Source organism: Prionailurus viverrinus, unplaced genomic scaffold (assembly GCF_022837055.1).
Source record: "Prionailurus viverrinus isolate Anna unplaced genomic scaffold, UM_Priviv_1.0 scaffold_63, whole genome shotgun sequence".
NCBI lineage: Eukaryota > Metazoa > Chordata > Mammalia > Carnivora > Felidae > Prionailurus > Prionailurus viverrinus.
Genome location: NW_025927625.1, coordinates 52860 through 189169, shown reverse-complemented (window position 1 = coordinate 189169; position 136310 = coordinate 52860). Strand labels below are relative to the sequence as shown.

General features: G+C 63.3%; 4 protein-coding genes, 1 long non-coding RNA gene and 1 pseudogene across 21 annotated transcripts; 2 read left to right on the top strand and 4 right to left on the bottom strand.

Annotated features, from left to right (window-relative positions):
- Positions 1–32693: 32693 nt before the first annotated feature.
- On the top strand, positions 32694–51515 carry SLC6A19 (solute carrier family 6 member 19). The gene is made up of 12 exons (XM_047848487.1): positions 32694–32895; positions 38469–38609; positions 43558–43695; positions 44720–44901; positions 45193–45303; positions 45467–45579; positions 46695–46823; positions 46929–47085; positions 48667–48871; positions 48960–49119; positions 51001–51163; positions 51312–51515. Exons 1-12 carry the CDS (start codon positions 32694–32696, stop codon positions 51513–51515), a joined length of 1905 nt encoding a protein of 634 aa, XP_047704443.1.
- Positions 51516–54769: 3254 nt separating this feature from the next.
- On the top strand, positions 54770–69669 carry SLC6A18 (solute carrier family 6 member 18). Its single transcript, XM_047848473.1, has 12 exons — positions 54770–54929; positions 59132–59272; positions 60042–60179; positions 60651–60946; positions 62359–62469; positions 63222–63334; positions 64447–64575; positions 66113–66269; positions 66673–66877; positions 67271–67430; positions 68503–68665; positions 69499–69669. The coding sequence occupies exons 1-12, from the start codon at positions 54770–54772 to the stop codon at positions 69667–69669; spliced, it is 1944 nt and encodes a 647-aa protein (XP_047704429.1).
- Positions 69670–70363: 694 nt separating this feature from the next.
- On the bottom strand, positions 70364–96735 carry TERT (telomerase reverse transcriptase). 16 transcript variants are annotated; one of them, XM_047848466.1, is made up of 16 exons: positions 96514–96735; positions 95112–96399; positions 91037–91232; positions 89539–89719; positions 88856–89035; positions 88313–88471; positions 87624–87719; positions 86915–87000; positions 86082–86195; positions 85638–85709; positions 83838–84026; positions 80527–80653; positions 80080–80141; positions 76234–76358; positions 75258–75395; positions 73995–74796 (listed from the first exon to the last, which is right to left on the bottom strand). In XM_047848466.1, the coding sequence occupies exons 1-16, from the start codon at positions 96730–96732 to the stop codon at positions 74693–74695; spliced, it is 3336 nt and encodes a 1111-aa protein (XP_047704422.1). In that variant the 5' UTR covers positions 96733–96735; the 3' UTR covers positions 73995–74692. The 16 variants fall into 16 exon arrangements, 15 of the variants coding, with proteins under 15 accessions (XP_047704416.1, XP_047704415.1, XP_047704419.1 ...); XM_047848458.1 differs by having other exon boundaries at positions 85638–86195; positions 87624–87722; positions 96514–96732; XM_047848469.1 differs by lacking the exon at positions 85638–85709 and having other exon boundaries at positions 96514–96732.
- A 1760-nt stretch (positions 96736–98495) lies between these two features.
- LOC125159818 (uncharacterized) lies at positions 98496–101973 on the bottom strand. The gene is made up of 3 exons (XR_007149932.1): positions 101840–101973; positions 98943–99201; positions 98496–98635 (listed from the first exon to the last, which is right to left on the bottom strand). It is a non-coding gene; the product is annotated as an uncharacterized LOC125159818 (long non-coding RNA).
- Positions 101974–110026: 8053 nt separating this feature from the next.
- CLPTM1L (CLPTM1 like) lies at positions 110027–124756 on the bottom strand. 2 transcript variants are annotated; one of them, XM_047848442.1, is made up of 17 exons: positions 124331–124756; positions 123827–123927; positions 122711–122900; positions 121349–121497; positions 120267–120345; positions 117876–117993; positions 117556–117650; positions 116732–116816; positions 115604–115707; positions 114646–114711; positions 113545–113595; positions 112759–112841; positions 112263–112297; positions 111741–111796; positions 111620–111664; positions 110929–111044; positions 110027–110531 (listed from the first exon to the last, which is right to left on the bottom strand). In XM_047848442.1, exons 1-17 carry the CDS (start codon positions 124490–124492, stop codon positions 110447–110449), a joined length of 1620 nt encoding a protein of 539 aa, XP_047704398.1. In that variant the 5' UTR covers positions 124493–124756; the 3' UTR covers positions 110027–110446. The 2 variants fall into 2 exon arrangements, with proteins under 2 accessions (XP_047704398.1, XP_047704397.1); XM_047848441.1 differs by having other exon boundaries at positions 121349–121494; positions 124331–124570.
- Positions 124757–128961: 4205 nt separating this feature from the next.
- Positions 128962–131692, bottom strand: LOC125159803 (ADP/ATP translocase 2-like; annotated as a pseudogene).
- Positions 131693–136310: the final 4618 nt, after the last annotated feature.

The following is a 136310-nucleotide window of genomic DNA, read 5'->3' as shown; positions in this document are numbered from 1 at the left end:
CTGGGCCGTGGCTGGTGGTCCACGCCGGGCAGGCCGGGCCTGTGCAGCGAGGGGTCTGGGCCACGTGCCACAAGCCACCACAGTGAGAAGGAGCCTCTCCAGGCCTTCCTCCGCACCTTTATCGCAGGGCCCTGAGCGTGAGCCAAGTGGACAGCCTGATCTGATGCCCGTCCCCCCGCAGCTCAGGCGCTAACCCCTCCTGTCCACCCCCAGCCTGCATCATTTTGAACAGAACCTCAGCCATCAGAGAGTCTCCCTTGTAAATATTCCGCTGGTGAAAATGAACCGAAGCGGAGCCTGGAGCCCGGGAGGCGAGACGGGCAGCCAGCCAGGTCCCAGCATCAGCACAGTCGCTGGCCCGGCCGGAGGAAGGCGTCCACGACGTCTCCTCCAGGAAACCGGCCGACGGGAATCCGAGGACACCCTGAGCTCCGCTTTTCTCCAGAGAACAGCTCCTCCCACCCCCCTCCACCAAATAAAGGTGCTCCCCCTTGTCGGTCGGACTCGCGTCCCATCTCGCTCCAGCTGGCAAGTCCTGAGCCGTAGTTCCCTGCTGTTCCTGGATCAACCCTTCCTCAAACGTTCGAGTCCCATTAACCTACGGTGTTACTCCTTCCGGGTGCACAGTAGTCATCGGTCACTTCCGTACAGCACCCTGCGCTCGTCTCAAGGACGGTCCCTAATCCCGTCACCTATTTCCACCCCCACCTCCCCCCTGGTGACCAGCCTTCTCTGCAGTTAAGAGTCTGTTTTTTGCTTGTCTCTTTTCCCTTTGTTATTTGTTTGTTTCTTAAATTCCACATATGAGTGAAAGCATATGATATTTGTCTTTCTCCGACTTATCTCGCTCAGCATAATACCCTCCAGCTCCGTCCACGTCGTTGCAAATGGCAAGATTTCATTCCTTTTGATTGCCGAGTAATCCTCCGTTGTATGTATAAAGCACATCCTCTTGATCCATTCATCCGTCGATGGACATTGGGGCTCTTTCCATACTTTGGCTACTGTCGATGGTGCTGCCATAAACATTGGGGTCCGTGTACCCCTTTGAATCAGCATTTTTATGTCCTTTGGATAAACTCCTAGTAGTGCAATTGCTGGGTCGTAGGGTAGTTCTATTTTTAACCTTTTGAGGAACCTCCATACCGTTCTCCAGGGCGGCTGCACCAGTTTGCATTCCCACCAGCAGTGCAAGAGGGTTCCCCTTTCTCTGCATCCTTGCCAACATCTGTTGTTGCCTGAGTTGTTAGTTTTAGCCATTCTGACAGGGGTGAGGTGGTATCTCATTGTGGTTTTGATTTGTGTTTCCCTGATGACGAGGGATGTTGAGCATCTTTTCATGTCTGTTAGCCATCTGGATATCTCCTTTGGGGAAATGTCTGTTCATGTCTTCTGCCCATTTCTTCTTTTGTTTTTTTTAACGTTTATTTATTTTTGAGACACAGAGAGACAGAGTGAGCAGGGGAGGGGCAGAGAGAGAGGGAGACACAGAATCCGAAGCAGCTCCAGGCCCCGAGCCGTCAGCACAGAGCCCGACGCAGGGCTCAAACCCACCAACTTCGAGATCGTGACCTGAGCAGAAGTCGGATGCTTAACCAACTGAGCCACCCAGGCCATGTTTCTGCCCATATTCTAACTGGATTATTTGGCTTTGGGGGTGTTGAGTTTGAGAAGTTCTTTATAGATTTTGGATACTAACCCTTTATCAGATACGGCATCTGCAAATGTCTCCTCCCATTCCGTAGGCTGCCTTTTGGTTTTGTTGATTGTTTCCTTCGCTGTGCAGAAGCTTTTTATCTCGATGAGGTCCCAGTAGTTCACGTTTGCTTTTGTTTCCCGCGTCCTCTGGAGACGTGTCACGTGTAAGAAGTCGTGCTGCTGAGGTCAGAGAGATTACTTCCTGTTTTCTCCTCTAGGGTTTTCACGGTTTCCAGGCTCACATTTAGGTGTTTAATCTGTTTTGAGTTTATTTTTTGTGCGTGGCGTGTGGAAGTCGTCCAGGCTCATTCTTCTGCGCGTCGCCGTCCAGTTTTCCCAGCACCTTTCTTGCAGAGAATGTCTTTTCCTCATTGTATGCTCTCTCCTGCTTTGTCGAAGATTAACTGACCACGTGAGCATGGGTTTCCAAATACACCCACTTTTGCTGGAAGAATAACCGACTTTTATTTTTCAGGCTCCAAGATTCGTGGCGCAAACCCTGCCCCCAACCCGTGAACCGTTATTCTCAAACAGCCAGCTGGAGGTCGAGCCTCCCGGGCTCGATGATGGAGGGCGACAAGATCCCACTTGGGATCCGGGCTCCGGGGAAAGCGGGGCACCACCTTTGTGTGAAAGGCACCGTCCTCTTGTGAGAGCAGGGAGCCCCCCTCATTCCTGCAGGGGGGCGGGAGGGAAGGGACTTGGCGGCCACTCTGGGGTGTTCTCGGGCTCCCCCAGGGGGCTCGGAGGCTGTGGGATCCGATTTCCCTCTGCTCCTTTGCTTTTTAAATGCTGCCTGCGTTTTGATTCCACTCCCCCCCTGGCCGCCCCCCACCCCCACCTTCGCGGCTCCTCTGAGCCCAGGAGCCAGGAGCTGCTCTCTTCCCACGGACCCTCGGACCCTGGGCCAGGCTCACAAAGGAGTGAACGTTACATATGACAGATCCAAGTCAGTAACATACCCGTATTGGCTCCTCAGTTGTAATAAACGTAGCACGTCAACACAGAATGTTCAAAACCAGGGAAGCTGGGCGTCGGGGGAGGCGGGGTATATGGGGGGACTCTTGTATTCTCCAGAATTTTTCTGCAATCCTAAAAGTGCTCCAAAAAAAGGCTGAGATAAAAAAATGAAGTGAATGAGAAAACATAGTCTTTAAGACATTGAAATGAGCCAGCAGGGTTATGACGTCCTGGAATATCCATATTTTTTCCCTCCATCCGTTTCTTGGATTCTGTAGCAAACATACGACCCGTTGATACCCGGGGGAGGCAGGGACGAGCGGGGGCACAAGCCTCAGGGGCCGATGTCCGTGCTGGCCAGTCTCGGAGAAGGCCTTGCCAGCCGGGCCCTCCCAAGGCCCCGCCACGGGCATCACGGGTGAGCCCCACCCGCGTGGGCGGAGAAGGTGTGCCCGGGTCCCCGCGCTCCTGTGGCTCTCACCCTGCCACCCCCGTAGGGCACCTGGCCTTCCTGGGCCCAGTCCTGGCTCCCACAGCGGCGCCCACCCACCCTCCCCGAGAGGCACAGGAAGGCTCCCGTGTGCGCTGGGCGGGCCTCCACAAACGGGCTCCTTTCGGGGTGCCCGGAACCGTGTGCTGAAGGGCTCTGGGTCCAAGGCGGCCAGCTCGGGCTAACTCCGCCGACATCACCCGCCCTCCTTCTCTCTGTGGCCCCAGGGGCTGGTTTCCATTCTCACCCTGTCACAGGCTCACCGGGAGAGTTTGGCTGGCCGATGGTTCCGCAGACACCGCCCCCTGCCCGCCTCTCCCAGGGTCAGGGGCCGCACTGCCCCTGTGGTGCTGGGCCGGACAGGCGGCTCGCTCGGGCCGATGGTGCGTCAGGTGGGACTCGACCTCTTCTGTCACCGCAAGGAGAACACTCCTGGCTGGCCTCTGCCCTCGGAGGAGGAAGAACCCAGAACAGCCCCAGAGCCAGCCTGCAGATTGGGGCAGGCTGGGCAGCCACGGACTGGCCCCCGGCTGGCCCGGCCACGCAGGCCCGAGGGGGCAGTCACAGCGCTGGGCGGAACGGCTAAGTGACACCCCAGGAAAATCCTCGCGAAGGCTGGGTTTCCTCCCGTTTGGAAAGAGAATCGGGAGGGCACCTTCCGCACAGGCCTGGTGCGGAGGTGAAGTGTCTCGGGTCACGGGAACCCATTGCACAGCACCGGTGACCACTGCTCCCGTCACCCATTCTATACGCGGCCGGGACCGGATGGGCCCACGGGCCACTGGCCGTGTCCCGACTCCGTGAAGAGTGCGGTGCGATGTCCTGGCTCAGAGCCTGTGTATGGGGTGGCTGTCACGCGTGCCCTGCTGCGGGGAAGTCCCGATTCCTGCTGCGGCCCGCGGTCACTCGCCATCGGGAGCTCGAGGGACAGATGCAGTGAGCGGGCACTGGGGCAAAGCTGGGGGCGAAGGGCGGGGTGGCCGGTGCTGGGCGTGTGCTGGGGAGCGTTCACACTCAAGACCCAGGTGGCGGCAGGGAGGGTCTAACCAATAACTCGCCCTCTCCCTGCCCCTCCCCCCCCCCCCCCCCCCCCCCCCCGACTTCGAAGGATGCTTCCTGGCTGAAGGGTCCTCGCTGTACCAACAAAGGATCTCGTCGGCCATCTGGGGGAGACAGAGCCGGGCCCCCTACACACGGGGTCCCCAGGACAACCTACGGGGAGTTGTATTTCTTTTGGTGTCACTTCCCCACTTTTTAACGCCCACCAAGAGGTCCCCCGCGTGCTTGTTTGATGGCTCCCGCCAACCCAGCACACCTTCTTGGACAGAAGCAGCTGAGCGTGGCCCTTGGTTCTCCCAGGAGACGCTTCTGTGTTAGTTCCCGCTTTGCTTCCGCATCCAGGGTGGCATACGGTGCCTCTAACTTTCCTAAATCAACATGGAATGATGGCTAGATGGATGGCGGATGGATGTTTGATGAAGGGATATATGGATGGGTGCGTGGATGGATGGGGAGCGGGCGGAAGGATGGAGAGAGGACGGGGGGAGGGCGGGAGGGCTGGCGGATGGGTAGGGGAAGGGATAATAGAGGAGGAGGATGGTGGGTGAGTGGCTGGCTGGCTGGAGGAACGGAGGGACGATGAATGGCGGATGGAAGGATAATAGAAGCATGGCTAAACGTCTGGAACTTCCTTACAGAGGGGCTGACATTCAGTGAATATTGATTCTCCTTAGTATTTTCTTCTGGAAAGTGTCGGAATGGCTATTGCCTGCCCTCCATCCTCAGGGCTATTTGGCTTAACTTTTGTGTCTCCCTTGAATTGTGTGCTAAGGTAGGTTAAACCCTCAAGGAGTTTAGTCTAGCCAAAGAGAGGGGAAGAAGAAAGGCAAGGAACCGGGCACACGGGGGGGGCACGTGTGGCAGGATTCTGCCGGGGAAGATGCCGGGACCGACTCCAGACATGGTGAGCTGTCTCTAAGGCTGGCTGGGATCATCTGATGGGAATGGACAGAAGCCAAAGCCAGGGGCTGGGGGAGGCCACACAGGAGCACATGGGAGGGGCGGTTGAGCCGCAGGCAGTGGCCCCGTTGCCCTCCAGCCCTACGGCCATCCCTTCTTGCCACCCTACCCCGCTGGGGGAGCCTGGGTCTGTCCACATGCCTACCTCGCTGGACGGACTCCCGCCGGTGCTCGCCATCTGAGCCTATCTCTGTAGCCCCAACCAGACGCGCCCTCTCGCTTTTGCCGGGTCTTGGCGTGGATGGACGGCAAGCGTCTAGACAATGAGCCGTGGGGGTGGGTGTGAGGGGCAAGGATGGGAGAAAGAGGAATCGCTTCCCGGGAGCGATTTCTGTGGGGCTAGGTGACGATGTTCCAGCTAGAGTGGCGGTCTCCTCTTCCGGCCCAAGGCAGGGGGTGGAAAGCCCTGTGCCGGGGTATGTGGTCCATGTGCTTATACCCTGTGGCTAGCACAGTGCGTGGTAGCCTGGGCGTTATTTGGGCTCATTCAGCAGCAGTGTTGGTGCTGTGGGGGTCAAGCTGGGCAGGTCAGCCCAGGTTCTGAAATCAGTGTCGGGGGATCCCAGGATCAAGATGCTCAGACAGCCCCATGATGGACACCTTGTACCTCTCCTGCCTGGAAGCCCCCATCCCCACCCTGGCCACGTTGCTCCCAGGTCACTGGGTCGGCACTTGGCCGTGGGCCCCTCTCTATGGTGAGACCTGCCCCACTTGGACGTGTAAACACGGAAACTTGGGCCACCCGACCTGCTGCCTTGCTCAGCATAGTGACCCGATCCCCTTGGGCTCCTTTGGTCCCTCAGTCCCCTGGGAGGTCAGGTTTCCTGGGCTGCACATCTCAGCCGCTCAGACGAGGGGTGCCTGGGGTAACCTTGGCTCTGGGCCTCCCCAAGCTACTTCCCAAGGTTTGGGGCCCCTAGTGTGTCAGAGCCTGTGGCCCTCAAGCTTCAAGGGGCTGCAGACCCCAGTGGGATTTGCCTCCCATTCTAGGTGGCCTGGGTGCTGCCCATGGGTGGGCAGTCTGAATCTCAAAGGCTTCTCACACCACAGATCGTCTGCTCTTTGAGAATGACTAAGACAGGACACATTCAGTACATGCAATCTACTTCTCATCACCCATCCATCCACCCATCCATTCATTCAACATCCACCCATCCACCCATCCACCCATCCACCCATCCACCCATCCACCCATCCACCCATCAACCATCCATCCATCCATCCATCCATCCATGCAGGCATCCATCATGGTACAGGGAATGAAGAAAATTAGATGCTGCACAGGGCCGGGGACACAAATGGGGCCCCTGTGGCAGTTCTCCTGATGGAGGCAACTCTATCAGGAGGAAAGCAAGGGGAGTCAAGGGTATGTGTGAGGGGCCCAGAGAAGGACAAAGCTGTGGTGAGCAGCACAACGGGGAAGGATGAGGGGAGGTTCAGAGCAGTTAGGAAGAGACAGAAGTCGTCTGTGCTGAGGCCCCAGGCTACAGGCAGCTTGAAGCAGAGGAAAGATGGGAGACCGGTCCCGCTGTCAGTGTCCTGACCACGTCTGCCTGTCACACTCCTGAGCTGCAGTGGCCTCTTTCTTCTGTTGTTGAGACATTTTCAACTTGTTCGTCTGTCACTTGGGGTCCGGAGAGTGATAATGAAAACAAAGGGCGTGACCTCCTCGATCAAGGGCTTCCTTTTTCCTCCACTCAGGCTGCCCTCTACCTGGGTCGTTCGGTGGCTCCCTATTTCTGAGGCTAACTCCTGTGTGGCTGTCGGGGCTCCTGGGGCTCCTCCTCCCCGCTCTCCACACCCCATCCGCCTCACCCTCCCCTCTGTGGATGCCGTGGACGCCAGCCCTGCCCGTGAGGTCCGTCGCCGGCCCCCTGGCTTGCCCTCAGAGATTATTCCTCCCCCAGGGTTGGCTCCTTCCCAGCCTCCCCACGCTCCTCCCTGCCCGGCCCCCTCCTGTGGCTCCCGCACCCCCGGGGCGTCCGTGTGTTCTGCCATGTGGTCCAGCCTCCCGTCTCGGCCCAGATGTGCCGGGGGCCCGTCCTGCACGGGCCGTCTTGGAGCTCCCAGGCCGGCGCTACGGCCACAGGAAAGGTCGTGCTGTCGACGCTTCCAGGCCTCCACGTGGCAGAAACGGCCAGGATCCAGGGACCCGCGTGCGCGAGACATTTCAGCCCCGGGCGAAGGGTCTTGCCGGCGGACGGGATCCAGAGCTGGGTGTCCCTTCAGCCGCTCTCGGCAGGTCTCAGGAGCCGCGGGTGCAGGGTGTGGTCACGGCCCTCACTCTGGAGGCGGCACAAGGCTCAGTGTGTGTCCGGGGCCAGACATTGCCAGCACCAGCCCGCGCCCCGTGGGATCTCAGGCCTGTGAATGGAGTAAATCGGACTTGCTGATGATCTACCAACGAGAAATCGGTGTCAGCTGTTATTGCTGAAGAGCGTTCTCCCGAATTCGTGTGCCGAAGTCCTACCCCCAGCACTGGACAATGTGACTGTTTGGAGATGATGAGGTCTTTGGGTGGGCCTGCTCCGTACAGAAGGGGCCCTTGGGACCAGGAAAACCCAGGGAAGGGCCGGTTGGGGGGCGGGGGCTCGGGGCCCCTGCTGTGCCAGCCTGCTCCACCAGGGTCTGGAGAGGACCAATTCCACATGCAGACTCTCCCCAGGGGCCTTCTCGAGAGTCACTGCATTTGAGGGGTCCCGGCCTCCTGGGGGCTCTGTGGGGTCCTTGCAGCAGGGGCAGTCGGCCACCAGCATTCCTGGGGCCCCTTCACGCCTGGCCCCTGCCCAGCAGGGCTGCTCGTTGGGAGCTCACCCTTCCTCAGACACGCCCCTGCTCCCCGTCTCCACCTCTGCCCTCGTCCGACCCCCCGACACCAGGCCTTCCCCTGATGGCCCTGCTTCCAGCCTGTGTTCCTCCGCCGCCTGGCTCAGGGTCCCCTCTCCAGGCCTCAGCCCTGGTCCTCTGGTTCTCAGGGCACCAGTTGGCCTGGACTTCACCCCACCAGCCCCGGGGGCGTGCTGGGCCCTGCTCCCGGCTGGCCTGGGGCTGCGGTGGTCCCCTGGCCTTACCATCTCCACGTTTGTTACGGATCCACACGCGTCCACGGCCCGCTGCGGCCATCCACGGTGTTCTGCCAGCCTGGCGGTCCCCTCCCGTCCTCCCGTCCCCCTGTCCTGAGGGCCTGGTGCCCTCAATGTTCTCAGACTTCACGGAGGCCTTGGATGCTCTCAGGAGCTCCATCCACCTTCCGTAAGATAGGATGTTCTGGAATGTGAGGGTTGCCCAGAAGGGGCAGTGATACCTGGGAGCAGAAGGCAGCACAGGGGGGTCAGACAGGCGCGGGAAGCCCAGTGCCCTTGTGCACGGCAGGCTGCGGCCGCCGGTGAGGCTTCAGGGAGGCGCTGCTCGCCTGCGACGACACCAGCAAGGAGAGGAGACTGGAGAAGTCAGCTGACACGTCTGCTCAGCTATGTTCAAACAACGGCAACTTTAAAAACTGAGCTGCGGCGATGCGCCCGTGGTCCCGCGGATCTGCCTCCTGCTTCGACGGTGTTTGGACAGAACAGACCCAGGGACGCCCCATCTGCCGGCCTCCGACCACCCTCCAACCTGTTTTCCAGTCTCCACCTTCGAGCCGTCTTCCCGGCCACCCCCTGCAACACCCTGTTTTACCAGATTCATCAGAACTACTCCCCTGAGGTGGAGGCCGCGGTCAACCGCCTGGTCCACGTGCACCTGTGGGCCCCCTGTCTCCCTCTCCGGGCCCTCTTCTGTCTCCACCACGACCATGTGGCTCCGGAGGGCGTGGGCATCTCTCGAAGGCACAATATCAGCGCGACGGCCGTGCCCTCTTCCAGGATGTGCAGAAACCGTTCCCGGACGAGGGGGACAAACCCCGGGCTCCGGGGAAGCCGCCTGCTTCTGGAGAAGAGCCTGAACCAGGCCCACTGGGCTCTGCGTGCCCTGGTCCTGCCCACACAGCCCCCCAGCTCTGTGACTTCCTGGTGAGCCCTTCCTGGATGAGGAGGAGAACTGTCAAGGAGATGGGCGACCCCCTCACCTACCCCTGCAGGCCGGCTGCCCCCAGGCTGGGCGAGGCCAGCATCCCTTTGAAGGCCTCACCCTCAAGCACGACTGGGAGCCTCCGAGCCCAGCGGCCTTTGAGGGGCCCCTGTGGTGTCCCCCTGGAGCCGCGACTGGTGCCTGAGCCTCTCCCTGTGGTCACATGGCGGTTTTCCAAGCTCGCGGGAGCCGGCTCCAGAGCCATTGACCAAAGGGAAACAATAAAGCTCTTGCAGCAGGAAAAAAATGGATGATAACCATAAAGAAAAATACAAGCTGAGCTGCAAAGCCTTCCGTGTCCAGATCCCTCTGCTGTGATAATCCCCAAGAGCCCTCCCGGTGGCACCCCTCTCTGGCCCCCGGTCAGCCCGGTTGAGGACATCACTTCACACGTCGCTCTGGTACTGGGTGACCCAGCTGGGGGCTCAGCGTCAGCCACTGTGGAGGCGACAGGGTGTGAGGGGGCCTCGGGGAGCTGGCGGGAGGCTGTCCGCCGACGGCAGGGCGTCCGGAGACCCTCCTCCTTCGGCTCCAAGTTCGGCTTCACTGGGCCTTCCCCGGGGTCTGCGCCGCTGAGGCGCCCCGACCCGGGCTTAACGCGGCATAGGCACTGTGGAGGCCCAGGGCCCACGGGTGGTCTTCCAAGGAGGCGGAGGCCGGTCGTGGGCATCAACCAGGGGGGACCTGGGGCAGAGCTGGCTGGGCTGCGGGGCACCCTGGCCAGTTGCCATAGACGACGGGCTGCAGGTCATGGGTCAGAGGGTCACTCCTCCTGAGGGTCGGTCTCTCACAGGTATATTACCAGGAAGGACTTCATCAGTGGGAAGTGTCCCCCCCCGGGATCCCCCCCTCCGCTGTCCCCATAGCAGGTGCTTGAAGCCCCTCTTCCCGGCCTGTTTCAGGGAGCTCTCTGACCCGTCTTGCGCCCACCTCCCTTCCCACGGCCCAGCGGCCCCTTTCTTGACTCCAGAGGTCACCTGGGCCCCAGTTTGGGGAGGGGCCGGGCGGAGGGAATGGCAGAGTCCACCCTCAGACCCCCACGTGGACAAAGAAAGGCAACCCCTGGTCCAGGAAGCAGGGTCACTCCGGGACGGGGCTCCGCCTGACCTCAGCCTGCAGAACCCGGGGTGAGGGGCTCCCAACCAGCCTCCCCAGGGGCCAGGCCGCGTTCTCACAGAATGTGACCCTTTCCCTCATCCTCAGCTACTGTCCTCGAGGCCAAGAAGCTCAAGGGCAGATCACATCTGATGGCCCTGCTCTTCCTGGTGCCCAGTGACGTCACTGCCTTACTCTGTGGTCTGTGAAGTTCGCACCTGTGCGCTGACCGGTAGCGTTCATAACGCCGGGACTTCTCAGTGCTGGTGGATCTGTGCAGCTTTCATCACTGGTCTACAAACTTCAGTCCCAAGGGGAGTCGTGGGGGCCGTGTGTGTGCGCGTGCGCATGTATGTGCACCTGCAGGTGCATGTGCACGTGCGTGTGTGCACCTGCAGGCGCGTGTGTGTGTGTGTGTGTGCGCACCTGCAGACGTGCGTGCACGCGCATGTGTGTGACCTCGTTTTCTCTGAGTGTGTGCGCCCTCTGCTGGTTTATGCAGACAGCGCATCAGCAAAGCTTCCTGGAAGACAGTGACTGTTCCACCAGGAGAGGAAGTGCACGTAACCCCCTCTCCGCTCCCCCCCAAGTGCCTTAGACTCGCCCAAGCTTGTTTCTCTCTCATCAGAGAAGCCCATAGGAGGGGCACAGGGCCAGTGCAGGGCTCCAGGTGTCAGGGACACAGGCTCCTCGGTCTCTCTGACTCACTGCTCCGGTGTCAGCAGCAGGGGCTTCATCCTTATGGCCCAAGATGGCTGCTGAGACTCCAGTCATCCCATGTGCCTTCCAGCCAGCAGAAAGGAGGAAGGGGACAGAGAGGGCCTCCCCTCCCTCTAGGAACGCTCCCGAGGGGTTGCACACCTGCCTTCCGTATACTCTTTCTTGCGGACACCCCTAGCCCCAGGGAAGATGGGATGTTGGCTCTTTATTCGAGGAGGAGGTCCTGCTCAAAGGGTCGCTGGTTTCTGGAAAACTTCCCCCACGTGCCGCCTTTCATCCCCACCCCTGCCTGGGCCTCGGGGCCACGAGGACACCTCCCTGGGCTCCAGAACAAGCCCTCTGCAGGGAGCCGTTTGCCAGGATCTGCGCAGTTACTCGGTGTCATCTCTGCTCCGGCCCCCCTTGAATCCCGCTCAGCTCTGCGCACTGGGTACGCACCTGCACGCCCCTTTCTCCCGTCTCCTGGGCCTCTGACCAGAGGGGCTCTGGGGGACTGCAGGGCTGAAGTGGGGTCTGGGACCCACCCAGCAGGTCTCCTCCATTTGCTTCCTCGCCCTGCTGGGCGCCCTCTCCACACTGCTGGCCCAGTCCCTGGCACGGATCCCCGGGCACCCCTGTGTGGACGGGTCTGGGGGCGGGGCTGGAGCTGGGCCGTCCGTGAGCCTGTCCCAGACCAAGTCCACGAGAAGCTGTGTCAGTCACGCGTCGGCCCTTCCCGTGCGCATTCGTTCACCCGCCATCCCTCCGTCTATCCATGCTCCCGCCCCTTCATTCAGGCACCAGACCTGACTCAGGTGCTCTGGGGCCATCTCCGTCCTGGTGAGGAACACGGATGGGAGCAGAAAGGTTCCCACCCTCCAGGAGTCGGCAGACGGGCGCGGGGCATGACCGGCCACGATTCGGGACAAGGTCTTTAACGTTATCGTGCCTCAGTTTCCTCATCTGGTAAGTGAGAACACTGGCAGCTCCCACCTCCAAGGGCATTGGTGCATGTAAAATGCACAGGGCTGGGGGGGGGGCACGGTGGGGCTCCCCGGGGGCGGGGCACCGAATCCATGAGGACCTGTGTGGAGAGCTCAGAGGGACGGGAGGCCTCCGACAGCCAACTCAGCTCTCCTTGAAGGGGAAGCTGCAGTGGTGGCTTCTCTACCACCCATGCTGTGGCTGGCAGGGCAGGAGCAGAAGGAGGCTGGGAGGGAGGAGGCTGGGAGGGAGGGAGGGAGGGAGGGAGGAGGCTGGGAGGGAGTGAGGGAGGGAGGGAGGGAGGAGGCTGGGAGGGAGGGAGGGAGGGAGGGAGGGAGGAGGCTGGGAGGGAGTGAGGGAGGGAGGGAGGGAGGAGGCTGGGAGGGAGGGAGGGAGGGAGGGAGGGAGGAGGCTGGGAGGGAGGAGGCTGGGAGGGAGGGAGGAGGCTGGGAGGGAGTGAGGGAGGGAGGGAGGGAGGAGGCTGGGAGGGAGGGAGGGAGGGAGGGAGGAGGCTGGGAGGGAGGGAGGAGGCTGGGAGGGAGGGAGGGAGGGAGGGAGGAGGCTGGGAGGGAGGGAGGGAGGGAGGGAGGGAGGAGGCTGGGAGGGAGGGAGGGAGGGAGGGAGGAGGCTGGGAGGGAGTGAGGGAGGGAGGGAGGGAGGAGGCTGGGAGGGAGTGAGGGAGGGAGGGAGGGAGGAGGCTGGGAGGGAGGGAGGGAGGGAGGGAGGAGGCTGGGAGGGAGTGAGGGAGGGAGGGAGGGAGGAGGCTGGGAGGGAGGAGGCTGGGAGGGAGGGAGGAGGCTGGGAGGGAGGGAGGAGGCTGGGAGGGAGGGAGGGAGGAGGCTGGGAGGGAGGGAGGAGGCTGGGAGGGAGGGAGGGAGGGAGGAGGCTGGGAGGGAGGGAGGGAGGGAGGGAGGGAGGAGGCTGGGAGGGAGTGAGGGAGGGAGGGAGGAGGCTGGGAGGGAGTGAGGGAGGGAGGGAGGGAGGAGGCTGGGAGGGAGGGAGGGAGGGAGGGAGGAGGCTGGGAGGGAGGGAGGAGGCTGGGAGGGAGGGAGGGAGGGAGGGAGGAGGCTGGGAGGGAGGGAGGGAGGGAGGGAGGGAGGAGGCTGGGAGGGAGGGAGGGAGGGAGGGAGGGAGGAGGCTGGGAGGGAGGGAGGGAGGGAGGGAGGAGGCTGGGAGGGAGGGAGGGAGGGAGGGAGGAGGCTGGGAGGGAGTGAGGGAGGGAGGGAGGGAGGAGGCTGGGAGGGAGGAGGCTGGGAGGGAGGGAGGAGGCTGGGAGGGAGGGAGGAGGCTGGGAGGGAGGGAGGGAGGAGGCTGGGAGGGAGGGAGGAGGCTGGGAGGGAGGGAGGGAGGGAGGGAGGGAGGAGGCTGGGAGGGAGGGAGGGAGGGAGGGAGGGAGGAGGCTGGGAGGGAGGAGGCTGGGAGAGAAGGAGGAGGCTGGGAGGGAGGGAGGGAGGGAGGGAGGGAGGGAGGAGGCTGGGAGGGAGTGAGGGAGGGAGGGAGGGAGGAGGCTGGGAGGGAGTGAGGGAGGGAGGGAGGAGGCTGGGAGGGAGTGAGGGAGGGAGGGAGGGAGGAGGCTGGGAGGGAGTGAGGGAGGGAGGGAGGGAGGAGGCTGGGAGGGAGGGAGGGAGGGAGGGAGGGAGGAGGCTGGGAGTGAGGGAGGGAGGGAGGGAGGAGGCTGGGAGGGAGGGAGGGAGGGAGGGAGGAGGCTGGGAGGGAGTGAGGGAGGGAGGGAGGGAGGAGGCTGGGAGGGAGGGAGGGAGGGAGGGAGGAGGCTGGGAGGGAGTGAGGGAGGGAGGGAGGGAGGAGGCTGGGAGGGAGTGAGGGAGGGAGGGAGGGAGGAGGCTGGGAGGGAGTGAGGGAGGGAGGGAGGGAGGAGGCTGGGAGGGAGTGAGGGAGGGAGGGAGGGAGGAGGCTGGGAGGGAGGGAGGGAGGGAGGGAGGGAGGAGGCTGGGAGGGAGTGAGGGAGGGAGGGAGGGAGGAGGCTGGGAGGGAGGGAGGGAGGGAGGGAGGAGGCTGGGAGGGAGGGAGGAGGCTGGGAGGGAGGGAGGGAGGAGGCTGGGAGGGAGGGAGGAGGCTGGGAGGGAGGGAGGGAGGGAGGAGGCTGGGAGGGAGGGAGGGAGGGAGGGAGGGAGGAGGCTGGGAGGGAGTGAGGGAGGGAGGGAGGAGGCTGGGAGGGAGGGAGGGAGGGAGGGAGGAGGCTGGGAGGGAGGGAGGAGTCTGGGAGGGAGGGAGGGAGGGAGGGAGGAGGCTGGGAGGGAGGGAGGGAGGGAGGGAGGAGGCTGGGAGGGAGGAGGCTGGGAGGGAGGGAGGAGGCTGGGAGGGAGGGAGGAGGCTGGGAGGGAGGGAGGGAGGAGGCTGGGAGGGAGGGAGGAGGCTGGGAGGGAGGGAGGGAGGGAGGGAGGGAGGAGGCTGGGAGGGAGGGAGGGAGGGAGGGAGGGAGGAGGCTGGGAGGGAGGAGGCTGGGAGGGAAGGAGGAGGCTGGGAGGGAGGGAGGGAGGGAGGGAGGGAGGGAGGAGGCTGGGAGGGAGTGAGGGAGGGAGGGAGGGAGGAGGCTGGGAGGGAGTGAGGAGGGAGGGAGGAGGCTGGGAGGGAGTGAGGGAGGGAGGGAGGGAGGAGGCTGGGAGGGAGTGAGGGAGGGAGGGAGGGAGGAGGCTGGAGGGAGGGAGGGAGGGAGGGAGGGAGGAGGCTGGGAGTGAGGGAGGGAGGGAGGGAGGAGGCTGGGAGGGAGGGAGGGAGGGAGGGAGGAGGCTGGGAGGGAGTGAGGGAGGGAGGGAGGGAGGAGGCTGGGAGGGAGGGAGGGAGGGAGGGAGGAGGCTGGGAGGGAGTGAGGGAGGGAGGGAGGGAGGAGGCTGGGAGGGAGTGAGGGAGGGAGGGAGGGAGGAGGCTGGGAGGGAGTGAGGGAGGGAGGGAGGGAGGAGGCTGGGAGGGAGTGAGGGAGGGAGGGAGGGAGGAGGCTGGGAGGGAGTGAGGGAGGGAGGGAGGGAGGAGGCTGGGAGGGAGTGAGGGAGGGAGGGAGGGAGGAGGCTGGGAGGGAGGGAGGGAGGGAGGGAGGAGGCTGGGAGGGAGGGAGGAGGCTGGGAGGGAGGGAGGGAGGAGGCTGGGAGGGAGGGAGGAGGCTGGGAGGGAGGGAGGGAGGGAGGAGGCTGGGAGGGAGGGAGGGAGGGAGGGAGGGAGGAGGCTGGGAGGGAGTGAGGGAGGGAGGGAGGAGGCTGGGAGGGAGTGAGGGAGGGAGGGAGGGAGGAGGCTGGGAGGGAGGGAGGGAGGGAGGGAGGAGGCTGGGAGGGAGGGAGGAGGCTGGGAGGGAGGGAGGGAGGGAGGGAGGAGGCTGGGAGGGAGGGAGGGAGGGAGGGAGGGAGGAGGCTGGGAGGGAGGGAGGGAGGGAGGGAGGGAGGAGGCTGGGAGGGAGGGAGGGAGGGAGGGAGGGAGGAGGCTGGGAGGGAGGGAGGGAGGGAGGGAGGAGGCTGGGAGGGAGGGAGGGAGGGAGGGAGGAGGCTGGGAGGGAGGGAGGAGGCTGGGAGGGAGGGAGGGAGGGAGGGAGGAGGCTGGGAGGGAGGGAGGGAGGGAGGGAGGAGGCTGGGAGGGAGGGAGGGAGGGAGGGAGGAGGCTGGGAGGGAGGGAGGAGTCTGGGAGGGAGGGAGGGAGGGAGGGAGGAGGCTGGGAGGGAGGGAGGGAGGGAGGGAGGGAGGAGGCTGGGAGTGAGTGAGGGAGGGAGGGAGGAGGCTGGGAGGGAGGGAGGGAGGGAGGGAGGGAGGAGGCTGGGAGGGAGTGAGGGAGGGAGGGAGGGAGGAGGCTGGGAGGGAGGGAGGGAGGGAGGGAGGGAGGAGGCTGGGCTCTCACTGATGCCGTGCCTTCCCCTGGTTGCCCTGTTTGTCCCAACACGACACTCAGATCTGGAAGACCGTCACTGGGGTCCCATCCATGTCTGAGGTGGGGCTGGTGGCACCCTTACTCTCCAGCGTGTGCTTCTGAGTCTGTGAATGTCACCGGGCTGGCTCCCACGCTGCCGCCCGTCAGATAGAGACACCAGCGTTTGCTGCCTAAGCAGAGCGTGAAGTCAGGGAATAAGCACACAGCTTAGAGGGGGCTTTCGAAACACATGGTGGCCTTTAATGGTCCCTGTCACAGAGGAGTCACTTAAACTATCACCGGAGGAGGGGAGCAGGCCCAGAGGGGGGCCCTAGCTTCGCAGGTGGCAGGAGAAGCCCCCCCACCCCACGCCCTCTGTGCCCACCTGCACCCCTGTGGAAAGACGGAAGGCAGTCTGGGCAGCTGCATCGGGTTTCCCGATTGGAGAGAAGAAGCGGGCCTCTCCCCATCCCTCCCAGGGGTCTCCCCCGGGGCAGGAGATGCGCCATTCCTGGGGTCTGGTCACCCGGGTCACACGCTCCTTGTTCTGGGTGTATCTGTGCTGCGGTGGGGGGTTTCTGCTCCACGGGGTCTCCTCTGCTGCCTCCCCCTCCACGGGACCCCTTCCGCCTCCTCAGGGGCCCCTCCCCCTCCCCTCTCCTCAGGGGCCCCTCCCCCTCCTCAGGGGGAGGGGCCCCATCCCTTTCCTCGGGGGCCCCTTTCCTTCCATGGGATCCTTTCCCCCTCCTTGGGGACCCCTCTTCCTCCTCAAGACCCCCTCCCCCTCCTCGGGACCCTTCCCCCTCCTCAGGGACCCCTCCCCCCCACAGGACCCCCTCCCCCTCCCCTTCCTCGGGGACCCCTCCTCCCTCCACGGGACCCCTCCCCGTCCTCGGGGGCCCCTCCCCCCTCCTCAGGGACCCCTCCTCCTCGTCGAGACCCCCTCCCCCTCCTCAGCACCCCCTTCCCTGAAGCCCCCTCGGCTGAGCATATCACCCCCTAGTGCACAGGGTCTGGGGAACCTGAAGGGACAGGGCCCCATCCCCTCCTCCAGCAGGAGGGGCTGCCCACAGAGGTGGTCTGGCTGCCTGCTGGAGTATTTCCTAGGACGGCGGTGGCTCAGAGCAGAGAATGTGCCGGGACCCTCCTTTTCCCCCGTTACTGCTCAGCCGGTGGCTTTGCTGGAACCAAGGGCAGCCGACCCTCCCCTGGTGCCCCGACCCCTGCACACTTCCCTGGCTTGCTGCAGGCCGGCGGGGATGGGGGGCGGGTGGGTCCCTGGATGGCCCCGCGGTGATGAGGAAAACAACTCCTTCTGAGCTGCTGCCCGGGCCGTGACGAGTGGCCACCTGCTGGCATCCGGAGTGTGGACATTTGGACACGACCCGAGCTCGGGAGCCCCCTCACCCGTTCTGTCTTGCTCTTCCCAGGGCAGCTTTTAAAGTAAGCACCGAGAGCTGAGCGCTCTCGAGTCAGTGACCTCGGCCAGCACCGCGTAAGCGCCAGGGGCTCCTACCCCGCCGTCCGTCTCCTGCGGGCTGTGAGCCCCCGAGTGTCCCCCAAGTCCCCGGGGCCTGGAGGGAGTACACCCGTCACTCTGTGGGGTGAGTGCCACCCGTCACCACCGCCAGGGGCCTCTCGTCCCCAGGGGCCTCGCGCCCCTCACTCTTCTCCAGTCCACACGCGGGCTCCGCACGCCCTCTGCGGGCCATCCAGTCTTGCGGGCAGAGCCCCGGATGGTCTGAGTCAGGCGTGCGGCTGTCCTGGGGAGCTTGCCAGGCAGGCCAGACTCGGGCTCGGAGCTGTGCTGATGCGAAGGACACAGATGGCCCCAAGCTGGTGTGGAGCCCACACCTGCATGTGACCTGAGCTTTTAAAGTGAGTTTATTTTGAGACACAGAGGGCACAAGCGGGGGGTGGGGGCGGGGGGAGCAGAAGAGAGGGGCAGAGAGAGAGGATCTGTCAGCACAGAGGCTGACTGGGGGCTTGAACTCACAAACCGAGATCATGACCTAAACTAAAACCAAGAGTCGGGCCCTTCACCGACGGAGCCCCCAGGCGCCCTGGGACGGGAGCTTGTAGACCTGCCCAGCCCGCACATCCCGTGCGGATCACTGAACCTGCACCCAGCACCCAGCACGGTGACCTGTCTCATGTAGAGCCACATTCATTATATTTGCCTGCACCAGTCGCCAATTCTTTCTTTTTTTAATTTTTAACGTTTGTTTTATTTTTGAGAGTGAGGGGCAGGAGGGGCAGAGAGAGAGGGAGACACAGAATCCGAAGCAGGCTCCAGGCTCCAAGCTGTCAGCACAGAGCCCGACGTGGGGCTCGAACTCACGGACCATGAGATCATGACCTGAGCCGAAGTTGGCCTCTCAACTGGCTGAGCCCCCCGGGCGCCCCAATGGCGATTCTTTCCACAGGACTTCCTTAAGCCTGTGGCTCTGGCCCTTATAAACTCTCTGCCGCAGGGCACTTTCTGTCTCCATCTCCCAAGACCCAGAAAAGCTGTTCCAGTGTTTTACGGTTTCTGCCAGGTTTTTGCTGAAGTTGAAGGTCTGTGGCGGGGTTAGGCCTTGCCCCGCTGAACCTGGAGGGATGGGTCTCGGGGGCTGATCCTAGACGGAGTCCCCGGATGGTGACAGGGGGAGGGGAGGACCTGGCTTCTCTCACGTGACGCGATGCCAGCAAAGAGCCTGTAGTTGTCCCTGGAGAGACACTTGGGCTCCTGAGCGTGGAGAGAGAACCAAGGGGCGCTTGGCTGAGAACATTAGGAAGGTGTGTCCCCGGATGCCCCTTGGACTTTAGGGTCTGCCCTGCTCCCCGCCATCACCGACTCTGCCTTTCCCAAACCGCCGCCCAAGCTACTCCTCTCCCTCCCTCCGACCTCTGACCTCTGACCTCTCTGAGTCGGGGTCCCTCCTCCTAAGACTCTGGCCAGGCTCTCTGCCCTATGTGACAACTTTCTCAGCTCCTTACCTGTTCGGAGAGCTGACTCAGGCATTGCCCACCCCACCCTCCAGCCTCCCAGCCAGTGACCTTGCCCTCTGAACCTTGGCCACCACCAAAGACCACACCCCAGGCCTACCACTCCCCACCCCCACCCCCTGCTCCCGGGGTCCAGTCTGACCCCCAGCCCCGAGTCCGGCCCAGAGTCCAGGGCTGTGCTGCCAGCTGGCCTGCTCAGTGCCCTTGGCCTCTCCCCAGTCGGACCTTGGCCAGCCTGCCTCAGGGCCTGACATCCTGGGCAGGCTCGCCTCCGTCGTCAACCTTCCCCCATTGCCCTCACCTGTCCTCATGCTCTAGAACCTTCTCCCAAGCACCAACCTTAGACACGGCCCCGGTGAAAGTGCGAGGGCGGTGGGTGACCCTCCTGTCCCCATCCTCCAAGCTTCCTGACTACCGCTCCAGGCCGGCCCCGCATCTCCCCCAGGGGTGCTCTCTGACCCTCTGTCTCAAAAGAGGGTCCCCAGGAGCTCTGGGAGCTCCTGCTTGATTTACTGCCCCCCTCCTCCGCCCAGCCCTTCAAGGTGCCCACACCCCCAGACCTGCCGGAAGCCTCCAGAAGCCCGGAGTGGCTCTTGACCCTCAGACCCACCCCCTCTGCCCCTCCGCAGCCCCTCCCCTGCCTCTCTCGGCCTCTCCCCTACAGCCTGAGGGGCAGGTGGGCTGAGGACCCAACACTCGCCTGTCGCCTGGCTTGTTCCGGTCTCCTCTCCCCTCGGTCAGGGCAACTCTCCTGAAGGAATTAACTTCTGTCCTCATGAGCTCCTGGGGAAGGTGCGGTTTAACGTGAGGAGGTGACGCTCCGTTCGGGGCATCCTCTCCATCTTACTCTTCACTCACCTTTTAAAGACCCACTCTGGCTTCTAGCCGCGGGCGCCGTGACCCGGCCACTGACCCCCAGCCATCTCCATTCTGCGCCCTCCAGCAGCTGCGATGGAGTCAGGGGCACACCTGCCACGCCTGCACCTGGGACTGGGGGGGAGGGCGCTGCCTCTTCAGGAGGACGCCTGCACCTGTGCTGGGGGGGTGGTGAGGCTGGGGGGGAGGGTGGCTGTCTCTTCAGGAGGACGCCTGCACCTGTGCTGGGGGGGGGGGTGAGGCTGGGGGGAGGGTGGCTGCCTCTTCAGGAGGACGCCTGCACCTGTGCTGGGGGGGTGAGGCTGGGGGGAGGGTGGCTGCCTCTTCAGGAGGACGCCTGCACCTGTGCTGGGGGGGGGTGAGGCTGGGGGGAGGGTGGCTGCCTCTTCAGGAGGATGCCTGCACCTGTGCTGGAGGGGTGAGGCTGGGGGGGGTGGCTGCCTCTTCAGGAGGATGCCTGCACCTGTGCTGGAGGGGTGAGGCTGGGGGGAGGGTGGCTGCCTCTTCAGGAGGATGCCTGCACCTGTGCTGGGGGGGGGGCGAGGCTGGGGGGGAGGGCGCTGCGTCATCAGGAGGACACCTGCTGCACCTGGCTGGGGGGGGTGAGGCTGGGGGGGGTGGCTGCCTCTTCAGGAGGACGCCTGCACCTGTGCTGGGGGGGGGTGAGGCTGGGGGGGAGGGTGGCTGCCTCTTCAGGAGGACGCCTGCACCTGTGCTGGGGGGGTGAGGCTGGGGGGAGGGTGGCTGCCTCTTCAGGAGGATGCCTGCACCTGTGCTGGAGGGGGGGCGAGGCTGGGGGGGAGGGCGCTGCGTCATCAGGAGGACACCTGCTGCACCTGGCTGGGGGGGGTGAGGCTGGGGGGAGGGTGGCTGCCTCTTCAGGAGGATGCCTGCACCTGTGCTGGGGGGGGGGGTGAGGCTGGGGGGAGGGTGGCTGCCTCTTCAGGAGGATGCCTGCACCTGTGCTGGGGGGGGGTGAGGCTGGGGGGAGGGTGGCTGCCTCTTCAGGAGGATGCCTGCACCTGTGCTGGGGGGGGGGGCGAGGCTGGGGGGGAGGGCGCTGCGTCATCAGGAGGACACCTGCTGCACCTGGCTGGGGGGGGGGTGAGGCTGGGCGGGGGGAGGAGGGCAGCTTTGTCTTCAGGAGGACACCTGCCACACCTATACCGGGGCAGCTGCATCTTGGGAGATGGGGTCTTCTTAGCCCACTCCCCTTTGCCAATCTCGGGTCCCGTCTGTGCCCAAGTGAGCCCATCCCCAGTGCTCCCTCCCTGGGCCAGGGCCTCCCCCTGCCCTCTCCATTCATACTTCTCCCACAGGCAGGACCTTTGAGGGGTCTCCTCACCCCGCCTCCCAGCGTGGAATAATTCTCACTCTCTGGGTGATGAACCCCACCCTGCGGGCCTGCTCCCTGCTCATCTCTCTGGCCTGTTCTCCAGACCTGACTCCCGTGGTCATCCTTGACTGTGGGGTCCCTGGGGCTCCTCGCGGGCTCCTCTCCACTCCTGCTCACTTCCGCGGGCGCAGGCAGTGATCGTGGCCGGTGTCTGCTGTCCCATCAGGCACACAGGGCGCCCGCACGGAGCGGTGCCCAGGGAGCGCTTGGTCACCCCCGTGGGAGGGCCGCCCCGGGCTGTGGTGTGGAGGGTGTTATGAGCACGGCCATATAGACGCGCCCCCGTTTGCTCAGCTGTGGCCCCTCATGGAAGGCAGGCGAGTAAGTGCCGTGGGAGCACAGCAAACCCAGGCGGGCAGGGTGCGAGCATCACCGCTCCGTCCCGCGGCCCGCTAGGCTCTGGGTGCGTTCTGGCGCTTGGTGCCTTGCGCGCAGCCAGCCCTGGTCCCCGGAGAAACGGTGCTGAACGTGCTCCCCACCCCCACCTACATTCCTGAACGTGCACCTGTTCACAGCAAGCCTGCCCCACAGGCTCACTCTGCCTGTCAAAGGTCCACACGAGGAGCCTGAAGCCAAATGTCCTTTTAGTGACCGACGTCCTCACGCGCGGCTGCCCTGCTCCCCGGAAACCAGCTGGCTTGTGCCCTGGTGCCCTGCCGAAGCCTCCGTGGTCAGCTCGAGAGCACAAATGCACTGACGTGTGGGCTCGGGGCACCCCTCCCACAGGCAGAGCCCCTGGACCTACTCTGTGTCATCTGTGTGCACCTAAGGGTCCGCAGTGGGGAGGGAGTCGGGGGCAGCCCCAGGGCCGGGTCCCTCAGGCCCTGAGGAGGGATCTGGAACATCACTGAGCGCTGGGAGTGCAGGAAGGCACTGGGGGTGCTCTGGACTGAGCCTGGGTGGGGGGGGGGCGGGAGGTCTGGGGAGAAGGGGTCTGAACTGGGAACTGGGATGGTGCCTTGCGGGGTGCTGCGGGGGGACCCCCTAAGGCTGCAGGTGCAAAGGTGGGGTTCCTGGACTCCTTCTGCCACAGCTTAGGAACTCTCCCCAGGGACACGGGGTGGGGACTGGGGCACAGTGCCTCTGGAAAAGTACCAGCAGCCCGGAGTCCACTGAGAAGTCATTTTCCCAGGTTGATGGTTAATCGAGTGCGTCCCCTTGAAAACAATTTGACCGGGTTCTGGGAATGCCCGCAGCGGGGAGGACCTAGTGACAGCGTGTGGGCAGGACTGCCCTCTGCCCCCACAGGCCCTGGGGCCAGGTGGACAGATGTGAGGACCCCCCTACATGTCAGGGCCCCCTGGAGCCCAGGGCCCACTGTCCTCTGACTTTCTCTGGGCTCCTGCTCTGGGGTCTGGGCTTTTTCACCAACCACCCCACCCCCACCCCCAGCCCTCGATGGGCCCTGGATCCCCCAGGGGGGAAGGGTGCCACCCTGGGGAGAGGCTGGTAGAACCTCGTGGGGGGCTGGGGACAGGCAGGAGTTGCCATCAGAGGGGCCTGGTGGCAGCAGCAGGGAGGAAGGAAGCCAGGGGTCGGTCTCCGCTCGGCCTCCAGCCTAGGAGGACTTCATGTGCCCAGGACTCCGTTTCCCCCACCCTGCCACCCTCCTGCTGAGGTCTGTGTGAGGGGAGCAGGGGAGCAGGGGTGTGGCACTGGGGGCACCCATTCCCGGCCCCTCCCCATCCTCTCACGTCATCCCACACGGAGGCAAAGTGTCCTCTCTGAGCCTCACTTGAAGTTCCAGAAACTGCTCCAAGGCATGACTGGAACCCCCAGACCTACTGTAACGTCCCTCCTTGAAGTTTGGGCTCGGCCGTCTGTGGCCTCCCCAGTCCTGCTCGCGGATCGCGCCCCGGGCAGACACTGCCTTCCTCGGCGGCGTCCAGTCTTCCGGAAACCAGCTCCCGGGCCCAGTGACCACACAGGGTAGACGAGGGAGCAGGATGGCCAGGCAGCCCCACGTGTGCCCTCTCCACAGCCCCGGTCTCCGCTGCCCGCTGCCTCCTGGCCCCACACACGGGTGCTGCCCCAGACTATCCGACGGTCTGATTTCCCCCTCCCTGGGCCCTGGGCCCTCACACGGCGCTGTCCTGCAGGCCGGGCTCCCTCCCGGGCCCCTCTGGATTCCTGGGCTGCCCTCACCTGGCTGGACCTTCACCTGCATCTGTGTCTCCTGCGGTCCTCAAGCCGAGACTGTCCTCTTCCCGGGCACTGATCCCATCAAGAGCTCCAGCTGGGACGCCCTTGGGATTTTTATGTCCACAGGTGGGAACCCCACCCTCCCGGCCTCTGGGCGCTTCTCACTGAGGGACAGCGTCTCCCCCAAGAGTCTGGCTCAGGGACGCCAGCCCGTGGAGGTTGCTGATAGCCCAGGGGGCTTGGGGGCCATCTCGATCGGGAGGTGGGGAGAGAGGTCCGGAGAGGCCCATCCCAGAACCCGATCGCGCGGGGAGGAGGGACGGAGGCCCAAACACATGAGGGGCCAGACAACTACCCAGAGGCCCTCACTCCAGAAAAAGGGGGCCTTGCAATTTATAACGGACATTTTCAAATAGCTAAAGAAACACATGAAGAAATAAATAGTATAGCCAGGAATCGGACACACAAACCAATACTGTTAAGATACCAACCTCTACTCATTGAATCGGCAAAAATTAAAGCGATACCCACTGCTTCCAAGGCGTTGCGTGAAGCGGACGCTCCTGCTTCGAGATCTTTCCAGAAAGCAGTTTTCATAGTCTTCTATGTAGAAAAATGTGTCCCCGAAGTCAAAAGATGGGGAAAAGGGTATTTAAACAAAGATGTGTAGTGCAGCGATATTTGCAATATATAAAGCCCAGAACGACATAACTGCCCAGCGATAGAGAAACAGGCAACGAAGGGTCCCAGCGCAGGCCCCGCGCGCCGTGGGGTTTCATGGGGCGGGACGAGCGCCGTACGGTAAGCACAGACCCCCGTCGTGAGTACGTGTGTCAGAACGTATAGGTGGCTGGGGTGCACGCGCACATCTATCAGAAGAAAATGCTGTCGCGGGATTTACCCACACCCCGTGCCCGGTGAGGTAACGAACACCCTTTACTCAGCTCCTTTCTGCATTTGCCAACTGGGTTACAAAAACGTGTTACTTTTGTGATCACGAAAGTTATGGAAGTAGAAATGTGCCCAATTACTACTCATTGGACAAAACTACCCCAGACCCTCCATCCAACCCCGTGTCTGCTTTCCCAGCTGCACAATATGCTGGGGAGGCTGTGCCTGGACCCTGGGCCTCCCGGGGAGGCTCCCCGCCCCCCACCGCCCCCACCAGGGCCACTCTTATCACAGCAAAGGCAGAATTGGGGCATCCTTCCCAGCCTATCTGGGGGGATGTCCTCAAAGACCCAGGCCAGTAACAACTGTTTCTCTTGATAACTCGCAGTAAACAAACAGGCAGGGATGGGACTCCAGGTGACTCTGGCCTCCCTCTGGGCCAGGGTGAGTGACAGCTGCACTGTAGGGGGGTGGGCAACTGCTCCAGTGAGCACAGCCTGTGGGCACAGAGCCTCCTGCCAATGCGTGCCATCACCTTGGGCACCTGCTGGTGCCGGGCAGCAGGACAGAGGGACGCCAACTCTCCGTCTCCATCTCTCCCCCCTCTGCCTCCTCAGCCCCCTGCCCCTGCAGAGACAGTGCTCCCCCTTCCCCTGGGAAGGCAGAGGCACAGGAAAGACAGATAACAGATCAGAGGCGACTCCGTGGGGGTGAAGATAACCCTTGGAGTCCAGGAATGGGGTGGGGGGGGAGGCGGGGAAGCATCAAACATCCCATCCCGTGACTTGTGATGACTCAGTAACTCGGCTCAGGCTCCTTCATGAAAACAAACCACCCCGTTTAAGACAAAGGTTAATGACTTTGGTGATCACGGGACAGCCCAGGGCCCGCCCTCGCCTGCTGTGGCCGGTCCTCAGCTCCAGGGAACAGCAGAAGCTGGGCGTGTGTCACAAGCAACCAATCCCCTCCCCCCCCACCATGCCAGGGGCCCCAGGGCTTCAGGGTGACATCCTGTCCTTAAAGCCCTGGGGGAGGGACGTCCCAGGGCGGTGCCCCTCCCCTTGGCTTCCTGCCCAGCACGCAGAGGCCTCCACCCATTCTCCATGATTTCAAAGGGGGGTATCCTCCTTCCCCGAAGACTAAGGTGTAAAATATCTAATGCTGGACGTGTGGCCTGTTGAAATAAAACCCGGCACACCAAACCACAAAGTTGATCAAGGATCAGATCCACTTTGTAACAGCTTCCACAGCTCTCTGGTCCCTGTCAGCCACACGTGTTTTTTGTTTGTTTGTTTGTTTGTTTGTTTAACGTTTATTTATTTTTGAGACAGAGAGAGAGCATGAACGGGGGAGGATCACAGAGAGAGGGAGACACAGAATCCGAAACGGGCTCCAGGCTCCAAGCTGTCAGCACAGAGCCCGACGCGGGGCTCGAACCCACGGACTGTGAGATCATGACCTGAGCTGAAGTCGGATGCTCGACAGACTGAGCCACCCAGGTGCCCTCACAGGTTCTTAAACTTATGAAACCAGCAAAGATTTCTGAGTGAAAATTTCTATTGTTAGTGACAATGCAGTGAGCAGGCCAGCGTGTGACTCACCGGCCCTGGTCCCCTTGTTCCGCTCAGCCGGCTGCCTGGCGGGGGGGGGGGGGGGGGGGGGGGACTCCGATTGTGGATTGACTCACACGGTCCAGGAACGGTTGTAAAAACCACAAACTAACCTGGGCTAAACTAACCTGGGCTAAACCGAATCTGGCAACTGAACGATTGTGCACCAGGGACAGTGGCGTTACTCCAAGAATGCAAGACTGTTTCGCGGGGCAAGGTCGAGGCGTGTAATTGCCACATCGAGAGGATGCAGGGCGGCAAGTTGGTAACCCTCTTGCACACGTAGGATAGAGTTGACGCCCGTTCACAATCACTGGTAAAGCTGCTGCCGGGAGAAGGAAGGCCAGTGGGTGTTTGTGCAGAAGTCCCCGCCGTCCTTGACGGGCCCAGGGGTGACGGCGGGAGCGTGGCTCGCACCGCGTGTGCCCGCGTCGTGCCCGACGAGCTGTCATGAGGCAAGAACAATGAAAGGCAAGAGGACGAAAACCGTTGTTTCCGTCGGTGTGATTTTGTGTTGAAGTTATCTGTAAAAATCAAAGATCACAGGTCCTAGAACCGGATTTCCATGGGAGGGGAGGCCGCCGGGAGGCAAACGCTGAGGAGCCACGCGGTTCACAGCAGCGCACACACACCCCGGACCGGATCTCACGACAGGCCTTCAGGACCTCCACCCGCAAGCTGCGGAGCTTCCAGAGGAGGCGGCGGCCTGGATTCCCGGAGGGACCTGCTCCTTCGCGGGAGGAGAACCTGCTGCTCCTTGGGCCCATGGCCTCCACCCGAGGGCCGGCAGGCGCCCAGCGCCGCTGCAAATCCGGCGGGTTCTCCGTGGGGGTGGCTCGCTGTGGACGTGTGAGCCACGTGTGGACGTGTGAGCAGAGCACGTCCGGGAAGGAGAGCAGAGGGGGACACGCTTTTCCAGGCGTCCTCGCTCTAAGGCCACACAAGTAAGACGTGTGCCCTCGACAAAACGTGCAGAGGAGCTGAGGGAACAGCAGAGATGGGGGAGACGGGAGAGACGTAAGAGACAAGAGACAGGAGAAGGGAGAGACGGGAGACGGGGCAGCACCAGGAGTGTGGGCCGAGCGGCCCTGCGGAAGGCGGGGAGGCCACGTCTAAACAGCCCCGGGGTAAACCCCTCTGGAGAACCCGCTGCCCTGGAAACAATTCGAGGGGGGGCACTTAGTCTCAGGCAAAACCCCACTGCTTCCAGAATAAAGCGCGAGGGCATCTTCACCATCGATCGTGTGGCCAGGGAGCAGGGAGACGCCAGGGACAGCGAGGCCAGGCCAGCGGCTGCGTGGGGAGGAAGCTCACGGCACACACGTTCCGGAATGTTTCAAGCCGCCCTGCAGGTTGACGGGAAGGGGCAGAGCCTCCAGAGACAAGGACACTTGAGCAGGCATCTCCGAGGGAGGGAAGGAAGGGACAGCCCACCAGAGCTGAGCCCCCTGTGCAGTTCTCTTGGGGGTGGGGGCGCTGGGGTTCTGGAATGTTCTATGCCTTTGTCTGGGTGACTGTTACCCGGATGTGCCTGCTTTATGGAAGGTCATCGACCCATAAGACAGTAACAAACACACGTACGTACAAATACATTTATTTCGGGGAAAATGGACACCGGGGGGATGAGCCACATTTGGGAAATTTGCTATAATCACGGAAGGTACTCCCAACACACTGAATACTTCTCGTGTTCCACATCAAACATGGCATCGGAAAGAAAAATTTAATAGAAGGTGAAGAAAATGAAATGAGTGAAACTGTACATTCAGTTTAAAATTTTTTTAATTTAATAAAAGGAAAATAAAAATCGTGCACAGACAGTATAATTTCAGGCAGTGAGGCAGTGAGGGTGCGTGCGTCACTCACGCACGTGCACACTTATCCAGGTGACCCTCGGCCCTTGTGCACAGACCCTGCAGTAGAGATCCCGCGTGCAACTTTTGGCTTCTGGAAACTTCCCTCCTCGCAGTATCCTGCGGCCTGGAAGCCTGACCGATGACACAAGCAGCGGATGGACACGTGTCCTGTGATTTATGTGTCCCATGTCCCCTGTTCATACAACAGAGCAGACCAGCCGAGTTAGGAGAACACGTTCATCGTCCTGTCCCGCGTCTATCAGGACCCGGAGTGGCCCGGGGCAGCTGGTGGGCCGTGGGGGGTCCTGGGATCCACGGAACAAGGGGAGGGGACGCTTAGCTCATCCGCAGTGGGGGGCTGAAAACGCTCAGGGGTCTTTACCTTCTTTCGTAAAAGAAGTTGTTGGGCAAACGTGGGGGAGGGGCTGCGGTCTGAGGTGGGGAAGGGTGGGGAGGGGCTCCACTTCGGGGTCCTCGCCGGCCCCACGACAAACCTCCGCTTGCTCACAACGCGCCCTCATTTTTGTTGGGCTTCGAGGGAGGTGTCCACCCCATGCAGCCGAGGGTGGGGCCGTCACTTTTCAGACCCCGGGACCCGGGACCCGGCACCCGGCACCCGGACAGGGGTCGGGAGGTGGGGATGCGTGTAGCGCCTCAGTCTGTTTCCAACCACGACCGTAGTAAAAGCAAAGGCTCATCTAGTCGGTTCACCTGTTCACCGGAACTGCCTGGCACTCCCTGCCACGAAGACCACTGAGCGTGGCTGCGGGGCTCCCGTGGCCCCTGGGCAAGCGAAGCTGGGGACGGAGGCCCAGGTGCCTGTCCGGCCACCTCCCTGGATGCACCCATCTGGGGACAGCCGCGGGACCCCTTCATCTGGCCAACCGTGAGAGCCCAGGCAGCCTCGGGCCTTCGGGGGAAGACAGAAGAAAAGCAGTTAGAGAAATGACAGGATGAGCCGCACCTCAGAAGGAAATGGTGCCACCAACCAGGGAAGGAAAGTAGAGAGGGGAGCAGAGGGGCGGGCAACGGGCAGCCCTGCGTGCTCGCGTCACCACTTGACCATGGGGGACCGTGGCCTGGTGGACCCGCAGGGAGCCGGGCAGTGGGAGCATCCAGAGCGCCAAGGCCCTGGGGCGGATGTGGGCCCGGTGGGCTGGAGTGGGGGGACAGGGTTGGGGTCAAGGCGGGTCGGGTGGGACTCCTGGCACTGAGACCCTTGGCCGTAGAGTGCAGGAGCTGATTCTAGGGGGGCAGGAGGGGGCGGGGGGGGGGCAGGGGGAGTGGGGGGAGGCAGGGGAGCACGGGGGCCCGCAGCCTCATGGGGGCTGTGGCAGAAGCCCCCCACCTCCTGCTGGGTCTATGTCTGTGCCCCGCATTCCACACCCCAGTTCCGGCCCCCCACCTAGGAGGGCAGAGCCCGGAGAGCCCGTGGGTGGCACCCGGGCACCCGGCCTCGGGGGCACTCCGCTGCACCCCAGGGCAGGGCAGAAAGTACTGCTTTGCTGCGGGGCCCAAGCAAGCTCTGGGGCCTGGCTGGAGCCCCTGTCCCTGTTGTGGGGACCCTGGTTGCTCAGGCCTAGCTCTCAGGCACCTGGCCGCCTCTCGCCCACGTACACTTTCCAGATATTTTCCCGGCAGGTAGCCGTGGAGTTGGCTACCGTGATCACGTTTTACAGACGGGGAAGCTGGGGCTCAGAGCCCCGAGACCTGATCTGGGGCTGAGGCTCGGTTGCAGGGCTGGGGGCCTTGGCCGCCACAGGGAAGGCGGTCCGGGTCTGGGTTCCTGTGGAAGCTTCCAGAGAGAGCTGCCTGGAGGAAGCCCCAGGTACACCCCTCAGGGGGGCCTGTGGTGGGGCGGGGACCCTCCCCCACACCAGGGCTCCTGTGGGGAGGGGGCCCCACTCCGGACACACCCAGGACAGAGCCCTGGGCTGCTCCCCACCTCAGCCCAGACTCCTCTCCCTCGCTGGCCCTCGGGGTCCAGGTAGCACCTCCGCCCTGTGTCCAGACCGTCCGCCATCCCCGTCCCCACCCCTTGGACCTGGGCCAGCCTGGGGCACCTCTTTCCTCCCTGTTTCTCTGTTCCTCTGTCTCTGTCTCTCCCTCTGTCTCTGTCTCTGTTCCTGTGTCTCTCCCTCTGTCTCTGTCTCTCTGTCTCTCCCTCTGTCTTTGTCTCTGTTCCTGTGCCTCTCCCTCTGTTCCTGTGTCTCTCCCTGTGTCTCTCCCTCTGTCTCTGTCTCTCCCTCTGTCTCTGTCTCTCCCTCTGTCTTTGTCTCTGTTCCTGTGCCTCTCCCTCTGTCTCTGTTCCTGTGTCTCTCCCTGTGTCTCTCCCTCTGTCTCTGTCTCTCCCTCTGTCTCTGTCTCTCCCTTGGCCTTTGTCTCTGTTCCTGTGCCTCTCCCTCTGTCTCTGTCCCTCTGTCCCTGTCTCTGTCTCTCCCTCTGTCTCTGTCTCCCCTTCTGTCCATCTCTCCCTCTGTCTCTGTCTCTCCCTCTGTCTCTGTCTCTCCCTTGGCCTTTGTCTCTGTTCCTGTGCCTCTCCCTCTGTCTCTGTCCCTCTGTCCCTGTCTCTGTCTCTCCCTCTGTCTCTGTCTCCCCTTCTGTCCATCTCTCCCTCTGTCTCTGTCTCTCCCTCTGTCTCTGTGTCTCTCCCTCTGTCTCTGTCTCTCCCTCGGTCTTTGTCTCTGTTCCTGTGCCTCTCCCTCTGTCTCTGTCTCTGTTCCTGTGTCTCTCCCTCCGTTTCTCCTCTGTCTCTGTCCCTCTGTCTCTGTCTCCCCTTCTGTTCCTCTGTCTCTCCCTCTGTCTCTGTCTCTCCCTCTGTCTCTGTCCCTGTGTCTCTCCCTCTGTTTCTGCCCCTCTGTCCCTGTCTCTGTCTCTCCCTCTGTCTCTGTCTCCCCTTCTGTCCATCTCTCCCTCTGTCTCTGTCTCTCCCTCTGTCTCTGTCTCTGTTCCTGTGCCTCTCCCTCTGTCTCTGTCCCTCTGTCCCTGTCTCTGTCTCTCCCTGTCTCTGTCTCCCCTTCTGTCCATCTCTCCCTCTGTCTCCGTCTCTCCCTCTGTCTCTGTCTCTGTTCCTGTGTCTCTCCCTCTGTCTCTGCCCCTCTGTCCCTGTCTCTGTCTCTCCCTCTGTCTCTGTCTCCCCTTCTGTCCATCTCTCCCTCTGTCTCTGTCTCTGTTCCTGTGTCTCTCCCTCTGTCCATGTCTCTGTCTCTCCCTCTGTCTCTGTCTCCCCTTCTGTTCCTCTGTCTCTCCCTCTGTCTCTGTCACTTCCTCTTTCTCTGTTCCTGTGCCTCTCCCTCTGTCTCTGTCCCTCTGTCCCTGTCTCCGTCTCTCCCTCTGTCTCTGTCTCTGTTCCTGTGTCTCTCCCTCTGTTTCTCCTCTGTCTCTGTCCCTCTGTCTCTGTCTCCCCTTCTGTTCCTCTGTCTCTCCCTCTGTCTCTGTCTCTCCCTCTGTCTCTGTCCCTGTGTCTCTCCCTCTGTTTCTGCCCCTCTGTCCCGGTCTCCGTCTCTCCCTCTGTCTGTCTCCCCTTCTGTCCCTCTGTCTCTCCGTCTCTGTCTCTGCGGTGGCATCTGTCTGCCTGTCCTGCTCTCGTCTCAGGAACCAGATGCACCTAAATTCTAACCTGATTCCTCCCTTCCGGCCTCCACCCTTCCCCAGGCCCCCTGTCCTAAGGGCAAAGGTCGGACTCCTGACTCACCCCTCCCGAGTGACCCTCACCCGCCTTCCCTGGATTGTTCCTCGAAGGTCAGCATGAACCAGTCAAGTGGGGTGGGGTCGGGGTCAGGCAGCCCCGGGCCGGAAGGGACGTTATTGTCCAGTGGAGCGGGTCACCGGGGGAGACAGATAAGCAAAGGACTCCCAGCGACAGAGCCCATCCCTCTGGGAAGGACCGGGTGGGAGTGGAGGCCGGTCAACAGGGCCATCAGAGAGGGCTCTGCACCCAGCCGACCCCGCAGGCCAGTGAAGAGAGCTCCCGAGGGAACGGCCCCGAGGGGGCTGGGTGTGGCCTGGTCAGTGACCCCAGGAAAAGTGGCAGCGGGCCGGAAGGATTGCCAGGTGCAGATCGCTGGTGGGCACGCCCCCACCCACACTAACTTTGTCCCAAACTCCGCTCTGCCTTCAGGATCGGCTTGGCCGTCATAACCCTCGGGTGGGGTTCTTCCCTTGCTCTCCCAGGCTAGAGGCCAGGCTGGGCTGGAGGGCACCCGGGGCCAGAGGGCACCAGGTGGAGGCTACGACGCTCTCTGCGTGTGCTGCGGGCCCCCCAAGCCTCCCTGCTTGACCGCAGTGGAACCCCGCTTCCCACTGCCGTCCCCCCACCCCTCTCGGGGCCGCCCCATGCCCGGCACTGGGTAGGAGGACAGAAATCCCGCAGCTGCCCGGAGAGGCTGGGGGACAGCCAGGTGATGACCCGGGGAGCCGAGCGCCCTGGGGGCTGCTGTGGGTCCCAGGGGTCCACCTACAGGCACCCCGCGTCTGAAGGGGCTTCGGTACCCAGATGCCAGCGGGGACCCAAAGCTCCCTGGGAGGCTGGTTAGAGCCTGGTGCTCGGGGCCCGGAGGGGTCCAGGCAGCTCCAAACTCCGAGCGAGCAGGGCAGTGGGCTGCTCCCAGGGCCCAGGTCCACCTCGCGGCCCTGGACGGGGTGGGGCGGGGCAGGGATGGCCCCACACATAGCCTGCTGGCAGAGAGAGCCGGGGAGGGGGGGGCCGCCCCACTTCCTTCTGCCGCTGGGGAGTGTGGCGGTGAGCCGAGCATCCCAGGGTCTGGAGAGCAGCGGTGTCCTGCGGGGGGGGGGACCCAGCCTCGGGAGCACCCTGGGGGCGGGAGCCTTGGCGGCTGCGTTTGCTCAGTGGGCGGGGCCGGCCAGCGCCTGTGGGGCAGTCCCGAGGGTCTGCGGCGCCTCCACAGATAAGGCATTAACAGTTGGGGCGGACTCACCTCCAGATCTGCTGACGCCAGGTGCTCGGGGCGAGGTGCCAAAGGTTCCCTATAAAGTGCTGGGGCTCTGGGCCTGCGGCCACTCGCCCTCTGGCTCCCGACCCGCCTGGGCCACCAGGGACCGGCCCTGCGACCACCATGGTGAGGCTCGTGTTGCCCAACCCGGGCCTGGAGGACCGGATCCCGTCCCTGGACCAGCTGGAGAGCATCGAGGCCAAGGAGGCCGGCTCCCGGCCCCAGTGGGACAACAAGGCCCAGTACATGCTCACCTGCGTGGGCTTCTGCGTGGGCCTGGGCAACGTGTGGCGCTTCCCCTACCTGTGCCAGAGCCACGGCGGAGGTGAGCCCCGGGCTGGAAGGGGTCCGCCTGTGAACAACGGGATGGGGCCCCGGACCGAGGAGCCCATTCGCAGGGAGGGGGAGGAGTCCCCGGGGGCCGTGGTCACACACGCCGTCCCCCTGGAGAGCCACCTGCCTCCCCTGTGGATTCAGCCTCCACGTCCGCAGCGGGGGCAGGGCTGGGCAGGGTTGCAGGGCGGTCGGGGCCCCCACAGCGCTCTGCTCTTGGCTCGTGGGGCCGGCGAGGGATGTCTGCCGCCCGGACCCGCGCGTCCAAGCGTCTGTGTGCGTCCTCGAAGAGCACACCTGACCTGGGTGTGAGGGGTCTGAGGGGAACCGGCCACTCCTCTGGACGGAGCCCCCTCTCTGAGAGCGGGAGGGGCAGCGGGGGACAGCCCTTCGCAGGGCCACCACGCGGGCACCGCACTCCTGCCTGGACAGAGGAGGGCGCTGGGCCGGGAGCAGGCGACCCACAGAAGGACTCCCTGACTTCAGGCTGCCCTGCCACCCCCAGAGGCCTTGGAGGGCCTTGCCTGGACCGCAGGGGTCTCCTTCCACAGGCCGAGGCTGCCCCTCTCCCTCTCCCCCAGCCCTGTGGTGCTGGCTCTGTGTCCACACCATCTTCGCTTCACCCGCCTCCGGTCCCCGTGGGCGACAGGGACGGAACCCCCACGAGTCCGCGGCCGGGCCCTGGGCCCAGGGAGGGGTGCCGCAGCCCTGGGGAACCCTGGGCTGGGGCTGAGCTGTAAACAAGGAGGGGTCTGGGGCAGGGGCAGGGGCAGGTGCTCACTGGGGAGACGGGCTGTGCAGAGCGGGCTGGCTGTCCCGGGGACGGGGCGCCCCAGTGATGTGTTTGCGGGGCTGTTTGCTTCTTACGCTGAAGCACCCGCAGGCTCTCACCTGGGCTTTGTGGTCTAAAAGCATCCCCGGGAAAGGCAGAAGTGCCCGTTCCTGGGTCAGCCTCAGGGGCCCTGAATTTCCCAGGGTTGAGCTTCCCAAGGTCTGTGAGGGTGTGTCTCACAGACCCCTGGTCCAGCTTCCGACTCTGGAAGCGGAAGCGGAAGCGGCAGCCACAGCACAGGGGGAGCCGGAGGGAGGAGGGGCCCCAGCAGTGCAGCCTCTGCGGTCCGTCCGTGAGCCTGCCTCCCAGCTGCCTCTGGGGTCGCTGCCCCTTCCTTCTGGGACTTCCCGCTCACGTGCCCCCCAGGGCCACCCTAAGAGAGGGTCCCAGCCTGCTCCTGCTCACTTGTAACTGGGAGCCCAGCATCCCGCAGATTTCCTGCCCCCTGGACAGGGAAGGGGCTGGCTGCACCCCTGCACTGCGGTCCCGGTGCTGTATTCACCCGCGGGAACCGTGCCCCCAGACCCTGCAGACTGACGGGGCTGTCCCCCAGTCAGCCTGGGGAGCGGAGGCCTGCCCTGCGCCCCCACAGCGAGGTTCCACGCTGGCGGCGGGGCTGGGGGTCCGACCTCTGAGCTCTGGGACCCTCCGTGGCTCACGCTCTGTCCCGTCCAGGCCACCCACGCCCACCGGGAGGCCAGCAGCGGAGCCCAGGAGGCGGAGGGCCGCAGGGACGTGACCGCAGCCGGTGACCCTCCGCGCGACGCCTCCCACGCCTGCGGCCCCAGCTGTAAGGGGTGGGGGGGTGGCGTGACTTGAGGGAGCTGGTTCCGTGAAGACGTAACATGCCTCCAACTACTTCAGGACTTTTGGGTAATTTGCAAAGTACGACAAATATTCATTTACTTTATTTTTAACTTTATATTTTGGGGGAAAAAAAGGCAGAAAAGTAGACAAAACGACATCCCGGACCCTGATTTCGATTCGGCCGACAACGTTCTGCTGTATCCGCTGTGGCCGCGGCGGTGCGCACGCACGCACCCACCCGACACGCCTGCGCGCACACATCACGCACTGACGCACATGCCCACGTGCGCACGCACCCACGCTCTCAATGCGTGCACACCGCACGCACCTACACACACACGCCCCCGCACATCCGCGCAACACCCACACAACACGCGCGCACACGGTAGGCACCCACACACACATTCACACGCCTGTGCACCCACACACGCACATATGCATGCATGCACACACCCACTCACCCACGCACGCGTGCACCCACGCGCAGTGCCCCCTCTGGCGCATGGCGTTAGGAGACTGTGTGGTCACTCGAAAGGTCCCCAACGCTGGGTCTCTCTGACTGGGGTCTCCGGGGCAGCGCTGTGAAGGGCGCAGGTGCAGGTGGTTCCCGGGTGGGCTGTGTCCTCCGCCTGCACCACCTCAGGGGGCTGTGTTTGGCTAGTGCTCGTCCCACCTCAGTGGGAGTTGGGCACCGGGCTCGGTGCTCGCCTGCAAGTGACACAGGTCCACGAGCCCCTGAAGGGCAGGTTTATCCCCACATCACATGGTGGGGTGGCACACAGCCACCCCACGCCCTGACCCAGAGCGGGCACCGGGCAGGCGCTCTCACAGGGAAGCTTCCTGGGGCAGGAGAGAGCATCGGAGGGGGGTGGGGTGGGAATAGGATGCAAATGGGATTAGGGTGGGACTGGGGTGGGACTGGGGTGGGACTGGGGTGGGTATGGGAAGGTGCTGCAGGTTTGTGGGTCACGCTGTCCTAGGAGGAAACCCGTGTGTGGACCTGGGCCTGGGTGGGGGTGCTGGGCAGGGGCACATGAGTGGAGCCCAGAGCTGGCATCAGGAACTCCTCCAAGGGTCCCTGTCTGTCCCCTCCCCCAGAGTCACTGCTGCCACATGTCAGACGCGTCTCCGGGTGCACTTCTCTTTAGGAGTTTCCTCCTCTGTGAGCTCAGATAGTATCGCCCTCTGTGCCTTGGCCATGGTGACCCCGTGCTGTCCTCCCGGGCCTGGAAAGGACCTGGGCACGGGCTCTAAGGTGCAGTCCCCAGGGGCAGGGAGGGCAGAACTGCTCGCCCAAGATGGCTCTCCAGCGTTTGGGTGATTTCTGGAGAGTTCAGTCTGGTCTGGACTGTGGACGGAAGGCGGGAAGGCCTGGGGGTGGGGGTGTGGGGGGCAGCAATCCACATCTGCCTTCAGGATGACAGTGACAGGGATGGAGGCGAGGGACCCTGGGGGAGGCAGGCAGTGTCCTGGGAGGCTGGTCCCCCACCCGCACATCTGTCGCCATCGCCTACGGGAGCCTGGGGAAATGATGCCAGTTTCCCAGGACCAATTCCGTGATGAGTGCCACCCACATCCCACAAAGCCCCTGGCGGCCTGTTGAGAGTGTGGTTACCCCTCAGGACTAACACAACTGGGCCTCCCGTGGGTCTCCAGACTCCCGGCCCTGTTTCCCGGTTCCTTAGAACGCAAGCCGTGCTTCCGCACCAGCGGGTCTGTCCACCTTGGGTGCCGTCCACCCCTCCCCCGTGCAGCGGGCTGCCTCTGCGTGTGTGTGCACGCGTGTCCACCGGTGCGGAAGCCTGGGCAGCACAGGGACGCCCGTCTCCAGGGACCTTTGGAACCACATCCAGGCGCCACGGTGCCTACTGGCCGCTCTCCCTCCTCTGCCCTTCCCTGCTTCCTCCACCTTTACCCACGGGAAGGAAAGAAGTAGCTGGGTTTAAAAAAAAAAAAAAAAAAAAAAAAGCCACGTATCCCCCAGGGCCTAATCTGTAAAGAGCTCTTGGCCTTGCTGGAGAACATTCTCATCCCTGGAAAGAGCATGGGGCGGAGGGGCTGCTCCAGGCTGGACGCTGCCCCGGGCCGGGGTACTGGGTAGGCAGACCCGCCTGCCTCGCTGGGATGGGCCCCACAACATGGGGACACAGACAGCTCATTTTGGGGGTGGAGTGGGCATGTGCCTGACCTCTCCTCCCCCCTTCCCCCGCTGACTGGGCCCACCGGGGCGGAGCCTCACACTCAGGGGAGCCGCCCACCTGGAGGAGCTTGTGTGAGGGAGGGCACCAGGAGAACCCAGGTGGCTTCCTGGCAGAGGGGCTGTCCGAATGGGGTTTCCCAGGATGAATAGGAGTTTTCTGATGGGGATGGAGGGACCGGAAGGCTGGTGGGTGAAAGTGGTGTCATGAGAAAACGGGAGATTGAAGGACATTCTGGAGCCTTGTCCCCAAATGGACTTGTTTTCTTGGTAATTTTGCTCAGAGATTTTTTCTTTCTCTCTTTTATCTAAAAAAAATGTTTATTTTTGAGAGAGATAAAGCACGCGAGGTGGCGGGAGGACAGAAGGAGAGGGGGGCAGGGTATCCAAAGTGGGCTCTGTGCTGACAGCAGCGAGCCTGACGCAGGGCTCGAACTCACAGCGAGATCGTGGCCTGAGCTGATGTTGGACCTTTGACCGGCCGAGCTCCCAGGCGCCCCGCTTAGAGATTCAAATCAAGCCCCTAAGGAAACGTTGGAGAGGCAGCTCTTTTATTTTATCTTAACCCTCACGACACGGTGACACGGTGACCCAGTGAGCAGGTCCTGGTGGGGTGTAGGTGGCCCCTGCCCGTGAGCCTGTGGCCCGGGCTGGGCCCCCAGACCCAAGGGGATCCAGCTGGTGAGTCTTCCGTTCCCCGTGCCCGTCCTCACTCTTTGATTTTCTGTCATTGTCACCTTGAGGGCCACATCCCCAGTCGTGGCCCATGCCCCTTGCTGTCCTGGAATTTTGACCTCGGCATCCGAAGGGGCCTGTCCCTGGAGCCCCGCGTTGGGAGGGAGGCCACTCAGGCAGTCCAGCACGCAGACCAAGGATGGCCCACTGTGGGGTGGGAGCGCCACTGGGCTCTGCGCGGGGGGCGGGGGGGCTGTCCCTCCCAACACAAGGGCCCCCGCAGAGGAGAAAGAGGCAGGGAGCGAACCCAGGGCAGAGGGGGTATAGGCTGATGCTGGCAGAGATGGCCCAGGAGAGGGACCGAATGCTCGCCCCTCCCCCGCCCCCCGTCGAACGCACCAGTCAGTCCTGAAGCCATCGGTGTGTCCAGACCCTCGTCAGCAGTCCCTACAGCGCAGCTGCGACCTGGCCCGAAGTTCACGCTCTGCTGACCTCGGCTGTGCTGGTCTCTGCTAGGTCGAGCTCGGCCTGAGGAGGGAGCGGCCCAGGGGCCCGGAGCCCGCCGCCTTCACTAATTTCCCGTCTCAACCTGCCGTCCTGCGCTGAGCCAGCCTGGTCCTGGTGCCCCCAGTCCCGGGGGTCCCTGCATCCCCTCATGTGGTCGCGGCTCCGGGTCAGGGCCTTCCGAGGCCCTCAGTGTTCCCCAGCTAGCCTCCCGAGGCTCAGATCAAGGACCCCGGCGTGCACTCCCCCCGGGTCGGTGTCTGAACCCTCCGCTCCCGTGACCTCTCCCCTCTGACCCTCGCACCCGGCTCCCCCCCGGCACGCGGACGCCTCCGCTGATTCCGGGGGCTGCCGTCACGGCCCACGGACGCCACCGTCGGGAGGTGGGGCGTGGTGGCTCCCTGCGCGGCGGTGCTCGTGGCCTTGTGGTCGGGAAGCTCCCAAGTTTGTGTCTCTGCAGGTGCTTCCTACAAACGCCTGCGTCGCCAGGGGTGGCCCGTCGCCCTCCCGTGAGCCGTCCTCTGACACGCTGCCGCTTCTGCCCACACAGGGGCCTTCATGATCCCGTTCCTCATCCTGCTGGTCGTGGAGGGCATCCCCCTGCTGCACCTGGAGTTCGCCATCGGGCAGAGGCTGCGGAAGGGGAGCGTGGGCGTCTGGAGCTCCATCCACCCGGCCCTGAAGGGCGTAGGTGCGTATTGGCAGCAGGCGCCCCTCCTTCCTTCCCCGCCTTCACTGCCTGATTTCAGGAAGTGGGCCCCGCCCCCCGGGCCTTCGCAGACCCCTCCTTACAAGCTCAGGTCAGACCCTGGGTCACTGCTGGCCGCCAGGGGCCAGCGGGGCAGCAGACACCATCCTGAGTCCCCAGGCGCCCAGCGGGTTGGAGGGTGTAGACGCACGGGGAGAGTAGAGACCCCGCCCCTGCCGACTCCCTGCCCTGATCAGGGCTCGGCAGTGGCTGGATGGCCCGGAGGTGGGCTGACTGCTGAGGCCACACTCTTGCTCTCCAAGTTTCCTCCGTCCACTCCTTACGGTCGGCAAGGAGGTTCCTCCCCAGCAGTGACACCTCAACCGGCACTGACCCATCGGCCGGCACTGACCTCTTGCCCGGCACTACCTCTCGCCTGGCACTGACCCCTCACCCGGAGGTGACCCCTCGCCCGGCAGTGACCCCTCGCCAACCAGTGACCCCTCAGCCGGCACTGACCTCTCCCCCGGCACTGAACCCTCACCCCAGCACTGACCCCTCAGCCAGCAGTGACCCCTCGCCCGGCACTGACCCCTCACCCAACAGTGACCCCTCGCCCGGCACTGACCCCTCACCCAGCAGTGACCCCTCGCCGGGCACTGACCCCTCACTACAGCACTGACCCCTCACCCAGCAGTGACCCCTCACCCGGCACTAACCCCTCACCCAGGAGTGACCCCTCGCCCGGCACTGACCCCTCACCCAGCAGTGACCCCTCGCCCGGCACTGACCCCTCACCCAGCAGTGACCCCTCGCCCGGCACTGACCCCTCACCCAGCAGTGACCCCTCGCCCGGCACTGACCCCTCACCCAACAGTGACCCCTCGCCCGGCACTGACTCCTCACCCAGCAGTGACCCCTCGCCCGGCACTGACCCCTCACCCAACAGTGACCCCTCGCCCGGCACTGACCCCTCACCCAGCAGTGACCCCTCGCCGGGCACTGACCCCTCACTACAGCACTGACCCCTCACCCAGCAGTGACCCCTCGCCCGGCAGTGACCACTCGCCCGGCACTGACCCCTCGCCCACCAGTGACCCCTTACCCGGCAGTGACCCCTCACCCAGCAGTGACCACTCGCCCGGCACTGACCTCTCACCCGGCACTGACCCCTCACCCAGCAGTGACCCCTCGCCCGGCACTGACCCCTCGCCCGGCACTGACCCCTCACCCCAGCACTGACCCCTCACCCACCAGTGACCCCTCGCCCGGCACTGACCCCTCACCCCAGCACTGACCCCTTGCCCACCAGTGACCCCTTGCCCGGCACTGACCCTTCACCCAGCAGTGACCCCTCGCCCAGCACTGACCCCTCGCCCGGCACTGACCCCTTGCCCGGCACTGACCCCTCACCCAGCAGTGACTCCTCACCCGGGACTGACCCTTCACCCAGGAGTGACGCCTCGCCCGGCACTGACCCCTCGCCCGGCACTGACCCCTGGCCCACCAGTGACCCCTTGCCCGGCACTGACCCCTCGCCCAGCACTGACCCCTCGCCCGGCAGTGACCCCTCGCCCAGCACTGACCCCTCACCCAGCAGTGACTCCTCGCCCGGGACTGACCCTTCACCCAGCAGTGACGCCTCGCCCGGCACTGACCCCTTGCCCGGCACTGACCTCTCGCCCGGCACTGACCCCTCACCCACCAGTGACCCCTCGCCCGGCACTGACCCTTCACCCAGCAGTGACCCCTCGCCCGGTACTGACCCCTCACCCCAGCAGTGACACCTCACCCGGCACTGACCCCTCGCCCACCAGTGACCCCTCGCCCGGCACTGACCCCTTGCCCGGCAGTGACCACTCGCCTGGCAATGACCCCTCACCCCGGCAGTGACACCTCACCCGGCACTGACCCCTCGCCCACCAGTGACCCCTCGCCCGGCACTGACCCCTCACCCGGCAGTGACCCCTCACCCGGCAGTGACCCCTCGCCCGGCACTGACCTCTCACCTGGCACTGACCCCCCTTGCCCGGCACTGACCCTTCACCCAGCAGTGACCCCTCGCCCAGCACTGACCCCTCGCCCGGCACTGACCCCTTGCCCGGCACTGACCCCTCACCCAGCAGTGACTCCTCACCCGGGACTGACCCTTCACCCAGGAGTGACGCCTCGCCCGGCACTGACCCCTCGCCCGGCACTGACCCCTGGCCCACCAGTGACCCCTTGCCCGGCACTGACCCCTCGCCCAGCACTGACCCCTCGCCCGGCAGTGACCCCTCGCCCAGCACTGACCCCTCACCCAGCAGTGACTCCTCGCCCGGGACTGACCCTTCACCCAGCAGTGACGCCTCGCCCGGCACTGACCCCTTGCCCGGCACTGACCTCTCGCCCGGCACTGACCCCTCACCCACCAGTGACCCCTCGCCCGGCACTGACCCTTCACCCAGCAGTGACCCCTCGCCCGGTACTGACCCCTCACCCCAGCAGTGACACCTCACCCGGCACTGACCCCTCGCCCACCAGTGACCCCTCGCCCGGCACTGACCCCTTGCCCGGCAGTGACCACTCGCCTGGCAATGACCCCTCACCCCGGCAGTGACACCTCACCCGGCACTGACCCCTCGCCCACCAGTGACCCCTCGCCCGGCACTGACCCCTCACCCGGCAGTGACCCCTCACCCGGCAGTGACCCCTCGCCCGGCACTGACCTCTCACCTGGCACTGACCCCTCACCCCAGCACTGACACCTCGCCCACCAGTGACCCCTTGCCCGGCCCTGACCTCTCACCCGGCAGTGACCCCTTATCCAGCAGTGACCCCTCGCCCGGCACTGACCCCTCGCCCGGCTCTGACCCCTCACCCCAGCACTGACCCCTCGCCCACCAGTGACCCCTTGCCCGGCACTGACCCTTCACCCAGCAGTGACCCCTCGCCCAGCACTGACCCCTCGCCCGGCACTGACCCCTCGCCCGGCACTGACCCCTCACCCAGCAGTGACTCCTCGCCCGGGACTGACCCTTCACCCAGCAGTGACCCCTCGCCCAGCACTGACCCCTCGCCCGGCACTGACCCCTCGCCCAGCAGTGACTCCTCGCACGGGACTGACCCTTCACCCAGCAGTGACACCTCGCCCGGCACTGACCCCTTGCCCGGCAGTGACCACTCGCCCGGCACTGACCCCTCACCCAGCAGTGACTCCTCGCCCGGCACTGACCCTTCACCCACCAGTGGCCCCTTGCCCAGCACTGACCTCTCACCCGGCACTGACCCCTCACCCCAGCACTGACCCCTCGCCCACCAGGGACCCCTCGCCCGGCACTGACCTCTCAGCCGGCAGTGACCCCTCACCCAGCAGTGACCCCTCGCCCGGCACTGACCCCTTGCCCGGCAGTGACCCCTCACCCACCAGTGACCCCTCGCCCGGCACTGACCTCTCACCCGGCACTGACCTCTCACCCCAGCACTGACCCCTCGCCCACCAGTGACCCCTTGCCCGGCACTGACCTCTCACCCGGCAGTGACCCCTCACCCAGCAGTGACCCCTCGCCCGGCACTGACCCCTTGCCCGGCAGTGACCCCTCACCCACCAGTGACCCCTCGCCCGGCACTGACCCCTCGCCCAGCAGTGACTCCTCGCACGGGACTGACCCTTCACCCAGCAGTGACCCCTCGCCCGGCACTGACCCCTTGCCCGGCAGTGATCCCTTGCCCGGCACTGACCCCTCACCCAGCAGTGACCCCTCGCCCGGCACTGACCCCTTGCCCGGCAGTGACCACTCGCCCGGCACTGACCCTTCACCCAGCAGTGACTCCTCGCCCGGCACTGACCCTTCACCCACCAGTGGCCCCTTGCCCAGCACTGACCTCTCACCCGGCACTGACCCCTCACCCCAGCACTGACCCCTCGCCCACCAGGGACCCCTCGCCCGGCACTGACCTCTCAGCCGGCAGTGACCCCTCACCCAGCAGTGACCCCTCGCCCGGCACTGACCCCTTGCCCGGCAGTGACCCCTCACCCACCAGTGACCCCTCGCCCGGCACTGACCTCTCACCCGGCACTGACCTCTCACCCCAGCACTGACCCCTCGCCCACCAGTGACCCCTTGCCCGGCACTGACCTCTCACCCGGCAGTGACCCCTCACCCAGCAGTGACCCCTCGCCCGGCACTGACCCCTTGCCCGGCAGTGACCCCTCACCCACCAGTGACCCCTCGCCCGGCACTGACCTCTCACCCGGCACTGACCCCTCACCCCAGCACTGACCCCTCACCCACCAGTGTCCCCTTGCCCGGCACTGACCTCTCACCCGGCAGTGACCCCTCACCCAGCAGTGACCCCTCGCCCGGCACTGACCCCTTGCCCGGGACTGACCTCTCACCCGGCAGTGACCCCTCACCCAGCAGTGACCCCTCGCCCGGCACTGACCCCTCGCCCGGCACTGACCTCTCGCCTGGCACTGACCCCTCACCCCAGCAGTGACACCTCACCCGGCACTGACCCCTCGCCCACCAGTGACCCCTCGCCCGGCACTGACCCCTCACCCAGCAGTGACCCCTCTCCCGGCACTGACCACTCACCCCAGCAATGACCCCTCACCCGGCACTAACCCTTCACCCAGCAGTGACCCCTCGCCCAGCACTGACCACTCGACAGGCAGTGACCCCTGGCCCACCAGTGACCCCTCACCCACCAGTGACCCCTCGCCCGGCACTGACCCCTCGCCCGGCACTGACCTCTCGCCTGGCACTGACCCATCACCCCAGCAGTGACACCTCACCCGGCACTGACCCCTCACCCCAGCAGTGACACCTCACCCGGCACTGACCCCTCGCCCACCAGTGACCCCTCGCCCGGCACTGACCCCTCGCCCACCAGTGACCCCTCGCCCGGCACTGACCCCTCGCCCGGCAGTGACCCCCACTCCTGAGCAGTGACGGTCTGGTCCCTCCAGGCATCGCGTCCATGTTCGTGTCCTTCATGGTGGGCCTCTACTACAACACCATCATCGCCTGGGTCATGTGGTACTTCTTCAACTCCTTCCAGGACCCCCTGCCCTGGAGTGAGTGTCCGCTCAACGCCAACAAGACAGGTGAGCCCTGGGCAGGGCCGGGGAGCTGGGGAGCTGCCACTAGCAGGGTGGGGAGGCCGCACCTTTGATCACGCGGGCTGACCGTCCACGGACACTCGCCCTCTGATTTTCCAGATTTTGGATGCCTGGAGCTCAGGTCGGGCAAAACCCAGGGCACACTTAAGGCAACAGGGCATTAAAAGAAGGGCACGTTGCAGGAGAAAAGCCCTTAAAAATGGTGGCTTCCCCGTGAGGAGGGGCGGTGTGGCCCAGGAAGGGGGTGCTGCCCATCCGCCTGGGCCTTGCAGCGAGCACAGCCGTGCGTGGGGTTCTGAGTTGCCGGGGGGATGTGTGTGGGGTGTCCCGGAAGCCGCTCCCGACGTTGTTGGGACGGCGTCGTGAGCCCTCCCCGGGCCAAGCCTGCGGGGTTCTTGTCTGCCCGCAGCAGGGACAAGAGGGAGAGGGCAGGCAGTCAAGGCCCGGGTGCACACCCCACACATGCACACGTGTGTGGGTGTGCATATGCGCATGTACACATAGGTCTGAGTGCGTGTGCACGCATGTATGCATGGGAGGTGTGTTTACGTGCGGGTACACTCGTGCGCACATATTTGTGTGAGTGTGCACCGTGTGTGGGTGCATATGCATATGTGGGTGTGCATGTGCGGGTGTGGGTGTGCGGGTGTACGCGTGCATGTGTAGGCGTGCGTTTGTGGGTACGCGTGTGCATGTGTATGCGCGTATGTGCGGGTGTGGGCGTGCATGCGTGGGTGTGCGGGTGTGGGTGTACACGTGTGGCATGCGGGTGTGTGGGCGTGCGGGTGTGTGTGCATGGGTGTGTGGGTGTGCGTGTGCGCATGTGCGCGTGTATGGGTGTGCGTGCGGGTGTGCGTGTGTGGGTGTGCACGGGCACATACAACGTCCCCGCTGTCAATGTCTCAAAAACACGACCTGTGTTTCTCGTGGCTCGGGTCCCGGTCCCCCTGTTCCCCACCTTGGCTCGCGCCCCGTGCCCGCTCTGATGTGTGCGAGTGCCCGCCCCCAGGCTACGTGGAGGAGTGCGCGCGCAGCTCCTCCGTGGACTATTTCTGGTACCGGGAGACCCTCAACATCTCCACCTCCATCAGCGACTCCGGCTCCGTGCAGTGGTGGGTCCTGCTCTGCCTGACCTGTGCCTGGAGCGTGCTCTACGTGTGCACCATCCGCGGCATCGAGACCACCGGCAAGGTGCCCGCGGGGCTGGGGGGCGCCCGTGCACCTTCAGCCGCTGGGAGGGTCGTGACCCCTCCCCCCCACCGCTGTCTGGGCGGGGCCTCTGCTGCCCACGTGCTCAGGAAGCCGTGGGACCCACGGTATCCCCAGTCGGGAGGCACCAGATGGTCACGGTCACGCAGAACGCTGGGAAGTGGAGGGCCGGGCACACCTCCCTGCCTGGAGTCTGGGGGCCAGGGGCACCCGGGAGGGGGTCCTAACCCGCAGCCCTCTCTCCCCACCCCCCTGCACCTGCCCCGCCCACAGGCCGTGTACGTCACCTCAACGCTGCCCTACGTCGTCCTGACCATCTTTCTCATCCGGGGTCTGACACTGAAGGGAGCCACCAATGGCATCGTGTTTCTCTTCACACCCAACGTGAGTCCCCTGAGGTCCGCTCAGAGGCGGGGGGTGGCCCGGCTGGGGGCGTCAGGGGCCCATCGGCTCAAGTACAGCTGTGTGGACAGAGGGTGGCCGCCACCGGGCCGTGTGTCAGCCAACACCTTGGGAGTGAGGCTGAGGGGTCTCTGTCCTGCCACAGGTCACGGAGCTGGCCAACCCGGTCACCTGGCTGGACGCGGGGGCTCAGGTCTTCTACTCCTTCTCGCTGGCCTTCGGCGGTCTCATCTCCTTCTCCAGCTACAACTCTGTGCAGTGAGTGTGGGCGGGCCTCCCTACCAAGGGCGGGGCGGTGGGTACAGGGACCTGGGTCCCAGCAGTGGGGGCGGCCACAGGGTGCATAGAGGCAGGCTGGTGACTCCGGAGGGCTTTCACCAGGGGGGGTCCCTCCAGTGAGGCCCGTTTACGACCCAGCCTCCCCTTGGCGCCTCGGTCTCCGTGACCCTGAGCCCTGGAGTTCAACCCCCCTCGCCCCCAGGCACCCAGGACCCCCAGGGGCGCCCGTCCCTGCAGCCCAGCCCAGGCCGACACCCACACGGCAGGGGCCCAAACCTCCAGGGTCTCCAGGACCATCGGGTTGGGACCAGTGGTCCAGCAGAGAGCCGAGCGAGCCTCGGGAGCAGACGCGGAGGGGGAGGGGCCGTGGTGCTGGGCAGGACAGGACATGCTCCCCCCCCAACCCGGGCCGTTCGCCCGCTGGGCTCCCACGTTCCCAGGGTCGTGCCACTGCCGCCTCCAGGCCCTGCAGATGCCGCCCGCCCCAGGGAGCCCTGTGCCCCCTCCCCTGAGCCAGCCGCCGCCTCTTGGGCTGTTTCGAGGGCACGGACACCCGGGAGCCGTCCTCTGCGTCTGGTTTCCGTCACCGCACCATGTCCTTGGGGTCCGGCCCTGCTGCAGCCTGGGTCGGGGCGTGCTTCCTTCCACGACCGAGCCACGCCCGGTGTGTGGATGGGCACGCTGTGTTCACCCAGCTGTCCCGTGGCGGGCCCGATTTTTCCACACCCTCGCCAACACCTTATTATCCCACTTTCTGATGCCGGCCATCAGAAGCATCTGGAAGGAGGGTGTTAGCATCGGCGGGTGGGGGTGGGAGGTCAGGGGCCATGTTCTGGGCCCTCTGGGCTGCAGGAGAGCTTTGGGCGTCCAGGGGGAGTTGGGGGTCCTGGCCAAGCCCAGCACCTCGAGCCTCACGACCCAGGGGAGTAGGGATTTGAACCCGGGGTCTCCAGGGCTGGCGGCTATGGGGGCGTGGGGAAGTGGCAGAAGGGCAGAGCGGGGTCGGGACGCAGCTGCGCCGTCTTCGCTGAGCGCCGACACGGGCCGGGCGGGCGTCCCCGGCCGTCAGTGACCAGCCAGTGCTCTCACTGCAGCAACAACTGTGAGAGGGACTCGGTGATCGTGTCGGTCATCAACGGCTTCACGTCCGTGTACGCGGCCACCGTGGTCTACTCCATCATCGGCTTCCGTGCCACCGAGCGCTTCGACGACTGCTTCAACACGTAGGTGGCTCGCCCGCCCTGAGGAGCTTGTAAACTGCCTCCAGGGAGCCCCCCCCCCCCCCCCCCCCCGCCCCCGGGCCTGCAGCCAGCCTGGCTCTCTTCCAGGAACATCCTGACGCTTATCAACGGCTTCGACCTGCCTGAGGGCAACGTGACGCAGGAGAACTTCGCGGAGGTGCAGCAGTGGTTCAATGCCACGGAGCCCGAGGCCTACGCGAAACTGCATTTCCAGACCTGCGACATGAACTCCTTCCTCTCGGAGGTCGGTGCCTTGGGTGGCGCCCCTGCGGTTCGGGCTCTGGGGGCAGGGGGCGGGCGGGCGCCGAGCTTCCCCTGCGAGCCCGGGGCCCACGGGCCCGGCCTCCTCCAGTGCCTCACGTCAGACACGTGAAAACCCCCCGTGGGCTACTTTTACTATAGTTCCTCCTACAAAAACGCCAGTGTCCTTGTAACCGTCCCGCAACCTCGCTTGATTGGCGTGTGTCACTCGGGGAGGCTGACGCATCTCAGTACAGCTGCAGATCTGCTCTGCTGTGCCACTGCCTTTGAACTCCAGTCTTCTTTTCTCTTTTATTAAAGACACGTTTTTAATATCTTCTTTTTGGGAGAGCGCAAGGTAGGAAGGGGCAGAGAGAGGGGGACGGAGGATCCAAAGCAATCTCTGCACGGATAGGCTGTCTGCACAGAGTGTGACATGGGGTTCGAATTCACAAACTGCGAGATCACGGCCCGAGCCGAGGTCGACGCGCAACTGACCGGGCCACCTGGGCGCCCCTCTAAGTCCAATTTTAACGATGAGTGATGTTTCCATATTGTTAAGGTTTAGGAGCCCGGATTTATCAGTTTTAATTCTGCAATTTTCTTATCTGGAGCCGCACGGTATTTGGGGGCATGCCACATGCCGCCAGGGCCCTGGCCACGAGTTTTCCATCAGCAGTGGGTCCCCGCCGCCCCATCCCCAGCCCCAGGCCACCAGGCTGCTGCGTCTGCCTCTGGTTTTGCTGCAGTCTGTGCCCCGAGGCTGGCTGGGCTCGCCCGGTCATCCTGAGTTTCCTCACATGGGCACACCGCTGCCCTTTGCTACCACGTCCTCCCGAAGTCCTGGCTCGCCCTGCAGGGCGGAGCTGGTGTGTGGAGGGCAGCGGCACGTTTTCCACAGACTCATGTAGATGCCGTGAAGTTACTTTGGGGTCCCTGACTTCTGAGTGGGTCCCCGGGACCGGAGCCCGTGACCTGCAGGGAACACGGGGGCCCCGGGCTCCCGACTTAGCCTCTCAGCCCCACCAGGAACACCCGCCGCCTGGAGGGAGGAGCCAAGGCAGAGGTCTCACTGACCCACGTGGGGCCAAAGGCAGGGGCACGGGGTCAGCCGGGGTGCCACGCGGAGCCCTGGCACTTCTGCGTCCGCAAGCCCGTCGGCGCGCACAGCCTGGCCCACTGCTCACAGCCCTAGGGCGTCTGTTCGGGACGCGTGCTCAGGCTAGTAAAGACATCCCGGGCTCTGAGCCCAGCTGTGTGGGGAGCGGCTCAGGAAGCGTCCCGTGGGGTGACACCTGTCAGCGAGCAGACGGTCTGCCGTGCCTGCCACATGTCCATCTGGGCCGCGTGGGGCCCTGACTGCTGCCAAGCAGTGCCACCCACTTCCTGGTGTTTGAACTCAGTCAGCTTTTAAAAATGCAGTTGGGCCCAAGAGATGAGTTCTGGTGGTTTTCCCGGGTGGCTGAAATCAGCGCTTTCCTTGTGCGGGGGGCGGAGGAGGGGTGTTCAGCAGGTGCAGGGACGGGGAAGGACAGGGGCCCTCGGGAGGGCGTGTGCCTCGCTGATGGAGCTGCCCACCCTGCAGGGCGTGGAGGGCACGGGGCTGGCCTTCATCGTCTTCACGGAGGCCATCACCAAAATGCCTGTGTCCCCGCTGTGGTCCGTCCTCTTCTTCATCATGCTCTTCTGCCTGGGCCTGTCGTCCATGTTTGGCAACATGGAGGGCGTGGTCGTGCCCCTGCAGGACCTCAAGATCATCCCCGAAAAGTGGCCCAAAGAGCTGCTCACAGGTATGTGGGGCCGGGACAGCCTCCAGGCTGCAGCCTCGGCCGGGGCGCGGGGCCTGGGTCCGCAGCAGCCGTGTTCTCTGTCCCAAAGGCCTCATCTGCCTGGGGACGTACCTGATCGCGTTCATCTTCACGCTGAACTCGGGCCAGTACTGGCTGTCCCTGCTGGACAGCTACGCCGGTTCCATCCCGCTGCTCATCATCGCCTTCTGCGAGATGTTTGCCGTGGTCTACGTGTACGGTGTGGACAGGTAAGAGGGAGGCAGGAAGTTCCCGCGCTCGGGGCAGGGGGAGACGGGCGTGTGTGACGCAGGGCCGGGCGTGCATGTCCCTGGAGAGCGCGCGGGGCATGGGTCGGCGGGGCCGTGGGCAGAGGAGACGGGCCGCCCGGAGCAGTGTGAACTTCCAGCCGTGGGTGCTTCCAGACCCAGCACAGATGAGCACGCAGTCTTGGGGGTGGGAGAGAGGAATCGGCAACCACCCAGAAACAGACCCCTCCGGTCTGACCATGCGATTGAAAATTCCTAACTGAGGGGCGCCTGGGTGGCTCAGTCGGTTGAGCGGCCGACTTCGGCTCAGGTCATGATCTCATGGTCCGTGGGTTCGAGCCCCGCTTTGGGCTCTGTGCTGACAGCTCAGAGCCTGGAGCCTGTTTCGGATTCTGTGTCTCCCTCTCTCTCTGCCCACCCCCCGGCTCATGCTCTGTCTCAAATATGAATAAACGTAAAAAAAAAAAAAAATTAAAAAAAAAAAAAGAAAATTCCTAACTGAGGACAGCTGTGCCACACGGAGGCGAAGCACTGTCGTGTCTCACAGGCCGCGAAGCCTGAACTACATGAGACACGGGCGCAGGTGGACCAGGAGGGGCTGAGTAGCCGCGGGGCCGGGGCGCGAGCAGCGGAAGTGAGAGCTGGACGCGGCCGGGGCAGGGCGCTCGCCGTGGGGAGCAAGGCTTCCCTGTGGGGCCCCGGGGCTGCCGGCCTGGGAGCGGGGGGTGCTGTGTGCTTCACTACAACTAGGGGCGCGTGGCCAGGGGAGCTCCGTGGCGCAGGTGCTCTGGGCCTTTCTAGGGGAGACGGTGCCACGCAGCCAGACGGAGCCCCAGGTGAAGAGAGGTGGTGAGTGGGCCTGTCAGTGGTCTGCTCGGCCGGACGCTCAGGGCATCACGCCCCGCTCGGAGGTGAGCCGGGGCCCAGAACGAGGCCGAGGTGCCCTCGCCAGGGGCCGGGCTCACCGGGGCCTCAGAGACCGCCGGCCGGTGTCCGGCACCAGTGCGCACGCACGAGCCCTGGGAGGCACGCCGATGTCGGGATGCAGCCTCTGTACCCGCGAGAGCTTGCCCACGCCGGGACATAACACGCTTCGAACCAGCCCGGGGGCCACCGAGGAACGCGCCCCGCGCTCACTGCTCTAGCAGACTCGGGGAAGAGAGTTGTGATGCAGGCCCGTGACCGAGTGAATGAGGGCACGGCCATCTGTGAGCGCCCCGGGACGGCGCGGAGCCGGACGCTCGTGGGGGTCGCTGCACGACACACGGGGGGACAGACCGGCACAGAGGAGACGCACCACGGCCTCCCTGGCCCTGCTGGGTCCAGCCTGGGGCTGAGGCCTGGGCAGCGGTACCTTCCCAGAAATGTCCTGTGGATTCTCTGTGTCCTGGGCAGCTCGTGGCCACGCTCCGCGGGCGCCACGCTCATTTCTACGGAACGCAGGCTCTGGTGCAGAAGGCAGTCCGGCCCAGGGCGGGGGGGGGGGGTGTGGGGGGGGGGGGTGGAGGCTGTCCAGCTGTGGAGCCGCTGCCCTGCAGGGAGGCTGGGACGGGACGGCCTCCCAGCCTGCCCTTCGTCCCCGGAGCTCTAACCCTGCTCAGCGAGGCCTGCCCGGACCTCCATGTGGCAAGTCTGCGGGCTGGAGCCCTGGGCGGTGGCGCCTTGGGCCTCCAGAGGCTAGTCCCTGGGGTGGCAGGTCTCTGTGCACAGGGACGGCCGGGACTCCGGTCAGAGGAAAGGCCAGGCTGTGGCTGCAGACGGTGACGTCTGTCTGGGCTGGACAGGCCAGCCGCCCTCAGCCTTGAGGGGATCGTAGGCCTGGCCGCGTCCTGGTGACAGCTTTCCTCCCATCTCCGTGTCCAGGTTCAGCAGGGACATCGAGTTCATGATTGGCCACAAGCCCAACATCTTCTGGCAAGTCACGTGGAGGGTGGTCAGTCCACTGCTTATGCTGGTCATTTTCCTGTTCTTCTTTGTGGTCAAGGTCAACGAGGAGCTGATCTACAGCGTCTGGGACCCTGCCTATGTGAGCTGAGGGGCTGCAGCGGAGGGGGCAGTGGGGGTCTTGCTCCCTGTGGGGTCGGGAGCCCAGGGTGCCCCTCCCCTCTGCCACGAGGGCCGGGAGGTGACCTACGGGGCTGTACATGCGGCTGTCACCCCTGCTCTCTCCCCAGGAGGAGTTTCCTAAATCCCAGAAGGTCACGTACCCAGGCTGGGTGTATGCCGTGGTGGTCATCGTGGCTGGGGTGCCCTGCCTGGCCATCCCCGTCTTCGCCATCTACAAGCTCATCAGGAACCGCTGCCAGAGACGGGGGGACCGCCAGGGGCTGGTCAGCAGGGTGTCCACGACCTCCATCAACGGGGACCTGAAGTACTAAACGGCCTGGCCCAGGGCGTGTGGCCGTCGGAGTGAGGGGGGAGTCCAGGCCACACGCTTGAAAGTGTGTGCGTGTGTGTGTATATACACGTGTGGGTGTGTATGTGTGCACAGATGAGTGTATGCATGTGCATACTGTATGTACATGTGTGTGCACGCATAGGCACGTGTGTACATGTGTGCACGTGTGTATGTGTGCATGTGTGTGCATGTACACGTGAGCATATACACAAGTGCACGTATATACATGTGAGCGTGGGGGGGGTGTATGTGAGCACGTGTGCATGCCTGTGTGTGTATATATGTTGAAATGTGTGTGTGTACACGTGCATGAGTACGTGGTGGGCATGTGTATAATGTATTGTGTGCACGAGTATAAATATGTGCATACGTGTTTGTGTGCACACGCTCCGAGGACAGTCGGAGCTGTGGCGTCCTGGGGAGGCCGCGTCTGCACTGCTCGCCTGCACCCCTCAGGACCGGCCTCGTTGCCACCCACCTTCACCTTGCTGTCGACCCTTGACCTAGGAGGTACCTGTGAGGTCGGGACACTGGTGCCCCACCTGAGGATGGCCCTCCTCAGGCCCCTTGGCTGTGAGCCTGAGAAGACTCGGCTGGGTCCTTCGGAGGCCTGACCACGCCACTGCCCCCCCCCCCCAAGCTCCGAGCTCTGGCAAAGTGCCAGCTCAGTGAATTCCAGTGAGTTCCAAGCCAGTTAATCATTGCTTCTGCCACCGCAGGTAGATGAGCAGTTAGACAGAGCTCAGCTCGGCCCAGGCTGAGGCGGAAACCACCTTTGTGTTTTCCTTAAAAGGAAGTGAACTGCATGAACGCGTAGCCAGGTGTTGGAAAGGCCAGTTATACGGTAACTCGGCCGTGGCCACCACGGTCGAGGACAGTCCACGGTCCCGAGCACGGCAAGGACCGGGAGGTCTAACTGCTCGGTGCCACTCAGTGAAGTCGGGCTCTGGCTCTTCCCTCCCTGTCTCGTGAAGGTTGTTTTCTGGGATTCGACAGCCAGTCTCAGTCACGTGGCACTTGGGGTGGTTTTCTTTTTTTTTTTTTTCTGAGACAGAGAGACAGAGCATGAATGGGGGAGGGGCAGAGAGAGAGGGAGACACAGAATCGGAAGCAGGCTCCAGGCTCTGAGCCATCAGCCCAGAGCCCAACGCGGGGCTCGAACTCACGGACCGTGAGATCGTGACCTGAGCTGAAGTCGGACGCTTAACCAACTGAACCACCCAGGCGCCCCCTGGGGTGGTTTTCTTAATGGGCTGGTCGCCTCCACCCTCCACAGAAAAAGCCTGGAGACTTAAGTTAAACTGGACTTTCTGAGGATCCCCTGGGCAGGGGTGGGGACCTGGGTCCTGGCGCCGTGTCCCCCCCCCCACCGTGACATCCCTGTCCCATCGCCTCCCATCTGGCAGTGACCACGGAGCGGAGCCCTGCAGCCCCCGCTACGAACCTCCAAACATCGGGGTGTGTCCAGTCCTGTGCCGTCACCTGGGGAATCCTCGGGGCGGTGCGGGCGGCTGGCTTGCAGCCCCGCGTGCCGGGCCTTCCCGGGACCCCCGCCCCGCCCCGCTCCGGCCTCCACCCTCCCCTCGGCCTCTCCCCGAAGCCTTCCCACCCCCGCTGTGAGAACACAGTTGCAGTAACCTGTCCGTGCGCTGCCCCCTGGGGCATGTGGAGAGGATTCTGGGGGTGTGACCTGGGGGGGGATCATCCGGTCGTCCCACCGCCGGCCAGTGCCTTGCTCACAGACTCGGCGTCTCTGCAAGTTGTTGGAAACGCAGGTCTCGTGGGCATCACGTGTACCGGTCTAAATAAATCGCCATTTCATATTCTCGGCCTAAACGTTGTCTGGAGGCAGAGGGATGAGCAGACGGTGGAGCCCCAGTCGCTCCGGGCGGCGTGGACTGCGGGTCTGGCTGGGGGGCGCCACGTGGACGCCACGTCCACGTCGCTGTGTCCGCGGAGCCTGGGGCGTGGTGAGAGGCCCTGTGAAGGGCAGGCCGCGGCGCCCTGTGAGGTCAGAGGTCAGGTGGGCTGGGCGGGGGCTACACCCTCCCCTCGCCTTCTCACTCCCCCTCCCACCCAGAAAGGAGCCCCTGGAAGTGCGTCCACCGGGGGCCCCGCCTGTCCCGCAGGCGTCCACGGGGCGTCCACGGGTCCGGAGCCTCAGCGGGTGGCCCGGGCTGAGTCTGCTGTGCCTGCCCGTCCCCCTCGAGCCCACCGCGCGGGGCCCCCGGCCTGGCCGAGCCCACCCCTCCCCCGTGCTGTGGGCGTCACACCGTCCCACCCGCTGCCTGCGGTGCCGGTGGGCGCTGGGAAGCAAGAGAAGCGCCTCCACCCCCGGCCCTGATCCCTGACACTCGCCCCCCTTGGGGAGTCCTTCTGGGACACGGGCGTGCAGGGGTGAGGTGGGCCTTCCGCTCGTGTGCTCGTCCCCGGAAGAGGGACACGTGCCACCGGCCAGAAGTTCGCACTCAGTCTCCGGAAAATGAACGTGGCTTAGGAGTGGACAGGACACCAGAGGCCACCTGTTCCCTCCCTGGACGTTTGTCCCCCGTCTGCACGAAGACCACGCCCTTCTGCACAGTGAACGCCCTGTGCACCTCCACAGCCACCGTGAGGAGGACAGGCTGGTGGCCGTGCCCCGATGGGCCGCCTGAGGTCATGGCCGCGTGGCGCAGGCCCGGCCCCAGGTCCCACGCGCGGGTGCCGCTCGCATAACCTTCTTGAGATGACGGTGCAGTGCAGAGGAGAGACGGGGCCAGGAAGGACCCTCAGGTGGCGGGCGTGTGCCGAGGTGACCGGCCAGCGTCCCACTGGGACTGGACAGGGTGTCTGCCATCGGGGGAAAGCGGGTGAGGGTGCGGGGCCTGGGCTCGGCCACTGCTCACGGCGACGTGTGAGGCTGCAAGCGTGTCTCAATCAGTTGATGAGAAGGGCACCGATTGTCATAAAACAACCCAACGTGCCCCGGTGCCGGGGGCCTGCAGGTCCCCGGCAGGGAGCAGGAGGCCCCTGCGGGCATGTTCTCGAGGTGGTGGCGCACCGGCCGGGCAGGAGCCAGGGGGCGGGGGGGTGGGGGTGGGGGGTGGGCAGAGGCCGCGGGGTCAGGGAGCAACCGCCCGAGTTAGAGCAGGAGCCCGGCCCGAGTCACCAATTAACTGGCTCCACTGGCTTTCCTTTAAATAACGCGGACGTTCATGGGGTGTGAGCGGGACCGTGAGGGAGCGAGTGGCAGGCATGGCGTGCGCCCTGGGCCCAGACCCACGCGGGGCCGGCGGCGGGCACGAGAGGCCCAGCTGGGACAACAGGCTGCAGTACCTCCTGAGTTGCATCGGCTTTGCCGTGGGCCTGGGCAACATCTGGAGGTTCCCGTACCTGTGCCAGACGTACGGGGGAGGTGAGCCGTGGGCTGGGCCTCTGGGCCCGTCCCCGGGGGGCATCCCGGCCCTCGAGATCCAGTCCGAGGGCGTCTCAGCCTTACGGGACTCAGGGGTGCTTTCTGCACACCGCCCTCCCCCGAGTTCCCCTGAGGTTTGCAGGTACGCGCTGGCTGGGCCGCCTACCGCCCGGCCTTTGCACGGCCAGACTGCCCTCATCTCTTCCCAAGTCCGGGGTGATGTCAGGCAACCGCCCTGTCACCCAGGGCCCTCGGGAGCTGACACGGAACGTCGCCCGGGCCAGGCTGGTCCTTTTCTGGGGTCCGACCTTGGGCCCTGTCTGGTTTCGGTGCCAGGTCAACTTGCCCTCAAGCCTCCTTCTGCACCTATAAGACCCGAGGGCCCCCAACAGTCCCACGGGGCAATCTTCCCGGGCCCCCCAGGCGTCCAGTTGGCAATGTGGGGAGTGTCTCCTGCAGGGGAGATTCGTCGGCCCCCCCAGAAGAAATGGAAATCTGCACGGGTGACCCCACGCCGCCCTTTCCCGACGGGGAGTCGTCCTTCCCGTTTTCAAGGGCATACAGTGGCCCCCCTGGCAGCGGTAGGCAGACAGTGGTCAGGCCATGGTGGGGGAATGTGGGTGGGGGTCTCCGGCAGCCGCGTGGCTGGGCCACCGTCTGGCATGGCTTCCCTGTTTATGAGGATACTGCTTCTGGAAGGTTTATTAGTTTTGTTCTGATTACCAGAAGCTGGAAGAGACCCGTGTCCTGGAACCTCTGGCCCACAGGTGTTGGAGCTTCCATGGGGGCGGGGGCGGGGGCGGGGGCGGGGGCGGGCGGGCGCCTGAGAGTAGAGGCTCCTTGGCACGGATCACGCAAAGCCCGGGGCGGAAGACCGGCTCGCTCCCTAGGCCCCCGTGCAGCCCCGTGCGCCGTGTCGAGCCTACACAGACGGGAGCCCGTTGGCTCAGCGCTGCGACGTGCCGGGACCGTCCAGGGACGTACCTTCCGGAACCCTCATCGCCGCAGGCCATGCGCCGGGCTGCCTTCCCCGAGGGCTCAGGGTGTCTAAGTCCCCGGCACCTGGGCTCTAGGGGGTCCTGGTGTCTAAATGCTTCCTTTAGGCCCTATTTCCAGGTGTGAAAACTCTCGGTGAAATGTCAGGAAATACTCACGTTTCAAAACTCCTACTTTTCCTGAACAAGGAACTCTCACGTGTGAGAATGCCCTATTTTGTCTCACTTTGGCCACTACTGATTATTTCGATAAGAAGATGTAAGTGATAAGCAGATAACAGATCACAGTTTTATTTTGCGCGAACTCACGCTCCTGAGGGTGGGTACTTTCTCTCTCATTAATGATTATTCAGGTCTGTAAAGGGCAACATCATCACAGAATCGAGCAAAACCCTTGGGCACACCTCCACGTGATTCTCTCACACCCACCCGGCTTCTTGGTGAGCGGTCAGCGCTTCCCAGCGAAAGGGACGTGGAACCCGCTAGTGGCCTCTTCGCGCACCTGCCGGGGTCTCGGGCTTCAGCCCAGGAACGCTTCTAACCGCGTCTGTGGCAACACAAGCGGGTGGCTCATCTCGTAAGCGGTCCAGGATTTCCGCACTGCCGCGTTCCGGACTTCCGTTTCCGGAGGCTCCATCCAGGCGACAGAACCTTGCCCGGAAAGTCGCACGGAATTAATCGCTGCGGTTGACCGTCCCGTAGGGAGAGTCGCCACGCTCCTCTCTTGCACTGGCTTCTGTATTGGCTGTTGACCTCCCACGTGACCTTTACGGGCGGGTCGTCAACGCGCACGAGACTCTCAGGGCTTCGCAGGCGTCGGGTGGGGTCTGGACTGCGTGGGGAAGGATTTCCCGCTGGCAACACCGCGTCAACCCTCCGCACAGACAGCACATCACTCTCCTGTCTTCTCCTCTGTCCCCTGGCCGTTCTCTCCATCCTGATCTGCTGATTCTCAGCGGTGTGGGGCTCTGAACGCCCGCGCAGTCTTTTCCGCCACCTGCTAAGCACGTGGGACGGGTGCACGTCGCCTCCGGCACCCTCACGTGGTGATGGCACTGGTGATGCACGGGGCTCTCCCAGACGCCCCGCGTGGGCACGTGAAGTGTGGTCTCAGCGGCCCCGGAGACCGGCGGGGACCAGACAAGAAAAGTTCCCGCTTCTCTCGAGCTCGGACGGCGGACGCGTGAGGGTGTTTGCCACACCAACCGGTTCTCCGAGACTCGGCAGAATTTAACCCATTTCCGCCGCATCTCCCTGAACTGAGCACAGACCCCTCAGGTCGAGGGCTCGGCCCACGGCACGGCCCCCAGCTCAGGATCGGACCTCAAGTGGCGGGTCCCCTGCTGACCCACAGCTCTTACCTGACTTTGCTACAAACTCAGGGCTGCGCCCAGCCCCACGTCAGGTTCACAGAACTGAGGAGAGCAGTTCGCTACTGTTACCAGATTTTTATAAGGAACACGGCTCAGGAGCCGCCAGACGGAAGGCGTGCACGGGGCCAGGTGTGGGGGTGACAGAGCACCGGGCACAGCGCCCTCCCAGCACCGCCCGTGTTCACCGGCCTGGAAGCTCTCCAAATCGCGTGGCTCGGGGTCTCGTGGACATTCCGCTCGGAGGCACAGCCCACCGAATCGCCAGCCTGGAGGTCTGGCGGGGCTCGAGTCCCACTCCTCTAAGCACATGCTTGGGTCCTCCTGGGACCAGCAGCCATCCCCCGACAGGCGCGGTTTTCACCTAAGCCGCGGTCGGCACACTCTCTGGGTAGGGCTTACACGCCCCTCACGCACGGAGATGCCCCCTCCTAATCGCACGGTCTCCGTAATCACAGACCTGCTCTGTTTCTTCTCCCCCAAGCACGGCAGACTCAGCTGCACCAGCTTAGCTACGAAGACAGGCTCCCCTCCCCACCCCTCCCCGGCCCTGCCCCTCCTAGGTGCTCCCTGCCTGGCTGACCTCAGCCAGCACCTGAGGCCCCGCCCCTCCCCGCCCCCCCCCCCCCGCCCTGTCCCCACCCCCCCTCAGGTGCTCCCTGCCGGACTGACCTCAGCCAGCCCCTGAGGCCCTGTCCCCTCCCCGCCCCTCCCCGGGGTGGCCACTGAGGCCGAGTGTCCTCAGAATTGTACTTTCCTGACCCTCCACCTGTTCGCTGCTACATGGACGACCCCAGCAAGCACTGTTTTGCCCCAAACACGGGAGCCCTGTGCAGAAGCTTATGTGGGCTGAGGGCTCTGTAGCCATGTAGCCCCATCCGGGGCCCCAACTCCGTGTCAAAACGTCTGATGGTGACCCAAGAGAGGAGGGGGAGGCCGGCAGACGATGAGGGCAAGCCCGCGGCTCATGGGGGAGAGTCAGTCTCAGCAGAGCCAGGCAGACGCGGGGAGCACGGTCGCTGCCCTGCACCCATTTCGGCCAGTGTGGTTCCCTGGCGTTTCTGAGGCCCGTGCATGCAGGGGGGAGGAGTGGCTGTCAGTCCCGGAGCGTCTAAGGGCCAGGGTGTCCACAGACTGTGGTTACCTGGAAGAAAATGTGGCTCCCACCGTAGCGGGACCAGGACTCCCTCCCCCCGGCAGAATGAGAGCATCTCGGAGTCCAGCAGGATTCAGGGAACCGGCATCTCCCCACAGGAGCCGCCCCAGGGGACCACGTCGGACCCCTCGGGGCTGTGGGCTCCAGGAGAGGCCAGGAGCCTCACTCCTCAACCCCGTGGCTTTTCCGCTCCTTCTATGGCTGGCTCACCGCGTGGAAAGGCGTAGCTCCCCCAGCCACCCCAGTGGGTGCTCTGCGGGGAGCCCGTGTGGGTCCCCTTGGAGGCCTCTGGAGCCCCCGCCCCACACCTCCCGGCGCCCGGACAGGGAGCAGAGGCCCCGCTCGGCCCAAGGCGTGGAGAGACAGGTCCCAGCCCGTACTCAGGCGGGACGTCACCGTGCTCCAGCACTCCCCCAAGAGCACGGAGCAGCCCCACGTCACAGGAGGGCCCGTAATGGGGGTTCGGGGCGTCCCCGTAAGGACAAGACTGCCCTTTGTGGCTGGAAACCCTCCGCCACAGCGTCACATGGTGGGACGTGTCGAGCAACTTCAAACGGTGGCAGAACCAGGGCCCAACGTGCGGGCCTGGGTCCCCTCTCAGGAGGCCGCGGACACCTCTCCCCGAGTCCGAGGCCCCACCGGGCAGACACTGACCCTCCGGCGACCACTGTGTCTTCGCAGGGGCCTTCCTCATCCCCTACCTCGTTGCCCTGGTCCTCGAGGGAATCCCACTCTTCCACATCGAGCTGGCCATCGGCCAGCACCTGCGGACAGGCAGCGTCGGGGTGTGGAAGGCCGTGTCGCCCTACCTGGGCGGAGTGGGTAGGCTGCCCCCACCCCTGCCCCCCCGCCCGTAGAGGTTGGGAGGGCGGGAGACCTCGGGTCCCGCGGGAGCCCCGTGTCAGCTCGTCACGCCAGGCCACGCTTGGTGGCTTCACACCCGCCCCAAAGATGCCCTGACGTGATGGGGACGTGATGGGGACGTGACGGGGCAGGACACGCACGCAGGACGTGACGGGGCAGGACACGTGGCGCCCCTGTGAAGCTGGCTCCAGTCACGGTCTGAGGACGCCCATCCCAGGAGGCCGTTTTGTTCCCCCAAAGCCCAAGCGGGGACCCGGGTGCGGGGCGCCGTGTGGGGTGAGCCCAGAGAGCGTGAGGAGGAGGCAGGCAGCAGGCTGTCCCCGGTCCCGTGGGTGTGTGTCCCACAGGCACCGAGCCCACACATCCTGGGAGCTCCCGAGTGTCCGGGGAGGCCCCGGGCAGAGGAGAGGCCCGGGCCTGGGGTGCCTGTGAGGTGGGCGCTGCGTGGGGGGGGGGCGAGCGGCACCCCTGGGTCTGTGACACGACACCCCCCGCAACGTGGCTACGGTGCCTCCTGAAGGCCTCCCCGGGAGGCCAGCGGAGACGGAGACGGTAGCGCAGCTGAGGACGGTGCCACGTGGCCACGAAAACGGCGTGTGGCCCCCGAGTGCGTGTGGCCAGAGGCAGGCCAGCGGCCGGGCGGGCAGCGGGAGGCCTTGGGGACGGCAGGGAGCAGGAGCGGGGTGGCCGGGACCCCGGCGAGGCGCCGACTGTCGCCCGTCCGCAGGGCTGGGCTGCCTCACCGTGTCCTTTCTGGTCAGCATGTACTACAACACCGTCCTGACGTGGGTGCTGTGGTATTTCCTCAACTCCTTCCAGAACCCGCTCCCCTGGGGCTCGTGCCCGCTGGACCTCAACCGCACAGGTAGTGCTGAGGGCTGGGAGGTTCAGTGCCCTGGCTCCCAGGGGCCCCGCACGGGCTCCCCGAAGCATCACATTTGAAATCCCGTTCTCACCCCGCTAACTCCAACCCCTGATGGACCTGGGGCCCCCAGGGACCCCTGTACTCACAGCACAGCTTCGTGCTTGCCCGGCGACGGGAGGGTGAGTGGCTGTCACCTCGGCTCTTGCTGACTTAAGTCCAGACCTGGGCCAAGCGCTCCGTCAGGGGACACTGTCAAAGCTGTCTTCCAGTTGGCTTGCCCAGCTGTGCTAACCCCCCCTTCCCTTCCTGCCTCTGCTGATACTAACTTGAGTTCGGCACGTTCTGAACAAGGCCAGCCTGGGCGGGGGGCAAGTCTGGGCCCTGAAGCTCCCCGGGTCAGCCCTCTAGGCCTCAGCTGGACACCCTGGGCAGCAGAGGGCACGGGTCTCACCTGCTGTGCCTGGCGCTCAGCCAGCAGCCCCAGGACAATTATCTACGAACTGCACCCCCGGGCGGAGGCCTGCAGAGCCCGGATCCAGGCCCGAGCCCCGTGGCCAGCCCTTGACGGGCCCTCCCGGGTTCCAGGGTTCGAGGCAGAGTGCCAGGCCAGCAGCCCCGTGGGCTACTTCTGGTACCGGCGGACGCTGAACATCACGGCCGACATCAGCGACAGCGGCTCCATCCAGTGGCGGCTGCTGGCCTGCTTGGCCGCGTCCTGGGGCGTCGTGTACCTGTGTGTCATCAGAGGCATCGAATCCACGGGGAAGGTGAGCCCCTGGGGCGGACCCCACTGCCCAGCTCCCTTCGGCTCAGTGTTTGCTGGGAGGCTGTGCTGGGAGGGTGCAGATGTGAGGACCCTGCGCCACTCCGTGAACGTGGCAGGTGTTTCCCTTTCTCCTTTTAACCTGTTCGGGTCTCTACGTGTCGGGTGTGTTTCTTGTCGACACACCCGGTTCGGGTCTCGCTTTTTTTCCTGGGCTGGCAGTCCCTGCCCTTGTTGGCTGTTCAGACCATCTGCGTTTGGTGCGACTCTGAATCTGGGCTCAGCCCGCCATCCTGTGTCCGGCGGGTCCCCTCCGTTCTCCGTCCCCGCTTCTCCCAGTCCCCGGGTACTTCTGGTGACGCCCGTCCACGTCCTGTGCCAGCTTCTCAGCGGCGACCGTCCAGTCTCAGGGATGGATTCGGGGCGCGGCCATCAGTCCCTCTGGGAGCGATGCTGCCCGCCGAGTGAGGCAGGGGCCTTCGCTCCCGCTGCACTGCCCCCTCCGCTTTCCCCCGACTGGTGCACATTTCACAAACACTGCTGTGAGCAGCGGGTGCGTGGCTGGCACGTTTGTGTTCAACAGCGTACCGTCTCGTAGCGAGAGTTACGTGGTTCCTGAGCAGAGAGGACCCAGGGGGCCCCGGGCCCACGAGCCCACCTCGGGCGTGCACCCTCTCTTCTCCGGGGGCGCGGACAGGCCCGGGGCTTCACACATCCCCCCTCACAACGCCAGCGACGCGGCTCCCGGCACACAGCTGTGCCCCCTCACACAGATCCCGGCGTGTGCACGTGCCTGCACACTTACTGTCAGGTGTGAGCATTATAGCTGCTCTCACGTGAGCATCTTCATGACTTAGAGGGCCAGAATGACTGAATTAGACCAAAGCAACCGTGAGGCCCAACAAGCCAGCCAGAAACTCCAAATGACCCTGCAGCAGATGCCCTAGAGAGGCACCCGGGCGACTCCCCAGTCAGTCTGTGCTCGGGGACCTGGGGGCGGTGGGGAGGGAAGACCGTCCGTCGTCTGCGGATTCCTTCTGTGTGGACCCCTGACCACACCTGACGGGGCCCTGGTCCTAGGCTGGGGAAAGGGGTGCGGGTGGGTGTGTGGTCCCTGCGAAGTGGCCACTTGTGGGCACCGGGGGCGGGGGGGAGGAGGGAGGCCCACCTGCCCCGTGGGGACCGTGCCCACCCACAGACACAGGGCGTATGTGAACCCACGTGTGACCGTCCCCGTGAGCCCCCAACCCTCAGAGACTGACTGGGGCCCACACCCCCAGGCCCGGGCTGCTGGCCACCTCCCCCCAGCCCGAATCCCGGATGAGAGACGGGAGCCTGGCCACGTCACGTCTGCCTCTTAAAGGTTTTGTACCGAACAGATACCATTGCAAAGTCTAACGATTTTTTTCTCTTAAGGCAATTTATTTCACAGCCCTGTTCCCTTACCTGGTCCTGACAATCTTCCTTATCAGAGGACTCAGCCTGCCCGGGGCAGTCAAAGGGTTAACGTACCTGTTCACGCCAGATGTAAGTTGGTCTGAACTGAAGTCTGGGCTCCTGGAAACACCTGAGTCAGACCCAGAGCCCAGCCCAGCTCACTCCATCCCCTGGCCATGTCATGGCCGTGAGCCACAGGCCAGGGCACCCGGGGCCGTGTGGGGGTGAGGGCGGGGGGGATGCTATGGGGTCTCAGGGAGGAGGGTAGGGTCAGAGTGCAGGGAGCAGACGGAGGGCTTGGTTCGTGACACGTGGACTTTGGTGCCTGAGGGATGTTGCGGGTGGGGTTCAGAGGAGAAGCCGGCCGGGGCCCCGGACGTCCCACCCCTAGTGCCCGGACCCCCCACCTCCAAGGGCTTCTCCCGCTGCGTGCACCCCGCCAGGTGAAGGGCCGCAGCCCGCACCCTCCTAGACCACCCCACGCCCTGCGGGCCCCCGGCGTCCCCTGGGAGTTTCCGGGGGCCGCACAGGGCGTGGGCTCGGCCTGCCCGTCCCGTCCCCCGCAGCAGAAACCCCAGGGAGCGCGTGCACGTGGAGCTGCCGGGGCCCTTCGGTCGCTCAGAGCCCCCACGTCTTCGAGGAGCAGAGGAAGCACGCCCGCGTCTCGTCTCTGGGACCTCAGCCCTGAGAGGCCTGTCGGCCGCGTTCTCAGAGCCCGTGTGCCCCACGCAGATGGGAGCCGTGGGTTTATTTAACATGTCCCGTTTGGGACATCCGGGGCTGTGGGCTCCCCGGTCAGTGTGGCCTGTCTGCTGCACGACGGGGTCCCCCTGTCTTTCCAGGTGCGGATTCTCCAGAGCCCCCGCGTGTGGCTGGATGCAGCCACACAGATATTCTTTTCCCTGTCCCTGGCCTTCGGAGGACACATCGCTTTTGCGAGTTACAACCCGCACAGGTAGGGGCCGGACTCAGGGCGGGTCCCGGGCCTCCTGTCCCCAAGCTCCTGGGAGCAGCACAGAGCGCCTGCGTCGGGACACCCAGCGCAGGGGGAGGGTGAACTGCTGTGAACCTGTGATAAGAAGGGACTCGTGGGGAATCTACCAGTTACTCAGCCATCCCCTGGGGGCTGGGGTTAGGGCCCCTACGGCAGCTTCTGGCGTGTCCCGGAGGAAGAGTGCCGGATAACCAATCCCAGGAACAAGGCCGTAACGGAGGCTGACGCCAACGGGACCATGTGTGTGTGCCATGCACAAGGCCAGAAAAGCAGAAACCCAGTGTGTGTCAGCCTCCCTGGTCACTGCTCACTCTCCCCTCGTGGGGGAGACCCGAGCCGCTCGGTCACTAACGCACCATCCGCCGCGTCGTAAACCAGGCCACCTCCACACGAACATGGTTCTACGCGGTGGCCAGAACCTCTCCCCTCAGAGGCGCAGGGGTGGGGATGCGGGTGCTGGGCCTGGGTGCTTCGCACGACTGCCCCTGACAAGTGACCGCCCCAGCCTGCTCCAAGGGGCTCGGGTGCTCTCTCATACGGAGACCATCTCAGCAAGGCTGCTCCATGGTGCCTGTGTCATTCCTCAGCGACCTGTGCCCAGGCCTTGGGGCAGGGTGGGGGCTGAGGGCTTTAGCCAGTCCACAGCCCTGAGTTGGGGTGGGTGCGTGGCAGGGAGGCTTTTGGGGAGGGGCTTAGCAGGGAGGGGGGCAGCGGGGAGGTGTGGTCAGGGAGGGGTCAGTGGGGAAGGGGTCAGCAGGGAGGGGTCAGTGGGAGGGGTCAGCAGGGAAGGATCAGTGGGGAGAGGCTCAGTGGGGAGGTGTGGTCAGGGAGGGGTCAGTGAGGAAGGGTCAATGGGAGGGGGTCAGCAGGGAGGTGTGGTCAGGGAGGGGTCAGCAGGGAGGTGGGCAGGGAGGGGGTCAGTGGGGAGGGGTCTGAGCCAGTCCGGAGACCGTCGGGAACAGCGCCGGCGCTCAGGGCCGCCGGCATACCAGCTCTGTGTGCAGGGTGGGGCGTGGGGGGGTGTGTGCGTAGTGGCCCGGAGCACAGCGGCACAATGTGCGTGTGTCCGCCAGGAACAACTGTGAGAAGGACGCAGTGATCATCTCCCTGGTCAACAGCCTGACCTCCCTCTACGCGTCCATTGCTATGTTTTCCGTTCTGGGATTCAAGGCGGCCAACGACCATGGGCGTTGCCTGGACAGGTGAGCACGGTGCCCGTGGTGGCTCTGAGGGTGAGGTGTCCGCGGAGCACAGGGCCCCACACGACCACCCTTATATCCCTAGGGAGTGAGGTGGAGAGTCCCCAGAAGCCCGCATCCACCCGCAGCCTGGAACGTGACCTGATGCGGACGTGGGGTCTTTGGCAGATGTGGGTCAAGATGAGGTCATGCTGAGTGAGGACCTGACCCAGTGAGCGGGCTCCTCATGAGAGGCAGGCAGGGGCATGCGTGTGTGCACACACGCGTGAACACGCACACGCAGGAGGCCATGTGATGAGAGAGACAGGGTTGGAGGGACGCGGCCACAAGCCCAGGGACACCTGGGGCACCAGGGGCTGGAAGAAGCGGGAAGGACCCTCCCCTGGAGCCTCAGGACGTAGCGCAGCCCTGCCCACACCCTACCTGGGACTTCCGGCCTCAGAGCTGGGGGAGGATGAATGTTGCTTCGAGGCCGTCTGTGGTCATTTGCCACAACAGCCCAGGACATGGAGGTGGTCGGGATGGCCTCACATTTGGAGCTACTGCATCGATGGCCCAGCTGTGCCAAGACAGCTGATTCTAGCTTGCAGACGGCGGTGGCTCACCCGCCAGAACCCAGAGGGGAGCAGAGGCACACCCTGTACCAGCTACCAAGCGCCCACAGCGCCCAGAGTGGCCCCACGACCAGGCCCCTGTCCACAGCGCCACCTGTTCTGACCACGCTAGGGCCACACTGAGGGCAGAGGGGGAGACAGAGCAGCTGCGCCACGGGCAGCCTGAGCTTGGGCACAGTGGGGTGCGTGCACCCTGCGGAATGTTCCAGAGGCTGCGGCGCCCACACAGTGAACAGCGTGACCCCCAGTGGGGGCCGGGGGGGGGTCAGTACTTCCAGCTGTTTCCACGGAGCACTGTGAACGAGTGTCGGTCCGTGGACACTGCCCAGGGTGGCGGCAGTGACTCCGGCAGAGCTGACGAGGCTCCCCTGTGCGCCCCGGCTCGGCCGCCTGGCATGTGGGACACCAGACAGCACTCGAGCGCCGCACTCGGGGGACATTTTAAATAGCAAATCACCGGCAAAGAGCACAAAAGCGCGATCACGACGGCGCTGAGCAGACTGTGAAGGTGTTCGCGGAAGGCAGGGCGTCGGTGCAACTCTGGGCCCGGCCACTGCCAACCCCAGAAGCAGCACCGGTCCTAACGTCAGGGTCACGGACGCACACAGCAAGCGGGCAGATCGAAACGCCCGGGGACGCCCACCGGCCTGTGCGTGAGCCGCCAGCCTTGAAGACCAGGAGCGACTGACGGAAGCAGCAGGCGGCCGGAAAGCAGGGGCCCCGGTTCTTCCTGAAACACTTCCAGGGCGCCGCCCCGGGGCCCAGGTCGAGGAGGCCAGGGTGCTGCCACCACCCCACTGTGGCCCTCGGGGAGCGTCCCCGCAGGCCCGGTCCCTCAGCACCCCCCTGCGAGGGCTGCTGTCCTCCCGGGTGCTTCCGGGGTGCAGGGCGCCCAGCCCATCGAGCGCCGGCCTCTGTCTCTGCAGAAACATCCTCCGGCTCATCAACGCGTTCGAGCTCCCGGACCAGAGCGTCAACAGGGACGACTATGCTGCCGTCCTCTCGCACCTGAACGCCACCCAGCCCGACACGGTGGCCCGGCTCTGCCTGGAGACCTGCCGCCTGGAAGACTTTCTGGACAAGGTACCTGAGGGGCCGCAAACCTTCTCCACAGGCCTGGCCCAGACCGGCCTGCGGGCTGTGGATAAAGGACACTGGGCCGACCCCGTGCCTCGGCCAGGCTTGGCTTCCAGAGCGCCTGTGGCCTCAGATGCAGTGTGTCTGGCGGGGGCAGCAGGCTGGGGTGGGCCATCAGAAGGTGGGTTCTCAGGGCAGCTAACGGGCACCTGAGCCCAACGTCCCGGGGCCCGCGGTCACCCGCTGGCTGCGAGGTATTGAAGGGGAAGAGGTTCTGTCCCCTCAGGGGCACAGCTGTGGCTGGTCCTGCAGCCAGAAAGGGAGGGGCCGCTGCTTTCCCCTTGGGGGGGGGGGGTTGTCGGTCACCACGATGTGTCACCTGGGGCTTGCTGGCACACGTGCATTGCAGAGTGCCTCCGGCACGGGGCTGGCCTTCATCATCTTCACGGAAGCCATCCTCCACATGCCGGGGGCCCCCGGCTGGGCCGTGCTCTTCTTTGGGATGCTGTTCACCTTGGGCCTGTCGTCCATGTTCGGGAACATGGAGAGCATCATTACGCCACTCCTGGATATGGGGGTCACGCACAGATTCATCCCCAAGGAGGTCCTGACTGGTGAGTGGACGGGCCCATCCCCCGTCCTCCCACCCGCCGTCCCGATACCCTTCGTCCACGAAGGCTCTGGGGTTGTGGCCCTGTCCCGGGGGAAGGCTGGGTCTGGCTCGTCACCCCTCGGGGCCGGTCTCGGTGGCTCTCTCCCTGACCCAACAGCCCACGAGGGCCAGCACAGGAGAGCAGGGGGTCGGGCAGGCGCAGACCGGCCCCCCCCTCCCCCCGACCGGCCCCAGCACTGCTCACCGACACCAAGCTGCCATCCCGTGCCCTCCTGTCTCTGGCCACGGTGCAGGGCGGCGGCGGGAGGAGCGGACGAGGAGAGGGGGCGCACGGGCCGGGGCGGGGGCCGCGGAGGCCGGGTGCCGCTCAGACCAGGGGGCCCCGTTCCCCCAGGGCTGGCCTGCCTGGTCTGCTTCCTCTCGGCGATCTGCTTCACGCTGCAGTCGGGAAACTACTGGCTGGAGATTTTCGACAACTATGCTGCGCCTCTGAACCTCATGGTCTTTGCGTTCTTTGAAGTGGTCGGGGTGGCTTACGTTTATGGCGTGCAGCGGTGAGTGAGCCGCCCCTCGGGGCCCCGCCCTCTGCTCCCCGCGCCCCTGAGGGTACGGCGTCCGGGCATCCAGCAGCCGGTCTCCCGGGCAGCACAGGACGGGGCGGGACCGCCTGAGCCTCTCCCCAAAACAAACGGGGCGGCTCCCAGAGCTCCCAAGGAGCGCCCTGGGGGCTCTGCTCCCCCTGGCTGTGCGACCTTCAACCTTCTGCGGGGGGGGGAGGGGGCGGTGGTGATGGCAAGATGGCTGGTCTCCAACCAGGCAGGGCAGGTTGCTAAGGTCGCCCCCATCCCAGAGGCCTCTGAGAACGCCCCTCTCGGTCCCGCCCATCCTGCCCGCATCGGCCCACTGCACACCTGCTCTCACACCTGTCACACCTGTCCCCACATCCGTGCCCATCTGTCCCACTTGGACTCACACTTGTACTCACACCTGTCAGTCTCACCTGTCACACACCTGCTGCCCCAACCATAGCCCTGCTCAGATGGTCCCAGCAGTTGTGACCTCTGTCCTTGTTCCTCAAGGGGTCCCGGGAGGCCCTGCATGCCAGGGCCTTCATCGCTACTCTGTGGGTACAGGGGCCAGAGGTCTCGTCCCAAGGAGGGACGCTGGCCACCTAGAGAGGCAGGAGCGGGGCTGGCCCACAACGTGGGGAGACATGGTGAGCCCTGGGTACAACCAGCCGTGGGGTCTCAGGACGGCTGGGGCCCGTCGGGGCTCCACTGCCCACACTGTCTCTCGGCAGCTGGAGCCTCCCTCAGGGGGAGGTCCACGGGGCCTGCCCGGGGCAACTTACTAGGGCCCGGGCCGGCCTCCTCCTTGGGGTTGGCAGAGGCTGGGAGGCCCCAGGAGGCCCGCCTGTCCAGCCCTCTCCCCCGACTGGTCGATCTGATTGCTTGGACCTTTTCCACGCAGGCCTGGGGGGCGGGGGGGTGAGTCCCCGTCAGGACCCGAGAGTGCTGCCCCAGCTGGCGGCGGCTCAGAAAGTTCAGCGCGGAGGTGGGGGACGGCCCCGTGGGCCACATCTCAGTAGCCCTGTGAGTGAGCCCGAGCCCGGTGTCCCTGTGGCAGGTTCAGCGATGACGTAGAGAGCATGACGGGGAGGCGGCCCGGCCTCTACTGGCAGGTGACCTGGAAGGTTGTCAGCCCGCTGCTACTGCTCACCATCTTTGTGGCCTACGTTGTCACCCTGGCCTGGACGCCGCTCAGCTACAAGGCCTGGGACACCCAATACGTACGTCCTCTGGGGGGCCTGGCCTGGCCCTTCCCCGGTGCTGCCCTACGCGACCCTGTGGGCCGCCTTTGCCGAGACCCTAGGCCGCCGGAACTCCAGCGTCCCACGGGGCGTCAGAGCTGACTCTGGCAGGGGCCGTGGGCCCCGGTCAGTGGTGGGGGGACCAGAGCAACCCTCAGATCCTGGAGCGGCTCACGCAGGGACATGGCCTTGAGCCACCCGTCGCACACACCTTGGGGCTGGCCCACGGATGCCCACTCCTGGTCCGAGTTGAAGGAAGGTGTGCAGGATGCGTGTCACTGAGCTGCCACCAAGCCGCGTGAGGACAGGAGCATAGGTCACTCCCTGGGGCCAGCCCTTGTCCCCTGGGCTGCACTCGGTGCTGTGACGCCCTGACCGGCCACCACCTCTGGCCCCTCAAAACTTCGTCTGTGCTGCAGCGTCCTCTCCCCAGTGTGACATTGCCAGACACTGCAGAAGGAGCAGTGGCACATTTGTCAAGAATTTTCACGAATTTTGCCCTATCAGATTCACACGCTAGTGCCTCACGTTGGCCTCAAAAGAGGTGCCTAAAGTCAGGTGGGCGGTGTTGCCCTGCCTTACAGAGAAGGGAGCGGGGGGCGGGGGGGCACAGGGTCCGCCCGCGTCCAGCAGGTCAGGCTGGAGCAGCCGCTCAGGCCGGTGGGAGGCTCTCTGCAGGGCACAGTGTCCCGAACCCCAGACCCCCAATCCCCACGAGGCTTCAGGGCCCCGTACCGCGCCCCCTCCCCGGAGAAGGGGCAGGGTGAGGCCGCCCCCCACCGCTCAGCCCCCGTGGCCGCGTGTCCCTCTAGGTGCGGTTCCCGTCGCGGCAGGAGAAGTCCTACCCGGGCTGGGTGCAGGCCGCCTGTGTCCTCCTGTGCTTCCTGCCTATACTGTGGGTCCCGGCCGTGGCACTGGCCCAGCTGCTCGCTGCACACAGACGGAAGAAGGACACCGGGCGGGACAGGTGCCCGAAGCTGTAGGGCGGAGGGGCCTGCTGAGGGCTGGGCAGGGGGTGGCGGGGAGGGCCAGCCCGTGTGCCACGTGCTCACATTACACCTGCCCCCATCCTGAGGCCTGTGGTTGCTGCTTCCCAACACCGTCGCGCTCCCCAGACCCTGCTCCGGGTACAGCCTGCCTCCATCCGCATGGTCCACACTGTCCTCCAAATGGGAGAGAGCCTGGTGTCCAGCTCCTGGGGCCCTGCCACCTGGGTGGCCAGACGCTGAGCCCAGCAAGCGCATCCACGGGCAGAAGGACGGGCGGGGGGGGGGGGGGGTTGCTGTGCAGACATCTCAGGGCCTGTGCAGCCGAGGGCCTGGCACCGTAAGAGTTGAGGGAGCCTGAAGGGTGACCTCCAAGGAAAAGTGGAGGCTGTCCCCATGGTGAGCTTGAAGCGAAGCCTTCGCCCACAGAAGCCCCTTTCTGTGCCTGGAGCACTTGGGTTGTGCGTGGGCAGAGTCTGCTATGACCGACGTGCGGGGAGCCCTTGCAGAGCGATGGCCCAGCCACTCCCATCCCAGGATGGGTCCTCCCTGCGTGAGCACAGGCAAGGGCTGGGGTCTGGCTGGAGCCACAGCCAGCGCCAGCGAGTGCTGGCCGCTCTCCCGACCTTCTTTCTGAGAAACACTACCCTTTGTCCTTTAAACACTTTCTCAGAGACTCGAATATGTGTTAAGAAGGAACAGAAACAGGTTCTACTGTTTCCAGAGGAGCGTGGCACACTCACTGCACACCACGCCTCCTGCAGCCTCCGTGCAGGGGCGCCTCCTCATTTCTCAGCTCCAGCGTGCTCACCTCCTCCACCGGCCCTCCCATGCACCCCTTCCTCCAACCCCTTCCTTCCATCCATCCATCCATCCATCCATTTCCTCCCTCCCTCCCCCATCTCTGTCCTTCCATTCTTATTTTTTTTTATATTTATTTGTTTATTTTTGAGAGAGAGAGAGTGAGAGCAGGGGAGGGGCAGAGAGGGAGGGAGAGAGAGAATCCCAAGCGGGCTCCTCGCTCAGCATGGAACCCAACACAGAGTTGGAGGAAGGGGTGCACAGGAGGGCACAGGACCCTGGGATTAAGACCTGAGCTGAGATCAAGAATCAGATGTCTAGCCCACTGAGCCACCCAGGTCCTTCCTCCCTCCATTCTTCTATCCATCCAATTCCTCCCTCGCTCCCTCCATCCATTTCCTTCCTCTCCTCCTCCTCCCCCCTCTCTCTCCTCTGACAACACTGTGAACCAGGCATCAGATCTAAGGAGGTGGGCCCCGACACACAGTCTTGCTGTGTGACTTTGCCACAGGAGACCACGGATGGCTTTCCTGTTGTTGGGCAGGACAAACGCTGTCCGGGGTGCTGAAAAGTCCCGGCCGACAAAGTCTCTTGGAGGGTCACAGGGGGCCCAGTCCAGGACGCCTGTCGCGGCTGCTCTTGCCCCCTCCCCCACTCCCAAGTGGAGCTGAGTATTACAAAGGATTTAACTCAAGAGTGCCCCCCCCGAAATGTGCCCCAAGTCCCACGGGTAGCTCTGCGCCTTGGCCCCCATGCTGCAATCCTGGGCTCGTGGCCCCTTCCTGCCTCGACAAGCCAGTGAGGTCAGCGAGTCTTTTCCCCCCGCGTTTGTCCGTCCTCCTTTCACCCTGTGATCTCCCTGGGTGCACCTGGGTAATTCGGGATGATCTCCCCATCTTGAGGTCTACTGATAAGCTACCTAATCCCACCTGCCCACATAATTCCCCTTTGCCATGTCACACAACACTTGCAGGTTCTGGAGTTAGGACGTAGGTGCTCTTGGGGGGTCACTACTCCACCTCCTACAGTGCCTGGGCAATTCTGAGGGCACCCAGGTTTGGGAAGCCCTTTACTCTACAGTGTCCTCCACAGGAGAGTATCCATGTGGCCAGGTGCCAAGCACGCACCCAGGGGTATGCCAGTTGAGGGAGGGGCAGGAACCGGGGCTCAAGGGGTAAACCACTCAGCGCTTTGGGGGCCCTGGGGACACCATCTATGTCTCCTCTTGAGCTACTCACCTTGAACTCACCTACTGCACACACGTTTGCAGGGTGCATGAGTGAAAGGGCTTCTCTACATGCAGCTCGGATCTAAGGAAGGCCAGAAAACTGAATTCCTTTGCCTTTTACAAATCCTATTTCCACGTTTCACCTGGAGGAGGTCTGGCAGTGCGCACGGTGGCTTTCGAAAGAGGGAAACCAGGAAGTTTCAGTGACTGAGCCTGACCAAGCACATGTCTTTTCAAGGGTTTAACACTTCAAAACAGATTCGTGATCCTGAGCAAAATGCCGACAAAATACCTGTACCAGAAGACTCTGGTGTGTGTAGAGGATGAGTGGGTGCCGTCTTGGGTCTGGTCTGTGACGAAAACGTCAGAACCGGGCCCCTGGCACGTAGGTGGGTGGGGGCCAGCGGCGGGTGCCCAGATGCCCGGTGAGGGGTCCTGGGGGTGTCCCCCGTGTTGGGCAGTCTGTCCTCCCTGTGTTTACAAAGCAAGGGCACCACGGGGCTGGCCGGGGGGGTGGGAGGGTTGGGTGGGGCTCAGTTCTGCACTGCTCACCTCCGGTGCGCTGACGACGTCCTCCCTGGACTTGGGTCAGCCATAAATGTGTCAGCTCAGTCATCTGGATGCTCAGCCTGGCAGCGGCCATAAAGACAATATCCATAAACCCCAACATGAGACACATTCGCTCCTGGATAACTTGGGCTGCATTAGCACCGACCCCGTCCAAGGTCCAGTTGATGGTATCTCACCACATCTGTCATGTGGCCCCATCAGGGACACCCTGGAAGAAAGCCTTGGGAACTGCTCGTTTACGGGTATTCCCACTGCTGCGGGGGACAGGGCAGAGAGCCAGCTCCCTGGTGGGGCCCTTTCTTCACAGGCTATGCCCCCTTTGAGCTACCCTCTGCACAACCCTTCCAGCTTTTTCCATCTGTTCAAGGATGTTTGTCCAGCACCCTGCATAGCCCCACATGCACAGCACAGCCCCCACCTGGTGGTCTGCAAGGGCACGTGAGTGTCTCCCACACGTGGGCTCATCCTTAATGGACAGGAAGCAGGGCACCCTGAGAAAGCCCACAGCCCCAAGGACAGCACATCCTTTCCTGGGGCACCTCCCAGGGGTTGTGAGCCCGGGGTGGCCTATTGGGTGAGGGTCTGACCAGGGAGGCCAAGGGGCCGGGGCGGGGCTCCTGACCCTCTACTTTCTATGAGGCCTCTCCAGGACCTCTGGTCACTTCCCCGATGGCCTCAGCTGCGTCCCCCATGACCTTGCCCTCTACACACCTCCAAACTCCTAACCCTGACCTTGGAGCCACACTGCCTGCTCTGCCCCGGGGGCCACTCACTGCTTAAAAGATGGCCCCACCCACCCTGAAGTGGTTCTCAGCATGGGGTCCCCCATGGCACCAGCCTCATTTAGAACTCCATAAAGGTGCAAATCCCAGGCCTTCCCCAGATTTGCTGAATCAGAAAGTTGGGGTGGGGAATGCCTGTGTGCAGTCACACCCCCAGGACATCTGCCACCTCACCTCCCCGGGTCACCTCTAACTGCTCTGCCTCCCCCAAAAGGTTGTCTGGGGCACCCTGCTGCTGTCCAGCCGGGGAGGCCCGCAGGTGTGTGAGCAGGATCCCCTGTGGAGTTCTCACCCTCGGGGACCCCGCTCAGGCAGCCCAGCCTGCAGAGCCATGCGCAGGACACCTGTTCCCAGGCCCCTGTGCTGCTGGCCGATGGTCTGCTCTACACGAGCACGGACAGTCCAGCTAAACAGATGTGACCGTACATGAACTAAAGAGCCCCACGGCGGTCAGGATGTGCAAATGGGAGAGTGACAGAGGGGACAGACGAGGGCAGGCGGACAGGCACATCCACTGGCCCAGGTCCAGAACACAGGGCTGGATGCAGGGCAGTGGGCTACCACCCACCCCCAAGCCCCCGTATCATGCCCCCGCTGTCCACTCCGAGGAACCCTCCGGAAGGCGCCGATCATGTGGACGCTGAAGCTAGCGGCCAGAGGAGAAACGTGCTTGGAAGTCCCGGTGTCCTGGGCACAGGCCCACCCCCCCTTCCAGGGCCCACGGTGCGGCCAGAGCCGGCTGAAGACGGGGTGCGTGCTGGGCTGGGGCCTTCCCTACCCAGCCGCACCTGCCCCGGGGAGGCGCCCCTCCCCCCTCCCCCCCCTCCCCCCTCCCCCCTCCCTGCCCCAGAAGCCCCCTGGGACCCCTGCCAGGCCAAGGACCCCGCACATCATGCAGGGACACAAGTGTAAGTCTCTGTGATTACAGAGACCAGCATGGATACCTCGCACAGTGTGTGCTTTAATGCAAACGTGGGAACATTTAAGCCTATGAGAACAAGGGCTCAGAGTGTTCTTCCCGTGGCCCCCAGGAGTCACAGGGGAGGTGGCAGGTGCAGAGGTAGGAGGCCAAGCAGAGGAGCACGCCCAGGATAACCTGGGGCCACCGTGTGCTGAGCAAGGGCCAGCAGGGAAGAGTCCGGAAGTGGGGGTGGCCGTGGACAGGGCGCGCCAGACACTCAGGCTCCAGGAGGCCGGCGTGTGGGGGGAGGGGCAGGGCAAGGTCACAGGTAGGGGCAGGGATGGGTCTCAAACAGCTGACGGGGCCCTTGGCTTCTGAGGAAGAAAGCTCGATGGGGCATGCATCTGGACGCAGCTCAGGGAAGGAGCCCACATCCACCGCCGAGCACCCCACATGCCTCTGCGCCCGCACTCCAGACTGGGGCTGCCCCACAGCAGGGGGTGGGATGGGGGCAGCTCTATTCAGACGGCCTGACGCCCCAGCCAGGTTCTCCCACCTGCCCCCTCCTTTGGTCAGCAGCTGAGGGACAGGACTCCAATCGCTAGCTGGTGGTGGGTGGGCTCTCTTCCACAAGGACACGGGCACCGGCCTGGCCAGCGGTGCGTGGTCAGCTGGCCCCCCCCACCCGTGACGTGGAGCCACGTGGAGCCCGCCCCGGCCTGCCAGGAGGATGGGCCATCAGTCCAAGATGGTCCTGAAGTCTGCGGGCAGGCCCGGGGAGGCTGCTGCCTCCAGGGCATCCAGGGTGGCCCTCGGGAGCTGCCGACGCAGCTGTGCTTTGGCTGTAAGGGACAAGTGAAATCAGACCGGCCTGGAAGAAACGCCTTCCCCAACCCCGGGCCTCGGGACTCCGCTGAAGGCCAGGCAGGCACGGTCTGTGTGCACAGGCCAGGCTCTGGGCACCAGGTGGGGAGGGCAAGAGGGGCGTTAGGGAAAGAATTGTTGCTGGGGGCCCTGTGCCAGTGTCGGGGCAGGGGCCTGGGGGACTCCCTTGTGGAGGGAGGGGGGCCTCTCCCCACGGACAGCAGGTGTGGGGAGGTGGGTGGCCGGTGGGTGTCCAGGTCCTGTGGTGAGAAAGAGCCTGCAACCCGGGACTCCTGAACCCCATCACCTGGGCTCCAGACCCAGCCACCACCAGTGAGACGTGGAGGGGCCACGCTGCCCATGCAAGCACATGGGAGGACAGGGCCCTGTGCCTGCCCGGCGGGGCGCCCCAGGGGCTGGCGCTCGCCGTGCCACTCACCCGCCCGGAGCGGTCCCAGAAGACACCTGTAGGTGCCGCTGTGACGAGCCAGCTTGAGCAGGAAGGCGTGCAGGCAGAGCCACCGGGCGGCCTCGGAAGGAAACGGGCCGGAGGCGCCCTTGGCCCCTAGGGACAGCCCTGGGGGTGGGGTGGGGGGGGGGAGACACAGGGACCGCTGAGGCCCCGCCCGCCCTCTTCCCCTCTGATGCTCCCGATGCCAGCTGGGATCCCTGTCCCCCACCCTGAGCCCAGGAGCAGGGGCAGAGGCCAGGGGTCAAACAGGTGATTTTGTTTCAAGGACAGCCTCAACACAAGCACCAGGGACCCTAATGGCTGAAATGCTTCCTTCCACTTTTCCGAAGAAACTTGCACAAAACGGAAAACAGCGAGGACCCTGGGGACACGGCTCGGCCTGGGCTGCCGACGGACCAGAACCTTTTGGAGAGGCCACGGGGAGCAGAGACCATCCTTGAGGGTGCCCGGAGGAAGGCCGAGCTGCAGATGGGGAGCCCCAGGCAGAGGCGGGCCAGCGGCCCACGTGGGCGCCCCTCACGTTCCCCTGGGATGGGCAGCCGGTGCGGGGGCCGGCCCCCTGCCGACCCCTGGCCCGCCCTTGCGCAAGTGGCCGGGGAGAGGCGTGAACGCGCCCGGGCCTGACGGAGGTGCCCACCAGGAGGAGGCCAGGAATGACCGTCACACTCCCAGCACACAGGACCGCTGCCCTCGGGCAGAGGGCGGGTGAGAGGCCAGTGCGCCGTCGGCAAGGGCCACCGCATCTGCAGGCGGCACGAGCCGGCCTCCCTAAGTCCCCCCCTCCCCGCCCCCCGCGACGACTCTGCTGGCGGCAGGTGCGGCACGGGGGCTCCTGGAGCACACGGCACCCGGGATCGGAAGCAGGCGGGCGAGCAGCCTGGGCTTTGCCGGCACCCCGAGTGACCCCCCGAACCCGCCAGCCGCGCCGGCTCGTTGCGCACACCTGTGTTCTTGGCTTTCAGGAGGGAGTAGCAGCGCGACGCGGTGTCCGCGATGACATGGAGGAAAAAGGAGGGGTTCTTCCTCACCGGCTGGTTGAACGGAAGCTGGAGCACGCACGCGTGGAACCTGAGTGAGGGGCACCGGTCAGCGTGGCGTCCCCTGGCTGGAATGTGCGTGTGCAGCGTGCCCGGCCGGCAGGCACGCGCACGGGCATGTGTGTGTGTGGACGCACGTACACGCGGCCGACCACACGACAAGGCCTCGCCAGGTGCTCACTGACCACCTGGGCCCCTTCTGCGTGCGCGTCGCCCCACCAGTAACCTGTCTTCACAGGTGTGGCAACCATGCTGGTGTGCGAAATACTTCCCACCTGCAGGAACCGGAAATGGGTTTGGAAGGCACAAACGCCCCAGGGTCAGGGGAGGGGAGCACGGTCCCTGGAGCCCTGGGGGGAGCACGGTCCCTGGAGTCCTGGGGGGGAGCCCTAGAGGGGAGCGCGGTCCCTGGAGCCCTGGGGGAGGGCCCTGGGGGGAGCGCAGTCCCTGGAGCCCGGGGGGAGGGCACTGGGGGGGGGAGCGCGGTCCCTGGAGCCCTGGGGGAGGGCCCTGGGGGGAGCGCAGTCCCTGGAGCCCGGGGGGAGGGACCTGGGGGGAGCACAGTCCCTGGAGCCCGGGGGGAGGGACCTGGGGGGGAGCACGGTCCCTGGAGCCCTGGGGGAGGGCCCTGGGGGGAGCACAGTCCCTGGAGCCCTGGGGGAGGGACCTGGGGGGGAGCACTGTCCCTGGAGCCCTGGGGGAGGGCACTGGGGGGGGGAGCGCGGTCCCTGGAGCCCTGGGGGAGGGCCCTGGGGGGAGCACTGTCCCTGGAGCCCTGGGGGAGGGCACTGGGGGGGGGAGCGCGGTCCCTGGAGCCCTGGGGGGGGGGGACACGTTCCCTGGAGCCCTGGGGGAGAGCCCTAGAGGGGAGCACAGTCCCTGGAGCCCGGGGGGAGGGACCTGGGGGGGAGCACTGTCCCTGGAGCCCTGGGGGAGGGCACTGGGGGGGGGAGCGCGGTCCCTGGAGCCCTGGGGGGGGGGGACACGTTCCCTGGAGCCCTGGGGGGGAGCCCTAGAGGGGAGCACAGTCCCTGGAGCCCGGGGGGAGGGACCTGGGGGGGAGCACTGTCCCTGGAGCCCTGGGGGAGGGCACTGGGGGGGGGAGCGCGGTCCCTGGAGCCCTGGGGGGGGGGGACACGTTCCCTGGAGCCCTGGGGGAGAGCCCTAGAGGGGAGCGCGGTCCCTGGAGCCCTGGGGGAGGGACCTGGGGGGAGCGCAGTCCCTGGAGCCTTGGGGGAGAGCCCTAGAGGGGAGCACGGTCCCTGGAGCCCTGGGGGAGGGCCCTGGGGGGAGCATGGTCCCTGGAGCCCTGGGGGAGAGCCCTAGGGGGGAGCACAGTCCCTGGAGCCCGGGGGGAGGGACCTGGGGGGGGAGCACTGTCCCTGGAGCCCTGGGGGAGAGCCCTAGAGGGGAGCACTGTCCCTGGAGCCCTGGGGGAGGGCACTGGGGGGGGAGCGCGGTCCCTGGAGCCCTGGGGGGGGGGAACACGTTCCCTGGAGCCCTGGGGGGGAGCCCTAGAGGGGAGCGTGGTCCCTGGAGCCCTGGGGGAGGGACCTGGGGGGGGAGCGCAGTCCCTGGAGCCTTGGGGGAGAGCCCTAGAGGGGAGCGCGGTCCCTGGAGCCCTGGGGGGAGCACGGTCCCTGGAGCCCTGGGGGAGGGCCCTAGAGGGGAGCATGGTCCCTGGAGCTCTGGGGGAGGGTCCTGGGGGGAGCATGGTCCCTGGAGCCCTGGGGGAGAGCCCTAGGGGGGAGCACAGTCCCTGGAGCCCAGGGGGAGGGACCTGGGGGGGGAGCATTGTCCCTGGAGCCCTGGGGGAGGGCACTGGGGGGGGAGCGCAGTCCCTGGAGCCCTGGGGGAGAGCCCTAGAGGGGAGCACAGTCCCTAGAGCCCGGGGGGAGGGACCTGGGAGGGAGCGCGGTCCCTGGAGCCCTGGGGGAGAGCCCTAGAGGGGAGCACAGTCTCTGGAGCCCTGGGGGAGGGAACTGGGGGGGAGCACGTTCCCTGGAGTCCTGGGGGGGAGCACGTTCCCTGGAGTCCTGGGGGAGAGCCCTAGAGGGGAGCACGTTCCCTGGAGCCCTGGGGGAGGGACCTGGGGGGGAGCGCGGTCCCTGGAGCCCTGGGGGAGGGTGCTGCGGGGGAGCACGTTCTGCAGGTGGAGAACCCCTCCTGAGTGGACGCTGCTCTCCCAGCGCCTCCAGCCCGACGCCCACCCTCAGCTGTGAAGGACCTGAGCCCGAGGCTTCCGATCGGACGCTGCACGAGAGGGTCCTGCCCCAAGGGCCACGTGGACACACACGGCCTCGCCCACTCATCACCGGCCAGCCTCACATTTCCACACTTCCGCCCCAGAAAGGGTGGTGTTTTTAGGGCCTCCCACCTGCCACAGCCTCTGTATTTGGAAACGGCTGATGCTTCTGCATGTGGCCAGAGAAGCCAGCAGCTCTGGGTACCCGCCGTCTGGGGGCCGCATGCGCCCTCACGAGGAGCACAGAGCTGCCGAGGGTGCCTCGCCTGAACCCAGGATTTGAATATGTTCCCTGGCGGGCAGGTGTCCCGGGCCTGGGCTCATGAGGAACAGGTCCACAAGTGAGGACACGAGAGTGGGGCCCCTCCTTGAGGTACACATGACCTGGCCACCGGGGCGTGGAGCTGGCCAGGGGACTGGGCTGCCCTTGCAGGAAGGCTGCAAAGCAAGGGTGTGTCCACCTCAGTCTTTAGCTGTGTGTGGCGGGGCGGGGGGGGGGGGGGGCACCTTCATGCTTATAGCGAGCACGTTGTCAGAGACCTCCAGGCAGCTCGCCCACGAGAGCAGAGGCAGGGGGTTTGGAAGACGCAGGGAAAGGCAGCATTACAACCACAGAGCACAGGACAGGAGCCCTGAGCGAGGCCCTCCCGGGACACGACGGTGGACGAACGCCGGGCAGGCTCCGCCCCCACGGCCGCAAGGGGCACAGGTGCTCTGGGGCCTGGAGGGGGTCTCTGGGAGGAAACCCAGCCACCCAGCCGGGCCCAGTTCCCGTGAGACAGTTGCCTCGTTCCACAGCAAATACACAACCAGCTAACGCGGACTCCGGGGGGCTCTACACTGATGCTCGGCCCCTGTCTGGCCCCGCGGTGCACACACCCGTCTGTCCTGACTGTGGGTAGAGGCTGCCTGCTCCCCTGAGCTGAAGCAAAGCCCGACTTTGCGACCCTGAGGCCAGGGCCGGTGATGTGACCTGAGGCATCGGCACAGCCTGAAGGGGGAAACGTCCCCCCCCCGCCCCACGACTCAGAAAAGCACAGGCACGGAAGGGATCCACGACTGCCCAGCCACGTCCCCGTTCTCAGCGGGACGACCTGGAAGCTCCCAGGGATGGAGAATGTTCCAGAAGCACATGATCAGTGGGGCGAGAATAACCGCTGGGCTCTTCGGGAGCCACGTCCCACCACCCATTTCCGGGGGACATCAGAGGGCTGTGGACCCTCACCGGTACTGGCCTGATCCTCTCTGAGACCCGAGGCCCCTGCGAGGTCCTGGGTCAGGGCACAGGAGTGGGGACACCCCAGGCCACGCTGGCCACCCCTCACTGCCTGGTGACACAGGCACTTCCCACACTGAGAAGCATCCGTGCACACGCACGAAGCCAAAGCGTGTACGACTGAAAACTCTGCAGATACTGGGACCCAGAGGGTAGGGCGTGCTCCAGGCCGAGGGAGGCCCAGGGCACAGAGGGTGCTATGGCATGTGGTGGTGTGGCTGGTGAACCCACCTGTAGGCCTGCAGCAAGAAAATCTTGTAAATGTTTGTATAAACCGTGTGGATGCTGTTTACCTGGGTCACAAAGAAAGAAAAACATTGCAAATGCCTCCGGAACGTCAATTTCTGTCACCAGGTCAAATGGAGGCAGAAGGAAGTGGCCTGGGCGGCCCCGCCCTGCCATGGTGGCAGGGGCTGCTGGAGGGAAGGACAGTCAGGGAGGGACAGGACATGAGTGCCCAGTGGCTCTAGAGCCTGAGCCCCAAGGCCTCGGACCCCCACCCCTCCGTGGGGAGGGACCCAGGTGCCCAGGACGAGGGGCCCAGGCGGGACTCAGGGCATTTATACCCGTGTGTTCACACTCGCACACACACAAACACTCATGTATTTAACACGCGTAGCTCTCAGCGGGCCGGGCTGAGCTCGGGCACCTGCTGGCGCCCCCTGGCCGCGGGCTCACCTGCAGATCCAGAAACACAGCGCAGCACTTCAGCCGCATGACCGCAAGCAGCTTGCGACGCATGTTCCTCCCGGGCCTGGTGCCCTGGCTGAAGGTCAGGCTCGAGCGGATGGAGGTCTGGGCGTAACTGCGGCACAGAGGGGAGCCCCTGAGACTCGAGAGCGGGGGCCCCTGAGACCCCAGCCCTCCGCACACACTAGGCGCGCTGTCGGCCCGCCCGCACCCGGCCCCGCCCGCGTGTGAAGCCAGGGCCGGTGGCAGCGGCAGACGGCACGAGGACTCAGACGGGGTGGGGCACCCACGCACCGCAGGCATCTGGGTCACGGTGCGGGTCATTTACGCGTTTGTTATTGACAAACGGCACACGGCACCAGCAAGATCTGTGCGACTCAACCAACGCATTGACCACACGCAAGCACGCGCCTTCCTGGGAGAGGGTCCAGGCTGGCTGGGGTCTCGTCAGGCTCGGCCGGGCAGCTGGGGCCTTGAGGCCACAGCCTGGTCCCTTCCGACAGCCCCGAGGGCTTCTCGGAGGAGGAGGTCGCCCCACAGACAGCCTGACCCCTCTGACGTGGTCTCAAGGTGGGAAATGTGGAGGACACGGGCAGTGGGAGGAAAGTCACCTGCTCAGCAGCAGTGACACCTGTGGGCATTCCAGCCACACCGCCTCCCTGCACCTGAGCCCCCAAAATGAGCCCTTGACCCGCGTGACATGTGTCCTGGGACGTGTTCCTTTGTACCAGCTTGGGACACACTTATCTCGAGTCCGAGTTCTCATCTTATTAAATGTTATTTGACAGCAATTTTTTAAAAACGTCTATATATTTTCAGAAAGAGAGAGGGGGACAGAACCCCAAGCTGGCTCCGTGCCGTCAGCGCAGAGCCTGACTCAGGGCTCGGACCCAGGACCCCGGAATTGTGACCTGAGTTGAAATCAAGAACCAGATGCTTAGTTGACTGAGCCACCGGGCGCCTCTTGACGGCAATTTTAATGGCAGAATAAGGTTTCTTCTTGGTGAGGCATCAACACCTACGCGGCCACAATTTAGGTCGTTTCGCCGTTGGCTGTGCTAAGTCATGCGGCCCAAACGGTCAGGTGAAATCTCTGATAACATCCAGGAATTTTTTTCTGGAGGACGGGTTTCTGGATGTGCAGTTACTGGGAAAACGTATGAACGCTTCAAGGACCATGATGTGAATTTACTGCTTTCCGGAAAAGTCGGTCCAGTTTGCCCCACCCTCAGGAATGTGCCCTCGAGGCTAGCCACAGCACTGCCGAGGAGCCGAGGGCCCGAGCGCCCTAGGTGGGTGGGCAGAGCCTTCCGCCAGCGCCTCCACGGGCTGGTCCCGGCCGACCGCACTCAGGACCGCCGCCCTCTGCTCCGTGCCGGGTGGCTACCGTGGCCTCTTGCTGCCGTCTGCTACAAGCCCCTGCGTCCACCCGTGCAGAGCTCGGTGCACGGAAGCGAGAGTGCTGGAGCCGGGCCCGCGTTCGAATCCCGCTCCCTGCGACGCTGGGTGACCCGGGGCAGGTCCCTAACCCGCCCCCGAAGGACATGCCCAAGATGCAGCTGTGGGCCCCAGACATCGGGTTCAGCGAGGACACGTGGCTGCGAGGTGGCCTTCCCTTCCCTGCTCACAGGTGCTCAGAGCCGCTCCCCGCCTCCCCCTGGCCTGAGGCCCACCCAGGCTGCACGCCCCACCCGCGCCCCCGGCACCAGGTAGGGTGGCCTCCACCCACCTGCTATGCTGGGTCTGCTGTTTTGTCTCCTGGGCGCCAGGTGGCAGGGCTGGGGCCGACTCGCCCAGACGTAAAGTCACCCTGGCTCCACCCGCCGCACCGAGGCGAACTCGCCTGTCACCGGGTGTGACTGCCCGGCACCCCCCCACCTCGCCTGATCTGGGGTTCGGGGAAGACTGGGAGGTCTGCACTGTCACTGTCCTTCCCGAAACGGCGCTCACCCTCCTCCTCGGCCCGTCGAGCCCTTGCTTCGAGTGCCGTCGCGGGTTCCCAGGCGCCTCTGCCTCCGCGGCTGGGCCTTTGGGGCCGCTTTTGTGAACAGGCACCTGCTGACAGGGCCTGAGGGGGCAGAACTGCCCGGCGACACCCACCTGCTCTGGGGCATCGTCCTTACCCAGGGACAGTCCCCGGATGGGATGCTGTCCCCAAAATGGCCATAGCTTCTTGGGGAGCAGGAAACTGGCGTGCAGTTTATGACCAAGTGGTGTGGTTGGGGCACAGAGAGCCGGGCAGTGTGATGGGGCCCAGACGGCAAGGGAGGGCTGGAAGCCGGGAACAACCAAAGACAGGGGTGCCGGGGGAGGGGGAGAGGCCAGGGCCCCCCCGGACGGAGCACAGACGAGGGCCGGAGCGAGGGGCGGGGGCAGCAGGGCTGAGGCAGCGGGGAGCGTCTGCACCTGCTTCTCCCCAGAGAGCACCCCTAAAACGGGACCGAGTGTGACCGGGAGTGTTCAAGCCGGGACAGCTGGTCACCAACACAGCAAAGCGGAAGGCCCGCCATCCCCCGCTGCCTCGGAATCTGCAATCTGTACTTTTTATTCATAAAAAGGCAGATTCGTGCATCCACATCCATCCTGAATCTGTCTGTGTCCGCGCCAAGACCGAGCTCAGCCTGGGAGCTCGCAGGCTCAGGGAAGCTGGCTGTTAGGGGTTCAACTGTGTCCCCAAAATCCATGTGTGGCAGCCCTAACCCACGTGACCCCACGGTCTTTAAGAAGTGATTAAGGCTAGGGCCATAGGCCCAGATCCAACAGGACCGATGTCCTTAGAGGAAGAAAAAGACATCAGTGACCCTTGAACACGGGGGGCAGGAGGTCAGAGGGGGACCACGGCCGTCTACACACCAGGGAGAGAGACCTCAGGAGAAACCAGCCCACCCGCACCTGGATCCCAGGCTCACGGCCTCCAGGATGTGAGTGCATGAACACCTGGTTTAGCGACCCTGCCCGTGGTATTTTTCCCGGCAGCCTGAGGTGCCACGGTATTGTGTCCAGAGCAGCCCCCATGCTCCACGGCCCTGCTCCCGAGGGGTAAAGGCGACCCAGCGAGGCCACGGTGGCCATTACAGCGTGTGCCCTGGTCCTAAAGAGACCTGTGCCCAGCAGGTCCCCTCAGAACACACTGGTGACCCCCAAGTCTGCCGCACAAATTCCTGTTGCCAGGAACAAGCCCAGGAAACCGCTCACCTAGCGAGTGCCCACCGCGCCCTCTGAAGCTGGGCACCCCTGGCCTGAGCTCTCGGGGTCACGCGGAGGCAGGAACGGGGAGTGCCGACCGGCGTCACACGCACCTGGAGTAGTCGCAGAACACCTCCAGGGTCCGCGTGTCCAGCAGCAAACCGCACCAGGGGAACAGGCAGTGGGCGGGCAGCTGGAGGGGGGCCACACTGCCCGGGGCGCCAGTGTCCACGGGGAAGTTCACTGCCGTCTTCTGCAAGTTGGCTGTGCAGCCATACTCAGGAACACCGCTGACCAGGGTCCTGGGGCAGAGAGGCCGCATCAACCACCCGGAGGGGGTCTGCAGGCCCCAGCGAGGTGCCCGAGGAAGCCAGGCAGGGCCCTGCTCTGACTCCAGGGACCCGTCCCCACAGGCTTCTGGGTGAGCGAGGCCAGCGCCCAGAGCAGGGTGGCTGGGCCGGGGAAGGGCTGAGGCTGAAACCTGGGGGACGAGCAGACACCAGATGACCCTGGTCCAAGGTCCCAGGCCCCAGGTCCCAGGTGGGCTGTCAGCTCAGGACCAGCTGACCATGGGGGAGGCGGGGCCCGGGGGGCAGGCCGAGCTCAGGGGCTGAAACCCTCTTGGGGACAGCCAGCCGCGTCCACATGTACAGCTACAGGTCACAGTGTCACAGTGGCAGCTGACAAGGTCCACCACTGTAATATGCCAGTTTTAAAGGAAGTGACTGTCTGCCATGGGGTGGGCTCTGCATCAGGAAGGGCCTGACACACAGGATGGGTGAACCAAGGAGGGAGCGTCTTCCTGAGACCACAGCTCCAGCGCCTGCCCCGTGGACCTCCGGCCTCCAGGCCCACCCACGCTGGTGCCAGGGCTGAATGAATCCTCAAAAATCTCCCCCTGGACACAGGATGTCTGCCCCAAGTGGTCTGCATCCTGGGTAGAACCCCGACATACACTGAGCCACCTGCCTGTAGCATCATCCCTAGAACTTTCTGTGATGGCAGCAGGACCCCGTGCTGAACCCCCAGGCAGCCACTGGCCACGTGTGGCTAAGGAGCTCTTAGAACATGGCTGTGCCCGAGGATCCGAATTTGTCATTGGGCTGAACTCTGAGGAGTGCACATTTGTGGGAATCCTGCCCCAGGCTGCCGGGAACCCCTGTGGGCAGGCTCGGGGTGCAGGGACGCTGCCCAGATGGCTCTGTCCAACGATAGCACAGTGACCGGAGCAAACACCCCTGGGTTTAATGATCTTCTCCTTCTCTGGAAAAGCACACTTGAAAATCAGCCCCGGATTCCTGGGGCCCCGGAGGGGCAGTGCTGGGGATGCCCTTCCCAAGGCAAGGACCCCAAACTTGAGACTTCACTCTGGAGAAATGAGCCGGCCCCCCACATGTTCACTCTGCAGACATGAGCCAGCCCCCTACGTGGTCCCAGGCCCCGGAGCACCGTTGAACCCACTGTCCCTCCCACGTGGCCTGCAGAGAGAAAGATGCCCCAGGAGCCGTATGGGCAGGTGCAGCCCTCACCTCTGTTCCCTCCGTGTGTGGCACAGCCCCATCGGGGGTGTCCCTGCCCCTTCTGCTGTCTGCCCAGAACAGCGCACACCCTGACTTGCAGGGGGCCTCCAGGGATACAGTCCCCGCCCGCCCGGCCACCCAAGCCCGCTCCCCGCCACCCACAGCAGCACGCACGCCTGCCGCCACGCCCGCGGCTCCAGCCCCCTCGAGGCTCAGTGAGCGTGGCTGCCGCCTGGCTCTCAGGACAGCCGGGACGCGCAGTGCGCCGTTCGCCGGAGGCTGGGGCACTTGGGAGGCACGGCCGCCAGGCGAGAATTACTACTACTCCGCCCGTCGAGTCGGCGAGGGCTCATGAGCCACAGCCGTGCCGTGGGACACGGGCAGCGCCCCTACCTGAGAAAGGCTTGGGCTTGCGCCAGGTGAGGCGTGACCAGCAGGAAGTCGTCCACCAGACGCAGGAGCACCCTACGAGAGGACCGCCCAGCACTGCAGCGGGGGACCCCGTGTCGGGGTTCACCAGGACGGGAACGAAGTAACTCTCTCCAGAGAACCTGACCAAGGCTCGCACCTCGGGCGGGGCGGGGCGAGGGGGGGGAGGCCGGGCGGCGGCCGGGCTCTGGGGCCAGGGTGCGGCTCCGGTGGGAGCCCGAGCCTTGGCCGCATTCGCAGCCGCTTACGAGCCTGTGTTCACGACCTGCTTGCTGCCCACCACGTGACCCGACACAAAGACGAGAGGGTGGTCCGTCCGAGTCAAGAGGACCCGAGACACGAGGCGGCTGGAGGCAGGACCACACACACACACACACACACACACACACACACAAAGGGGACCCGTACCCGTCCTGCTGGATCCCGGAAAACAGCCTGCTCTCCATGTCCCCGTAGCACAGGCTGCAGAGCAGAGTGGACAGGATGGAGCCCTGGGGGATCCCCTGACACTGCACGTAGGACCTGGGGGATGGGACGTGGGTAGCGGCGGGTGGCAGCAGGCCACGGCGGGCCTCCCGTGCATCCCGCGGACACGCAGGCACGCAGACCCGGGGTCGTGTGAACAGAGGTCTGTTCACACGTGCGACGGCCACAAGGGGCCCTTTTTGTAAAGATCGGAGCAGACAGCAAGTGGGTGTCACGGGTGTGGCCCCGTCCACGGAGAAAGTCCCCTTCTGACCTCGGTGCCACTCACATGCACGTGCAGGTGCGCTTCCTTCGTCAAGGCTCACCTTGCTGTGCACTTGTGAGGGTGCTTTTCAGGAAGACGCTGGCTTATCCTCCTCACGTAGTTACGTTTTAATAAGAACTACGGTCATTCATAACATAACAGCCCCTCCCAGAAAGCTTCCCACCCTTAGTGCACAGGGCGTGGTCCCACGGAAGGTGCCCACCCTCCAGGCTGACCTCCAACGACCTTGGCTGTGAGCCTGAACCCCCAGGACCTGCTCTCAGCAGACGCACCCTGGGGTCCTCGTACACTTGCTTACCCAGGGAAGCTAAGTCTTGTTTGCACAGACAGAAAAATGATCTACCAGCATTTAAACGCCAAAGGGCTTCTGGAACCCCGGGAGCCTCGCTTCTGCCATGCCGGCCGAGTGGCCACAGCGCCTGTCCGGACCGGGACCCCACCCAGCACAGAGGGTTTCACAGGACGGGAAGGTGCCAAGGACCCGACTTACTTGCCCCCGATCCTGATGACGTGGTTGTGCACCAGGCGCAGGAAGAGGTGGAAAAGGCTGTGGCCAGTCTCGTTCAGAGAGGAGCTCTGGGGGAACAAAGGGAGACACGGGCGGGCGAGGGCGCGTGACGCACACAGGCAGGTGCACCGTGCCAGACGCTGCTCCGGGTGGCCCGTGGCCCCGGCCGGGCTCCAGCCACGCAGGCCCAGACGGCACGCGCCAGGGTGTGACCTGCATCACCCGGTGGGGCCCCGGCTGGGGAGAAGGGGTCGGGACGTCAGAGCCTCAGTGGGTGGGCCAGCTTGTCCCTGATAACTGGTTCTGCACAAACCAGTTATGGTGCTGCGTGGGCTGGTCCGTCACCGAGGGCCCCGCACTCAGGAACAGCCCCTGCTTACACGCAGGAAAAACGGGTTCCCACTAGGTGGTCGATCCCAGGTGGGGCTACAGAGCAAATCCGACTTGTCCCAAGGAAGGGGGCACCTGTTCCTTCAGCCTTGGTCAAAGCTGAGGGGAAGGACGTCTAGCAAACTGGACTGCAGCAGAGAACCTGGCCAGGTGGGAAAGGGAGACAGGCAGCCACAGGCAGCTACAAGCCTCCGGCAGTGTGGTTCACTAAGAGGCTGCCCTGGGGGCTCCTCCGGCCGGACGGCGGCCTCAGCCACGTCCATGCCCCACGCTGGCAGCGAGCTGCGTGCCTGACCCCCACCTGCTCGATGACCACGGCATCCCTCAGGGAGCTTGTCTCCTGTAGATGCTCCACGAACTGTCTCATGTAAGGCTGGAGGTCCACGAAGGTGGACACCTGCTGGCAAAGAGGAGGGGGCGTGAGACGGGTGCACACCCCCCGGGGCCGGGAGACCTAGTCGCAATGAGGGGCAGGCAGGTGCCGTCTGACAGTGGAGGTTGGGAACGGCCCCGGGAGCAGGTCACGGCCACAGACCGCAGAACAGCCCCTTGGTCACCCCCTGACAACTGAGGCCATGCCGAAGGAAGCCGCTGGGGGTCCAGTCTTTGGGGGCAGCCCACCTTCCCGAGACCCCTCTGTCGTGGCAGGTGGAGCCCGAGCGGAGGGCGGTTGGGGTCCGGGGCCACCTAAGCAGCCAGGATGGACGGGGGCAGGTCCGGGGAGGAGGGACTTCAGGGAAATGAGCCAATGCCGTGATTCCCTGCAGAGTCCTACCAACCCTCAGTGCTAGGTGCCCGAGGGGCTTGCTCCGGCTACACAGGGGCAATGACCACAGCCCGCAGCTGCCACCTGGGGCCTGGAGGGAGGAAGCCAGGTGAGCACAGGGGGCAGTGGTGGGAGGAGGGGGCTCCCCAGGCACAGGGGCCTGGGAAGAAACACCCGCACCACAGACACCCTCGGTGTGGAACACAGGCCCCTCTGGGTCTTACGTGTCTCTTGAAGGACTTGCGGACGTGCCCCTGGGCGGTTCTCTGGACCACTGCATACTGGCGCACGCAGTACGTGTTTTCTTGAGGCCTGATCACGTTGGCGATCACCTCCACCAGCTTGTCCTGAGGGAGGGCATCGTAGGCCCCCGTCACGTCCACCTGTGTGGGAATGGAGGCGTCTGTTTACAGCTGCTCGTGTGCTCACCCGGCCCCCGGGGTTCCCAGGTCCTGCCGTCAGCAGACCCAGGTAAGAGACCCTGACGCCCACTGACAGCCCCATCGCCCCCGCACACACCTGTCCCGTGGCCCCCAGACTCGGCACCCCAGCGGAGGCCTGCGTCCTTCCAGGTTCCCCGAGACGTGACGTGGCTCCACCGAGGGGCGCCTCACTGGGGCGAACGCAGGGGCCTGAAGGCCAGCCGCTCCCACCCCCTGGCCAGAGCCCACGGTGCAGGGCCAGCTGGTGGGGGGGCCGCTCCCATGGGCCTCGTGTCCCCGGCTGGCTCTCCCTCTGGTACGGTGGGACCGGAGCCAGGTGCCCACCTTGACAAAGTACAGCTGGGGCGCTGGGTCCTGAGCCCGCACGCGCAGCACAAAGCTACGCCAGACCCTGTGGATGTCGTCCATGCCCAGCACAGAGGCCCCTAGGAGGCTGGGCCGCCGGGCCCGCTCGTAGTTCAGCACACTGAACAGGTTCTTCACTTGCGAGGTGAGGTGCCGGACCTGTGGGGCCAGCCAGGGACACGGGCAGCATCATCAGAGAACTCCAGGCAAAAGGGGGCCCGGGTCGGACCTCCCCGCCCCCACCTACCGGGCCCCCAGAGAGGAGGCGGCTCCCTGCCTCTGCACGTCCCCTCACCCACCCAGCGCCCAGAAGGGCCAGATGGCCGATCCCACCATGCCCCACCCCCGGCCCCTGGGGCCTCCCTGGGACCTGTCCCACGATCCTGGAAACTATGTATACAAACTGTAGCTGGTGACAGGGCTCACCCTTCACCTGCTGAGCCCCCGGCCACAGATGGGGGGTGGGGGGACACCTTGGGCACCTCCTAAGACAGGCCTGCCACTGAGCTCCTTCTCCACACCTGGATGGATGGCCCACCCGTGGTGCTCTGCCCTCCGTGGATCTGGCAATGCCACAGGCCCCTCTCTGGGCCTCCTGTCGGCCTCAAAACCGAGCTGGGGTTTAAATGCACTTTGCTTAGAAACGAAACAACAGCGATGACCTTCTTGTCTCTGCGGAACGTTCTGGCTCCCACAACGTAGTCCATGTTCACGATTGGCCGAAGCCCACTGGGCTTGGGGAGGAAGCGGAGTTTGGATGTCAGCAGAGTGGGTCTGGCTTCCTGGTGTCTCCTGACCTCTGCTTCTGACAGTTCTCGAAGATGCACACTATTGAAGTGTCGTCTGAAACAGAGAACCTCGTGGGATACGGCTCAACAGCCCTGCCAGAGCCCAGGGTGGGCAAGCCTGGAAGAGAGCACCAGTGCTCGCACGTTGGCACGGTCAGGCGCCCAGCAACCCAGGACGTTGTGGCTGTGGCCGTGGCCGGCTGCCTGCTGGAGCGCCCTCCCACCGAGGGTGCCAGGACACCTGCTTCCTTCCAGCACAGAGCCGCCAGTGGCACAGGCTGGGACCAGGCGGGACCTTTGGGCAAGGGTAGGGGGAGGCGGTGACTGGTGTGGCCCCCACGGGGGAAGAGAATCATCTCTCTGTGGACCTGTCGGCTCGTCACCTGTGACCTTCACCCTTTCCCCCAAAACCACCCACAGGCAGGGGCAGGTGCTCCCTGGTCTGGTGGCCCGCCCAGCCCACCGTGGTAGTCACATGCCCCCCGGGGCAGGGGGATGGTTTCCACAGTCCCCGCAAGAAGCCTCAATGGCTGCTTTGGGTCTGGTACCAGGAAATATTTAAGTTATTAAATAGGCCGTGCTGTCTGTTAACTCAAACCTACGATAAAGGCCTCCAGACCCTCTTCCAGATGCAGGAGGACACGGGCCCCAGCACCACATGGCTCAGGGGACTCCGGCCCAGCCTCCTCCGCAGAAGACATCTCGACTCAGGTCGTGGGCTTGACCCACATGCCGGACACGGCTCAGCACCCCTGGTCCCGCCATTAGGGTCCTTGCCAAGGCCCGAGAGGACGCTGGGCACGTCGGCCAGGCTGCAGAGATGCAGGGCTCGGGTTTCCAACAGTCACGCCATCCCCTGACAGGACCCCGTCCAGCCTACGTTCACCACAATCCTTTACGTAAAACAGCCTCTGGGCAACGGAGACAGACGCAGCAGCCACTCGGAGGCCACTCAAGCGGGAGCTTACTGCGTCGGGGCAGTTTCACGAAGACGCCTCTGTCCCCAGACACTTCCCCCAGGCACGTTGTCAAATAGGCCAGGTTTTACCAACTTGTGACACAGTCCCATTTATTCTGTGTGAACGAAAACAGAATCTGAGCCGTAGGCCAGGGGTGAGCCGACAACCTGTCTGTACGGTTGTTTCCACTCGGCACAAACTTGTGCTTTTGGGACCCTAGAGCCCAGCTGGCCCAAACTCTGAGTCCACAGGTAAGCGGCGGCGGGAGGGGGCTGGTGCCAGGAGTCTGTGCCCAGCGTGGCTCCCCCAGCAAGGGGCCCGCAGGGAGCCCAGAGCCCGCTGGGTGGGCAGGACTCGGGACTCTCGTCTGCACGGACCGGACAAGACACGACCGAGTGACGCTGACTAAGAACCTGATTCCTATGCTCTGCAACTGGCTCCAGATCCTCTTCCGGTAGAAGAAGAGCCGGTTCTTCTGAAATGTGGTTTCCGTGACGTAAAAAAAGGACTTGAGCAGCTCGACCACGTACGTGCCCATCAACCAGCACAGGAGCTTGGCCAGGACCTCCTCTCTGCGGCGGTGTTCGGCGGCTGGGACACAGCGGGCCCCTGAAACGGGAAAAGGCACAGAACCCGGCCTCGGCCTCGCGCCCGGTGAGCTCCCCTCGCTGGCACTGCCCGCGGCGGCCACCGCTGGCTGCTTGAAAGGGGGCGGGGGGCCTGGGATGCAGCCAGAGGAGGGGCGCGCGTCAGTAATGATGCTCCTCGCGATCACGTGCCGAGGGGAGAATGTTCCGGGCACGCTGGGCTTTAAGAAAAGACGTCGGTAGATTAGCTCCACCTCTCCGTGTTTACTTTGTAACGTGGCTACCAGAAAGCCGAAGTCACCCGTGCCCCCGTTACGTTTCTACCGGCCAGAGATGACGAGGCTCCGTCATCAGTCCCGGCTTACAAGCAGGGTGACGGAGAAGCAGAGACGTGCTCTCCACGCGGTGACGCACGGAGGCTAAGCGGCATCACCAGCCGCAGCAGGACCCAGAAATGCCTGCGGTTTCCCAGGCTGAACCTGCCAAGGTTCAGACAAGCAGAGGTGGCCACACAGGAGCTAAGGGCTGCCAGACGCCGTGGGGCCGCGAACACTCACACGGGGCTGGGGACGCACACCGGGGCCCCCTTGCCTCCTCAGGACGCACGCCAGGGGCCCAGGGACATGAACCAGGGCCCCCCACCCTGTGGGACGCACAGCAGGGGACGTGCACCCAGAAACGTCACGAGTAGGTCTCACAGGGTGAGAGGCGGTGGCATGTATACGGCTGGGGGCTTCACCACCCATAACTGACACAGAAGAAACCGTCAAGGAGAAGAAAGGGGGTCCAGAAGCTGGTCTGGGACAGAGGACACAACGGTGAAAGAGGGCAGGGCAGGGGACCAAGCTCGCCCACACTGACCACAGAGCACACAACGACCCCCGGCTTGGGACAGAACTAAGGCAGTGGGGAAACCGAGGTGGGGGTTAGGCCCTTGTGCTGCTCAGGGGGAGGGAAACCGAGAAGACGCAGAGCACGGGGGCAGACCGGGAGGGAGGACCCGCGTGGGAAAGGCGGCCGGATCGGGAAGAAAGGGGGGGCATCCAGGCTCAACTGTGGTCACGGGAAAGACACGAGAGCCTGCAGGCCAGTGGCAGAGATCACCAGGCTGGACGGCAGGGAGGATGAACACTCCAGCTCGTGCTGCTGGTCTGAGCCAAACCACGAGGCCGTGGGAGGGCCAGGCACGAGCTGCAAGGGATCAGAAGTGTGCACGAGGCCAGCACCCTCCCAGAGAGAGCCAGCGGGCACCCTGCAGGCACGAACACACACTTCAAGGGAACAGGCACTCGGAGGCGATCGTCAGGGACATCAGGATTCTGAAATGTGCTCCCACCTGATAAAACCTACAAGCCCACCCCCGAGGACGCCCACACGCCCGTCAGCGCCTCCCCTCGGGGAGGGAGACGCCTGGGGCACAAGCACCACAACCTGCCGCGGGCGACCAGCTGCCCACGGAACACGTGTCTGCACAGCTTCAGAGAAACGGGTCTAACACACACGCTGCTGCACAGCTCCTGTCGTCAATAAAACCAGTAACAAGCAGTTGAATAACTGGCTGATGGAGAAGACTGAAACGGGAACACGATGCGTCACGTGGAAACCTGGGGCGCAGCTAAGGCACAGCCAGGAGGGAATCACAGCCGCTCACCCCTGAGAAGGTAGGAAGGGAGTCCGGGTGGCCCTGGGGGAAGGTGGGATGCGGCCCCCAGAGACCCAGCTGAGCCGGTGAGGCCCCGAGACAGCATTTTCTACTCCAAGGGTCAAAGGGGCCCCGGCGGGGGGTGGGGGGCACACCCCCACCCACAGTTAGGAAAAGCCATCGCATGGTCACAGAGAAGTCAACGGGACGGGATGACGGGAGCAAAGCACAGCCTACAAGAGCCACGTGAGCCCTCGGGGCGCCTGGGTGGCGCAGTCGGTTAAGCGTCCGACTTCAGCCAGGTCACGATCTCGCGGCCCGGGAGTTCGAGCCCCGCGTCGGGCTCTGGCCTGATGGCTCAGAGCCTGGAGCCTGTTTCCGATTCTGTGTCTCCCTCTCTCTCTGCCCCTCCCCCATTCATGCTCTGTCTCTCTCTGTCCCAAAAATAAATAAACGTTAAAAAAAAAAAAACTAAAAAAAAAAAAAAAAAAAAGAGCCACGTGAGCCCCGGGTAAGGAGACAAGGGCCGCCGCCAGCCCGCAGTAGGTTCCGGGGAACAGGCAGTGAGTGGGAGGTGCTGCGGCACCTCCAGAGTTTCCACCAGGAATCCTCCGCGTGACGTCTAGCAACACCCGGAGGCAGACGTGGACAGCCCGGCCGTCTGGCCACCAGGGATGGGAACCAGGTTTCTGACGGGAGTCAATAGGCAGGACAATGGTCAGGGCTGGCTTGACAGAGGCAAGGGAGCCCGGGGGCTGCGAACTGAGCACCTGCACAGAGGAAGGGGTGCTCCACAGTGGGGAGGGGGGTGCAGGGGGTGAGAAGACACGACCGCCAGAGCAGAGCTTAGAGACCAAGGCTGTTCCGGCATCGTTTATCCGGCCCGGTGGGCAACTGGTGCGACCACGGCCTTGGGAAGGAGCAGATGGCCAGAGCCACAGCTCGAGCGTGCAGGGACACAGGGAGGTGCAGGGGCTCGGCCCCCCCTCCCCAGGGGAGCACCAGCCCCCTTCCGTGTGCGGTGCACAGAGGCACGGCAGACCTCGTGTGAAGCTGGGACAGAGCCACAGAACTCAACCCTTTCCACAAAGTGAGCCACGGCCCGAGAGCGCAAGCCCTGTGGAGGCTTGTCCGAGGGTGCCGGACCCTTCGAGACCCATCCACGTGGCACGGGGCAGGGAACCGCTGGTTATGGATACATCAGCACGTCAGGCGAGAACGTTCTAGAGATCTGCCGTGTGACAGCACGCTTACGCTCGGCAGTGTCTCCTGCACAGTTATTTGTTGGGAGAACAGGCCGCTGCTGTGTGTTGTTCTCCCAGTTTAAAAAAAAACAACTTACAAACCCAACTTACCAGAAGGTCGCCCTGGCTGCCTGCCATCAGCTGGCCCCATTGCCTCTGGGGAACTGCCCCCCGCAGAGGCCACTGTAAGGAAGATCTTTGGAGATGCCCAGCCCTCCCCACCACCGGAGCCTGTGACATACAGCCCAGCTGCCAACCTCCGCGGTCTTCTTCGATCTAGACGTCTGGGAGCTCGGGGGAGGCCGAGTGGCAGACACCCGGTCTGTCCTGGCTGGTCCCTGGCACTCCCGGCACCGGTGTGCCGAGGAGGAGGGAGCTGGCCGGCAGGGGGCTGGATGGTGGCTGGACTGGAGAAAACTCAACATCAAGCCCAGACAACGAAAGCGGGAGGGAGGCCGCGGGCCCAGCTTCAGAGTCAAGGCCCCGCAGGCAGCCCACTTCCCTGAGGCAGGAGAGCACCCCGCTGCTCCCCGGTGACCCCCTTGTTCCAAAAGATGGGGCTGGGGCCCCATCCTCCTCTGCCAGCCCTGCCGTGGCGTTCGGACCCGCATGCTGGCTGAGCGGATGTGTGTGGAAACCCTGGAGCCTCATCTCCCGCCCCCAGAGGAGCGGACTCTCATCCCAGGGGCCACTCCTATCCGTGCGGCACCGTTTCAAGGTGCTAAACCTTGAAGTCAAAAAGGACGACGAACAACGTGCAGGTACGCTCGTGAGAGCTTCTGGACACTTCCGTCTGTTGCCATAGCCCTGCCCGTGTGTGTGTGTCACGTCTGATCACTGCTTGTCCCTGGCACCCAGGGCCTGCCTGCATCCGTCAGAACCTCGAAGGTGCATGCAAACAGGCCGGGAGGGGGTCCGAGGTGGGGTCAGGTGGACCGCCCACCTCAGGCAGGAATCCCCTGTGCGGGAAGGCTGGGAGGGGTCCAGCAGGCACCTGCTCGCCCGGGCTCCTCACCTGGGCTCCCGCGCAGCCAGGCACAGTCCTGCACCCGCATCTTCCAGGTCAGCTCCTGCAGCGAGAGCTTAGCGTGCTTCCCCAGGGAGACGAACTTCTTCACGTTCCTCAGGAAGCGGCGCCGGTTGTGCCCGGAGCCCCAGAGTCCAGCGGGCACGAGCCTGCACAGGCAGGCCCGCAGGAAAGCGTACACCTGCCAGGGGCTGCTGTGCTGCCGGAGAAGCTGGAGCAGGCCTCCGGGGGCTCCCGGGGGCCGCCCCAGGGCGCAGCCGCCCGCCCCCCCGCCGACCCCGCCGCTGGACCCCTCCGCAGGGGCCGGGGCTCGAAGCGGGCAGTGCGTCCTGAGGAGCGCGTCGTAGGGGCACCGGGCGTGGTTGGCAAGCAGCTCTCGGAACAGGGGCCGCATCCGCCAGTAGCGAGCGGGCAGGCGGCGAGTCCTGCGGGCAGCCCCTGGCCGCGGAGACTTAGAGCCCAGAAAGATGGCCTCCAGGAGTGTCCGGGCCCCTGTCAGGCTAGGCTGCAGGGCACTGAGCAGGAAGGAGGCGCGCAGCCGCTCCTTGCCTCCCGGGCAGTAGAGGAAGTGCCTGGTCTCAGGGTGTGATAGGTGTGATAGGGGCACGCCCTGGGGCCGAGACAGCTGTGCGCCTGCGGAGGTGAGCCGAGTCCCAGGGGGCCCTCCCTCCCCGGAGTTGGCCTCCGCGGCGGCCCTGGCAGACGTCACTGCGCCAGGTTCGCCGCCACTCAGCCCGTGGGCCCCGCGCGGGGGGGCCCGGGAAGGCGGCCTGTCTGGCCCCCGCCCGGGCTCTGGGGTCACGTCGTGCCTGGGCCTCTTGGCTAGAGGCGGGCTGCTCCCGCCGCCGCCCCGCCGCCGCCTCGCGCCCGCGTTTCGGGCCTGGCGCGTGGGTCTGAGGTCCATCCGGGTCCCAGGCCGGTGGCCGGAGGTGGCGAGGGGCCGAGTGGCGGCAGGTGCACAGAGGTCGTAGAGCGGCGGCCCGCACACCTGATAGGCGCAACTCGGGGCCACCAGAAGGTAGAGCGCGCAGCGCGTGAGCAGGTGGGCGAGCACATCGTCGCCCACCCGGCGCAGCAGCAGCCCCCAGGCGCCGCTGCCGCGCAGGGTCTCGGTTACCGTGTTGGGCAGGTAGCTGCGCACGCTGGTCGTGAAGGCCACCGGCGGCCCGCCGCGGGCCCCGTCCAGCAGGGCGAAGCCGAACGCCAGCACGTTCCTGGCGCCGCGTTCGCAGAGCCTCTGCACCACCCTGGCCACCAGCTCCTTGAGGCAGGACACCTGCGGGGTGGAGGGGTCCTGAGGTGCTGGGGACGGAGGCGCCCCGGGGCCTGAGCGCGCAGCCCTCCCTCTCCCACCCCGGCAGGCCCGAGCGGGGTCCCCAGGGCAGCCCACCTGGCGGAAGGACGGGCCGACGGGGGCCGGCCGCGCGTCCCAGGGCACGCACACCAGGCACTGGGCCACCAGCGCGCGGAAGGCCGCCGGGTCCCCGCGCCGCACGAGCCGCCGGCCTTGCGGCCCCAGGCGCCGCATGAAGGTAGCCAAGGGCAGCACCTCGCGGTAGCGGCCACGCAGCAGGGCGCGCACCGCTCTGCACCTGGGCGCGCGCGGCATGGTCGGGGAGGGGCGGGGTCCGCGGGAGGAAGGGGCGGGCCCGGAGGGGAGGGGGGTGAGGGTGTCGGTGCGAAGAGGCGGGGCTTCGCGGAGGAAGGGGCGGGGCCTGGCCGGGGAGGCGCCTTTCGGGGTGTTCGCACCAAGGTGTGGCGAGCCCCCTGCGTCCCTTGACCGCAGCCTCCCCGCCCAGGGACCACGAGCCCTTCCAGGACGCTGCGGTCCCAGCGAGGGTCGCTCAGTGGGCAGCGATGGAGTCAGGGGGGGTCACCTGGGGAGTACCCCGGGGGGAGCCCTAACGTGGGGCACCTGGTGCGCGCTCAGCGCCTCCTGAGAGGGGCCTGTGGTTTGTCACTGTCACGCAGGCCGTGGCCCAGGCTCTGAGCTGGGGCTCCAGCCGGGGGTGGGAGTGGGGCGGAAGGAGCAGGGCTGCAAATGTGCGAAGATGCGCAAGGACCAAGGTCGTCAGCGCTGGTCCACGTGGGCCTGGGGGGTAACTGAGGGCGGTGGGCAGTGAGCTGGTGGCGGCAGCACTTGGCTGCTGGCACGGCCGCCTCCTGACCCTGGGCTGTGGGCTTTCTTTTTCAGGTTCTTAGGCTTCTGTTGCCCCACCGTAAACAAAAAACCTAAATCAATTCCCTCCTAAACCATGTCCAGACAGGAAGGGGAGAGATCGGAGGCCCACGACCCCCGCGGCATCATCTGCAGGCTCCTTTCAGACCCAGAGCCTCCGCCGGCAGGTCACGGACCTGCCTGCAGCCTGCGGCGCCCCTGGAAGAGCCAGAAGCCCCCCGTGCGGCCCAGCTAGAAACTCCCCACAACACTGACCGCCCCCCACCCAGACCAGGGGGCCAGTTTTGACAATGCTGGTCATGACACTTGAACAAGGCACTTCGGAGGAGCCCCCCAGATGAGATTTCACCTGAACCCAGGTGCCACCGCGTGTCCAAGTTTGACTCCCTAAGAAGCAGACAAACCTCTGGGTCTCAGGAGGCTGACGGGGACGACGTGCCCGAGCTTGGCAAACACTGGATGGCCAAACAAATGTTAACCTTTAATAATGTAGGAAGCTGAGTCGGGAAATTGCTTATTCCTGGCTGTAGCATTTATACAGGCCTCCCCTCTGGGCCCCGAGGGGGCAGAGGGTTTGCATAGTTACTGGGCTCGCTGGGCAGTCTGCCCTTCTGCGGAATACTCAGATTACGTGCTGCTGTTCTAGAATTCTGCGGAGGGAGCACTGGAATCTCCAAGGCTGTTTGAGAACTGCTCATTTCGGCCACTGGAGGGTTGGCCCTGCTGGGGGAAATTTGTTCTTTTCCAAAAACGAAGTTACTCTGGTTCATCTGGAGAGACTTCAGAAAACATATTTAAAAAGGAAAAAGGAGGCTGGGAGAAAGTGAGGCAGAAGACTACCGGTGTGATCAATACCGTGTTGACGGTGAGGAAACGCCCCCCGGCTTGACTGGAAATCACTCCTCTCCAGGATACTCCCCCCGGCCGTACGTGTGTGGTTAACCTGTGTTGAGAAGTGGGTGGTCTTAAGTCACTGCGCCGTAAACACGAACAGTGTTCCAAGGAGAAAGTTGTGCTGTTGGCTTAAGATAAAGTACGACGGTCTCGTGCGGGGCCTTCTGGGAGGCAGCCTGTGGGTGTCGCGGCTCCCCCCTCCAGGTTTCTAAACAGAGTGGCGTCTGTGCCAGGAGCCCAGAATGCCGCCGTGCTGTCCGTTCGGTGCATGAGTTGCAGGGCCCCCCGGCCCGTGCACGGGGGGCGCAGCACGTGCGAGAGAGGCTGACGTCAGGAGACGGCTGACAACGTGTGCAGGGAGCTGGGGGAGGAGCTGCAGGGTGTCCGTAGGCCGTCTGTCCCCGGTCTACGAGGGATTCCAGAAAGTGACGAGGGTGGTCTGAGCAAAGGGAGGAAAACACCGTTCTGTAAGCACCAGCCCTGCTGGCCTGACCTGAGCCCTGGGGGGGAGGGGGGAGGGTCAGTCCGTGGTTCCCCAGCAGGCAGCGAGTTGCTCCACACGCTCGTGGGCTGCCACGGGGCCGAGGGCCTGGGGGGCTGGCGTGGGCAGGCCGCCCCGGCAGGGGAGCCGGCTCTGGGTGGCAGTGCGGGGAGGGGCTTGCAGGGGGACCGGGGGGGGGGGGGGGGGGGCTTCTGGGGGGTATGCTGGCCAGGCGCCCTCCCCCACCAGGTGCCCTCCCCCTTACCTCCCAGGCAAATACGCATCAACTCCCGACAGGTGTCAGCCCGTTAGGCCACGGCCAACACGAACACAGCGCAAGGCGGCGTCTTTGTGGAGGCTGTCCGTGAAGGCAGCACAAGAGAGAAATGGGGTCCGAGAGACGGGCCGGCGCGATCCAAGCCCTGCTGGTCCCTGCTCCCGGGAAGGGCCTTCCGTGGCGCGCCCTCCAAGCTGCTGTGATGCCAGCCTCTGCCTCAGCCTGCGTGCCCCCGACTCTGACCCTCCTGGAGAAATGCCAGCTGTGAGTCCCTGGTGCCAGGCAAGGCCACATCCCCAGGGTCCGGGACAGGATGTGGCATCCTTGGCCATCCTTGGCCTCGACGCTCAGTGTGACAGAGAACACAGCTGTTAAAAGGCTGTGGCTCCGGGTGCTGGTCCTGGTGCCCTGACGGATGATCTCCCGGACCCGGCTGACCCTCGGCCAGAGCCAACACGCACAGCCTGGGGTGGCACGTGCACAGAGCCCGCTGTCCTCTCTCCGCCCTGTGGGCGTGACCAGCGCTGCTGTCACCATGCGGACCGGTGCCACCAGCCCCATGGGCACCGCGCTGCTTCCCCCCCCCCCCCCCCCCCGCCCTCCGGCACCCGAGCCCCAACCGCCGGCCGGCTCTGCAGCCAAACTGTCGTTTTGAGGATTAGATGTAAATGGAGACTGACTTTCTACTCAGTGCCATTCTTGTGGGGGCAGCGCGGTCCTGTGCCGGGGACGCACGTTAACGTGACCGCGTGCCTCTGGAAGGACATCTGGGACCCTCTGCCTCAGAGCTGTTGCGGATAGAGCTGCTGTCCGTGTTCGCAGACGGGGTTTTGTGCCTGATCACGTAGCTCGTCGTCTTCCTGGATGAAGGTCCGGGGGGCCGTGTTGGGTCCCACCGTCCACTGTGTTTGCAGGGCTGAGTGTTCCCAGCGGCACCGGCCCCCAGAGGGCTCCGCTGCTGTGGCTTCTCACCAGCACTCGCTGCCCTCACCGTTTCTTCTGGGGGCCTCTCCGAGGTGGTGTGGACTGTCCGCAGGCCACCAGGGAGGCACGGGGGCGCCTGGGCGTGGGCAGCTGCGACTCCGGGACCCCGCGGGCAGGGAACGCGGCTCAGGGAGCACAGGGGAGGAGTCACGGGAGGAGCACCGTCCAAACCACATGGGCTGAAGGGAGGGGCGCAGAGGGCAGGGTTGGGGACCTGGGGCTCGGCGGTGTTTTCCGGAAGCAAAGTGGGCGGTGTAGCGGGACCTCCGTGTGGCACCCCAGGGACCCAAAGCCGCCACATGTCCCCACTGGGAAGAGGGTTCTTTTGTCTGAGGCAAACCGCCCTCAGAGACTGTCACTGTCTTCCCACGAATCTAACACAGGCTCGCTGTGGGGGTTCTCACCCGAGCCGGCCTTGTGTGCGATGACGTCTCTGAATAAACAACGCGGAAACAGCACACTGAAGCCAATGGCAGATGGGTCACACGTCACACTCGTGTCCCAGGCAAGGGGGAGATGGAAGGAATAGTGTCCGACTCACTTGGGGTGCACCTTTCTACGAGTGGGTTCTCAGAGGTGTCGACCGAGCCAGCCGGGAGTGGGCGCCGTGTCGGCGGGAAGGGGACCCCTTCTGGGCTGCTGCACGGCTTCACTGCGGTGGCAGCCGCCTGGCTGCGGCCGAGCTGTTTAGACCGGCGGAGCCCGGCCTTGCCAGATCCGGGAGCCTCCCTAAGTCCCCCCCCATCAGGGCTGCTCTTCCGTGCGCTCCCATCTCTGCGTCTCTGCGTCCCCACCCCCAGCTGCACCCGAGTGCTTCTCAGCAACAGGTGTCTGAGACAACACCCCCCATCAGCCTCCCCAGAGTAAAGAAATTCACGCCGACATCAAGACAGCTTAAGTCACAAACAAGTGGATTTGAAATCGTAACAAACCAACACGTGACGGGGACGGAGCAGAGGACACGGGCCGCGTGCCTGGCAGCGTGGAGCACCCACGTGGGCAGCAGCGGCCGCCCGGCCAGCCCTGCCGGTTTCCAGTCGCCCAGGAGGCGGGTGGCCCCAGGAACCTCGGTGTCTGTCCGTCTCCCAGCTTCTCTGGATCCAGGGAGCCCCTGGTTCCTGCTGCTACTCTTACCCCGACCTGGGGCTGAGAGCGGCCCCCGTTTTATTTTCCGTGCCCCGTTCTGCGGGACAGGTCCCTGTGAGCAGAGTAAAAAGGTGTCTGCTTGGCGCCCGCGTCGCCCAGGCCCATGGGTTGCTGCCCTTACTGGTGAGCAGGAGCCGCAGAGGGACAACGGGCCTTGTTGGCAGCTTTTCGCACATTCGCTGCTGTCTCTGAGCAGCCTGGGAAGCGGGTGCTCGAGCATCGTCCTTTCCTACAGGTTCAGGGGCGGCGGCTTCCCCAAATCCCCCATCACTCGGGGCGGAGCCAGACACAGACCCAGCTTCTCCGAGTGCAGGGCCCGTGTCCGCAGCGCGCGCGGCTGGTGCGGGGCAGCGAGCTGGGGCGGGGGCCTCGGGAAACGCGGCCCCTGGGGCCGGGAGGCCGGGTGGCAGCTCCCCCCCCCGGGAGAAGGGCCGTGCTTCCCGTCCCCTTAGCGGAAGACGCCGCTCGCCCCCTCCCCTGGCTGCTCTGCGACGTTAATCCACCCTGACCTGCTTCCACCGCTTTGTGTACTCTCTCTCCCGCCCTCAACCGCCCGAGGAAAACCAATAAAAAGCACTTAGGGCTAAAATCCCTCCGAGTGCAGGTATCTGGTTCTCGTATCTTGGCAAACAGCTCGGTTCCTGTTGTGTGCCCAGCTCTGGATTTCCGCACTCTTAAAACTTATTTGTCGAAATTTAAGAAAATGGTAAGATAAAATTACCCACTTTGGAGGCTGGAAGGTGGAATTTACTTACAGAATCATGTCCTTAATCTCTCAGGTTGCGAACAGCACGCGCCCCCCGCCCCCGTCGGCCGCATCCCGGCTGCCTGGCGGGCAAGGCCCAGCGACAAGGCTGACTTCCTGGACACTCAGGAAGGGGCAAACCAGTGACTGGCCGCTGGTTGCCGTCGGCACGAGGTGGGGAACGACAGGGAGCAGGGAAGGAGGTGAGGGCAGCAGACCCGGGCGTCTGCCTGTTCCCCGAGAACTCCCGTGGTCACAAGGGGCACGGCTCTGCCGCCGTGAAGGATAACGATCAGAGCCACTGGTCCAGACGTCCTCGACTCCCCTGCTTCACCTCCTACTTGGTCGGCTGCAACAGGCTTCCTATCTCGCTCACCAACCCCCCCCCCCCACCGACCCCCCCCAGCCCCGCGGCATCCAGAACAACTTCGAAGAGCAGATAAGAACACGGCACGTCTGGTTGTCCTTGTTAACATCTGCTCGTGGCTCCAGGAATAGAGTCTACACTTTTTACTGTAATTTTCAGAAATCTACCTTATCTGGTCTCTCCACCTGTGTGACTCAAGGCCCCGGGAAGACCCACACATCACATGTCCACAGAGACCCTGGCTCCCAGCAGATGTGGACGGCCACGCTCCAGCTCCTCCTGGAAGGAGTCTTCAACGTTTTGGGTTTCAGGATTCCTGCCGTCAGCCACATGTGAACACACAATCAAAACCCTCCAAGCGCACGACAAAGCATGACTGAGGTGAGCAGGGTCAAACAACAAAGCAGCAGAACCAGATACGCAAATTCTGCAGCTGTTGGGAAGGGTCCATATTGTAGCGGGACTTGTTTTCTGCATCTGGGAACGACAGCAGAAGGTACGGCGTGAGTACAGGGCCAGCCCCTGAAATCAGACCAGGCGGCTTGAAGGGAGTCAAATAGAACGTCTGGAATTATATGCGTTAGCAAATAATACAAGATTAAATAGGGAGAATCAGGTACCAAAGGAGAGAGACTTAGCAACGTGGAAAACAGGACTGAAAGACACACAGAGAGCAGGAGGCTGGACACAGGAAACAACCGATTAAGAGGTCAGAACAGACCACAGTCCTGGAAGGAAAGACCACAGTCCTGGAAGGAGAGAACAGGAAGAGGGGAGAGGCGCTCTCGGGGAGACAGTGGCTGGGATTTCTCTATTGTTGAAGGAAGACATGAATACTCTGCCAGGATGGACAGAGGAACACGGCGTGACTGCAGGCTGATGAGGACCCACCGACAGTGTGGGGGTGGGCACCCGGGGAACACGTGGCCTTTAAAGATGAGGGGCATTAGGACCTTTTCATCTGAACCAACCTTGAAGGATTTTGCCAGCAGCCAACTTTCTGAAGAATGGACTTCGAGAGGGAGGCCCTTGATGACGGAAGGCAATGTGAGCAGGGATGCGGACGCACGAGTGTGACGCGGGACGGGAGTGGTGGCGGGTGCAGTGGTTGGTTGGAGTCACGTGTTCGGCAGGCACCGTCCATAGTCTTCTTTTCCGGCAACGTCTTTGACACGAGGGTGCGGCCAGATGGGAGGCGCTCCATTCTCTTCAGTTTTCTGGAAGACTCTGTGTGGCGTTATTATTTCTTCCCTCAGCGTTCAGTGGAATCCACCCACGAAGCCATCTTGTCCTTCCGTCGTGGGAAGATTTTCACTACAAATCAACGTTTTAAATAAATGGAGGGCTACCCAGGTTACCTGTTCTTCCTGCATGAACTTTGGTGGTTTGTGTGTCTCGAGGGGTCTGTGCATCTGTCCGGATCGTTGGCCATATTGGAATAAAGTTGTCCATCCTGTTACTGTTCTGTAAACACGTGTGGCCTCTGTAGTGAGGCCATCTCCCTCACACGTGATATCAAAATGCGTGCTTTCCTTTCTCCTGCTTGGCCTGGCTACAGGTTTATTAGCTGTATCATCTTCTCCAAGAACAAGGCTTGAGCTTGTTAACTTTTGGAATTACTTTTTCTGTTTCATTGATGTTTATTGTATTTTTTGACTTACTTTGGCTTTAATTTGCTTTTTTGGTGTCTTTAAAAAATTTTTTTTAATGTTTATTTATTTTTGAGAAGGAGAGAGACAGAGCATGAGCAGGGGAGGGGCAGAGAGACAGGGAGACACAGAACCCAAAGCAGACTCCAGGCTCCGAGCTGTCAGCACAGAGCCCGATGCGGGGCTCAAACTCATGAACTGTGAGATCATGAGCTGAGCCGAAGTTGGGCGCTCAACCGAGCCACCCAGGCACCCCATGCTTTCTTAGTTTTTCAAGGTGGAAGTTGAGAACACTGAAACCTTTTCTCTGTTCTAGGTTTTTAGCACAAGGTGTGTCCCTTTACAGGCAGCTTCAGCTGGACTTTGACCTCACTATCAAAATATAACAACCTTTACCTTCATTCAGTTCAAAATACCTTCCAATTTCCCTTTTGAGTTCTTCCTTGATCCACGGGTTATCTCAGAGTGTGATATTTAATTTCCAGATATCTGGAGGTTTCCCCGAGGTCTGTTTCTGGCCTCTAACATAACAGAATGTGTCTGAGTGGAACCATTTACACTTCTTTGGGCTTGTTTCGTGGCTCGGAACAGTCTTTCTTGGTAACTGTCCTGTGTGCTCCTGAGGAGAGTGTGTGTTCTGGTGCCGGGTGGTGCGTCTCTGTGGGTCACGCAGGTCGACTGCTCCGTGTTCTCGCGTATCTGCTGTGTGCCTGCTGCATCGGCCCATCAATCACCGAGAGACACTGAAGTCGCCCGCGTCTCCCTGCAGTTCTGACAACTGTTGCTTCATATATTTTGAAGCTCTGTTATTGGGCACATAAACGTTCAGGATTATCTTGTCCTCTTGATGAACTTATTATACCTTTATTTTGATGCAAAGACTTCATTTTCTGGTAATATTCTTCCTCTAAAATCTACTTTCCTGATGTTAATACAGTCACCCCAGCTTCCCTTCTGTGAGTGTTAACATCGTGGGTCTTCTCTCAGTGTTCTATTTTGAACCCGTCTGTGTCCTTGTATTTCCGAGGGGTGGCTTGCTTATATGCAGCACACAACTGGGCCTTACTTCTTCATGCAGTCTGGCAGTCTCTGCCTTTTAACTGGGGTGTTTGCACCATTTACATTTATTGTGAGCATTGCTGTGACAGGTTGAAATCTGCACTGCTGTTGGCTTTTCTGTTTGTCCCGTCTGTTCTTTGTTCCTCTGTTCATATTTTTGTGCCTTCTCTTGCATCGAGTACTTTTCAATGATGATTTTATCTCCTTTTTTGGCTTAAGAGCAGTAACTGTATATTTGAGAGGCTGCTGTCGGGTTTATAGAACGTGTTTAACTTCTCTTCATCTACCCGAGAACATATCAGTCCTCACATCCAGCGTGAGACCTCAGGAGTGTCCGTGCACAGCCCTCCTTGCACCTGTGCGACTGTTGCAGACATGTTACTTCCACGTGTGAGGAACTCCACAGAACATTGTCTGTATGTCAGTTTCAAGTGGCCTGTTATCTTTTAAAACAACTTAAGCAGGGGCGCCTGGGTGGCGCAGTCGGTTGAGCGTCCGACTTCAGCCGGGTCACGATCTCGCGGTCCGTGAGTTCGAGCCCCGCGTCGGGCTCTGGGCTGATGGCTCGGAGCCTGGAGCCTGTTTCCGATTCTGTGTCTCCCTCTCTCTCTCTGCCCCTCCCCCGTTCATGCTCTGTCTCTCTCTGTCCCAAAAATAAATAAACGTTGAAAAAAAAATTAAAAAAAAAAATAAAACAACTTAAGCAGTAAGAAAACAAGTGCCTATATTTGCCCAAAATAGTTACTATTTCTCAGGTCAGAGTTCCATCTGCTGCTGGAAGGACTCCTCTGAGCACTTAAAAAAATTTGTTTAATGTTTACTTATTTTTGAGAGAGAAAGAGCAAGAGCAGGGGAGGGGCAGAGAGAGAGAGGGAGACACAGAATCCGAAGCAGGCTCTGGGCTCTGAGCTGTCCGCACAGAACCCGACGCGGGGCTCGAACCCACAAACTGCAAGATCATGACCTGAGCCAGTCAGACGCTTAACCGACTGAGCCACCCAGGTGCCCCTGAACACTTCTTATAGAACAGATTTGCTGTTCCAGCTTCTGTCTGTAAAATCCCTTAATTTTTAAATATATTTTTAAATAAATATATTTTTATATTTACTTATATTGGGTAAAGAATTCAGTTAGGCTTTTTTCCCTTTCAGTATTTTAAAAATATCTTTTAACTTGAATTGTTTCTGGTGAGAAATCTCCTGTATTGTTTGCTGTTCCTCTGGATATCATGCATGTTGTTTCTCTGGCACAGTTTTTAGTTTTCTTCCTGTTTCTTTTGCTTGGTTTTTGGTAAGCTTGTTGAATCTTTTAATCAAATCTGACAGGTTGTCAGATGTCATTTATTCAAATGTCTCCCCAGCTCCTGTTCCCTTGCTGGGGGGAGGTCTGCTTACACACAGAAGCCCCCAAGGTGCCCCCACAGTTTACGGATGCTGTTCTCTTGTCTTTCCTCACTCTTTTGTTTCATTCACACAGTTGCTGTCTTAAAACTCATTAATCTCTTCTTGAGCAAGACCTCATCTTCCAGCGATCCTGCCCAATGTATTTTCCTGTTTCCACTTAAATTCTTTAATCTCCCAGCTAGCTACTTGGACATGTAGAATCTGTTTAACAACTGCTTCAATAACCTTGTCTCCATATCTGGTTCAGCTACAGTTGACCAACTTTTCTCCTTGTGGATTCATTTTCTTGCTTCTTTGTAGATCTGTAATTTGGATGCAGACATTGTGAATTTCACCTTGTTGGATGAAGGGTATTTTTAAGCTTTTTACTGGGAAACACTAAGTCCTCGGAAACAGCTTGATCCATTTAGATGTTGTCTTTAAACTTTGTTGGTGGGACAGAAGCAGTGCTTAGTTTGCGATTAAGTTTCCCCCCAAGTACTGAGGCTGGACCCCTGCAAGTGCTCCTGACTCGTGAGGCTGCTGCTCTGGCTGATTCAACTGCAGTTTGTGTGCGAGCTGCACGGATCATTCCTTCAGATCCTGGCCAGTGGCTGTCGTTTCCTGACATACACACACGAGCAGGGGGCCCCGTGCAGCCCCCTCCCATCCAGCACCGGTGCTGAGCACCCTGGTCGCCTCGGCCCCCGAGACTCCCAGCCCCATCTCTCGCAGGGGGACCTGGGGCCCCGGCACACCCCCCGCCCTCCGTGTCTGATGTCCAGGTTTTCAGGACAGTCACCTCACATATTTTGTCCCACTGTCGTCCTTTTGGATGGGACCCTGCTGCCTCTCCCTGTCCAGAAGTAGAAACTCCCAAAACACAATTTTAATGTCTTGTTTGAGAAAAAGAGAGGCTGAAAATTAGTGAGCCAATTAACCATCTCCAAAAGTAGGGAAGAGGGTATCGAATAAACGTACAGAGAAACCCGTAATAAAGACCTGAGCAGAAATCTGTGAAGGAGAAAACAAAATATAAAGAACAAGCAAAGCTAAGCTTTTACTCTTCCTGGAAAAACCCATAACAATAAAACTGACAAAGGCAGATTAATTAAGAAAAAAATACAAATGCTTTTGTCAGAAGGTGTTAGGGTCGTGGTGGCATCCTGACCTCCAAGGCCACGAGTGTGACCTTGTTTGGAAACGGGGTCTTTGCAGGCGGCTGGGCCCAGGTGAGGTCTTCATGGTGGGCCTTGACCTGACGTGACTGCGTCCTCATCAAACTGGGAAACCTGGAGACACACACTCAGGGAGAACGTCGCGTGGGGAGGACGGTGGCCGTCTCTCGGCCCAGGAGAGAGGTGGGAACAGACTGTCCCTCTGCTTCAGAAGGAGCCGGCCCTGCGGCCTCAGCATCCGAGCCTCCGTCTCCAGGATGGAACAAATGCCGTTTAGGCTGACAGTTTTCTAGAAGGAACCCCCCCCCCCCCACCGCCGGCTCCACCGCCAGCTGCGGGGTCTGAGGGCCGCCCGTGTGACTCCCGCGGCACACCTGCCCGCTTAGTCATCCAGCGGCTCACCACCCAGTCTGTGGGGACACGACCACCCAGGGGGGGAGGGCAGACACGGCCCCACAGGCTAGAAGCACAAGAGGGTGTTATGAGCAACTTAGGCCAGATGGACAAATTCTTTAGACAGACGGAACAGAACTTCCAGAGGAGCATGCCCGTGTGGGACTCTCACCACAGCAGAGACGCAGGCAGCGGTGAAAGCCAGCAAGGAAGCCCGGGGCCCAGAGGCTCCAGCGGTCACAAAAGGGAGGTTTTCCAGAGCAGAAAACAGGGACGCGCACTCCTGGCCTTATGTGAGGTCGCTCCGGCCAGCAGGGCGGCACGAATGCGGTTAGAAACAGGATTACAGGGAAAGAGAGAAGAGGCCCTTCATCCAAGAAAGGTGTGGAGACGGACAGGAGGAACATGAGAAGTCATTCGGCGCCATCTGTTGCCTGGGAAATGCGAACCCAGGCCTCGGTAAGGTCGCCCTTCGTGGGCACCAGATGGCAGCACTCGGTGCAAGGCAGGTGTGCCGCGCGGGGCTCGGGGGCGTCGGCTCTGCTTCGCCAGGACCCCCGTGTCCACAGAAGACACGCCCACGCACTCCCAATACCAGAGTGGGCCAAACCCTGCCGTCTGTCCACGGTCTGCTAAAGACTACGTGGGACAAACGAATGCCACGGCCACGGCTGGGATGAAGGTCAGGGAGAATCCTGAACCAAAGCAGCCAGGCAGCCAGAGTCGAGCGTGGGATTCTGGGCGGGGCTGGGAACAGGCCCAGGAGCCGATGGGCACAAAGGTCGCCAAATGCTTTCCGGGGACGAGCAGCCAGGAGGGGTGGGGGAGCCCCACCTGGGTGGTGGGTACAAGAACACACACGTGCTCCTGCTCCACTGTCCCTGTGCCGTGTGAAGAGAGACGGAGGGAGTGCGACCCCGCAGTGTGGGGCACAGAAGGCACTCTGGACGGCAGGACACAGAAGGGTGGAGGAAGAGGAGGCGGGGCGCCAAGGAGGCACTGGAGGACCACGGCAGGCACGTGCCACCCCAGGCCCTGGGAACGGTAGTTGAGACTGCGGTACGGCCCGGACGCAGGGGGACGGCCCTGGATCGCCCCGTGGCCGGACGTGGCCACCACAGTGCAGGGAGGGGGGATGGGAGAATGGAGGCGGGAAGCAGGTGTGGAGGGAGGGACCCAGACAGAGGACGCGGCCCCTCCAGGAGCTGGGAAAGGCTGGGCTCCGGCCGGGTGCTCCGGCGATGGGTGCGGGTGTGGGTGTGGGTGTGTGTGTGTGTGTGGGTGTGTGTGTGTGTGTGTGTGTGTGCGCTGTTGAAAGCCACTCGGTGGTGCTGTCCTGGGACCTGCAGGGGCCCCCTCGGCGGAACCTCCCAGGCCCCGCGGGCCCCACACACAGGTGGACACTCGGACGTTCTCACTTACAACACAGCCAGCACCCAGCAGGTGCCGTGCCCCCAGGCCGAGCCAGCAGGGACGTCTGCACCCTTCTGAGCAGCTGGCCCTGTGGGTGCAGCAGGCAGGTAGTTCCCGGGGGACGCTGTGCGCTCCTTACCGGGCTCCTGACGCGTGCTCACACCGAAACTGAATCAGGGTAATGTCAACTGTTTGCCTACCCTCACTGCGTGCGGCTCACACAGCTGAGCCAGAAGCCGCAGGCTCCTGAGTGGCATGCACGTGTGGTTTCCACTGCGAACAGACCCCCGCGACAGCGCCCGTGGCCTGTGGGGACAGGTAGGACGCACACGTGCTCCCTCGGCCTGGGCCTCCTCAGACTCCGACTGGCCCCACCTTTCACCCTGGGAGGAGGAGCCCAGCACGCCAGGGTGGACACAGCGGAAGACGGAGTTCACAGCCAGCCCCACGGCACACGCTGCCCGCGTGCTCACGGACACGTAGAACCACACGGAGCACAGGCCCGCCCGGCCACGCAGCTCATCTCCGCCTTAACCCAGAGCATTTCTGAAAAACACCGTCTGGGGGACTGGTGGTGACCGTGCAAAACACGTTCAACACCGGAGATTCAGGAACGTTTGCGATTCGAGAGCTGGGGAGGCGGTCTTTACCTCCGCTGCTGTGGCAAGCACACACGTGAGCCCACGTCGTGCGTGGGTTTCTGAGAACAGGAAAAGTGAGCCAGAGGAGACACGCTCCACCGGGCCAGGAAAAACATCACAGCCAAAGAAATTTATTTTAAAATAGAAACATACGTACATTAAGCTTTAAAATAGTCAAATTTTAAACAAAAAGGAAAAAAGCCGTTTGATCCCAGTCTCTAAGGAATGGACTTAAAGAGCCACCTGCGCGTGTGGAGAGCGCTTACGGACACCTCGAGAGGCCCCCGGCCCGGGCTCCCCGCCCTCCGTGCCGAGCCTCCGATGGTCAGAGCCTGATGCGGGGGCCAGAAGTCTGTCCGCTGGAGCCCCTCCCTAACACGACGCACAGGGACTCGGGGGGCGACGGGAAACGTTCAGGTTTTGGCAACGCACACGGTGTAATGTCCAGATTATTCCACCAGAAGCGTCCGAAAATACTCTGCCGACAACCCAGCTCTGCCGCACAGGGGCTGACCGCACGCGGCCGGGTGGGGACTCAATGTGCGTGGGGCTTCCGCTGGGGCTTCTCCTCGTAGGACTCCCCGAACTCATTCACCCTGCTCTTATCCACGGGGTACAGCCTGCAAGGACAGAGGCCCCCCGGGCTCTGCCATCTGCGAAGGGGCTGGAGTCCCAGCAGTTAGGACACGAGACCCCAAGTTGCCGCAGGAGGGATGTCTGGAGTCCCCTCGTGACCGCCTGTCGTGTGTTCACTGTCAGGACGGAGCTCCGTGCCCGTCCCCAGGCCCTGGGGGTGGTGGCCCCTCCGCGCTCTCCAGACAGTGCTCGTGGCGACTGCTGCCACGCTGGGGGGGGGCGGGGCGTGAGCGGCAGGGACTGAGCGAGTCGCTCGGACAGAGACCTGTCCTTCCCAACTGGGCCGTGGGGTGGTCTCTCACTCGGCCTTGCAGGTGACACACGCCACCTGCAAACTGCCTCTGTGCCCACAGAAGACCCGGGAGGGGCGGCCACACTCACCATCGCTGGTACAGGTACACGAGGAACACCACGTCGTCCCGGAAACACGCCAGCCGGTGGGAGGTGGGCATGGTGATGATGAAGGCAAAGACGTCGTCGATGAAAGTGTTGAAGGCCTGCCACGGGGGATGGGGGAGGTGTGAACACCGGCCATCAGGGTCCCCCGGACGCCTACCCGGGGGCCGGGGCCCGTTCACCCTCTCACCGCTCAGCGGGGTCCCGGCGGCAAGAGACAAGAGAAAAGGAGTGAGTGCGGAAGGACGCTGGACACCGAGGCGCCCCCTCGCGCACCCCTGTTCTCCACATACTGCACCCCCACGGGGGCTGCCCCGAAAACCCCGGCTTCTTCCTCCTCAGAGCCACTCGTCTTGCTTCACAGAACGAACAGGAAAACACACCTTAATTGCACCCGCCCTGACAAGCGTGTCACGGCACTTCACAGCCCGGCCGGTGTGCCCGAGCCCAGGGTCTGCGTCCGCGTGTGGACGTGGGCCTCTGGGGGTGGCTGGGGGTATGCGCTCTCACGCGTGTCCCCGAAAAGGAATGTGGCTTCGTCTCGTGCTGCTGTGACAGTTCGAGAACCAGCGTCCCTAAGTCACCACCAGGGGGCCCACGGTTGAGAAAACCCCCTTCCACTGGGCGTAGTGGCCCTGAGAAGTTGCGGGGCGACGGGGGGGGGGGGGGCACTGACCTTGTAGGTGAAGGCCTTCCAGGGCAGGTGCGCCACCGACTTCATCTGGGGGGCGAGACGCGGCAGATCAGCGGCCGGCGTAGGGAGGACGCGGGTGAGCGCGGGGAGGGCGTGGTCTTACCTTGTAGTTGACGAAGAGCTGCGGCAGCATGAAGAGGAAGCCGAAGGCGTACACCCCTGGGAAGAAGGACGGCAGGCTGGGGTGGCCCCGGGTCCATCTCCAGAGACCTGCTCTCTGCCAGCGGCCCCCCCCCCCACCCAGCGCGGCTGCCTGTCACCGTGTTCCGCGCAGACGGCTCGGGCCCGCGAGTGCCCGCGAAGAAGCCAGGCCCGTCAGGTCCTGGGTCTGTGCCCTCCGAGGACGCAGACCCAGCCGACGCACAGGGCTCACGGGCCCCGTAGCCGCCCTCGGAAACCGCACGGCGGACGGCATTACTGCCCGCCCGCCCCAAACCGTTTTCACGGGCAGCCTGAGCGGGGCCGCCGCAGACAAACCAGGTGTCAGGGGGGCCCCGCCAAAGGGAGCAGGGGTGGCTGGCGGCAGAGGTCCTGCCTGCCCGTCCTCGAACCACACGGGCCACGTGCGGGAACCACGAGGAACAGCCACGGGCGCTACTGGCGGAGCCGAATCCCCACAACTCACCGTTGACGAAGCTATTGATCAGCCAAGAGTACCAGCTGCAAGAGAGAGACCGTGATCACCGCCCCTGTCCCGCGGCGCCCGTCCCCCCGGAAACTGCAGTGCTGGTGGGGGGACCCGCGGGGACAGCCCTCTTCCCGGAGCGCAAGCGTGAGGTGGTAGCTGCAGGGCTGAACTGGCCGGTGTCCTCCGTCAGAAGCCCCAGCCCTCAGGGCCGCGCCTCCGGGGCTCCTGTGTCCCGAACGCAGTGGCCAGGCCACCCGCCCTAGGCTCCCCTCGCCAGACACGTCCGCCCTCGTTCCTGACACCAGGGCCCCGGACACCTGCACCTCCGTGCCCGCTGCTGGGGAACAGGCCTGGGGAATACCACATGCCGGCCTTGTGCCCTCTGGGCGGGTCGTGTGTCTCCCGGGCGGGGTGGGTGGGGGAGGAGGGGCAGGCCCAGCACGGAGGCCCAGGGGCGTCCCTGGCTGCCAGCACGGAGGCTGGCTCGTCCTACCTCTTATACTTGACGTTCAGCAGGGAGTAGACGGCACCACCGATGCACAGGGGGTAGAGAAGATAGGAGAGGTACCTCATGGCCTGCCGGGAACACGGAGCCTCTGTGACAAGCCAACTCGCAACGGGGAAACCGGCAAGGAGGGCACGTGGGCCACGACCTTGGGGACCTGAGTCCGGACAGGGGAACCGGCAAGGAGGGCACACAGGCCAACGGCCTTGGGGAACCGAGTCTGGACGGTGCTGGGACGGCAGACGCCTGCAGAACGAGGCTCCAGAAGCTAGGCCTGATGCCGCACGGACGTTCACAGCATCCGTCCGGCTTGTGAACACCCGGTCACTGATCAGGAGCGATGGGAAACGGATCTGGAGACGCCCGGCTAGAGCCGTGTGCACGGAGTGCCCTCGGGGGCTGGGGCTCGTCACCATGCTGACCCTGAGCTTTGCCTCGGCCCTGGCACACAAACACGTGCCCGTCCGAGCGGCAAGTAACACCGTCCCCACAAGGGAGCCGTCTCCGGGCAACCCGAAAGCTGCAGCTACACCCGCACAGGGGGGTTGGGGATGATGAGGGTCACCGGGGTCTCGGTGACCACGGGAGATCACAGCACGTACCGCTAACTCCCCAGAAATAAATCTCGTTACAGGAGAGGAGGAGGCCTCCCGACCGCCCGCGAAGACCGGGCCCGGCTTTCCTGCGAGGCCGGGACGTGGAGCCGCCCCGGAGCCTGCCCCCAAGTCCGAGAGCCCAGGCTGATTGGCATCCCCTCCCACCCCCGCCACTCACCTGAGTGTCGTACTCCTCTGTCTTCCTCTCAGACTCGCTGTAAGTGCCAAACTGTCACAGAACCCAACACAGTCCCGTTAGTTCCAGGCCGCTGGCGGGGACAGCTGCACGTAGACTGGCAGGTGTGCACAGCCCAGCTGTGCGGTGCAGGGGGCTCAGCCCAGGCGGCCCCCTGCAGCCACTTCCCCGCAATCAGGGTCACCCGGGGCCCAGACACGTGCCGCGTGTGCAGAGGCACGCCCGCCAGTGTGTCCTGTTGGGCCACGCACCCCCCCCAGCAATCACGGTGATGGCCACACCCCTGCACTGCACTCAGGTCAGTGAAGGCAGACTCACAGAGCCAGTTCCCAATAGGACAAACTCTGTCCCGGTCCCCAATTTCCCATCCTCGACAGGGTGTTGAGCTTCCCTGGATCCGGGTCCATCCCAGCAGGAGTCAGGCTCAGGACCACAAACCCCAAAATGCCGCTGCACCCCAGCCCAGCCCGTCTGCCCGGAGGCACAGCAAAATCCTGTCACAGGGGGCAAGGGCCAACCCAGAGCAGCACCACGTGCTGGACTCCGGTGGGGACGGGGCACCAGGCAGCACCACGCTGGCCTGCGGGCATGGGAGGAGCGCCCAGAGCCCAGCACGCCCGCATCCCATCCCGTCAGGGCAGGGGGAGCACTCTGTCCCTGACGGGGATGCCCACGTGGGGCCCACACTAGCCGCTGCCCACGCCGGCCCGCCAGGAGACCTCAGGGCTGCCAGGGGACCGGCCTCCACCGCACGATGCCACCTACGTCTGCCGAGGGGGGGCTCGGAGCCGGAGGCTGGCCGGGTGGCCCAAGGATCACCGGTCCCCGAGTGTGGCGTCTGATCGGGGCACAGCTAGCAGCCACAGGGCAGACACTCTGGGACATGAGAATGGGCTGGCGACCGGCACGGAGCGTCCGGGGCAGATGGGGTGGTGGGAGCGGGCGGGGGCGGTGCACAGAGAGTCCAGGGGGGCAGACGGGGGCCAGGGGAGGCACAGAGTGTCCAAGGGGCAGACGAGGAGTGGGGGCGGGGGGAGGCACGGAGCGTCCGGGGCAGATGGGGTGGGGGGACAGTTGCCCCACCTGGAACTGCGGTCTCAGGCCTCTCCAAACGACACTCATCTTCAAGGCCTTTTTCACCTTCCACAGCTGAAAGAAAGGACGAGAAACACACTTTCACGGCTCTGAGACCCAGGAGTCCCCGGAACTCACCCGGAGGTGACGGACCACAGCGTGTGCCTGCTCGCGCCCCCAGCCTTGACTGGTCACACCACCAAGCCTGACTGGTGCTCGTGGGCTCCACGCCAACATCGAGCTCGGCTGCCCTCTGCACCGACGGAACCGGCACTTGGCCTGGCTGCCGTCCTCTGGGCCGGGCCCCCTTCCCGGCCCATCCTGCCTGCCTCTCGATTCACCGGCCCCTTCTCCCAGGTGGTCACTGCAATGCCCCTCGCCTCTGCCCTGAGTCCTGCCGTCTTCGGGGGACCCGCCTCCACAACCCGGTGAGCTGGGTCTCCGCACTGTGACGGGTGGCTATGGGGGGGTCCTCGCGGCACGGGTCACGGGCAGACCAAGTGCGTTCTCTGGCCCAACGGCCACACGTGCCGGTGCCCACGGCGCACGGGTAGGGCGGAGAACTGTGGCTGGGGCTGAGGCCCGGGACAGGGCAGCCCCAGAGGCCAGAGAACGTCCCAGCCCGCCACCCCCTCTGCTCCCCCCCGTGTCCTGGCCCAAAGCCACCCGCCCCACGGAACCGCTCTCTGAGCCCAGCTCGGCCCGGGCTGTCACAGGGCACCACGTCCCACATGGCCTCACGCGGTGGGCGGCACAAGTCGTGTGGCTCCCTGCCTGACGTGGTAAAACACGTCGCGTGGACAGGTGTGATGGGCGGAAGCTCCAACCCCAGCGACAGGGCCCTCGGCAGCCGGGCTCTGGCGTTCCGGAACTGCGGCAGCTGCTACGCCCCTCCCTGCCTTCGGCAGGGCCACGTCTCTCCCGTGGTTCGGGACCGGGTGCGGCCAAGCACAGCCACACGACTCACCTCGATGGCGGCCCCGATGCCTGCGGGGACCAGCACCAGCAGGCTCGTCTGCTCGTCCAGCAGGAACAGGAAGATGACCACTGTGCTGAATCCACGCCAGAGCACTGGGGGCAGGGCAGGGGGCTGCGCTGAGCGGCCGGCCGCGCCCTGTCCACACCCTGACAGGTCCCATCATGCCCCCACCCCCCTACGTGCACACTCACCCCCCTACCCGTACCCCCCCCCCCACAGTGTACACAAAGCTTCAAGGGTTTCACCCCCTCCATCCACTGCACCGGACAAGGTGTGTGTGACGTGCAAATGTTCTACAGCGACCACGGAGGCCACAGCACGGAACGCAAGGTCCCCTTTGCTACAGAAACGTGTGTGCAGGTACACAAACACACAGAGAGCACGCTGACCAGAGGGGTCACCGGTGGGGATTAGAACCCACCTCCTTGACCTCTTCCCCTTACCTGTTTCCCTCCCAACTCCGTGAGAAACTCATCTTTTAAAAACTATACCTTCTCCATAAAGACCGAACTTTACAAAATGCTACAACTGACTCATAACATGCACCTTCCTAACGGCCTCTCGTGGGGCAGGAGCAGCGGGGCCAACCCCCGTGGGTGCCTGCTAGGGGGACACCTGGCTGCCCCGTGTGCACTGACGGGGACCCACAGGCCCCGCTCACGGCTGCTCCCCAGGAAGGGCCGGAGGACCCAGCAGGGGCCCTGTGCCCCCCGAAGAACACCAGAGGACAGGAGGATGTGAGACCCGGCTGACACCGGGGGCCAGCCCAGGTGCCCGGACCACCCCTGGGCACGTCATTTCTGTGGAAGGAAAAGAAGTGTCTCTTGAGACGCTTGATTAGCAGCCAAACAGATGGAGGCCAAGATCCCGCGTTGGTGTCGCTGCCGGGGGGGCCTGGCGCGTGGCCTCGGGTTCACACGCCACAGACAGCCCCTCTGCGCTCGCAGAGGCCAGGCTCTGCCAGGCTCGCAGGCGCCGCCCGCGCAAGAGCCGGCTCCCTGACTGGCACGGACCAGAGACGGCCGCAGACCCCAAGCTCCAAAGTGAAGCCTAGAGATCCGTATCCATCAACAGGACACGGCGCTCCGGGAACGGCCGAAACTTGAGGGCACCTACCTGCTTTGGTGGACATTCCAATCATGCTCCTCTTCTTCTTCCAGAAACTGATGTCATTTTTAAATGCCAAGAAGTCGAACAGAAGCTGGAAAGAGAAGAGAACGGCAATGTCCAGCTCGCGTCGCTCCGACGGCTCGTCTCCGCCGAGCGAGAGCACAGGTGTGCGCGGGACCCGGATCGCAAGGTCACAGCCAGGTGGATGCCACACGCCACACCTCGGAAACCCACGGCCTCGTGCCCCACCCAGCACGCCGGGACCGCGGGGCATCCGACCGCCGTCGTGGGCCACACGTCCCGGCTCCCTCGCCAGGTGCTGCCGGCTCTGACCTGGTGCCCAGGCTGTGCACACGGGTCATTCTCAGACCCTGCTCCTTTAACAAAACCACTATTTCCCAGCACGGTTTTGGGAAGTTTAGCCAGACTGGCAGCCAATCTCCAAGCACTGGGGGCCCACCCCTGCCCACCTTGACCTCAGATCTAGCACGGCTGCCACGTGGGGGCCAGCTTTCCTCCACCAGCTGTAGAACTCCACGCTCAAAAAGGGATTCTACGCAAAGGCTGGGTTTTCAACATCGAAACCACCGTGCTAGAATTTTACAACGAGATACTTATTTTGCAAAGCCATTCACTGATCTCGTGGAGTTTGGGTTTCTTTTCAAAATGACCTCCAGGGCCAGCAGACAAACCCCAAGTCCTTAAGGTGATCAGCGCCCCAGGTGCAGACACCCCGTCCTGAGCCGGGAGAGGGACCCCCAGCGTGGCGGCCACAAAGTCTCAGGTCGCCAGGCCGCACCACGCAAACCCCCGGCCCGGTGCCCACTCACGTGAAACGCGGCGACGAAGAAGGTCAGGGCTAAGAAATACAAGTTGGTGTCGACAAAAATGCCTTTCACTTCATCAGCGTCTTTCTCTGAAAACCCTGAACGGAAAAGGAAACGGCACGAGGCGAGCCAGGTCAGCGACATCCAACACCAGACACGCGCCTCACGCTCACGGCCACAGACGAGGACAGCTCTCAGCACTGAGAGCGGAAACCCGACGCTCTGACGGGAGCCATGGTCAAGGACACCAGCAGGAGGCACCGAGGCTGGAGCCTGAGCACGGCTTCCGGGACCCGGAAGTAAAGGTCGGCCCGTGGCCTCACCGAACTGCTGCAGGGAGTACACGGCGTCCTGCATGTGGATCCAGAAGCGCAGCCTCCCCAGTGAGATCTTGTCGTAGGACACGGTGAGGGGCAGCTCGGTGCTGGAGCGGTTTATGACCTGGCGGGAAGGACAGCAGGGCAGTGAGGCCGCGCCCTTCCCAGGTCCGCCGCCTGCCCCCACCCGCTGCCGGGCACTCACCCCACGGCTCACCCCACGCCGTGGGCTCCCCACCGACCACGGCTCCGTGCACTGGAGGCCGACGCTGCACCCCTGGGCCTACTCGACTACCGTCTGTTCCACGTCCCAGGGGGCGGGGGGTGGGGGGGAGGCGTGGCTCCCACCTCCCGCCACTCACCCTCATCCTGGGCTCAAAGCTTTTCTGAGCAACGTGTTCTCGTCTCCTCTGCCACCTGAACCCCGTATCTCTCGAACCCCCGTGTCGGCTTGGCCCTGTACCCCGGCCTCTCGGCACGAGCAGCACCGGCATGCACCAGGAACCTGCTCTTGTGGACGAGCCGGGCACGGGCCCCACGGAGCCTCCACACCTCTCCGCAGGGAAGGGAAACCTGGCGGGTGGCACTTGGGGCCCTGGTGTGTGGGCTAAAGGCTCCCGGAGAGACTGACTTGTGGAGGGTCGGCCTGCCCCCCCAGGGGACAACAGAAAGCCTCAGGAAGATGCGACACCTGACCTAAGTGTGTGCGGAGGCAAGGGGCAGCTGCGAGCGGCTGTGGTCGTGGGGTCTGGCGGCCCACGCTGGCTGCAGCGGCCTTCCACGCCTCCAGAGGCCGGTGAGTCCACGGGCACCACACACCCCATCGTGTGAACATGGAGCCACCTGATTCCACCCACCGGAGCTCACTCAGCAGACCCTCCTGGGTGGACACCGACGTGGCCAGTCCAGCAACAGGAGCGGACCAGGACTGACCAGATGCCAGGCCCAGGCACCGGGCCACCCACACGAAGACTGACCAGACGCCAGGCCCAGGTGCCGGGCCCCCTCCCACCAGGACTGACCAGATGCCAGGCCCAGGGCCCCCCCACCAGGACTGACCAGACGCCAGGCCCAGGCACCGGACCCCCCTTACACCACAGTGGCGCACTGGCTCCAGGGCAGGCGGGCACGGGCCAACCCCACCCACACAGGTGCCACTGTCTAAACCCCAGCAGATTAGCTGTTCCCCAAAGATGGCGTTCCTTCCAGAAAGCAGCCCTGATCCAGACAAAGCATTCGTGTCACGAAGACGCCACAGGAAACGCCGGCGGCCCGTGAGCTTGTTTCCACGTCTGAATAGCGGTGCCACGTCACGAGGCCGCTAAACCCACACGATGAGCAGAGCGCAGGCGCCCTGCAGACGCAGCCTCGGAGCTCCAGCGGCCCAGCCAGCCAGCAGCCTCTCCACACCACTGCCCACACCATGGCAGCCCCGGGCCCCCAGAAAGCTGACCACGCGCTTCGGCAGAACTGGGCCGGCTCCAGGTCTGCACACAGCAGGAGGGAGGATGACGGTCTGCCCGGGGCCGACGAGCCCCGTAGATCCAGGTGGCACCCCCAAAGGAAGCGCAGGACCCCGCGTGTTAGGGACCCCTGGGTCAGCAGGGGGAGGCAGAGCTGGGGCGGGGGCCCGCGAGGCTGGGCCCCGGGTCAGATGCCTCCTTTTCCGCTCTCTGCCGTGCATCCCACGGGGACCCGAGCTCTCTGTGCCCAGGCTGTCTCGTCTGTGAGCAAGGAGCACGGACTCCAGCGCGTGGTAAACGCCCACAGACTGGGATGGCGGCCAGGAGTCACGGGGAGGGCGACCGGTGCGGCTCGTGCCACAGCTCCACAGCCCACGGGGCGAGACCCCGGGACGTTTGTGAAGTGCTCGGCACGGTGCCTGGGGCACCGTAGGTGACCCTCCGTGTCAACGGTCACTGCTGTTGTCACTGCCCGGAAGTCAGCCGTCCTGCACTGGCCCTCCAATCCACCCTGCAGGGCAGGGTGCCAGCTCCCCTCCACTCCCACACTCAGCCCTGCCCAGGGCCACCCGAGGGTGGGGGGCGGGGGGAACAACTGCAGGCTCCAAGACAGGCAGTGACACTGTGTGGGGCCAGCTCTAAAGGGAGCAGTTTGCTCGGCACCCCCTCTAAGCCCATCTGTGCCTTTGAGCCAAACAACTAGGGCTTGGTGGAAAAACCTTCATGAACTGTTTGAGCGACACTCGGTTCTCCAATGAGCTCTGAGACTCGCCATCCAAGCACTTAATACAGAACTGTTCCAGAGCCTTCCACCACAGAGAGCACAGGGGCTCAGGAAGGGAGTCGGAGGCAGACCCGGAGCACAGCTCTGCCAAGTCAGAAAGACGCAGCAAGCTCCTGCGGGGCGACAGCAGCCCAGAGGAGCCACGCTTACCATGAGGTCCTTCACCCGATTGCTGAGCTGGTCGATGAACAGGATAGGGAGGTAGTGCACGGTCTTCCCGAGCTGGATCCTGGGGGATCAAGCAGTTCCCAGAGTCACCGTGAACACTTTCACCATTAGAGGAATCAGACGCGGCTCGGAGACGCAGCGCGGAGAAATCCCGCCCACGTCCTCGGTTGTCTCTGGGCACACAGCCCCAGGACACACCTTGCCCACAGAAGCCGAGGGCTCTAACCAGCTGTTCTTCCTTGAAGCCACAGCCGTGGGAGGGAAACCCCAGTGGCCACAGAGCGGAACACCATCCAGGCCGCAAAAGAGTGACAGGCCCACATGTGCCCTGATGCGGGATGGTCGGGGATGCAGAGGGAGAGTGGAAATAAAAACCCACCTGCCTTCCGTACCTTGGAGGCGGCGGGGGCCAGAGAACAGGAGTGGGGGGCTTTCTGTGACCCTTTGTACCGTTTCCGTTTCTAATTACGTGACTCTTCTGCACACTCAAAAATGACATATACGCATTAAAAAAAAAACCCCTCACGACGATAGCACGTTGACAACTAACCCGTGAAGGAAGACGAATCTTAGCGCAACCATTTTTAGGTGCTGCGTGACATCGGTAACAGATCTTACTTTAACAGTGGGCTCCCCCAAAACGCAAGGCGGTCTAAATTATTCACACAATTTCAACGCTTACGTTTAACTAGCGATGCTAATGACTAAATGTAACGATCTAAAAACTAGTTTTTAAGTTAACGTGAACAAGTCAAGTTAAAACAAAACACGGGGTCCTAGCAGAGGTAATCAGTACGCAGATGGGACAAAAGTCTCAGGGGGTGCAGCACGACACGGTCTCACGCCCTGGTGGCAGTCTCTATCAGCAAGACCTCGAGAGGTTCAGGGGTGCTCGAGGCAGCACTGCGGGCCCCCGTTTCTGGATTCTGGTGGGCCACGACCCCCCAGGTGTCCTCCACACCCCACACACCGGGGCCACTCCTGCACCGCCAGCTCGAGGCTGGGCACGGGGGCGTGCGCCGCGAAGAGCCACCCTCCTTCCCGGTGGGCCCAGCGGTACTCACATCTTCATGTACCGATGCACGTCGGCAGGCAGGGAGGCCCCGTCAAAGACAAAGTCGTCCACCATCACGTTCAGTGTCAGTCTTGGTCTCCAGTGAGAAACAGGCTCGTCCAGCGCACTCGGTGGCTTCTTCTCTGCCTCTATCTGCTGCTAAAGGAAACGAGTGGCTCAGCAGGGAAAGCCCAGTGCTGGGTGGGGGCATGACCGCCGGCTCCCCCAGAGCGGCACCCCTCACTTCCTTCTCTTAACACGAGCCAGAGGGTTGTCATTTAGATCCCCAGCCTGAGCGGGGACCATGAGAAGAGGGAGTCCCGGGACACCTGCAGGAGGGGGCAGGCAATCGGAGCTCACAGCCCCTGCAGCCGGCAGCGAGACTGAGGACACTGGCCCTAGGCCCGGTCCGTCACGCCGTCTGCAAAGACAGGGTCAGGGCTGGGCGTCAGTCGCACACAGAGCTCTATTCAGCAAAGAAGCTATGACTGCCAGGAAAATCTCCCAGATCTAACTGACAAATTCCACACTGCAGGACCATTTCGCGTATCTCCCACCTAAATAGATAGAATACAGCTCCGGTAAGTTACGTTAAGAGTGGTTTTCTAAGTAATACTAACCGCAAACGTTTACTTTTATGTTCCGGAGATCACTTCACACTAACACCCACCACCTCACTGACTCCCTAGGAAGGCCCCGGGAGGCGAGGCCATACAGTCCCCCCAAGAAAAAGCAGCCGAGGGAGTCCTTCCAAGGAGACCCAGCATGGGGCAGCCTCACAGACACTTCCCGTCTGTAAACGAGCTCACCTTCTAGTCCACACAGACCCAAAGACAGAATCCCTCTGCTTTACCCACAGTATCGTCAATAACCACTTAAGCCACTCGAGTTTCCTCGTATCCACAGCTTTGCACAGCAGTATGGAACGTATGCAGTACAGGTATCTCTCCCGTAATCGCAAATGACAACTGAAAAGATATACCGAAGTGCCGTCCTGCCCTACACACGAGGCAGTGAGTCCCCCAGTTGTGAGCGAAGGCTGCGGCCGACTTTGCAGAAGGGAGGCCCCCACACCTTGATGGGGTGCACACACACTCCCTGGAGGCTGAGAGGGCCCGGGGCCTGAGAAGTAACCTGTCATTGCATTACTCAGAGTCTACGTCACTAACTTGGCATAAAATTTATCTGCGAGTCACAGGAAGCAATTCTGCTGAAAGACAGACGGGCTTGTCCCTACATCAAACTGCTTCCCTTCCCAATGCTCACCCCAGCTCCCGGTGTAAGCTGCACGTGCAGAAACCTGTGGGTGTGAACTCCACAGGGAGAGCGCAGGCCTCATGCGGTCGGTCAGTGACCTGACAGGCACACTCACCTGTGTAGTGGATTCACCCGTGAGCAGGTTGACCTCTTCTGGCTTGGGAACCATGTAGGTGGTCAGAGGGCTCACTAGGTGCACCTGCTTCCCGTCATGCCATGGCAGAATGCCGGCATGGTGGAGGAAGATGTACGCATACAACGTCCCGTTATTTCTAGTTTTCTTTGGTACGGAAACGTTAACCGTCCTAGAACAAAAGAAACGGCCGTTTTACAACCACGTGCACGTTAGCTGCCTCGTATGTGCCCACAGCACAGGTTACCCAAGTACCTCTATAAATCGTGCCGTTTCAAACTAATTTTAGCTCACACGTCCTGAAAACGCACCCACCTGCAAAGACTTTACCGAAATCCTGGAAGTGCGGATGCTCACAGACCGCTTTCTAAAACCACGGGCAGCATTTCCTGCCTACATTTCGCAGCGCTCAGGGAAGGCAGGAACTCGCCTTGGTCACAGGGCTCACGTGGCCAGGCAGGCAGTGGCTGACCCCAACCGCACCTATTTCCCCCGTCTGCTGCACTGCCTCCCGCAGCTCTCGAATGGGGCAGGCTGGCCAGAGGACGCTCATGCCAACGCACCACACATTCCCGCCATTTTGTCTGAAATCACCCAGACGACACACAGGAAGAAAGGAGACCCCGGACAAGCAAGCTGCTTTTCGACGTCTGCTTTTGAAATCTTAAAACTAGAACGACGCAGCAAGCATAACTTCCCACGCTCCCTCTTCGTACCTGAGCATTTACGTCACTACACTGACCTAACTGGCAACTTTCACCAGGAAGAGAGAGACGAGCTGTCTGCTGTGGGAAGCCACGTCGCCCCCACCTCATCTCCTCCTCTGGAAACGCCCATGGCTGCCGTGCATCCTGGGACCTTCGGACACTGGAAGCTACCTTTTAAGGGACAAACTCATCACCTCCTACTCTCACAAAGAGCAAAACTTGGCGAGTTTACGTATCACAAACGAGGGCGGTTAAAAGCGCCCCACTCACGAGACAGAAGGGAACAGTGCTTCTCCCCGCTAACTTCCGTACACATGACGCTGCCTTTTCCACAACCTAAACGTTACCAGCACTTACCCCATCACTGGCACGCGCTGCTCCCCAATCATACCTTTCAAATTTCGACTCCACGTCAAAGTCTTCCACGTTCAAGACCAGATCCACGTTGTTTTCAGCACCAAGGTTGGACCGCGTGGTGGTGTACACGCTGAGCTGGAAAGGAGCGTCAAGAAAGTTAGCTCTGCAAGGACCCCCCCCCCAACCCCCCTCGGCAGAAAACACGCATCCAACTGCTACACCCGCGGTGGCAATCTGACCAGCTACCAAATGGGAAAAGGTTTCACTTTGGCTCCCATCGCGCCAGGAAGAGATCTGCTGTGTCCACTGCAAACAAGCTACTGAGGCGTGCAGCTGAGCAGAACAGAGCAGGGACCCGGGCGCCTTCAAGAGGCGGGACGAGGGGTAAGGGGGCAGCGCCCCGAGCCCTCCCGGAGCCACCATGCACCAAGACCTGGAGCAAGTGGGGCTGGGGGGCTGTCCTGGACCTGGCTCGGTAAGAAGGGGCCCCAGCCCCGCCCCCACGTAGTCCCCGCCGCCACACCTCCTCGTTGCTCACCTGCAGCTTGGGCCTCCGCGCCAGGTAGGGCTGGATGCAGTTGCCGTCGCTGCCGCACGGCCGGGTGTAGACGATGCCGTACATGACCCAGCAGGTGTGCACCACGTACACCACGAACACGCCCACGACCAGGCTGGTGAAGGAGCTGCGACCGCTCCACATGGCGCCGCCGCCCCCCGGGCCGAGAGCGGCGCCCACCCCGGCCCGGCCCGCCTCGCAGCCGCGGACCCCGCCGCCCGCCCGGCGCGCCGCCGGCCACTCCGGCCGCCGCCGCTCACGCAAGAGCCGCCTCGCGCCGCCGCCACCGCCGCGGGGGAACGAACGCACCGCGCACCGCGGGCCGCCGGCCGCCCTGCATGCTCTCGCCGCCCTCCGACCGACCTGTCGCCGCGGGATTCGCCGCCCCGCGGCCGCTTCCGGGTCCCGTGCCTCCCACCGGAAGTGGGCGCGCCGCGCGGCCCCCTGGGAAACGCAGTCCAGCCAATGACGCACGCGCACGCACGCACGCTTCAGGGGCGCGACGCACGCTGGTGACGGCTCCCGCCCGCGTCCTCCTCCCGGCTTGCCTCGCGGGTTCCGGGCGCTTGGGCTGGGCCCTGTCGAGTGCAGAGGGGTCGCGAGGGGAGCGGGACGGGGAATCGGGTGGTGAGGCGGCCGGCAGGGGGCGCCAGGCAGAGGGGGATGGGGCGCGGCGGCGCGGCTGCGAGGCGGTCGCGAGGGGCCGGGGACGGAGGGGGCCGGTGGGGAAGGGCGGTGAGACGGGGGGGGGGTGGGGGGGGGGTGGGTGGGTCGAGGCGGGGGCGGGGCATGGCGGGGGCGGGGCATGGCGGGGGCGGGGCATGGACCGGGGGCCGAAGCGGAGCCGTCGCCTTGGGGTCGCGGGGTCTCCAAGGCACCGCCCCACATCCGCGGACACTTGCTGGACCACCCCCTACCGCCCAGCCGTGGGGACTGCGCTGTCCCCAGGCCTACCGGGCCCACAAGTGGGTGCAATGTTGACATTTGGGAAAGCTGGTTGGAGGCGATACAGAGACCGTGTGCTGTTCTTGAAACCCTTTCTATGTCTGGAGTTCACGTCAAAATAGAGGAAAATGGTCAATAGACTCCCGAAAATTAGAGACCTGATTTCAGGTGGTTGTTTCAATAGGAGCTTCTTGGGGGGGGGGGGCGGGTGCGATTTTGAAGAAACAACACCGCAGAGAGGGGGACCTGGGGAGGGGTCTTCCCCTTGAAGCGCCCCTGCCCGCACCCGGGCTTGCTCAGCCAGGGACTGTAGCTCCTAGTTCCCAGGTTTGGCGGCGCTGGGAACCTTCGGGGGAAAGCTGTCCCGGTTCGCCCGCGGGCCCGCGCCCTTCCTGCTTCCATGCTAAGTTGGCAGAGCTCCCGGCCGTGGGCCAGCCCTCTGCAGGGGCTTGCTTTTCCTGCCTGATTGCGGGAGACTCGAGTGAGGCACCTAGAGAAATGGAAAGTGCTATTCCTGGTTTTCAGAGGAGGAGGCAAACTGCTTTAGCGTGGGGGCTTGGGCGGGAATTCGTAGGGCAGTAGATTCGCTGTGGACGGGATGTGACTTCATGCAGAGATGGAGACCTCCGGGAACAAGGCATTGAGGCTGAGTGCGGGGAGGCCTTGGACCACCTGCTCCTAGGATCTGGGCCAGAGATTGGGGGGCCACTAGGAACTTTCGTCCGCACGTTCTCCCTTCTAGCATCCACTCCTGGCTCTGTTGGTTCAACTGACGGAATGGTGTGTCACGGACCGTCTCCACCCTCCCCTATCTGGTCTGTCCTTTGCTTTAGCAAACCTGCCTCTTCTTACCCTGAGTGTAGAATCCACCCTTCTTAACAGGCTTACCAGTCCCCTGCAACCAAGGCCACAGAGCCACCTTTACCCCTGAGCCATCGTGCTCCTGCCACACCTAAGGAGCCCCTGCTCGCACCCTGCGGCTTTGCTGTCACTGCTCTGGTCTACACAGTGTAGGAAGGAACGCCAGGCCAATTGGTCTGCAGGGAACAAAGACCAGCTCCGGCTGTGTGAGCACAAGAGGGCATCAGTGGGACACGAGGGACGTGGGGGGGTCTCGTGGAATCTGACGGCCAGGATGCAGCCAGGCCTCAGGAAGGGGCCGCAAAGCCCCAAGAACGCTGAGGTTCATACCCCTCTCCCTCTCAGACTGACTTTTGATCTGGTTTGTACTCTGTCCCAGGTGTAGAGATTTATTGGCAACTGGGGGCAAAAGCCACACCCCGACGCCGAGTGTCCTGCTGCTCATGAATCTAAAGCCGATGCAGGCGGGTCAGGTCCAAGGATCCAGAGGGGGTCCTGCGGGACCAGGCACGAGTGTCCCCGGCCCTCTGCAGGATAGAAATTGAATGTGAGCCAGCAGGAGGTGAGTGCAGAGTGTACTGAAGGTATAGACAGAATGCAGGTACGGAGTGTCTGGGAGACTCCGGAAAGGAAAGGAGAGAATCTCATCTTGCTCGGGGCCTGCTGTGTAGGTCCCCTCAGTCCCCCAGCTGCCCTTCATCAGTTATTCCTCAGAGCCAGGGAGCCTTGGCGTCCACACGTCTGTTCCTGGTGGTCTGGTTATTCTCACCTGGTTCTTCCTTAGATGTCGTCTATTGTGCTGGAAGACTCGAGATAAATGTTAACTTCTTGTCCCTTATAAGGAGAACACACTGTTGGTGCTACAAGGCATGTGGAAAGTGGGGATGCGGGTCCTAGCAGGAATAGGATCAGGAAAAGGAGCGAAAAGCAGATTTTTACAAAGTCCTTCAGTTTCCCTATGTCACAGCTATAAAAAGGCCTTGCATGGGGGCACCTGGGTGGCTCAGGTTTGTGAGCTCAAGCCCCACATCAGACTCCAAGAAGACTGCGGAGCCTGCTTCTGATTTTCTCTCTCCCTCTCTCTCTGCCCCTCCCCCACTTGCACTCGCTCTCTCACAAAATAAAGAGACAATAAATGAATGAATGAATGAATGAATGAATGCCTTGCATGGCTTTCTGGAAGGTCAGAAAGAAACCCGGTGCCGTGCGGGGACTTGGGGACCCAGCTTCTAGACTGCAGGTCACTCCCGAGTGTCCAGCCCGGACCTGCCTGATGCTTGGCCCTCCTAGCAAGGGCATGGCTCCCACAGGACTTTCCTTCCCACCCACGAGACGTATCCCACTGTCAGTTCCTTAGAGGAGCTCTCGTGTCTAGGGTTAGCCCTCCTGCTGCTGGTGGGTGGTGGGATGCTCACGTGTTGCGCGTGGGTGTCTGGTTAGGGACCCTTGAAAGCTAACCATTCTCCTGCAAGGTGAGGCTGTTGTTCATTCCCAGGGCCCCTCAAATGTGAGTCCAGGGTGACCGCGCGGAGCCTGACACGGGGCTCGGTGGCACGAACCGTGAGATCACGACCGAGCCAATATCAACAGTCAGACGCTTAACTGACTGTGCCCCCAGGTGCCCTTATTTTTAACTTTTTGAGGAGCCGCCGTACTGTTCACAGTGGCTGCAACAGCTTGCGTTCCCACCGACAGTGCACGAGGGTTCCTTTTTATCCACATTCTCACCAACACTGGTTGTTTCTTTTGTTTTTGATTTTAGCCATTCTGAGGAGTGTGAGGTGCTGCCTCATTGTGGTTTTGATTTGCATTTCCTTGATGATGAGGAATGTTGAACATCTTTTCGTGCGTCTGTTGGTCATCTCTGTGTTTGGAGAAATATCTGTTCATGTCTTCTGCCCATTTTTTAGTTGGAGATTTTGTGTTTTGAGTATTGAGTCGTATTAGGTTCTTTATGTATTTTGGATCACGAACCCTTTATTGGCTATGTCATTGGCACATATCTTTTCCCATTCTGTAGGTTGCCTTTTAGTTTTGTTGACTGTGTCCTTCCCCGTGCAGAAGCTTTTTCATTTTGGGGTAGTTTCTTTTTGCTATTTTATTGTTGGTGTCTCAGAAGACATCGCTGGAAAAAAGGAAAAAAGTTGCTATGGGCCGTAACAACTTTGGACAGCAAAGTTCTATTCTGTTCTCCTGTTGCTTCCTTCTAACTTGTCATACGTTTCACTTCTATGTATGCCGTCAAGTCCACGATAACATCGTCCTTTTTGCTTTAGACGGTCAGCTGTACTTTGAGTAAGTTAAGCAGGAGCACAGATGTACTTGACATCACTTCACATGCACCCACCTGCTCTCTCGGCTCCTTTGTGCGTGTCTTGATTTCTAGCTGCTCTTTACTCCTTTGCTTCCGTGGCTTTTTTAAAGCACTTCTTACGACGTAGATCCAGTGGTGGTGAATTGTGTCAACCATTTTTGAATGAAAATACTTTCAACCTGCCTTCATTTTTTTATTTCCTCAAATTTATTTTTCAGGAGTGACTGAAATAAAAAAATACAATGGAGTCCCACCATCATGGAAATGGCCTTAAGAGATAAAAAGGGTCAGACAAACATCATTGCTTTCCATTTCCAACCAGTAGTTATCGTTGATAAATAGAGGGCCAACAGTCTGTCAAGAATCCTGAAGAGATGTTCTGTGATACAACATGCCTGTTCACAAGGGGAAACACTAGCGTAACTTGCACGAGCTTCTTGACTCGTCACACGAGACAAGCGCAGAAGCGCCCCATGCATCTGAGAACGCTGGACTAGCCGCCTTGTAGAAAGCTTTGCCTCCTTCCTTGCGGGGTGTCCTGCTCGGGCAGCGAAGCGAGCCTGTGGACCTGATGTCCGATTAACATCGTCAAACAGATGGAAGTCAGCCCCGCAGCCGCTGTGACGGGTCTTGCCGTCACCCGGCTGAGGAACGTGTGTGTATTCTCGGGACCTGGGAGCGACCCCTTTGGAGCGGCACAGACGCTGAGGTAGGCAGCTCGGGACATGAGAACACCCTCCACAGCGCAGGCCCTCCATCCCATCGGATTTGTAGATCTCACCCAGGCAGTCGTCGAGGCCCCTGGGTTCCCTCTCCGGTCCAGCTTTGCCCGCATCAGCTGCCAGACGGGTATGAACAAAATCCAGAGGATACACAAAACACGGGGATGTGGCCCCAGCGGCACCACCTGATGCCAGATGCCCTGCAAAGTAGCGCCGAACTGGGCTCTGTGGTCCACACCACCCGGGAAGACCCGCTTGTGTTTATCTTTGAAGGCGAAGTCGAGAGCCTGGGTGGGGAAGTATCTGGCGACGTTGGCCGGTGACCACGCCAGGAGGACGGGACCCCCTGCTCCTTGGGGACACGAACCTCACAGCCTGTGATGCCCTTGCATCGCCGTCTGTGGCGATGTGCTTGCTGGCACCCCGCACCTGCGGCGGCAGCTTGACCCGCTCGGCGGGCACTGTCGTGGTCTCGGAGATGGTCTCGGGCGCTGCACCCGCGAAGGACACCGTGGCTTCTGTCACGTTCCAAGGAAAGAGGAGGCAGGTGACTGAGGGAATGTGGTAGGAACCGGCTGGAACTCCGGGCCCCCGGGCTGCCTTCGTTTTTTGGAAAGGTATTTTCAGTAATTGTAGAGTCCCGGGTTGACACGCGTGTTTTCTTCAGCGTGTGGAAGCACACTGTGGCAGTACCTTCTGGCCTGTGTTGTTTCTGATGAGAAATTCACAGTTTTTTCTGGTCCTGTTTCTCTGCCTAGAGTGTGTCCCTTTTCTCTGGCTGGTTTTAGAATTTTTTTAAAGCCATTGCTTTTTTAGCAATTCGTCAGTGACGTGCTGTAGCGTGGTTCCTCTTGTCTGTCCCGCTGGATGCTTACCGAACTCCTTTACTTCGGGAGTCTCATCAAGTTTGCAAATGTGCAGCCAAGAAGCCTTTAAATATTTGGTCTGCCTCCTCTTTGGAGTCCAGCTGTGTGTATATCAGACAGCTTGACGCTGTTCGATGGTAGGAAGGTCTGTTTCGTTTTTCAGTTTTTCCCCCTTCCCATGCTTAGGTTTGGACCCTTTCTAATGTTATGTATCCAGGTTCACTGACTCTTTTTTGTATTTTCCAAACTGTTGTTAAGCTTATCCTGTGAATTTTCCATTTCAGATGTTCTGTTTTTCATTTCTGGAAGTTCCATTGAGTTTTACAATCTTTTGCGTGTCCTGGAGAAAACCCCATGTGGCAAATAGATCTCTTTCTTCTATCTTTGTGCAGGCACGCTTCTCCGTTTTGGGGGGTGTAACAGTTTATTCAACTACCTCCCTGTTAATAGACACCTGAGTTGTTTCTAGCCTTTAGCTGTGAAAACTTGGACTATAATGCGTGACCTCGAACATACGTTTTTCCATGTCTTAATTTGCCAGTGTGTTTCTGAGGTAGATCCTTGGACGGGGAACCGTCGATCCAAACGATGGACGTGGGGACGCTTCTCCAGCGGCTGCCCGGCGCCTCCCCTCGGGTGGCAGGCTGCCGGTATCCTGCCGGCAAAGGCTGAGGAAACCTGTTTCTCTGTAGCTGTGCCAGCAGAGGACAGTGTCCGACCTGTGGAGTTCTGCCGGTCTGACAGGTGAGATGCTGTCCCTTGACTCGGGGTCGTTTTCCTTTCTGTTTCCCTGATCGTGGAGAATAAGCGGCCTCGGGAGCAGGAGCCGTGGCTATTCCGGGTCCCGGGCCGTGCTGTGCTTGCGGTGTTTCTGAGCTAAGGAGCAGCTCCCGCCGCGGATCACCGGGTCTCAGTGCATCGGAGACCGACTCTGCGGGGCTCGTCCAGTAAAAACAAGATCCTGTCGGTGGGCTGCTGGCTCCGGGAAGTTGGAAGCTGCATTTGAGGCGCCACCTAGGTGCACACCTTAGAGAGAACAGCTGCCAGAGGCAGTTTGGGGTAGGGGCCCAGCTCTGCGCATCTTCTCTGGGATCAAGTGGGTTTCTTCGCGTTATCTCAGAAAGTCAGGCGGCCACAGCCGGGGAGCCCGGAAGGTGGCCCCCGTTCTCAGGTGAGGTGTGGGCTCCCTGGCGCTCTCCTTCACGTGGTCAGCATAGTGCGCCCACGGCAGAGCGGTCAGGAAGGGTAAGGATCAGAGGCCCCCGGAGTAGTGCCTGGCACGGAGGAGTGGCCACATTGCGTGGACCACCCCCGTCATCTTCGCTGGTTAGAACGCCCGTGTGCGAGGTGTCGGGTGGGCTGGGGTAAGAGAAGGGAGGGCCAGGCCCTGGGCTCTGAGTGAGTTCTCGTGGCTGCCGTAACTGGGTCCCACAGGTGGGCGGCTTAGCCGTCAGACATTTACTTCTCGCGGTGCTGGAGGCTGGGAGGCTGGGAGGCTGGGACGCGGGTGGGGGCAGAGCGGGTTCCTCCTGAGGCCTCTCTGCCTGGCCTGTATGTGCCGACCCTGTGTCCTCACCTGGCCGTCCCCATGCGTGTCTGTGTCCGGCTCTCGTCTTCCTAGGAGGACACGGGTCATGTTGGATCAGGGACACCCTAGTGACCTGCTTTGGCTTGACCACCTCTGTAGACCTGACGTCCAAACACAGTCACATTCTAAGGGGTTAGGAGTCAGGGCTTCAACAGACGAACTTGCAGAAAATGATTCTTTCCTTAGCAGCCCTCAGTTCTGTTGCAAATCCCCCCAGTGTGTCTCCGTAATTAATCCCTGTTGTTTTGAGGGTCGGAGGAAATGCCGGGGGCACGTGAGGCCGTGGGAAGGGGGGAGATGCAGGCCAAGCCAGGACTGTGTGTCCCTCTGCATCCCTGACACTTGAGTCCACACTGGTCCCCGGAGATGCTCCCCAGCCTCCTGTTGGAGGGGGCTGGTGTCAGAAAGGGGAGGTCCAGTGTCACCCAGGAGGGTCTCGGGAGAAAGGGCTGTCCGGTGTCTTGCTAGGAGGTCTCAGGAGGAAGTTTGGCCTGTTCAGGTGTCGGGAGCTGGGTGGGGGGAGGGGTCCCTTGATTCCACTGCCCCTGGGGCAGCGCTGATGGTCCCCAGGGTTAGGCCTCATCAACAGCCCCATTTCCCGGTGGAAAATCAACGAGATTACAGGTTTCAGCCTTAGAACACACGAGCACTATTATTATCTTACAAAAAGCCAGGCTGGCCTTCCCACAACGCTTTTAATACGACTTAGTGTCAATATTGGGGTTCGCGGTTACCTCAGGAAACCCGTCTTGAACAAATAATGGATTCTATTCTCTGGAACACACGGGCCGCCAAACAACGTCTGAAAGCCGACTGGCTCGTGGAAACAGCTCTTTCAGTGGCAGGAAGAAGTCAGCCGGAGGCTGTGCCTAATGCTTGATCAAGCTTCCTTGTCTCCCATGCTGACATTTCCCCGACTCCCAGCCTGGGCTCTGATTGCTGGTGTAATTGCCCCTTGGTCACGAGTGGTAATGACCGCTCTGGACCTCCCACGTGGTAAGCCCAGGCGCCAGGGCACCGGGCCTCCCGGGAGCACGGGCACGCTGCCACAGGCTGAGGGGCACCGGTGGACCCTCGGAAACCACGCCAGGTGCACGCGTGGAGCAGGGCCTCGGAGGTGGTGCTCTTAACCTGAGGTTCGGCCCCAGGGCACCCGACATTCCTGTCCGCTGGTCTGGAAGGAAGAGACGCCATGTGAAGGCGCTGTCCTGAGAACAACACGCATCGATTCTGTTCAGTGCCCACAACTTACCCACGTTGGAGCGATTTGCACACAAGGAAACTGAAGCAAGAAGCCTCTGGGGCTGGGGGCCGGGCCACCGACGCCCCTTGAGCAGAGCTCATGCCGCCTGCCACCCCCTAGTGTGTGAAGGGCTGGATGGTGGATACACGAGGATCTGGAAGGAAGGAAGGGGGAACTGGTGATGTGTGAGTGCTCCCCAGGCAGGAGAGCAGGGCTAGGGGTGCCTCGGGAGGGCACAGGGTCCTGCCTCTCTAGAGACCGAGCCATCTAGAAGGGGTGGATATGCCTGTGGCTGCGGAGTCCTGGGGCTTCCCACAGGCGGGAGGCCCCAACATGGGCTGTGTCTCAGGTCCCGGAGCCGCAGGAGCTGGGCTGGACCGGAGCAGAGGGAGCACCAGGGTGGTCAGCAGCGCCCCCATGCACCTGCAGACTCAGGGGCCAGTCAGGGAGGAGAAGGGTCCCCCAGCTGTGCCCATGTGGCACCATGGGTGGCCACGCACCTACAGCAGCAGTCACACCAAGAGGAAGAAACCACAGAAGCCAGGAAGGTGACAGCGCATCTGTGATGGGGGTGGAGTCGGGAACTCAGACGTGGCTTGTCCCAGACGTGGTGCCCGAGACCCGGCGTGAGGATAGGCAGGAGGGGCCGTGTGTCAGGCAAGCTGGGCCAGTGAGCGCTGGGTGCTTTGGTGGCGGCTGGGCAGGGGTCCCATGCACGTCCCTGCCTGGCCCCTCCAGGGACCGACCCAGCTCAGAGTGGCCTGGGGGGCCCTCGGGGCGGGCAGTTTATGCCCATCTGCTTACTGCTGTTGGAGGGTTTTCCTTTCAAGCGACACGCCACGCAGGTAAACATCTGTAACCAGACTGAATTCAGCCCCGGGCTGCGGAGACGGGTTCTGGGCTTCAGACATGTCCACCGCTCATGACAACGCCCCGCCCCACCCCTGCAGCGCCCCAGACGTGGGCAAGCAGACCTCACGTGCAAAAGCAGGTTCCCACCGCCGAGGGCACCGAGGGCAGTGCTCTGGTGCCCTCCAAGGCATCTCACGAGGAAACAGGTCGCGGGGCATGCTGCTGCCCTGGGGAGGGGCCGTGGCTGCGGCCACCAAACTGTCCCCACAGCCCCAAGGCTGGCCATGCTGGCATCTGTCCTGCGCTACAGGGCACTCGCTGTGGCGGTGTTTGTAGCAGTGAGGATCGGAGACGGCCGGAACGTCCAAGTGCAGGAGAGCGCCAGTGACATCCAGATGCGGAGGGAAGGACGGCTGCGGAAGGAGCAGGCAGCGGTCTCCTGAGAGCGAACCGAAGTGAAAACAGAAGGTGTTGATGCACCTAGTGTTCATCCAGTTACAGGGAAGCGAAACGTCTGGGGGAGCGGCCACGTGGGAGGTGAGGCAGGGCTGGCGGGCCGGGCCTCTGCGGGAGGTCCACACACGTAGAATCAGAGAGAAGGAAGCAGGCCGATGCTAGTGTGGACGTCGGCGAAGTGAGCTGTTCCCGGAGCGTCTACAGATTGCAAGGCTTAGAATAAGAGGAATCTGGTCCCTTGAGTCCTGGAGGCCAGAGTCCACGGCCACGGAGTGGGGAGTGGGCACGTTGGCTGCGGGGGCTCTGAGGGCAAACCCTGGGGGCCTCCCTCCTGCTCCCGGGGCTGCTGGCATCGTAGGTATCCCTGCTTGTGGCTGTGTCGACCCTTCTCTACCCGTCTCCACCAGGTGTCTGCGTGTCCCTCTTCCTCCTGCGAGGATGCCGGGGGCGGGGGGTCGGCCAGGGCACAGCCGGCTCCAGGGCGGTCCCATGTTACCAGACGAGGCCCTGCTCTGAGGTTCTTGGCAGACGTGGATTTGGGGGCCCCACTCCACCACTAACGGGTGTGGTGGGAGGCGGGGAGACTGAGCGAGAGAAGTGAATTGTCCCAGTGACGCGGAGCATGGCACCGTGTCCTCAGTGGGATGGACTCAGGGGACCAGAGAAGATCTTTGTTTTAATGGTTTTATTGTCCAGCTTTTCACTCTGAAATCATTACTTACAAAATACGTTACGAAACGCGATGGGAGATGGACGTGGCCCACAGCGGCTCTCCGACGGCAGCGGCCGGGAGACGGGTCCCTGCAGCCTGCCCTGCACTCCTTTTCGGGGCCGGGACCTGACCCAGGGCACAACCCGTTCAGTGTCTCTTGGGTCTCCCCCGGGGGCGGAGCCTCGTCCTCCGCACGTTTGGGGGCATCGGCCATGGTGAGGAACGTGTCCCGGCCTGGGCCCGTCTGCTGTTTCCTGGCGGTCTTGCCGAAGCCCTGCCGGGCCCCACTTGGGAGCGTCGTGGCCAGGCGCTCGCTGTGTCATGCTGACCGCTCGGTGACCCGGCGTCTGCGGCTTCTCTGCTGCAAAGTTACCACTTCCCGCTTCGGTACCTTGTGAGGACCTGCCTGCTGACTTAACGCCCCTGGGGGTCCTGCCTACGGCACGATCGCTGGCCCTGGCGTTGGCCTCGGGTTCTGCCGTCCCCAGCACTCTGCCAAAGGAGGAGCTTGCCCCGCCTTCCCTCTGTTGTGGACTTGTGGGCACTTGTTTTGTTCAGTGGTGCCAGGGCTTGAACAGGTGGGTCCCCCGGATTCATGTGCCACAGCCCTGACTCTCGCTGTGACGGTCAGGAGGCGGGCCTTCCGGAGGCACCTGGGTGGGACGGGGTTCCCGGGGTGGGCCCCAGGGTGGGATCGACGCGCCGGTAGGAGAGACGCCGGAGCGTGCGCTCCGCCCACGTGAGTGAGGGTGGCGCCTGGAGGCCCTGCTCTCGGAACCGTGAGGAATAAATGTGTCTGCAGACTCCCCAGTCTAAGGCCCTTCCCTGTGGCAGCCGGAGCTGCGACGGGGGGCTCCGGCATTGTTAGCTTTGCACAGACTGTGGCAAACCTGGCCTGTGGGAACCTTCGGGCCGGCTTGGGTCCTTCCCACAGCCCTGCCATCGGGGTGCGCCCTGGCCCTGCGGCTCTCACGTGGCCCAGCCTCCTGGCACTTCCTTGGTCTCAGCTCCGGAGCCAACCCCCCTCTCCCCCCCCTCCCTGCACAGGTGGATGTTAGACCCCAGGCTGTCTGGGAACAGAGCTGAAGGCTACCCTGCACCACCCCCCAGGCACCCAGCCCATCCGTTCCCTGCAGCCTCTCTCTCTCTCTCTCTCTCTCTCTCTCTCTCTCTTTCTGCTGCTTCTGTCTCCCGAGGCGACACCCTCCTACCCCCAGGGCCTCGCGCTCTGCGGGGACTTCGTTCAGAGCTCCACGGCCGCCACCCTGAGACCCTTTAATGAGCTTTGAAAAGGGCCCCTGGATGCTCATTTTGTGCTCTGCCTGCAAATGATGCAGCGGGTTCTGATTATCTGCTGCTTGCTCGGTTCGAGAACACGCACAAAGTAATTTCAGGCTTGCTAA

Bases quoted from the DNA above. Each gene is read 5' to 3' on its own strand.
- SLC6A19 (XM_047848487.1), top strand. From the start codon at position 32,694: ATGGTGAGGCTCGTGTTGCCCAACCCGGGCCTGGAGGACCGGATCCCG. The intron at 32,896-38,468 runs GTGAGCCCCGGG...CTGCCCACACAG, and splicing joins GTGCCAGAGCCACGGCGGAG to GGGCCTTCATGATCCCGTTC. The intron at 49,120-51,000 runs GTAAGAGGGAGG...CTCCGTGTCCAG, and splicing joins TACGTGTACGGTGTGGACAG to GTTCAGCAGGGACATCGAGT.
- TERT (XM_047848457.1), bottom strand. From the start codon at position 96,732: ATGCCGCGCGCGCCCAGGTGCAGAGCGGTGCGCGCCCTGCTGCGTGGC. The intron at 80,654-83,837 runs GTGCGTGTGACG...TCTGTGCCGCAG, and splicing joins GTGTTCTGCGACTACTCCAG to TTACGCCCAGACCTCCATCC. The intron at 76,359-80,526 runs GTGAGCCCGCGG...CCCCTCACTCAG, and splicing joins CTGTGTTTCTGGATCTGCAG to GTTCCACGCGTGCGTGCTCC.
- CLPTM1L (XM_047848442.1), bottom strand. From the start codon at position 124,492: ATGTGGAGCGGTCGCAGCTCCTTCACCAGCCTGGTCGTGGGCGTGTTC. The intron at 121,498-122,710 runs GTGAGTGTGCCT...CGTTTCCTTTAG, and splicing joins CGGGTGAATCCACTACACAG to CAGCAGATAGAGGCAGAGAA. The intron at 112,298-112,758 runs GTAGGACGAGCC...TCTCTCTTGCAG, and splicing joins CTGAACGTCAAGTATAAGAG to CTGGTACTCTTGGCTGATCA.
- SLC6A18 (XM_047848473.1), top strand. From the start codon at position 54,770: ATGGCGTGCGCCCTGGGCCCAGACCCACGCGGGGCCGGCGGCGGGCAC. The intron at 60,180-60,650 runs GTAGTGCTGAGG...CCTGGCGCTCAG, and splicing joins GCTGGACCTCAACCGCACAG to CCAGCAGCCCCAGGACAATT. The intron at 66,878-67,270 runs GTGAGTGGACGG...CCGTTCCCCCAG, and splicing joins CCCCAAGGAGGTCCTGACTG to GGCTGGCCTGCCTGGTCTGC.